This window comes from Oryza sativa, chromosome 3 (assembly GCF_034140825.1).
Source record: "Oryza sativa Japonica Group chromosome 3, ASM3414082v1".
NCBI lineage: Eukaryota > Viridiplantae > Streptophyta > Magnoliopsida > Poales > Poaceae > Oryza > Oryza sativa.
In genome coordinates this window covers 2,630,737-2,769,432 of record NC_089037.1, presented here as the reverse complement: position 1 = coordinate 2,769,432, position 138,696 = coordinate 2,630,737, and the positions used below count along the sequence as shown (strand labels likewise).

Sequence of the window (138,696 nt, the reverse complement as noted above, 5' to 3'; positions counted from 1 at the left end):
ATTGAATCATCTAGGTGGTGGACGTTGATGAGAGAAGAACTATTCTCGGTCTTGGAATTTAGTTGGCAATGAGTTGGCAGGGAAGCATGCATGAGGTAAACCTCGGGCTTTTATTTTTAGCTGATACCGAAGCCTTTGAGCTTCCCTGAGTTCCTCGAAAGCACCAGGGCCACAGCTTTCATAAGCATCTATAACTTGTTCTTGGTAATCCATTGCCTGCTTGTAGCTGCAATTCAGAGCAATATTAAATGAGTAAAGCCACAATGCCACTAAGAGTCATTTAACAAGGCTTCATTATAACATGGTCATGTTGCATTTAATTGTTCAATACCAGATCTCCTATCGAACTGGACATAAAGTTGAGATATCAACCAGTAGCCACTGCTCAGTAAATGCATATGCTTATGCATATTTATGAATACCGAAAATTGTTATATTAATTAATGCGCAGTCTGGCTTATTGGTATGCATGATAAACTAGGGGTCACTCAATTCCACAGCATGATGATAAAATCAGAGCAAAATGCCAAGAATTACTTGTAGATGGCTCAGCAAGCAACATAAGAAGACAATTTCCTGATAATTTCTTAGTCCTATAATGATATGAGTTGATTTTTTTTTTTGAAAAATAATTCCATGACATTATAACTTTACTAGTTCTTTTTATACATATAAATATGTTACAGAAGCATCTCTTGGAAGTCTGTGACAGCATCAGTGAAGAACTTGAAAGCTACGATATTGACAATAAGTTTTGGCAGTTTCCATATGCAAAATAAATGAAGTTGCCATGCTTACAAGAACGATTTGCTTTGATTCAAGTTCTTCAGGCTTACAGTGAATGTCATTAAGATGACTTACATAACTTTGCGAGATACAAGGATGTATCATTGAAACAAATATATCACCCATTTATGGTTGAGAAAAAAATAGAACAGATGGTCTGAAGGTTAAAGATGAACTCAGTCTTGGTGATCAAATCAATGCAAGTGTCCCTAAAAAACGATTTGTTCCTATATTCCATCTATGCTGCCAGTAGATTGCTCTGGGTATCCAAATGTGAGCTTACAAGGGAAAGATTGTTATGTAGCCAACAAGCATACCCCTTTCTAATATCCTTCTATGCAATATCGAGCCACTGACCATATTGACCTCTAACTATAATAAGTAATTAACAACTAGTGCATCAGTAATAGCAGTATACTAAATGTATCTAAGACCCCCAGTGGTACAATAAAATCTATGAGTAGGGTGGAAAAGATTACCTTCCCATCACCCCATATGCATTTGCAATGGACTGGATGGTGTCGATAGTATCCTCATGTTTTGGCCCATATGTAGCATTAATAATGTCCTTCGCAATAGTAAAGTACTTTATAGCTGACTCTGATTGGTTCATGGCAAGATAAGCATCTCCCAAATGCTTATAAGCAAACCCTAATCCAAAGTGCAATGGTCCAAAGCAGTTCTTCAATTTTTCAATTGCGCTCTGCAGATATGGAACAGCCTCATCTACTCTTTCGGTCTTCAGAAGAAGCCACCCCATTCTAGCTGATATGCTCCCCTGAATGTGCTGCATCTCAGATACGCCGTCGAGAAACACAAGTGTTTTCTTCATCAAACACAGCGCCACCTCAAATTCTATCATTGTCTCATACAACATCGACATCTCTGCATACACCTGCGCAACCTGTAAGGGACTCACAGAAATCTTCGTGTCAAGAATCTCACGAGCAATCTCTAAGCACCGCTTTGAGTCGGCCTTTCTGTCCTGGATGCACAAAATATTTGCCATTGCAACGAATGCTAGTGCACGCTCCTCACTCTCTTTGCCAGCCCGATTGATCACCCTTTTAAGAACATCCATTGCCTCCTCAGATCTCCCCAACAAAACCAGCACCATGGCCACATCAGTTTCAGCCAGAGAAAGCTCCACATCCAACCCCAGCCTCTCATACACCATCCGAACGATTTCATACTGCTCCAGTGCCTCCTCATTTCGACCTGATCCAGCATAGATGGTCGCGAGAAGCTGCCGGACCTTAGCCACCTCTTGGGAATCTCCTCCGAAATGATTACGGGCAATCTCCAACGCCTCAAGGCACAGTGGCAACGCTTTGTCACAGGCCAGTACGCCTCTGTAGGCCTCGGCGACATCCTTGTAAGCATTTCCCAACTCCAAACTCCCTTTCTCCAGGAACACGGCCTTCAGCTCCATGGCGCGCATGAGGTCAGACGCCGCGTCCCACCGGCGCCCCATGGCCGTCTTTGTGCGCGCGAGCTGCTCGTGGACAGCGGCGCCAACCGCGGCCACCTCCGCGTCCCCGGCCTCCAGGGAATCAATGATATCCGCCGCGGCGTTGAGGGAGTCGAGGCTATCGGTGAGGCGGCCGAGGCGGGACGCGGCGGCGCCGGCGAGGCGGAGGGTGCGCGCGACGGGGAGCGACCAGCCGCCGTGCGACGCCTGCAGCGGCTCGAGCGCCTTGATGGCGAGGGCGAGGGCCTCCTGGTGGTCGTCCGCGGCCTCCCGGAGCTGGGCGGCCTCCAGGAGCGCGAACCCATCGGATTGAGCAGCCGGCGCCGCCTCGGGAGGAGGAGCGGCCGGCGCGGCTAGGGTTCGTGCGGCGAAGGGGAGCACGCGCGGGAGGGGACGCGGCGGCGGCCGGAGGAGCGGGAGGGGTTCCCGGTTGCGGCGGAGGAAGGGCTTGGAGAGGGAGGCGAGCAGGAGCGATTTGGGCAGCCGCCTCATCGCCGGGATTAGGGTTTTAGCCTCGTGGTCGACGGAAGCTGGCGCGCCGCCGCCCGCCGAGAAACCCTGAGAAAAGCGGCGCTAAACCCTCGCCGGTGAGAGCGTCTCCTTCCTTCCCTTGCGGCCGCCGGCGCGGGGGGCCTCGGCCTCCTCTCTCCTTGTCTTGGGCTGGTTGGGCCTTTTTTGACATGCATCATGTGGGCCGTGGCTGGTTGGGCCTTGAAAGCCCAAGCAAGCGAATGGGCTCGGTTGTCCTGCAGGGTGCTTACTATTCCTTACATGGACGCACCGCACCGCTGATGACGTGGCTGTGCTCTGGCCAGCAGACTGGGTCTATTGGGGCTGTTTTGGTTCGTTCACTCACCTTGTCGCCTCTTGTCACAGTTTGTTATAATGTTATCAAGTTATTTCACAGTTTGTCAGAGATTATTACCTCCATCGCAGAATATAGGATTTTAAGGGGCTACACACAGTTATTAAAAAAGTTAATATAATTAAATAGGAAAATATTATGATTGGATGAGAAGTGTAGATGGTGGGAAAATTAAATAGCGAAGGGTTATCACTTATCAACCAATATAAAAAAAAGTACCTTAGCCTCCTTGTTGACTTTATTTTATAGTTGATTTTGAGTTTTTTTATATATTGTGGTTTATTTACAGCATTAATTTTTAAACCGCTAAGAACATAAATATAAATATTGCTTCCATAATTTAGTAGTTGTTGTTTAATTTATTTTTTAGTGATTTAGGGCATCCGTAATATATATAGAGAGAATGTCACTATGGATACGAATGGTCTGCTTCATTACTGTATCTGTCTTTATATTGCACTAGCTACCCACATGTATAAAGCCATGCCTTTAGAGAAAAACAATAACTCACCCCTCTCCCCTTTCTTCATCATATGACTGTTGATTGAGTGGGAACAATAAAACCAAACTAATAACTTCTGTTATCATATACTTTTTTTCGTTTCACAATGTAAGTCATTGTAGCATTTCTCACATTCATATTCATCTTAATGAATCTAGTCATATAACGAATCTATATAGATATATGTTTAGATCCATTAACATCAATATAAATGTGGAAAATACTAGAATAACTTATATTATGAAACGGAGGAAGTACCTTTCAGTGAAAGGTCTAAACGCTAAACTCTAAACTATAAAACTATAAAATACATTATAGCAACAAACTTATCCATGATTGGGTATTATACTTGAGGATCTCCTTGCCAATGCTATCTAACGCACGCGAAGAGTGCGCACGCATCCGGCGACCCATGCATGTCCGTTCCAAGAATCAAATGCCAGAGCAGCCAGACGCGTGCAAGATTTGCCACTGGCTGCCGCCGAAGAATTAAAATTGTGCCGGCGGTTTGGTTCTCCGACGAGACGATACGAAACGAATGGGATATATCATCGCGTTGCTGTCGCGATGCCCCGCATCCCCGGCCATTTCCCTCCGTTTTATCCGGGGCGGCTACAGCAAAAGTGGTCACCTGATACAGTAGTCGCGATACGCGTTGCAGACATGGTACAGATGCCCCCGTACATGCGGCACGTATCATCATCTTCAGTTATCCACTGTGCCCAAATGTCAAATCTCTACGAGTAAAATGGGCGCTTTTAGGGTCCCTTTAATCGCAGGGTAGACAAAACGGAGGAATAGAAAAACCACATGATTCTGACAGGAATTGAAGTGTGAAACAGAGGATTGCAAAACACAGGAAAAACACAGGAATGGTCGTTTAATTGGAGCGCAGGAAAAACGTAGGAATCGGACGAGAGAGATAGACTCAAAGGAAATTTTCCAAGAGATTGGAGCTCTTGCTAAATTTCCTCCAAAATCCACATGCAATGTGCCATTCCATAGGAATTTTATAGGATTTGGAAAGATTCAATCCTTTGAATCAAATTGCCAAATAGGAAAATTTCCTATAGGATTTGAATCCTATAAAATTCCTATATAAATTATTTGATTCAAAGGGGCTTATTCTGCATGTGAGGTGATGAACAGCTCCAACACCAATGCAAATGCACTGTCTAGCTAGAACAGCAAATGGTGAGCCAAATTCTCAGGACAGATTCAGCTATTTGACGCATGAGGATTTTATTCCATTTTCAAATGCTGAAATGCAGATGCAAAACGGCAGGTTGGTCGAACTGCAGCCGCACAGTGTGGATGAAAACGAAAAAGGATGGGTGCATCAATTTGTGCTGTGGATGTGGGCATATATAGGCCGACCTGGAGACCACATTCTCCACCACACCATGTTTGCCACTAGAGATTGGCTCCAGTCCAACAAAAAAAAATACATCAAGGTACCGGTACGGTACCAAATGGTTTCCGATCATTGAATCTAACATTGCCCGAAACGATTTGGTACTATGAGGTATTGGTACCTTGAGTTATTTTTTTCTGGACCGGAACAAATCTCTTGCCACTGAGCTGATCTCGCGTTCGCTTGCACGTCAGAGAATTCAGAATTGGTGGAGATCTTACCCTACCGATCCGATTAAAAGGAGTCTTAGTGTGGTCTGATTAGGTATGCAAATCGGTCTTCTGAAACTGATACTATCGTTCCTGCAATGGAAATTGCAATTAATGAACATAGACTTGTTAAAGAAAAAATATCAGTTCTTGGCACCATATTGGAGGTTGCAGAATGTACCAAGTGATCAGAGACCACATATAACAAGATACAATAATTAACTTAGGTCAAAGGAAGTGGGTAAAGTGGGTGTCCCATTTAAACTTTGTAGATTAGTTTAGGGGCAATTGTATTAGTTTTATCAATGGAAGCTATTAGCAAGCTTACGGTGGGCTCAAGCTTAAAGCATCAGTCTTTGCTTCAAGCACTGACAATCAATTAGCAACTAATCATTTGCTTTTGGCCGTGTTAGCTTTACCAAAATCATTGTTTATTTAATGATAACTCTAAGATCATTAGACACTCCCGTCCGGGATTCTCAAATCCACTTACATTATGCTCTCGGCCAGTGCAGCTTCAGACAGCAAGTAGAATAGTCTTACATAGAGACAAAAGGAGCATCAGGTAGCCAGAGCATCACTGAGGAGAATGTAATTCTCACGAGTGGTCCAATTGTTGACAGTTGACACCATTGAACAGCCAAGGTAATACTAATATTTCAGGTTAGCTCCATGTTCTCTTAAGCAATGTGCCACAAATAGAATCACACAACTGCTAGATTTCAACTCAACGTGCAGAATGTGTTCAGAAAAAGCAACTAATTGTGGAAGCATTGGTGGTGGAGCAATGGGTGCCTGATTTCATCCACTAAGATTCAAATTATGATGCCTACATACGAAAATGAGCTTTCAATAGAAATTTAATGAGATCAAATATGTCACGTTTTCTCATCTCCGAGTGTGTGTTAGTGCTATATTTGTAGGTGTGCAGTGGTGTATGTGTGCATGTGTATATGTTTTGAAGTCGATAAGAAGAAAAAATGAACTAATTGATGATAAAAGGTAAACCGAACACTACCCTTCATTTTTAAGTGTACGACGTTTTTAGCTTTTGGACATACATTTGATTATTCGTTCTATTAAAAATATATAGATATTTTTGACTTATTTTATCATTAAAGATACTATAAAACTGACTTATATTTTCATCTGTGCATATCTTTTTAATAAGACAGACGGTCAACCGATTATCTAAAAGTTAACGACATCATATATTTAAAAATGTAGGAGTAAGAAGATTTGGAGGGAGAGACGTCTCTCCAAACATTTTTTAAAAAGAAATTATGAGCGTGTTGGTGGTTGTACATTGGGTCTCAGGGTTAAAATCATACACCTATTGTCACTGCAATATCAAGTGCATCTTAATTTTGTGCTCAACTAACTGGCGCTTATGTCTTCGAAGTCCAGAAATGGAGATTGCTTACACTGTTACGCAGTTAACAAAACTAGCAAATTTTTCCTGACTGATCTCACCACCAGCTAGGTTTCCTTCCATCTAATATTCTTGAGGCCACCAATATATGCTTTTTCAGCTCGCACCATATGCACTGGCCAAAACCAAAAGCACCAGCACTGCTACTAGTGCAAATCTATCAGGGATCAACTTCCATAAGGACACTGACAAGCCAAATTCTCTTGTTCACTCTACCATCTTCCCCTCCTAGCTGCATTTTTACATTTTTCTCATTTGAGCATAGAATATCCTCCCCCTCCCCCCCCCCCCCCCCCCCTTTTCTCAAAAAGCAGAAAAGATGAGTGTGCCAATTCCATGTGCTATTGTTTTTTTCAGGTAGCTATCATTTCCACCTAGTATTTCAGTGAACACAGCTCGTAGTAGTGGTGATAGTACTTGTCCAGTTCACGGCACTAAGGCTATAAAAAGGACTAGCTGCTGTTTCCGTTCTTGATTCAGTTTGTTCTTCAGGTGGACAGTACAGTATTGTAGTGATGGCTCTTCATGTACTAGCATCGATGGGAGATCTATGGAGAAGGTACGCGCCGCACAATCTGATGATACTGTCGCAGCTGTGCTACACGCTCATGTACTTCATCACCGAGGCCGCGTTCAACAAGGGGCTCAACCCTTTCATCTACGTCACCTACCGGCATCTCGTTGTCGCCGTCTTCCTCGCGCCTTTCGCCTACTACCAAGAGAAGTAAGCACAGTTCTTCAGTTAGGATGATGAAGGCTGAACTGAAATGTACTCTGAACCTTGCTCACGTGTTTGATTAATTGTTGTGTTTTTGCAGGAAACTGAGGCCGAGAATGACGTTGATGCTGTTTCTGGAGATCTTCGTGCTCTCACTTCTAGGGTAAGATCAGAAAGAACGTCGATGATAGCTCATAAAAAAAACATATTCAAAGTTCGTCAGAACAAATTTACACATCATCTTGGTCGGCTTGCAGGGTGAGCCTAACTCTGAACATGTACTTCGCGAGCTTAATGTACACATCCCCAACCTTTGTCACGTCCGTGGTGAACACCGTCGCCTCGATCACGTTCGTCATCGCCATCGTCGTCAGGTGCCCAACATTTTCACGCATTTCACGACGAACGCACGCAGAGTCTGATCGTCTTTACTGCAGTTTGAGTGCCTGGTTGACATTAGCTCGCGATCAAATTAATCTTGATGCTGTCAGGATGGAGATCGTCGACGTGAGGAGCATACGAGGGCTCGCGAAGGTCGCCGGGACGGTGGTGTCGTTCGCCGGGGTGACCACCATGACCCTGTACAAAGGCACCGCGATATCGAGCCCCTGGAAGGCGCCGATCAGCATACACGGCGGCGGCGGCGGCGGCGGCGTGCATGAGAGCTGGCTCAAGGGATCGTTCCTCGCCGTCGCCAGCTGCATCTGCTGGTCCATCTGGTACATCCTGCAGGTGCAGATCATGCATAATCCTCCTCCAAATCTCTCTGTTTTTTTTGTTGCAAATTCTTGGAGTACATAAAAGCGTAGGTAAATTACTACTCTATCCATTTCATAATATAATTTTTATTTTATTTTTTAAATCAAACCCGACTAAATTTAAGCAAGTTTATAAAAAAATGTAGCAACATAATTTTTTAACAACAAAAAAATACATTATATCATATTGAGTATATGAAATTAGCTAGCAAAATGCCCGTGCTCCGCTACGGGTATAATAAAAGGTTAAATGCTATAAATACACAGTTAATATGTAACGATGTTCCAAGATAGATAAATTGTTTGTTCGGTTAATGATAATCAGGACTGATAAGAAACACCATTGCATATTGATATACTCATATTGTCATAACACATGCTCTTTCAACTCTTGCATGGCAAGCGCCTGATATATTAATTTCTAAAATCGAACACCGAGTCGCGTGGAGACGGATCGTTTAACGGCTCATGCGTGGATGATAGATGGTGCGGACTCTAATATGTCGTGTTTTGCAGATGACGTAAAAAATATGTTTAATTTTCAAATTAAAATTGGTTTATTATAAGATTTCTGAATCACAAAATATCTATTGAAGAAAGAATTTGAGATGTGGGAGGCAAAGTAGACTTATTCTAAGTAATAATTAGTGTTCAATTTTTTTATACGGTAGTGCAATCTAGCATATGAGAGGCCGGCCCATACACAGTGCAAATAAACGGATCGTTTAACGGCTCATGCGTGGATGATAGATGGTGCGGACTCTAATATGTCGTGTTTTGCAGATGACGTAAAAAAATGTTTAATTTTCAAATTAAAATTGGTTTATTATAAGATTTCTGAATCACAAAATATCTATTGAAGAAAGAATTTGAGATGTGGGAGGCAAAGTAGACTTATTCTAAGTAATAATTAGTGTTCAATTTTTTTATACGGTAGTGCAATCTAGCATATGAGAGGCCGGCCCATACACAGTGCAAATAAACTGATCGTTTAACGGCTCATGCGTGGATGATAGATGGTGCGGACTCTAATATGTCGTGTTTTGCAGATGACGTAAAAAATATGTTTAATTTTCAAATTAAAATTGGTTTATTATAAGATTTCTGAATCACAAAATATCTATTGAAGAAAGAATTTGAGATGTGGGAGGCAAAGTAGACTTATTCTAAGTAATAATTAGTGTTCAATTTTTTTATACGGTAGTGCAATCTAGCATATGAGAGGCCGGCCCATACACAGTGCAAATAAACGGATCGTTTAACGGCTCATGCGTGGATGATAGATGGTGCGGACTCTAATATGTCGTGTTTTGCAGATGACGTAAAAAAATGTTTAATTTTCAAATTAAAATTGGTTTATTATAAGATTTCTGAATCACAAAATATCTATTGAAGAAAGAATTTGAGATGTGGGAGGCAAAGTAGACTTATTCTAAGTAATAATTAGTGTTCAATTTTTTTATACGGTAGTGCAATCTAGCATATGAGAGGCCGGCCCATACACAGTGCAAATAAACGGATCGTTTAACGGCTCATGCGTGGATGATAGATGGTGCAAACTCTAATATGTCGTGTTTTGCAGATAACGTAAAAAATATGTTTAATTTTCAAATTAAAATTGGTTTATTATAAGATTTTTCAAATTAAAATTGGTTTATTATAAGATTTCTGAATCACAAAATATCTATTGAAGAAAGAATGTGAGATGTGGGAGGCAAAGTAGACTTATTCTGAGTAATAATTAGTGTTCAATTTTTCTATACGATAGTACAATCTAGCATATGAGAGGCCGGCCCATACACAGTGCAAATAAATACAGGTGTATAAAGGTGAGGGTGGTGGGAATCAAACCCAGGTGGCCACAGCTAAATTTTTCCCCACTAACCAAGTTGGCAAGCTCCTAGTTGTGTTCAACGGGTACATCAATTAATACATATTCTATATTAATCATAGTTTTGAAGTAGATTGAAAAGGATCCGACTCGACTATTGAGCCGATTAAAACCGATTTTAGCAACGTGAAAATGAGATGACGGACCAAAAAAATCCGGAAACCTTACGTATTTTTTTAGAGTAAATTACACCCACAGTACAACAACTTGGCGGGTGGGTGCGATATAGTGCAAGAACTCGAGAATTAAACGTTCGAGTACAACAACTTGACAAGTGAGTGCGTTTTAGTATAAGAATAGCTAAGCATATGCTAGGTGAGTTTTTCTCATGATGTCAATATGCCATTACATAGCAATCCTATGGATATTATCTTATAATATTTAATTTAATCTTTAAAAATTATACTGCACATCCAATTTCCTTCAAGAATTTTTGTTTTCTTTATATACAAATCCACGCTAGTATATTTTCAAAATAAGTACTTCAAAATTAAATACGTATAAAAAAGTACTCCAAATAATTAAGACTTCTTAACTTATTGTATCAAAATCGTATCTTACAAGTTGTTACATTTATGCGATCACTTATAAAATTCTTGTACTAAATTGTACGTACATGCCAAGTTGTTATACTAGAACGCTCATTTCTCAAGTTATTACACCAAATTGCACCCACCTGCCAAGTTGATACACCATAGGTGCAATTTACTCATTTTTTTATTAGGTATAGATATAGATATAGATGTGGAGTTATAGATGGTGCGTTTTCATGTAAATTTGATGAAACAAGTGTAGTTTGACTTAGGCCTTGTTTAGATCTATTTCTAAAATTTTACACCATGTCACATCGAACGTTTGAACACCTATATAAAGTATTAAATATAGGCTAAAAAAATAACTAATTGCACAGATTGCGACTAATTTACGAGACAAATCTTTTAAATCTAATTGCTCCATGATTAGACAATGTGGTGCTACAGTAAACATTTGCTAATGACAGATTAAATTGGCATAATAAATTCATCTCGCGGTTTACTGACTAATTCTGTAATTAGTTTTTTTTATTAGTGTCTGAACACTCTATGCGATACCCTATTTAATATCCGATGTGATACGCCAAAACTTTACATCTCTGGGTATAAACACCCCCTTAGCATAAAACTAAAACACATAGGTTCTGAAACGGAGGGAGTAGACGTGATTAGGAGATAATTTAATTTGGTTGTAAATTATTAGTACTTCTGTTAGTGTAATTAATGCCAATTTGATTTTGGTCGAAATTGTAGGCTTCGTCGTTGAAGAGGTACCCAGCCCAGCTGTCACTGACAGCATGGATGTGCACTGTGGGAGGAATACAGTCTGCTGTCTTCACAGCGTTCATGCAGCACAAGCCGGAAGATTGGCGCATAGGCTTCGGCCTCAAGTTCTGGTGCATCGTCTACTCTGTAAGCGAGACCACCAATTATCACCTGCAAGAAAAAAAAAACAATCAAATTCAATTTGCTCGTGAACTGTACATTTGGTTGTTCTTCAGGGATTCGCCTGCAATGGCTTCACGGTCTTCGCTCAGCTATGGTGCACCGAGAAGAAGGGCCCCGTCTTCGTCACCATGTTCAACCCTCTCTCCACGATCATGGTGGCCATCCTGGCCTACTTCATGTTTGGTGAAAATCTATACGTTGGAAGGTAAGAATTAAAGCTGCTCATAATTTGAAGCAAATGTCTCGGTCATCAACAAACCGAACTGAAAATGTTCAGAAAAATGAATTCTGCTCCACTGTTGTTGCTCTACAATCTACAGCATAATCGGAGGAGTGGTTGTCATACTCGGCCTTTACATGTTGCTGTGGGGGAAAGACAAGGATCAGGAATACAACGCGAACAAACAGCAGGAATCCGATCTGGACTGCGAGAAGCAGGCGAGGATCACCGAATTTTCTGCGGCGCAGAATGACCAGGAGGAGCCGAGGAGGACGAAGAAGTAAAAAAGGGATCAGATTCAGTTGGTGCTCAGGAAGAAGCAACGCCGTTAAAATTCTGTACATTATGGTTTTCTGATTTGGCCTCTGGTGAACACAGATTTTCCACTGCCTCTTACCACAAGTCCACGACTCTTCAACGGGTCGTGTGACTTGTGACAAACGTCTGTCACAAAGTTCAGAGCTGTGTTGCAAACTTGCAATGTGTTTCTTGTTCTTCTGAATTCTGATTGGTCCCTTCTGTTGTAATCAGCCAGTTTGGTTGATTTGTCTTATGAATTATGACGGGCCAATTCTACTAACTGGTGTAGCAGTAGCACTTAGCAGTGTGGGTTGGGCCAGCAACATTCCAACTTCAGATCATATACCTGAGCTACTTGTAAAATGGGCCAATTTATCAGCAGTGCTAGCTAGTATAGTACTGAATATATTAGACTTTATCTTTTGTTTCCTTGCGAATTGCTGTCACGGAATGGGCAGTGGAAAGTTCATCAAACTTTGCTGGAATGCCTTGGAAGTCTGCAAGTAACTTTGAAGCTTTCTGAAGGCTCGATGGCTACACAACATTTTTCTTTCTGGGACGTCAGCATTTTGCTGAACTTCTTGGACGCATCAAAATGCTGGAGATTTGGAATGCTTCACTCAAATTTTCTGAGCTCCCTTGTAAGTTCCGCCGAACTTCGTCATGACTCTCGTGAATGTATACTGTTTGGAGTGTTGTCTGGTCAAAGTCAATGGCTGTAATTTCCAAGGGATTGTAGGAGTGTTCTGTGGAAGTATTCACGTCTCTATCATTGATTAAGTAAGCTTATGTTAGTTGGACGTTGATTAATTAGCATGAGTTTGACAGTGCACGGCTATTTTACCGACAAGTTCATTGATTACAAGTGTCCACACTCATTCTACTCCTACTAGTACTCATTAGCACAGACATTCTCTCATCCAAGAGATGAAAACATCATATTGTATTCCTACCATAGAGAGAGGTGCCAAATTTAACTTATCAATATCTTCATTTGACTCTCTACGTAAGTTTCATCCTTATATTCTACTCCCTCCGTTTCATACTATAAGACTTTATAATATTATCCATATTCATATAGATATTAATGAATCTATACACATATATGTCTAACTTAAAAAATAATATAAAATGGAGGAATTAGTATCTAACTCCAACAGAATTTTCATATTAATGAAACCCCACTCAAACCTCTCCTCTTTTTTTCCTTCAACCGCGTACATAGATGCCGCAATAGTGCTCATCACGGTAGTTTGTGGATGATGAGGCTCGCCAAGGTAGCTGTCTCCTATGTGCTGTTTTTGCTTGTCTAAGCCACATTGCTCCGCTGCTCAGCGGCCAAACAGTTTCATGTTATCGACATCCTAAAAACTCTAGAGTAGCATGTCTATATTGTAACCGAGGCAACGAGACAGAGGAGGCATCAGGGCCTTTACAATGCAGTTACTTATCGAGTTGTCTTGAAACTCCAGCTCGGACTTTTGCGTACGTGGGGATTAAATCCGTGCCTTTGCATAGCGCCTCGCTCCCATACAAGGAGATAAGTTCTCCACCTGTTGCTAGTCCACACGTGAACCAGAAAACCCAACGTGCGTGCGCTGCGAATTCCGTGCCTCCGTCTCCTCGTGATAACATGCACTGAGGGGATGATTGCCTCGCGCTGATTTCGCATCTTCAGGAGGGGCTAGAGACACGGCGCATTGCTCCTGCCCTCACACGGGTTAAGAAATGCTGTGATAGGTTACAAATGCTGTTGGTTGTTGGAGATGCTCTTATTTTATTTATTTTTGAATATAAGAATTTAGTACTAGTCGTAAAAATTTAAAACAGCAAAGCACGAATTTAAAAAGAAGCTCGCATTGCCAGCTGTATTAAATAAACGGTGATACTGTAATGTACAACAATAAATGGTTGAATGTGCAGAAATTACTGCTCGTGCCTGTGTCGGTCCTGCCAGCTGGACACGAAAAGTGAAGGGCGACGGAAAGCGAAGGGCAAAGCAATTTACGCCATCCTGATTCCTGCCATCCATCCCCACCCTAGGTCCCCCCCTACCCTCCTGCGCAAGCTTATGGTGGTCCATCCATCTGTCTCCCCCACGACGGGGCCACCCACCACCACCCCGCGCGCACCTGCACGCCATTCCTCCTCCCCCAACTCCGCTCCCCACCTCCCCTCCACGCGCTTCCCGATTCAAATTTCGTCGGCCTCTCGCTTCGCAACGGCCCACCCACCTCACCGCGCGCCCTCTCTCTCGAACCGCTTCGACATGGGCATCCGGGCGAAGTTTGTCTGAGATCCGGGGTGAGGGTGACTCGGTGGTCGGCGCAATACGGCGATACGGCTTTTGCCCCGGCCCGCGGTTTGGGATTTTATCCGGGGATTTTGACAGATGGCCCCCTTGCGTTTCCCGAAATTGCAGGGATGGTATATGATCTGCACGGCTGAAACTTGTGAGCTTTTTTGAGAGAAAGATGGTCTAGGCCTATTAAATCCCACCCAAAATTTTTCATCCTGTCATATCGAACGTTTGAAAAAATATATGAAGTATTAAATATAAGCTAAAAACAAAACTAATTGGACAGATTGCGACTAATTTGCGAGACGAATCTTCTAAGCCTAATTGCTCCATGATTTGACAATGTGGTGCTACAGTAAACATTTGTTAATGACAGATTAATTAGGCTTAATAAATTCGTCTCATAATTTACAGGCGGATTCTGTAATTTGTTTTATTATTAGACTCTTTAAATGTGTGTCCATATATCCAATGTGACACACCAAAACTTTACACCCCTATATCTAAACACCCCTCCTCAGTAGTATATGATGAATTCCATTTGTTGTCACAAGTTCGTTAAAACCACGTTTCTCCCTAGTAGATCGATACAATCATTTTGACTTATTAGCAAGCCCTGAATGAGTTTTGCCTGAAGATTATCTCTCAATTCTTTAGTTGAGATTCTTTACATGGGCAACGAAGAAAATAAACAGTAGTAAAAAGGTTGCAAGAGTATTGTGTCTGTATCCCTTCTTGCAAGGAAGTGTTTAGGGATAGCGGCTCCACCTTGAGAAATTTAGTCTTTAGTCCCCCGCTCAGTAAATATTTGCAAACGGATTAATTAGGTTTAATAAATTTGTCTCACGGTTTACAGATGGATTTTGTAATTTGTTTTATTATTAGACTACGTTTAATACTTTAAATGTGTGTCTCTATATTCGATGTGACACACTAAAACTTTACCCCTGGATTTAAACACCCCCTAGTACATGATGAATTCCATTTGTTGCGACAAGTTCGTTAAAACCACGTTTCTTCCTAGTAGATCCGTACAATCATTTTGACTCATTAGCAAAGCCCTGAATGAGTTTTGCCTGAAGATTATCTGTCAATTTTTTTTGTTGAGATTCTTTACATGTGTGGCAACGAAGAAATAAACAGAAGTAAAAAGGTTGCAAGAGTATTGTGTCTCTATCCCTTCTTGCAAGGAAGTGTTTGGGAGATAGCGGCTCCACCTTGAGAAATTTAGTCCCCCGCTCTAAAGTGGTGAATGTGGATAAACTGAAACGTATAATATACTTATTTATGGTCAAATTAATTGTTTTTAGAAATAAACTTAGACAAATTATTTGAGTAATGCAGCACAAGTTTGTCTCTCGAGAAGATATATTTTACAAGCATGAAAGAAATACTAATATAATGCACAACAATAAAAATTTGAAAAGCAAACCTTGGCATGCAAATTTCGAAATTAAACAAACTAAATTAAGTTCCATGCACAAAGTAAATTTTAAGTCCCATTGCGATGCACAAATATGTAATTCCTTCCACTAAAAAGACCCAATAATCCTATTCTTGATTTAAACACACAAATATTGTTTTCTTTATTACACGAAAAGTGCACATGCATGCACAGGCTTACAAATTGTTGGAAACTTGGAATACTAGAGAAGTTATGCACCCATAATGTTATGATTTTGTCACGACATTACTGGTGCTTTGCTTCCCTACACAAACAACATTAAATCAATATTTTTAATATGGTTGTCAAATCTTACATACTTGATACTCCCTCTAACTTCTAATGCTTGTCATTAGCTACTATATTCATCTTTAATCTATAACTACTTGTATTTCTTTTAAAAAATGTATACACACTCCAAATAATTTCATACTTCTTCATTCCCAAATTAATCATCATATATATTTATACACCAAGAACAAATATAATTTAAATCGCATAAATCAAGACACCATACACACATTTTCCTACAATAGCATACATCGATTAAAACACTATACCAATTATACCTTAGCATGCACTCATTCTCTCATGCTGCATTAATTATGTTCTAACAAAACCAATTACACTTTAGCATGTACTCATTCTCCCATGCCGCATTAATTGTATTCTAATAAAATCCGTGCACAAGCGGTTATATGATGATCAATTTAAGAATTTTTAAATTTCATTATATAATGATTAATTTGGGAATGAGGGAGTATTAACGAAGTATGTTGTATTCCATATATAGATATAATTTTTTTCTTACATCATGATCTAACCATTTAAAATTTATTGGTGATCAAAAGTTAAAGTTACACAAACATATAATTACACGAAAACTAAGGCCGTGTTTAGTTTGTCCCATATTCTCAACTTTCCATCACATCATATCACGTCAAAAACTTTCCTACACGCATAAACTTTCAACTTTTTTTAAACTCCTAACTTTTTTCAAACTTATAACTTTTTTCAGGAATTAAACACACCCTAAATTTCAGGCATCCTGAAAAATCGATGTAGCGCACGGAGTCTGAAATTCAGACATGATCACACGAAGGTCCGAAGAAGCTTCACCCACGGAGCCGTGTAATGTAAATATTGAAGAACTGGAGGGTTAATTCCCGAAAAGCTCGGCCACAATGCTCAGAACCCCGCGTTTATTGTAGAGTAAATTTCACGAAACTATATATTTATTTTGTGGTCCAAGTTGTAGAAAACCACACGCATTTTGACACTTAGCACTTGATTACATATATTTTGGTCGTGTAGTTGTGGCTCTTTCACGTAGGACGAGGACATGACATCCTATTAACAGCCATCGCACGAAATTAATATGATGCTACGTCCTCATACTAGATGAAATAACCATGTCGTCATATCACAAGTGAATCCATTCATCGATAGTGTGGTTTTGTAAAACTAAACTATCAAAATATATGTATTTAAGTGCTAAGTGAACTATAAAATATGTAGTTTTGTGAAATTTACTCCTTATTATAAGTACAGTGTGGGGCTCGGACACGGGCCTCTCCCCGTCTCCATCCCCATAGCTGCACTGCACGGAGGTCGCCGCGGCTACCCCATCGCCACCACCACCACCACCGCATCTCTCTCCCCTCGCCGTCGCCGTCGCCGTCGCCGCAGCGCGAGATGGGGTTCGTCTCCTTCGCCGGGAGGGTCCTCTTCGCCTCCGTCTTCCTCCTCTCCGCCTACCAGGAGTACGTTTGTTTACTTGTTATTGCGTCGCCTTCCATCTCTCTCTCTCTTCTCAGCTCCACTCTCCCCTGCGGTTATGGCTCTCATTGTCGTCGTGTGTGGATCGCTGGGTTCGGTTTGGGGTCGGTTTCGGTAGATCTGGTGTGGTGGCCGCGGAATCTGAGGGGACTTGTGGGGGTTTGGAACGTCGAACTCTCTCTCTCTCTCAGGTGCTTAGATCTCGCGGTGGGCTTAGTGGCTGGTTGGTTTGTGTGATGCACTGATGCCTGGATCTGGTGGGGGCCGATTCGGTTTCTATAATGGAAACGGGGCCAGTTTTGGTTTCTGCATGTTTTGATCCAACTTTGGGCTGCTGAATTGTGGCATTGGGATGGCGATTTGCAGAGAAATAAGCTAGAGATTCCTGGAGTGACCGCTGTTTCGTCTCATTTTGTTTGATCTGGTGAGCATTAGGTTTGAGTTTTACATATTTGCTGCTGGGCTTGAGCATGTTTTGATGCCTCCTTGATTTGTGCCACTCCACTGGATTTTCTGGAAGCTTTCGGTTTGAAATGAAATGGCGCCCCATTGAGTGAGTTATATTATACAGTGAAATGCAGTTCCACTTTGATACGAAATGATGTGACTGCTGCTGGAATTAGCGTTGATAATCACTTAATTTTTGCACCTAATTTACTCTGCTACTAAGATCTAAGACACGAAATCTGGAATACCTTTTTTTTTAAAAAAAATCAGCCAGTTATATATATATATATATATATATATATATATATATATATATATATATATATATATATATATATATATATATATATATATATATATATATATATATATATATATATATATATATATATATATATATATATATATATATATATATATATATATATATATATATATATATATATATATATATATATATATATATATATATATATATATATATTGCGTAGTTAGTTCAGGGAAATCCTGGGGAAAAAAATACTCCAGATGTACCTGCTCTTCCGTACCTATCAAATTTGCTCCCAGAGTTGTGGAAAGATGAGGTGTTGGTTTTGGAATTTTATAGCTTTCCTCCAATCTTGTGGCGCACTCAACGGATATAACAGTACATGGACATCCGTATGTACATGGAATCTTCGGATGTGACACTGATATCTCGTCTTATGTAACAACAATATCCTTTTTTTTTAATGAATAACGGGAAACCACTGTTTTAACTCGTAACGTACCCGAAGCTTCAGTCCCATTAAGATGCTCCCACCAAAACAGTGTGAAATAATCTATCAAACCATACAGTAAATTAAAGCTTATTTGTAATATTTATCCTGAATTGGCAATTAGTGTGGTTCCACAATTTTTTGCCGTTTCACACAATGACGCGTGATGTGGTTTAATAAGTGTGCATGCATCTCTTGATTGACTTGGTTCTTTGATCTTGGGATGAAAGGGACAAATGACTGAAACGGTAGTGATGAGTTTGGCAGTCCAATATACATTTTAACAGCAAATCTGTTAATGTTAATGTTTCAATTTCTCATCAAATGTTCATAATTTACCTGACTAGATGGATGGTAAGTACTTGATAATATTCCATCCTTTTGATTGTGCGGTACTAAGTACTAAACATCTGATCGTTCTGAACGTGCGTTCATTTGTTAAGTTATAATTGGTTCTGGATGCAGGTTTAGTGAATTTGGAGCTGATGGTGGACCGGCTGCAAAGGCCCTTCGGCCTAAGTATAACGTCTTCACCAAAAATATTTCTGCACATTTGGGAGTAGCAGTGCCTCATGTTGAGGTGAAGATTTGCTGCTTTAGCCATTATATACTTTATGTAGCTGTGATGCTCTAATCACTAACTTGTTCTGTTTATCCAGTTGAAGCACATTGTTGCTGCTACCATTGGTCTGAAGGGTCTGGGAGGTCTCCTTTTTATCCTGAGCAGTTCGTTTGGTGCTTATCTCCTGGTATGTACTCAGTACTTGTTATGCTATATTACATTTTTCTTTATATTTAATCTTCACATTCTCCTCGGTGCCAATGTTCTTTTAACACTTCACAGAAGATTAGGGGCTTTACTTGAAAGTATTCTTGATGGGAATCTTGACAATTATCTGATGAATATGTGATTTGAAACTTTTAGTGCTTTGGCTGAAAACTTAGCTGTTCCACAATCCGCATGCTGGATTGTTTGATTATCAGTCATTTAAATGTGAGCAATTTATTTGGGACTGGAATTTTCACTTCAGGGTCATCATTTTTTTTTTGCTCACTTATCTGATGTAAGCTCTGTGCAAGTGAACATTTGGGGCTTGCATGTTGTTTCCTCCCAACTTCAAGCCTGATAAAAATTTTTAGTGCATAGTGTTTGCCTCTGTAATCTGCTGATGCTCTTGTTCGTAGTTCCTAAACCCTGTAACTATGGTGTTCATCGTAAAGGCGTAAACTCCACATAATTGACCAATAAAGTCTAGAATTCATTTACAGAATGTGCGCTACTGTATTTATATACTCACCTTCCATAGATGTGCCCATTTCCTTGTTTCATCAGTCTGAATGATGGATTGATGGAGCTCTTTCTGTGGTTCCTTGTTTTTTTCCACAAATCTGTTTGTGCTAGGTGCATATTGTCAAAGCTAGAAGATAGTTACTTCTTAATTTTCTGCTTTCACTCCTATGGATCCTATAGATCAGTAGAAGTTGGTTTATCTTTTTACCCTGCTTATCTAACTAACCACCATTTCCAGCCAACCACAGGGCTATGGTGATTTGTGCTCTACTCCAATTCTGTTCATTGTGAATTTGGACCAGCTTGAATTGTTTTTTCCTCTGCAACTTCGTTTGGGCATGGTCTAATGGACTACTTTTTTTTCCCCTCTGCAGCTGATTTACCTCGCTTTTATCACACCTGTTGTCTACGACTTCTACAACTACGACATGGAGAAGTCCGAATTTGTGCAGCTCTTCATGAAGTTCACACAGGTATATACACAATTTTCTCTGTTCGGAGATCTGCCAAATTTACCTTACCCTGCCAATGTGATGAAATAATATGACTCGTTGTAGAATTTGGCTCTCTTTGGGGCGCTTCTTTTCTTCCTGGGCATGAAGAACTCCATTCCCAAGAGGCAGGCCAAGAAGAAGGCTCCCAAGTCGAAGACGAACTAGGGCGTTTTAGATAGCCATGGCCTCCGGCGGTGATGGGGGACAGTTTATTTTGGAGTACAAGCTTACAGTACCAGTTGTGCTGCCCTTAGATGTATCGGATTCATTTTTGAAGGGCACGACCCTAATGAGGTGTGAGTGGAGGGTTAGGGGACTAGATTGTATCAGTATATGTACTCGCGATTTGTTTGTTGAACTAGGCTTCCAAGGATTAAATTACCCATTTGATTATTTTGCACTCAATGTCATTACTGATGCGAAGGGTTAGTGACTTGGTGTTTCTCTGCTTGGGCTTTTGCGGTGTCCTTTTAGCCTTTTGTGATCTCTATGTTTGAGAACGCAAACATCTTGACTTCTTGACGGTCCAAGGCTTATGACGTGATGTAATCTTCAGACATGAACAATGCTTGGGCTCTTATTTTGGCGGCGAAACAATGCTTTGGGCCTCTGTTGTCAAGGCCACGATTTGGGTGATCGAAGCTGGAAGCTGGTTTTTGGGTGATTTGCAGGTTTGGTGTAGATTGTTAGCCTAAACTCTGAAAAGCATATGGCTGGAATCTGGATCCTATCCTACGACAATGTTGCAGAATCTAAGGGACCTAATATTGGTCAAACTCTTGACTCGCCAAGGAACTGTTCCTAGCAGCGCATTCTGAGACCCATTGGGTGCCCCTAATCAGCAGCAGAATGTACCAACTAAGGGCATCCATAATGTGCTCAAAAACTAGGTAGTAAGCAATAAATACAGCCTTAATACCAGGTAGTAAACATTGTGGAGGTAGTAAGCAACAAATACCAAGCAATAGCGCTATGACCTGCTAGTAAGGAATAAAAAATCATTGATTCTCTCAGCTATGTATTGAATCTTTCTTCTCTATCCATACTACCGTATACTTTTAGATTTTTATATACATGTGGGACCTATCTTATTACCTCCTATACATTGTGAGATCTTGAATAACAATTACCTGCTTTTGGTTGGTCCCACCTTATTTACTACTTGGGAAGGATACATTGCTGATGCCCTAATACAAGGAAAACTTGAATTTCCACGGTGCCAGTCGGCTGTGATGCTCTCTTGTGCTACAGTACCATTGCGCCTGAAGTCCACACAAGCTGCTGCTAGCTGCGTCTTCACACTAACTGACAAGCCGAGGGAGAGTCAAGTTCAGGTTCAGACAGCAGGCCGGCAACGCTTCCTTAACTGAAAGTGAACACACGTAAATGTGTCAAACCCTATGTGAGTAGTGTTCCGGCTGTTGTTAGTTAGGCGAGTTTTCTTCCTCCACACTTCAGCAACCGGCCACGTACTCTAACGTTCTTGACTGTCTCTTCAGTGCAGGGTTCAACTTTTCGTTTACGGTGTTTGTATCGGGCAGATGTTTGTATCGGGCAGCGTCGATATGGCGAAATTTCTAAAATTTCGGTCCGAAATATCCGAATTTGGAACAAAATTTAGTCAATTTTGAACAAATATTACCAAAATTCATAAAAAAATAAAAAAATCGGCTGAAATAATATCGTTGTGGGATTCCTAAAATTTCATAAATTTCGGTATGAAATGTCGAACCCTGCTCTTCACCACACAACTTATTAAGCTTATGTGTCTCATGATGTGTGTTTTTTTAGTCACTTTCCCAACTTTATTTTCTCGTTTTTCGTGCATAAGCTTTCCAAAATGTTAAACGGTATTTTTTTTAATAAAAGTTTCTATAGAAAAATGTTTTTAAAAAATCATATTAATTACTTTAAGTTTTTTAGCTAATATTTAATTAACCACGTGCTAATGGATCTTTCTTTTTTCGTGTGTGAGAGATTTGTTCCCAACCACAGTCCACGGGGTAACGGACAAGAGTTTCTTCGAGATAATGATTAATGAATACATCAAGTAATGAAACGATGAACACACACTTCCTGTACTTCTACATATCTATAAAAAATTCTATATATGAATTTCTTATATTGTTCGTTTGTACTCTTAAATAGTTACTCCATGGCCGAGAAAAAAGAATAGGTTTTACCGTTTTATATAAAATCGGAGTTGAAGCATGACATATATCAGCTTATACACTTAATTTTGGGTGGACAATGGGGATGAGAATCTCATTTGCCACAACAACTACAACGCCAGTATTTCACGGCAAACAGCAACTTAATTTCAAACCAAACGGGCTCTCATATATTTCATGCATCACCAAAGTAGTTATAAGATGCACACATGCAACCCAAAAGTGGCCCGGTCAAGTCTTTGGTCCTCTAATACATCCAATCTCCACAGTGGCTAATCTAGCTATCTCACAAGCTTTCTTCAAGTATTTTTAAAGCCTTCTTTTTTTTTTCTTTTGCCACGTCCTAATGGCACCAAACTGTGGAGTCTCTGTCACGAACTCTTGCTTCCATTTGACGTGCTGCTCGGCATGAAGTGACTCCATGCCTTGTTCCATTGCACCTACTACTAATAAAACTGATCAATCAATTAACTACCATAAAATAGTAGTACTACACATGTATAAATATATTACTAGCTATATCGTCTTATTAGTTATTACTTACGTTTTAGTTTCAGATTGTTTTAGGGTGGGTTTGGAAGATCTGCCTCCACATCAAACTACACCATCTCCCTCACTCTCAATAAGATAATAGTACAAATCAAGTACTGATCTGATCACTCAGCTAGCTTTCATGAAAAACAAAACGGGAACCAGAAAATGCAACTGTTAGCTAGCTAATAGCTATAGTTCTCTCTTGATGATGGAATATATATTTTTTTTGTTTAGTTTAGGGCTAATCCGTGCAGAGAGCGACGTGATTGCGTCGTGTCCCGCGACCGCCGGGCAGGGCGCGCTCGTGTGGCCAGCTCTGTCTCCCTCCCTCAGCGAACTGAAACTGAAACTGAAACTGAAGATGAAGCTGAGATAAGCTCACAATTTGCTCTGCAGACGCTACGACGTCTGATGGATTAAATCTGTCGAGGAGTGATCCTCTCTAGCGGGAGATCGTAAGATCCCTTTTTTTGGTTCGGCCGGGGGCAGCGGGTGAGATCCGAGGTTTTCGAGGCAAAAGAGACACAAGGGATTTATATAGGTTCGGGCCACTAAGAAGCGTAATACCCTACTCCTGTGCTATGCTCCTTGAGTCAAGGATTACAAGATCCCCTTGTTGACGTAAAATGTGGTGTTGATCATCCGGGCCTAGAGACTGCTCTAGAGCGTCAAAATGGATCGTCCTGGATCCCTCCCTTTTTTACTAGGCTTGGACCTCCTTTTATACCTCAAGGGGTTACCACATGGGCCCAAAAACCTAGCTCCAGTGGAGAAGTGTTTTGCATTAAATGCCTGTCTTGTCTCTTGACTTAGGAAGCAAGCGCACGTCATCTTGATGATGGGGCCTGCTAAATCTTGCCGCCTGACACAAGGGGCGCCCATGTCAGTTGCTTTTAATGGGTGAAGACTTCTGGGCTCCTATTACACCGGGAAACGGGAGCCTAGCTTTGACCAGGGCGGGAGGACCGACTCCGGCTGGGATAAGAGGATGAGAACCTCTCACCACCATTATTTGATGGGACATGTCAGGTTGCACGCCGCCTGATACACGAGCAGCGGACAGGTGCACTACCCAGTCCCATCGGTGATTCGACCGGTCACAGACTGGTTGAGTACACTGCATGCCACATTAAATGCGGCGTGGCGCGACCGCTCGGGTCGCCATAATTGCAGGTAAGTGGGCACCTATAGGCGGACACCTAACTCACCGTATGTGATGACCTAGAGAGGGGGTCGGGGGAGCCCGACCCCTAGTCACGGGAGGGGGCGGTCGCCGCCCGACCTCGGGCCCGATCCCCCCTCAGGGGAGGGCCACGTGGCGCCTGGGGCAGCCTTACCCCTCTAGTCTCGGCCAGGGAGTGGCCGCCGCCCTACCTTGGGCCCGACCCCTCTCGGGGGAGGGCCACGTGGCATTGGGGGGCATCCTCCTCCGTCCAATCTCTAGGAGGGAGTGGCCGCCACCCCATCTCGGGCCTCACTCCCCTCGGGGGAGGGGGGGCACGTGACATTGGGGGGCAGCCTCCTCCGACTAGTCTTTGGGAAGGAGTGGCCGCCACCCCACCTCGGGCCTCACTCCCCTCGGGGGAGGGCTACTTGGCATTGGGGGGCAGCCTCCTCCGACTAGTCTTTGGGAAGGAGTGGCCGCCACCCCACCTCGGGCCTCACTCCCCTCGGGGGAGGGCCACGTGGTATTGGGGGGCAGCCTCCTCCGACTAGTCTTTGGGAAGGAGTGGCCGCCACCCCACCTCGGGCCTCACTCCCCTCGGGGGAGGGCCACGTGGCATTGGGGGACAGCCTCCTCCGTCCAATCTCTGGGCCTCTAAACATGATACCCCCGGACCCATATCACCGATAAAATCAATCAGGGTTTATGTACACCAGATGTGTCATCGAGCGGCAATAGGCTTGTGAATTAAACTGCGATGAGAGATAGCCCATGTTGAGAGATAAATTAAGACGAACATTGTGGTAGATTTTTGCCTTGGACAGTGACAAGGGAACTGAAATGGGTAGCGTAGGAGAGTGATGATCTCCAAAACTGATTGACCGGCTAGAGAGGCTTTTATTTTTTTTAGGTGAAAAATTGATCTGTCAGGTCAAATATTTAATCAGGTTTTACCATTTTGGATAACTGAACAAATGTTTCCTGCAGACGATTCAGGTGCAGAAGAAGAAGATTTGAATAACAGGTTGTGTGAAAGCGAAATAAAGCAAAAAGGAAAGTTAAGAAACTCACAGGTGGTAAAAGCTTGACTCGTCTGCTATGTATTGTTTGGAATTGTGCGTATTTTCTGTTAAGCTTCTTCTATGTTGGAGATTGACTGCTCTGGAAAAGCAGCCATAAATCTAATTCCATTAGAACTATTAACAAGCTGGATCCACGTCGACGCCAAGCTGTTTATCCGTTATACAATCACACCGACAAATCTATGTATCATTCTCAGCTAAGATCTCAATGACCATTTCTTGATCCAAGACTTCAAGCGTTCAAAACCATTCAAGCCAAAGAATATGCGTTCACTTCAGCGATCTGACGTATGAAATTTCAGGCAGGCACTGCGTTGTCCTGCACTTCTGAAGAAACGGAGACTGCAAACAAACTGGAGTTTTCAGAGACCGAACTAGTTCATGATTTGATACTCCTAAAACGACAACTTACGAGACAAACAGTATCAGTGACCGTATGTTTTCAAGTCCTCTTCTCAACATCTTTTGCGGCGAAAGTTAATTACATGCAAAAAAACAAATCTGCAGAATGCAACGACGTAATTTCTTCCAAGACCCAAATTTTGGCACCATTTGTGAGAACTACGTAGAGAAGGAGTAACTGGGATTAAACACAGCAATATAATTTGCCAATCGTCACCAGTTGCTTGTTCCGTCTTGGCGTCTTGCATAAACCTTAATCACCATATCATGTCACGCAAAAATATAATAAACACAACTGGGGTTTCATATATATATAAATAACTTTCGCTCCGTATTTGACTATACCAATGTGGACCTGGATTCATGTGGGTACATGACGATCGAACACACAATATTGTAATCAACGACGTATGATTAGACCGTGCGACGAGTTAATTACTCGTGCTAATAATGCAACGATGTTAAGCAAACCCAACTATGATATTTAAGCTAGAGAGAAACCCTAGATTAGGAAGTACCGATCGAATTAAGCCTGCAATCATGTGGCACGTGTTGTTCGGCCCCACACGTGCAGAGCTATTTGCAAGCTGTTCATGGCGTTAATTTGGATTTGAATTTGTTTGATTTAAAAAAAAAACAAATTTGCCCGGGACGGGTACGTTACGGTTATTTTGGACCACCGACCGTTCAACGGAAAGGGCCAAATTTGACCAGCCACCCAACCGTTTGGCGCCTTGTTAGCTTATGCACGCCATGTGAGCCGTGACGCTTAACCTGCTAATTCATTTAGTTAACCCCTCACCTTTGGATTAGCGGCTTCTAATTTTCGATTTCTTTGACCAGATAATTTCTAACTTGTAGTAGGACGTGGCGAACATGCTCCCCACTAATCTTCGTCATGTCCTAATTATCTCCTTTTCAGTTCTAACTGATCAAATCAGAGTCAATAAATCAGAGCGACAGAGATCGTCAGATCGAGATCATGCATAAATATATGGATAGCGTAAATTTGATCGAACAGCGTTGATCAAATTAATTATAGACTAACTTTGCCGAAAAGAAAGTTTAATTAACTGTCATTCAGTGGCAATGAGATGTAAACTATATACTTCCATTTAGTCATTTACATAAGCACGCGTTTGGTCAGAGCACCGAACCCTGTGTCTCCATCAGTCTCCAGGGCTTAAACTACTATGCAATTTGCGAAGAAACGCCGCGGAATTATCACCGCCACTATGCATCACACGTTGCCGAACAGCAGTTCGCATCAGCTACACGGTAAAGAGCTAGAGCTGATGGTGCATTTAGCTAGTGAACTGTTGGACCCTGACGAGTCGCCATCACCATTCTTCTGACCAACATTTGCATGATGATGATGATGATCATCATCATGTTCATCTGCAAGCAATCTGCTTGCTCGTGTGGAGAATATTGTAGGCCGGCCGCCGTGTTGAAGCGCGCGCGATTCCTGGCACAAGAGTTGAAGCAACGTCTCATGCATCTGGGGGACAAATCATATGCTTCTGGCAGTCTCATCATCTGAACAAGTAAAGAATTTCGCCGTCTTAATTGCTGGTGGTGTTAACCTGTATCCAGTCAAGGTTCTCTGATCAGAGCAGTGGTGGATGTTGTTAAGAAACTGTGAGGCTTAGTGAAGCCTCTCTGACTTCTCTGATGATTGGTGACACCCAATTAAATACTCTTATTAGCAATGTCTGAAACTGATTTTTTTATACTGAAAGTCTGAAACTGAGTGTTAATTACTACCAGTATTAGGTACTCTTGCTTGAAATCAGCTATCCTTAAAAAACGCATGCCAGTGAGCATCTGATGAAGCAAAGCTAGCTAGATCACACCAAACTTCACAAGAATGATCGAGCAGCAATACAAATTAATCTCAGACTCTCAGTGCAGTAGCTAAGCTATAGTTGTACTTACCATCTGATCTTCTGATCGATTACCTGACAGACACACACAAAAATACTACTACCAATTAAGCCATGTTGGTACTAGCAATCTTTTTGATATTATGCAAATGTCGGGGGTTGATCGATGGATGAGAGAGAGGGAGAGAGAGAGAGCTAGGGCACTAGCATTCGTTTCATGGAACTTGTGGGAGAGTAGGAGAGCAAAAATGAGACCCACCACTGAGCTGAACTCGCTGTCAGTGCTTTGGGGACACTGCTGCTAAGCTCCATCTGCTCATCCCCAGGAATACTTGGAACATGTCCTTTCCTTGCTCCATGTAACGCATATTTGCAATAGTGCATGCAATGCCAAACTGCCAACCTCTTCAAAGAGCTTTTTTTCTGCACTAGTTTTTATATATAGCCCCACTTCTCTTGGTTTCCCGGCCGCTAAATTGGCTGGCTACGACGGCAATGGATGGGTCCCAGCTCTGGCAGAACACATCAGCACAAGTTACAAAAAACATGTCCTAAATTCTGATGAAAATCGATAATACTATTATCAATGTGGGTTTCATCGGCTAGTAGTGGGTGGCTACCTTGATCTTGCTACTAGTACAGGCCCCATATATTGAGTCATCATTTGCTTCTTTAATCAGTCACTAGCTGTGGGCAATGTGTGCTCGATCTTGGCATCTTTTCTACCGACTTGTTTCATCATGCATATGGCTCACAATGAACAGGAAGATTCATGTTTTAGCTTTGTGTGACAGGTGCAAAGGAAGCATATGCAGAGCCTGGAGATTGGGTAGTAGTACAGTGTTAGGCAGAGATGGAAACTGAAAAAGCAAATTAGCCAAGGAGTAGAATCTACAAGTAGAATGTAGGAGACGGGGTTCCCCAAGAAGGCAAAAAAAGTGGTGGTGATTGCTGGCTCTCACATGACATTCACGATGCATGGATATGTGGATGGATGGATGGATGCAGGCTGTAATTGGTGATGCGAGGAGGACTGATTGGATTGGGAAAAATGCGGATGGATGGAGAGTGAAGAAATGACAGGTGAGAGCAAGGCGATCGAGCACGCGCGGCGTTGCAAAGAGGCAACAATTGCTTGCGGCCTTCAAAGGTTTCAGGGCCTGCTTGTCCCCTTCCTCCCCTCTGGACCCCGTCTGTCTGGGACTCACCTCTGTCTGTCTGGACCCCGCATGTTTGTTACAGCTCAGAATCCCTATAAAGCTGGAGTTGTACCAAACATTTTTAAGATCTAGATAATACGAAGCGGGCAGATCTCTCAGGAAAAATGCACTACGAGGAGGGAGTGGCATTCCGCCGCTCCTAAACTTTACTTTGTTCTTAGAGTAGAGGTTGTACCAAATGGCCCCCTAGTTATACAGTTATGCCAGCTCACTATTTTTTAGAGTTTCAGTAATCCAGCTTAATTCACCGTTGTTGCTAGAAGAACCTCGTGTTAAGCTTTTATTTCAGATAAATTTTAGTTGTCATCATAAGAGCATTGGAGTATGTAGAAAATGCAGCTACTCCCTCTAGTAAAAAATATTTGATGTTTAAGACAAGATTCGATCAAACTTTTAAAATCCAGACCATTGATAATTTTTCATATGCTTAATTTTAGAACAAAAGAGGTATACATCGATTTGCCATGAAAAGTACTAACTCAGTCCTAAAATGTAGCTATTTCTAGCACAGTAACTTGTCCAAAAAATGAAACTATTTCTCTACCTACCCTCTCCTCTCAACCAATCACAATCATTTTCTTCACCTACATTCTCTTCTCCACCAATCACAACCATCCTCCAATTATCTCTACCTACTTTCTTAATATTAGTGTCTACCTAAAACATGCCTACATTTTAGAACGGAGGAAGTACTATGATATACTATAAACTTATTAGATTTTATAAACTTATTATAGTAAAACTGATGGTAAGAATCATTTAACCGCATCTTATTCTAAGCATCAAATATTTATTTCCCTTTTCAACTAAATCTTCTTATAATTGTGTTAAACAACTTGTCCATGAAGAAATTAGTTCTTGAAAGTAGACAAGAGAAACAGCTATAAGGAGAAATAGTTCTGTGCTTCCTGTTTCCAAAAGTTGACATATTAACACTAGTCCCCAGGAGGGAACAAATTTACAAGGTAAACAATGGGAAAGGGTTGTATTAGTGGTCATTGTGGGACCAATTAAGCCTGCATCCAAAAAAATTAAGTCCCCAAGGGGTTCCAGTACCAGACCTACCATAGCCTTTCTTTCCATTTCAACTATTTATTTGCGGCCACCTCCTATAAGACTGATGTGACACCCAAGGAAACTAGCATGTAAAAATCCTGAAGGATATCGAACTACACTTGTTAGTAGGTGGCATGGTAAAACACACACAATCATATTGTGGCGTTTTCAGCATTTCTATTTTGATAAACCAAGCAGATTCAGATATATCTGCTTGCAGTGCAGTGCTTTGCATTTTATAAGAGCAAGTTTAATATTATAGCCAACTATTGGCTTCAAATCATCTATAGTTAATGTAATAGCCAATTTATACAATAGTTGCTTATTATACTATTAATACCTGGTCCTACCTGTCATATACACGGTACGTCTTGGAGTCAGTGCTGCAGTTGACTACAGATCTGTAGCCCGCTGCTCTTCTCTCTTCTTTTATCTCTTTAAAATATATTTATAGCTGGCTTATAGCCTGCTATTGTACCTGCTATAAGGAACAATTTAATCCACGACCAAATGTTGAGTTGGATTGCAAGTACTTCATCTCGATTTCATGACAAAATATTCATTAGGGGAAACGTCTACCTAACCTGACACTCTGACAGTAATCATATCATTAGCCTGCAGCTTACTCCCTCCATCCTAAAAAAAGACAAACCCTGGTTTCCGTGCCCAATGTTTGATCGTCCGTCTTATTTGAAATTTTTTTGAAAAAGATTAAAAAGACAAGTCACGCATAAAATATTAATCATGTTTTATCATCTAACAACAATGAAAATACAAATTATAAAAAAATTTCATATAAGGCGGACAGTCAAAGTTGGACACGGAAACCCAGGGTTTGCCTTTTTTGGGACGGAGGGAGTATTCAGAAGTGCTTGGCGGCTGAGCTGCAAGCCTGCAAGTATCCTATTACCTCCGTCTCATAATAAGTGTAGTTATGGAAATTCATGTATAACGTTTGACTGACCATCTTATTTGAAAAATTTATGAGAAAATTAAAAAAAATTAGTCGCACGTACTATTTATGTTTTATCATCTAATAACAATAAAAATATTAATCGTAAAAAAATTTCAAATAAGACGAACGGTCAAATGTTAGACATAAATAATACAAAACTGCACTTATTTTGAGACGGAGGGAGCACTTTTAGTTGGATTGATAGCCATTTGCGGCCCGTCAGGTAGAAGTGAAAACTATCAGATAGACACGTTATCTGCAGCTTTTAACGCCTAGGAAGTAGCAATTCTTGCATTTTGCTTGGTTACAGTAGGGGTGAAATTCGGGGAACATGCACACGAGAGAGGCCCGTGGGAATGTTTGCAGAGAATATTAGGGTTGTAAGTTTGCGCCGTCAAGAATATCTGAGTGTTTACTTGTTGCTGTTCCATCTCATGTTCCATTGGACAGCAGAAAATGGGGACTACTAGCACACACATTCTTGATTCTTCTGATTCTGACTTTGTGGTGCTTTGGTTTTTGTTTATCTGCTCCTTTCCATTTCTTTGTGAGATGAGGACCACCGCACCATGTTGGGCTAAACAGAAAAGAAAATGAACTCATGTAACTCAAGTGTGTTCTTTACTACTTAATACTAGTTAAAAGAGTTCTCCATAAACTACATGAGCCAATCAGCCAATGAATCTAGGAGGCAGTAGAGTGATTTTTACAACCTGAACATGATAGGATATGCTAGTTATGGACTCACAATAGTAATGAAATGGTAAGCATAGGGCAGGACCATGTAATGGAAAATTAGTATAGACCAGCCTAATTTGGGTGAGCTAGCTAACCTTCATATTAGTGGAAGGCAAAAGCCATGCTTAGGATAAAAGTGCAGGTGTCACACTTTTTGAGTTTTGAAACACTACCAGCTGCTGAGGCAGCAGAGTGACAGAAGTTCAGTTGCTCTGTTTCAATCTTTGGTGCCACAGTTTAAGAGTTGGTGCAGCTTAAGGCACAAATTGCATCCTTTTTTAATCAAATAAGAAAACAACATACTTAAACTACCAGTTGATACCTTATTGCTAGATTGTTTTGTCAGAGGACTGGACATATATGCCTACAGCAGAGGAAAAATAAGGACTAGTACAGCACACAAAAATATTTTCCTGATAACTTAGCAATGAGATGTCTCTCACAAAAAATAAAACCAGTTCTTTCCCATCATTGATTGTTCCCTTTTCCTTGTGTCCCTTGAGGAAAAAAAAACCCAAGAACAAAAAAAGAAAAGAAGAAAGAAAAGTATGAGACCTATAGCATACAGCGACAACTCCACGTCTTGAGCCATCCATGGCCAGGTGATGTATGAATGTGTGTACTACACCATACATCCAAAATTAAAAAACCCATTTATCCCCAAATTTATAAAGTGAACTGTGCTAGCTAGTCTCACAGCAGCCAAGCCCAACTAATCACAAAAGAAATCATTGCAGAAGCAGGCAAAGGAGATAAACTAACAAGACCAAAAAACCAAGCAAATGATCGATCGATCGAACAGTTTTCTTTTCCATTTTTATTAATTTAAAAAAACTGAAAAATTAATTAGTCCCAACCACACCTAGTTTAGCTATACCCCAATTGGTTGTCCTTTGTGAGTACTAGTACTATGGCTGTAGCTTAGCTTCTCCTCTGGATTAGCAGAGTGGTAGTAGAAGTAGAAGTAGTAGTAGAAATAGCAGCTTAGCTCCAGCTCTCTCCAATTCTGCAAATGGGGCATAAAATTTAGAAACAAAGAAGGAGAAGAGCTCAAAATAATGGAGCTGGTTGCCCATTGGGGAGACAAGATCGATTTTTTTTAATCCCCTGGCCCTAATCCTTCTCCATTTCTCTCCCCTTATAAGCAACCGGTGCAGCTGCTGCTGCTGCATCACCACCGCCTCAACGAAGAAGAAGAAGCAGCATAAGCAGAAGCACACGAAGGAGCTCGAGATCACCGGAGCAAGAAGAAGAAGAAGAAGAAGCGGCGGCCAAGATGACGGGATTTGGATCGCCGTGCGGCGCGTGCAAGTTTCTGCGGCGCAAGTGCGTGCGCGGGTGCGTGTTCGCGCCATACTTCTGCCACGAGCAAGGGGCGGCGCACTTCGCCGCCATCCACAAGGTGTTCGGCGCCAGCAACGTGTCCAAGCTGCTCGCCCACCTGCCGCTCGCCGACCGCCCCGAGGCCGCCGTCACTATCTCCTACGAGGCGCAGGCCCGCCTCCGCGACCCCATCTATGGCTGCGTCGCCCACATCTTCGCCCTCCAGCAGCAGGTTCGTATAGTTCATTCGATCGATGTGTCGCTCGTCGGCGTCGCTGGTTTGCTGATCTTGGTGTCGCGGCGCGTGTTCGAACAGGTGATGACGCTGCAGGCGCAGCTGGCGTCGCTCAAGGCGGCGGCGGCGCAAGGGATACACCACCAGGACGTCGGCGCCACCACCAAGGGCGGCTACATGAGCGCCGCCGCCACCGCCGCCGACGACCAATTAGGGTACGGCGGCTACAACCAGTGGTGCGGCAGCAATGGGGGCGGCGCGCCGGCGGCGTCGCAGCCGGGCGCGTATAGCAGCAATGGCGGCGCCGGCCACGGCCACGACTCCATCACCGCGCTGCTGGCGGCCGGGTCGGACTACATGCAGCACTCGCTGTACCACGCGTTCGAGCACTCGGAGGGCGCCGGCGCCGTGGACGACGGGCACGCGGCCGCCGCGGCCTTCGAGGCGGCGGCGGAGTCGTCGTCGTGCGGCATGGCGGCGTCGTTCGCCGCCGACGAGAGCGTGTGGAGGTCGTCGTCGTCGGGATACCAAGATTGCGAGGATCTCCAGAGCGTCGCCTACGCTTACCTTAACCGCTCGTAAGATCGAACTAAGAACTACTACTAGTGCAGTGCAGAATATATATCATCACAAGATATATATAGAGAGAGATATATATCTCAATCTCATTAATTCCTGATCATGTTTTGGACTTGATATGATCGAGTCTGCAGCTTGGGCCAAATATGTGAGAGAGTTTCAAAGCTTAGCTAGACTCAGATATGATCGATCTCTGCCAGCAATAATTCGGATGGATCGATGTGAGAGTTCATTGGTATCGATCGCTGTAGAAACCTAATTAATTAGAAAGCAAAAATTTCTCTTGTCATATGATCATATGCATGTCTGGTGCTGTTTCTGTCTGGACTACTGCATGTGTTTTCTTCTCGAGTTCTGTTTGTAGTTTGTGACAGATCACAAATCATGCAGAAAATATATGTTGCGATCGAAGAGGAGAAAACCTGCTATGCTACACAGTATTAGTGACAGACAACTGATTCATGGCCGGCGGCCACACATCAGAAAATCCAACTACACCACTGTTTTCATTGAATCCTTAAACAGAAAACTCTTTAATGGCGCAAATATTATACTTTAATTTACAGTGCCATTTTCCGGTTGTAACTGGAGTAGTTCATTGATCTTATATAGTGATCTCTTCATAACTAATATGTGTAGCGTGTTACATGCGATGATGTTGCAGTCAATATGTATACCATGATCAGTTTCATCCTACAAAGTACTATATATAGCTAGCTTATACAGGCTCTAAACTGTAATCCACCAAAAAAACTTCAAATAAATACCTTCCCCCAGTATATAATTATTCTTTGGAGGATTCCTGAGGATCTGTATATATTTAATTTGATCATATATAGAAGCTTATAATTAAATAGTCTTTTTATCAGGAATATATTTATAGAGCCGGTATATCTTAGATATACACTATAGTCCTTTCAATTCCTTCTTTTCATATTCTATTTTGATCATGATTACCTCTTATAACTGATATAAGTCCTAAATACACAGTTTTTTTTTTTACTTTGTCAGGAATAAGTATGCTATCATATTTTAAAGACAAAGTACCTTGATGTGAGAATAACCATAAAGTGTAATTTCCTTTGGTTCATTAAAAATGAGAAACAGGGTCAACTAAAGTGATATGATTCGCACAGGCACAAATAAAGGTCAACTTAAGTGATAAAAAGTTCTTTCCAGGCAAACTAAAGTTGTATGCTCCACGCAGTATTGTATTTATACATGCATGGACTGAGTAGCTAATTATACATTGGATCAATGCAATATAATGAAAAGCAACAAAACAACAAAGAAGAAATGATACTTTGCATCATTACAGACACAGACATCGATCAGAGGAAAGTTATCAATCGTAATTAGCTTATTACCTGGCAATGAAAGCTAACAATCATTGGTTTCTTTCCAGTGAAGAGCAATACATGCATAACTTTTCCAATATGCCATTTCCCTTGTCTCACTTATTTCCTATAATATAACCTAACATATTAAGTAATATATCCCTCTCAAAAAGAAAAGGTTAGCTTTATCCCTCTAAATTATAATATTACTGAAAACATTGCTAAAAAACCTTGTATGATAGGGTTTTGTCAAAAGTATTTCACCAGTGTACTTAACCTTCCAAACTTTTATCAGCTCACTTTAACCCTGAACCATCACAAGGTGGATTATTCCCCCCATTCGGCCATTCCTGCTGCATCTTTGTTTTTAATTCTTTTCGGATGATGTATACAAATATTCTACTGTACCTTATGTTCCAAAATAATTTTGGATTTTTTTTTGTTGAAGGACTATTATCCTATGTTAAAAGTCTGTAGGCGGAGCTTATTCACTTTCTTACCATTTTCGATCGACTATTCCAAAATTTAGTAAGGCAGTGAACTAAACATATCGCTACCAACACAACCCTACTGATTTTTAGTAATCCTAGAACTTTGTATGTAAATAGTCATGATTTTCGAAAACTGATTTAATTTGTAAAATAGAGTATAATGCTATCTATCTCTATATAGTTTTAACCACATATAATCTTCTATCTGGATGTCCCAAGTAATCTGAGCCACTAAAAATGCAGCCTGATTTTTAACTTAGGCCTGGTTTAGTTCCAAACTTTTTCTTCAAACTTCTAACTTTTCCGTCACATCAAAACTTTTCTACACACATAAACTTCCAACTTTTCCATCACATCGTTCTAATTTCAACAAAAACTTTCAATTTTAGCGTGAACTAAACACACCCTTATAGTACTACCTATCATCGTATTTTGAGCAAATAATGTGCATATAAGGGAAGTAAACACCAGTACGGTACATACAGCCGCTTTAGGGGGGGAAAAGAACAAGTAAAGATTGATGTACTAAACTACCTGCCGATATCCAAAACGACGAGTATTTGTTATGGGAGTGAGTAACAAGTAGTATGAATTTAAATGAACACAAAAAAGAAAATGTCTGTTTAATTTTCCACAAATGAGCAGAGCAGATCACCCTTCTTCTTAGGGGTAAAAACAGGAAGGTGGCCCACTAAAGCCCACCAGGCCGCAGGCCGAATGCAGCCCATGAAGGCCCATCATGTGCGTAGGGCCCAGGTTAGGCTGTTGGATAATCCAGCGTGCGCGCAATCAGAGGCTTGCTCCTTCAGGTGGGTACGAGCCAACCCAAAAGCAAAAGAAAAGAACACTACTACTCATGTCACCAGGTGTGTTTGCTACTAATCACTTGCCAGCTCTGTTCTTGCCGTTCATGTTTAATTGCTCCCATCTCTCATCAAAGTTTTAATTATATGATTCTGGATTATGAAATTGTAACCTTTTCTTGGTTACAGACCACGTAATCTTTGCACCCCTTTTTCAGCTGAAATCGCAAGTGACACAGTGCTTTTCCAGCGAAATTAAGCTCAAGAAGGGAAGTCATGGTACAATCTGAACTTGTGATATTTGTGAAGCAAACGAAAGCTGCAAATTAAGAAGAAACTTTTGTTTTTTTGGTTTCGTTTTCATCTTGAGTAGCTGCCTTCCTCCTGCTCGCCGAAGCAGTACATGTCCTGCAGCGACGTCGACCCGTCGGAGCGCGGCGCGCTGTAGCAGCCGGAGCTCTGCGTCGAGGTCATCGTCGACTCGTGCTCAATCTGCCACGCCTGCTGCTGCTGCTGCTGATGCTGGAGGAGAGGGTTCCCAGCCGTCAGCATGCCGGCCGCCGCCAGCGTCTGCGCCACCTGCGTCTTCGCCTGCGCCACCTGCACCTGCAGCGTCGCCAGCTGCGGCATCCGTGTGCTAAGTTAGCTCGCCGGCGAGTGATCGATCGATCGCGAGGGGTTTAAGAATTTGTAATTACCTGCTGCTGCAGCGCGAAGATGTGGGCGACGCAGCCGTAGACGGGGTCGCGCAGCCTGGCCTGCGCCTCGTAGGTGACGGTGGCGGCGACCTCGCTCCGGTCGCCCGGCGCCACCTGCTGCAGCAGCTTCGCCGCGTTGCTGGCGCCGAACACCTTGTGTATCGCCGCGAACTGCGCCGCCCCGTCCTCCGCGCAGAAGTAGGGCGCGAACACGCACTCCGCCGCGCACTTGCGCCGCAGGAACTTGCACGCCCCGCACGGCGACCCCGGCACGCCGCCCACTCCCGACGACGCCATTGGCAGCTAGTATAACCTAAGCTAATTCACGACGATATGTCCACGACGAAGAGGACTTGAGTTTTATAGGGGGGAAGACGGCCATGGCTGCGAGGGCGCGAGGGGACAGAGCCAGAGAAGAATGCGCATGATGTACAGGAGAGCGAGGGACATGCGAGTGTGTTGTTAATTCTAAGGACAACCAAATACTCCAATATAAGCTTATTTATTATTCATTTCTGAGAAAAAAAAACGAATTGAAAGGAGCAGCAATCTCTTGCGTATCAACCTCCCTAATATTGCTCATTTGCACAATTTATGGCCCACACATGTATCTCATGAGAGGAATGGGTTCTACTCGAATTTATAAGTACCTGCTACCAATGTTCAACTCGGCACATGGTCTCACTAAATTTTCACCCAAAACATGTTAGTTTGTCTACACTATTTATTTTTTCAAACAATGGTACGTCTACACTCCTAATTTATTCCGATGAGCTACAACTTATACTCCTTCTGTTCCTTATTCGAAAAAAAATATACTCCTTCTGTTCCAAAATATAAATATTTCTATATTGTTTAGTACTCCCTCCGTTGTATATTTTTAAGTTGTTTTGACTTTTTAAGTCAAACTTTTTAAAGTTACAGTTTGACTAGGTTATAGAAAAACTAGCTAAGAACCCGTGCGTTGCAAAAAAAATTTGAGTTTTTAGCTTATGAAATCAATTTTAATCTAAGTAGTACTTTTATAATTTTCCTTGTTCTACAAGTAGGTGATTTTGAAATTTAGTGAAACCAGCACTGAAATTTAGGAGGACTCGTTGGAGGGTGGTGTAATAGTATATATTATGGGCCCCAAATATCAGTGGTAAGGGTGTTATTGTAGAATGGACACCATTACTACTACTAATATTTTATAGTCAACATAAAACAAACATACTATCAATTTATATTCAATGCTAAATTAATGAAACTAATTTGGTGTTGTAGATGTTACTAAATTTTTCTATCAACTTAGCCAAACATAAAGAAATTTGACTAGGAAAAAAAATCAAAATGATTAAGCACATATTAAGGTTAAGAGAAAATATTATCTTTAGTTAAAATTTTGAATTGCTTAGATTTCTCTATGAACACTTGATTGGCTGGGGAAAAAAATTTGATTTCCATGTATTGGAATCAATGCCTTGGAGAAATGTTCATACTAATGACATAAAAATTGAAACGGATGAAGTGTACGGTTATTTCAGCTTGAACAAAATTTTCCAAATATGTCTGAGAGGATAAAAACACCACCAGAAACAGCACAATCCAAACCTGGATATCAATGTCGGTAATTAATCTGTAAAGGTTTAAAAACCGGTAGTGATACACTGATTAAGTGATTATGAACCGACCGTGATTAGTTTTTCTGGAATAATGAAACAAGGTTAACAGCTTAGAATTAAGAAGGTGGAGTAGTACGTGCGTATGATGAGTTCAACCAAAGTGGGTTCAGGTTCTTCAGGAGATGAGGCCCCGTGTGCTTGCAGGAATTAATTAGAGGGGGAACTAAAAGAACTAAACTTAATTAACAGCAGCCATGCACGGCGGCGCCTTTTGCCGCCGAATGCCTTTTGGTTTTCAGAGAGTAGTTTACCTCCGGGCAAACGTGGACTTTGCTCTGATCTTGTCCGGGTTCAGTTCGTTCGGTACAGCGTTGCTTCTTGTCCGTCGCACGAAATTTCAGGGCCATCTTACCCGCAAATCACATCGATTTTCGCACGGTCGATCAATCAAAACACACATCGCTTTCACCGATCAATTATATGCGCATGGACGCATGCATATATTATATGTGTCTCCGTTAAAATGACGATAAGTAGAGTATCTGAATATGGTAGGACAGTTTTGGTTACACTTTGATTGACATTGGGGGCCTTGAGAAGTTCAGAGTTTTATGAAGCTTTTAATTTGCAGTTTTGTTTGCACCTGACTCATCATGGCCAAGCTATGATCGTTCATGATTATGGACGACACTAGATTGTCCTTAATTCTATACAAATTTAGGGGTTGTTGCAAAGGTCACTTCAAGTGCGCCAGCTCTGTCGAGAAGAAAAGAACACACACTCACTCTCATCTGCTACCGGCTTTTGCAAATAATCAAACAAAGCTAATTAAAGCCCAATAGCCCATGCAGCTACTAGCCGAAATGAATTAGAAATCGTTTGCACGTAACCTGGGCTATAGTTTATGCAATGATTCCAGCCTCTCCGTACGTGCAAACACCCACTTTTCTCCATGCAATTCTGATTGCCCGGTTTGTCTGTTCCCTGAATTTCTTCACTTGTTTTTGCCTTCAGAGAGTACGTGTAAGTTTGTGCCGGGTAGTATTTTTGCATTATGGAAAGCAATGGTGTTGCATGCGTACGTGTACATGTCCTCCACGACAAGAACACGGAAGACGGCTTGCAATTGAGCTTGCAGGAGACTAAACAATCGAGGAGTAGGTACGAACAGCTAAGGCTAAGGGTCCGTGTGCAAAGAGAGGAGTAAACAATTCAGAGGTTGCCGGCGTCAGATACAAGTTCAGAGTTTCAGAAAAATCTTCTTGTGTTTTTGGACTTTTTCTAGGAGAGGATTAGAGAGGTCAGACTGCTAAACAGCTTGTGGTTGGGATGTCGCAGATGTAGAACTAACAAGGTTGATGTTGATATGATACCCGGGGGGAAGAGAAAGTCTTGTGGGTTTCTCTTTGTTTTGGGCTTTAGGCTACATGACTAAATTCGATCAGTTTCAAGTCATTCTGGCCTAATTATTGGAGGCCCAATTCAGGGCTCAATTCTTTGAAGCTAAGATGGACAAGATGGCCGGCATTGTCAATTGCTCAAGGCAATGCCTTGAATTGGTCTCAACTGGTCACTGAATGTCCATGCAAGCAGATGACAAATGGAGCTTTGACGAGCTCCATTTTTGTGTTTGGCCCTACTAGTAGTGCTGTCCATTGAACTTCTCCTAGAGCTAGAGTTCAGGGAATTGTCTGGATCAGCTAAGATCGCTCATCTCACAACTTCACAGGACCTTCAGAGCTACAAATTACTCTGAACTCTGAACTCCGAAAACTCATTTGCAACTCTGAAGTCTGAGTTCATAGCTACAAAGATGGAGTAGCATATTTGCAACCTGAATATAATTAGGAAACTAATCTTATTATATTTATCAATTCCATCTAGATCAACATTGACTGCGACCAAAGTTCCAAAAGCTCCAGCCAGGGTCACAGGTGCAAGCGTCTCGACAGAGACATCAAATTCAACTTTCCAGTCAACGGTTCATAAAAAATGTTGTAACTGCAAGCCATTTCGTCGGAGTCCAAATGCAAGGTGACAAACAATGTCAGTAAATTAATTCTTACAAAGGTGGAATGCTGATGCGAAGAAGAATCGTCACAGACTCACAATTAGTCTAATTTGCAAGCTGGACTTCAGACAAGTACTGTCTGAATTGTGCATCACATCTGCCCATACACGCATAGTAATCTAAGATTAGTTTATCTAAAGAAAGCAACGGTTTGTATGATTGTTTCAGAATTTAGTTTCATCCTAGGCAGGGCCGAGTCATTAATTGATGCGTCCGAGGATGACAGCAACAACAGAAGCAGCTAGCAGCTTCATCAGCTGACTGTAACAAAATGAAACAATTTCGATGTGTCCACCTCAAGAAGAACCGAAAGAATACACATAAGCAATGAAATTTCTCTGCTAGAAAAAAAAATGGCGTCGAGTAGTTTTACTAGAACTCCTGCTCCATTGATGCAAATTGGAAATCTGTAGTGGAGTTATTCACAGAAACGTTTACAGTGATGTCTGACAGTAATCCGTGAACCGGTGATTGCTGCATCATATACGCGTATTAATTTGCTCACCATTTCATCATTCAGTTCTATATGTACTCCTACATTATAGGGGAATTGTTGTAGTATGTCTGACCATTTAACTCTTAAACGTGAAGTTACAGCAGGTCTACTTCTTTTCCTTTTGAACTCACAAGAAGTTAGTTTAGTTGTTATTCAGAAAACGCCAGTGTCATCATCCAAACCCATATGTCCATGTAGTAAAATGCAAGGTTATTTATGCTACCTCCAGGAGCTTACTACACTACTAGAACCCCTTGCAAATTGTAAGTCTGTAACAAGGGCGTCACGGATATATACTGTTGCTCAGATTAATATATGACATATAGGAAAACCAACCTACAAGCAGTTCTGAAGTCTGAACGAGAAAGCCTGCACTATGAGTGATTTTATAGTATTTGAAAAGGTACTAGAAGGTATTATATTTTCTAGTGTAAAATTTATAACTTTTCGGTATCTCCGACACTAGGAGGTACATAAAATTACACTAAATTTTTTGGTACCTTTGATACCTCTTTAAGGACCACTCCAGTACTATTATATCCATTTTGCACAAGAGAGTTCTTCAGTGTGAAGCAGCTTCAGCCTCCAGTATATCCATTTTGCACTGCAAGGCGATCACACACACACGAGACAGCTAGGGCAAAGTCTTGGACAGCGATCGAGAGGCAGCTGCTACGCATCAAGGCCGGCCGGCCGAAACTACCCTGTCAAAACCGTGCAATATCCGTTATTTATTCAGAGAGACTGATGACAATAGCAATGCTCTTCGTTCACCGGCTAATCTAATTAATCCCCAAACCCTTCGAAGAATCGTCCTAGCTAGATTGGTAGCCACATGGAGTGTGGCGGCGAGCAGGAGTTCATGGCCGAGATGGCGCCGGTGATGAGCTCGCCGGGGCAGCAGGAGGCGGTGGCGTCGCCCACGGCGGCGCCGACCGCTGCCAGGCCGTACTACGGGTGCGTGTTCTGCAAGCGCGGCTTCACCACGGCCCAGGCGCTCGGCGGGCACATGAACATCCACCGCCGCCACCGCCACCGCGCCATGCCGTCGCGGCGGCCCACGGCCACCGGCACAACGTCGATGGTGTCCCGGGACGACGTGGACTGCTATAACCAGCACCGCTACCTGGAGTACTCTCCTCCTCCTCCTACCCCGGCGCCACCGCCGGTGACATCTCCGCCGATGAGCAGCAGCTTCGCCGCCACGTCCTACGCCGGCGGCACGGCAACGGTGGCCGGAGTGGACGGGGAAGCCATGCGCGCTGCAGGTAGCAGTGATAGCCATATCAGGGAGCTGAGCCTGCTTGGTGGCGCAGACTCTAGTACTGATCGTGATCATGACTTGCACCTGCGCCTCGGGCGCCATGGCCGCGGCGGCGACGGGTCGCCGCGCACGCCAGAAGGCTCGCCGGAGAGGAAGCCGGACCTGGACTTGGAGCTCAGGCTCGGGCGCCGTCCTCGGCATTGATCGATCCATCGATCGCATGGTAGTGCAATTCGTCCATACGCTACAAAATATACGTGTGCACCGCATTGATGTACATATAGTTCATGAAATTTATACATGGGTGCTTAATGAATTAGTAGTGTGATTTTGTTCTTTGATAGAATTGCCTGTCTCGTACTTCTTTTTTTTTTGTGCATGCGTGTGTATATGCATATGGATGTGAAAATGTCTATGTAGTATATATATGGTTTTTTTTTCAAACTTACATTATATTCATATATATAGAAAACAATTAACAAATGAGGCACACTCCAGATAAATGAGCCGGAAAGTTGTCGAGTTCATTTTGCACGATTAATCATGTTTTTGTCAAGCCCAAGTTGAAATAAGTTTGATATGCATCAAAGGGAAAGTTGAAGTACACATCTTAGTATGCTCTGTACAAAAGTTCTATGAGTAAAATTCACAAAATTACATATGCTTGCCCAAACTATCATGTACCTATAGATTTAAAATGTTCTATTATAAAACTGTAGATTTAACACCAAATTTACGACAAAACTACATATTTAGAGCTAAATATCGCAACACTATAAATCTAATATTAAAGTTATCGCAAAACCCTAGCATAGCTATAAGCATGGTAGTTTCATGATTCAATTGCTCATAAACCTTTGTGATAATTTTATCACTACATATGTAGTTTTGTGATCTTGGTCTGAAATATGCAGTTTTGGAATAAATTTGGTGCTAAATCTGTTGTAGGTTTATGATATATCACTTTAAATTTGTAGTTGTGTGATTGTGAGTTTTGCAAAATTCATTTAATTTATATTAAAAAAAATCTCTATTGTAAAATTCTACTCAATTTTTTTAAGTGTTTAGAAATGTCTACAAAATCGTAAAATACTTAAAATATATCCACACATAATTTCCGTAACTATATTTTACATTTTTCATCGTAATTAAATCACTCGATATACAGATGCTAAAAATCATTCCTTACATAATATCATACCCATAAAGCCATATGAAACGCCACAGGTAGAGCACATCTACGCGGTACACACATGTGCATCCTCTACTGGTGCAATTGCAGGATGTAGCAGTTTCAATCAATAGCGTCTTCAATCAATAGCGTCGTACAACCATTCAACCAATGACAATACTATATAAAGCAACAATTTGTTGTTATCTAGCTAGCTGCTACGTCGCAGCTCTAACCAGCTTAGCGGAGCAGGTTCACCATATTAATACCTACTATCCGTTATCAATTTTTTAATAAATAAAAACATTATCCATGCACAACCTAATTTCACTAAATTATACCATTTACATGACTATGCATTCAGAAAATTTAAAAAGAACTTCACCTTAAATTCCCAATTCGGAGAAAAGAAAAGTAAAGGAAAGCTCAGCACACAACACAAAGCAGAAGCCACTTGAGAGTGGAGACCAGAATATCGGATTTAGTAACTTTGAGCAATAGCTTTGTACGGCCATGCATTCAATCAACGACAAAACTATATAAAGCAACACAACGGTTTGTTATTGTCTTGTCGGCTTCTACAACACAATTGTATTTAGTTCAGCCGAGCAGCCCTACTATAGTAATTGGATTGGCTACCCATGGATCACGTAAGTAATATGAAATTAGACCATCCATATGATTATACATAAAAACAAGAAATTCAAATCAAACGTGGAAAAAAAAAAGAACAATGCCATGGAAGAAAAGGAAAGCTCAGCTTGCACAAGAGCAGAAGTCGCTGGAGAGTGGAGACCGCTAGACCGTGACTAACTACACACGCAGGGCAGGCACACAACACAGTCAGCTGGAAGAAAAGCCACGCGGGTCGCGGCAACCCTAGACCACCAAGAAGGCCGAGGCGGAGGCGAGAGGCGGAACACGAGGAGGCCACCAGAAAATTCCTCCCTCCCCCAGGAGAGGCGAGGCGAAGCGGAGCTCTCCTCCCAAATTCCCCAACCCTCCACCGCCTCCACCGCCACCGCCATGCGCATCCGCCGCTACGCCGCGCGCCTCCTCGCCTCCTCCACCGCCACCGCCCCCTCCTCCCTCCCGCCGCCCCCCGCCGCCTCCGCGGCCTGGTGCCACGCCGCCGCGGACGATTGCGCCATCTGCGACCTCACCCGCTCCGCCTCCCCGCAGGTATACCCCTCTTCCCCCCTCCCCCGCCGCATTATCCCGCCGCTGGAACGAGCGAGGAATTTCGCCTCGAGTGGGTTGGGGGTTCTAATGGTTTGTTTCTGTTCGCCGATGATACCGCAGGTGGTGGCGCCGGACGCAATCAAGCAGAAGGGGCACATTGCCGGCCGGGCGCTGGAACCCGAGCTCAGGAGCGATCCGCGCGTCGGACTAGCCGAACGAACTCCTGTTCCGGAAGGTGCGCGCTGTGTTGCTGCCCACTCTTGGGATCACTTGAATACTCCAATGTTAGTGCTATAGGGGAATGGCTCATTGATGTGTGCCATGTTTGTGTTTCTTGTGGTGTTCCGCTGCCTGATTGCAGATCAAGGGCGCGATATAGATGACGGTCCTCCCGCGAAAAGATCTCTCACGTTTACTGATGCTGCGGCGAGGCTAGAAGGTTCGGGAAATGTTGGTGCTGGAGTTGCTACTGAACCAGCAGCTAGACTAGGAGCCCCCGTTGCTAATGGAGCTGTTAGTGGGCAGGAGGATAGAGCAGCAACTTGTCTTGCGGATGAATCTGCTGCGGAGCTGATTGCTACCGGGGTAACTTCTCTCGTTACCGGAGCAACCGCTGAACCAGAGGTTTTAAAAGGGGCTTCATTTGCTAATACAAATGTTACCGAGCCAAGAGTTTCGGAGAGAGTTCCTCTTGTGCGTGAAGCTGCAACTGAGCCAGAAGCTGAAGTCTCTATGCGAGAAGTTACAGAAGGAGCTCTCCCTGATGGTGAAGGTGCTGCAAAGTTGGAAATTACAGGGGGGCTTTCTCGAGAATCTGCTGACAAAATGGAAGTTACAAAGGGAATTTCTCTTGTTACTGAAGCTTCTGCTGATTCAGAACTTGCACAGAGAGTTCCTACTGAACCAGGAGTTGAACTCTCTCTGCCGGAAGTTACAGAGAGAGTTCCTGTTGTGACTGAAGATTTCACTGAGCTAGGAGATACATTCAGTGGCCTACATATTACAGGGTTCGCTTCCCTGGATAATGAAGGTTCCGTGGAACAAGAAGTCACAGGAAGTGGTTCTCTTGTAAATGAAGCTACAGAGATGGAAGTTAAGGAAGGAACCTGTATCTTCACCAGAGTTGCCACAGAGCTGGGAGATACTGGTAGAGTTTCTGCTTGTAGTGGAGATGGTGACATTGCTTTAGATGAGCCACGACCTCCTGATTGTGTTTCGGAGGTTGCCAATGTGAATGTTGGAAATGCAGGAGAGGCTGTTGCGAGCAAAGTGCAGCCTTTTAGAGACAATGCAGAAAGTGTTGGTGGTTCTATTAATTCAACAGGCAATGGCCATGTTAGCTCCAAAAGTCCAACTGCAGATGAAGCAGCACCACCTGGTGGATGTACTGATACACCCAGTGTTTCATGTTTATCAGACATTGTGGCTAGAAGCATCGGTAAGTCAGGGAGAACAGATATCATATGTTATGTTAGGCGCAGGGGTAAAAGGAAGCTGGAAATGGTGGAGGTAAAGGAAGAAAATGTTGAAATGGATGACAGTGCTATCTGTGATCAATATGATGATAAAGTGGCATCAGAAAGAACTGGTCCTTGCGAGAGTGTGACGTCAACTGCTGTATCTGTAGAGATTAAAATTGCTGACATAAAGAGAGAGCTTGAAGATAATTCAACTGCTAGCAAGGGTAAAAAGAAGAGGGCCAAAAGGTTTCAATGTGAAATAGATTATTGCCGCATGACATTCAAGAACCGAGCTGAGCTTTCTGTTCATAAAAAGAACACATGCACGGTCAAGTCATGCGGCAGACATTTCAGATCCCACAAGTATCTGAGGCGCCACCAGAGCATTCACAATGATGATATGCCATACAAGTGTCCATGGGAGGGTTGCAGTATGGCTTTCAAGTGGTCATGGGATCGGGGTGAGCATTTCCAAGTCCATGCTGGCAAAAGACCTTATAAATGCACAACACCTGGGTGCAGCAAGATATACAAGTTTGTTTCGGACTTCACCCGGCATAAGAGGAGGTGCAAACCTCAGAGGTAAAAGCTTGTGTGATACTACAGATTTAGGATAGGAGTAAAAATCTTGTACTTGCTACTGTAGATGTTTTTTTTATTTATTTGCTGGATGATTGGTGTTGTTCTAGCGACCTATAGCAGGATTGCTTGTTACTTTGTTGAGAAAATTTTACAATCTGTAGTTCGGAAATTTTGAATGCGTGTTTCTCAAATATCGTTATACATTCTAAAAATGCTGCTTCATAATATCCGAGATGTTTTTCCGGTGCAGTGTATATATAAATTCTCTGACTTAGGCCTGTGTACAGAGCTGTTTTTTGTTCACTTCTTCCAAATTGGTTTCAGGATATTATTTCCTGTTTATCATTGGCCTGTTTAATGTGTTTGCATCAAAGTACAACATACAACTTGCTTATTTTGATACTGCCTGTTGCTTATGTGTAGCCATTTAAGCTTATTTCTGGCTGTGGAATAAGCCTTTGTGTTTTAACTAGTTAATACATATATTTTCACGGTGAGCTCAGAAATTTAGTTATTGCAATCGTCTGTCATGAAGGTGCTTCTTTTATGCATTCCGAGAAGAATTCTATATATATCATAGATCAGTTAATGGTTTCACCGAACCATTAATTACTGCAGCTTGTTTAGAATGTGTGCTCTTCCATTTGAGAGAGCGCAGGCTCATAGGAGATAATTTCTATGCTTATCTGGTTGTTCAAAACTAGAATGAAATAATATGATGTAAGTTTTTGAGATCTAGTGCTCTGTTCTACTGAGGGTGCGTTCTGAACCGCCGACTGGAGTCTCAGTTCTAGTATTCTACTCGATCAGGATTCCGATATGTGCACCCACCAGATTTGCCATCAATCGTTAAAGAGTTCTTTTGTTCCCATTAACGATGTACAAATTGAAATGAGTATCTTATGTGCTTTTCCTGCCTGGTAAATTTCAAGATACCCAATCCTTTTCTCAAAGGAAGTACGAAACACATCCCTGTTTTGCCACAAATTTGATCGTTCATAAAAGGCTTTGATCCACAAGACCATTATTTTGGTTAAGCCATTAGTATAGTACGTATATACTAGTATGTGCTGGAAAATGGTCGGAAAGATAGTTCCTGTTGGAGAACTCTGGGATATATCTGCAGTTGGTGCCTCTTTTGTGTGTGTTTTGACGCTTCAAGCTGTACTATTTGCTAGAGTATTCGCTTGTGATTCCCTTCTTTTGACCCTATGTTCTATGTTCTGTAATTGACTTATGTTTCTTTTAATTGACTCTAGGTTTGCCAGTAACTTTTAAGTACTGATCAGCCTTAATTAGTTTGTAAGTTCATCTCTGATGCATCCATTGTAAACAATGTCAACATACACGCCCATCACGTGACTTGCTTGGTTCTGGTAATAAACCCAATTTTCTAGTACTAAATGTAAAATTATTGAAGCATAGTGCCATTGGTAGGCTGGTCGGACGGTGGTGAGACAGTAATCACACTTATCCCGTTGGATGATCCCACTATTTAGCATTTCTTTTTAAATATTGGATTCAGTTCTTGCTCTGTTTCATTCTCTAACAACGGGGACTACAGTCAGCCACGTTCATCATGTGAACTCGTTTTCACGTCACCTCTGTCTGTGTTGTGTTCCTTTCTCATCAGATGAACTTGAAAGTTGAAACTTGAAAGAAACATGACTGTTAGCTTGTGACACTAGTACTAGGAGAGAGGTGGAATGTGATTCCGAATTCCGGATGATTCGTGCACTGCTGACGAGGAATGGTCCTCTGTACTGCATTATTCATGCCGCCGATGACCGGTTCGACCGGCATTGGCAAGTGAACCTCTCTCGTGACTGATCTGATGTGGTTCCTGTTTATTCGTTTCGGCACTTCCCTACTTCCCTTTCAAGGTAAGTTTTGATCGTCCGCGGCTATAGGGTCTGGTTTGTTACTATTAACAAAGCTGAACATTTTTTTTTCTTTTGCGATTACATGAAAGACTAGCACATACTACTCTCAGTCATGATCATGTTGTCCCTTAACACACGTAACGTTTAAAGGGAGTTGATTTTACTGAGATCATATTGAAGACATATTAAAGAGTTATGCTTCGGTTAGTAAAAACTACCATTTCTGTCCTGAATAATTTTATTTTTTGCCTCTTTCATTTGTCTCAAAATAAATTTATTTTTAGTAATCATTGCATCGGAGTTTGTAAAAGTAGAAGATAAATACATTGAGAGTAGATAAAGAGATAATTATATTAGAATTTGATTAAGGAAGGATATTCTAATCTTTTTATTTTGTATTGGTATGGGTCAAATGAGTGAAAAATAAACTTGTTTTGAGACAAAGGGAGTAATATGTCATACAAACATTTTTCTTAAATTAAAACTTATCACAAGTGTACTGACTCATCAGGAGCCACAAAATCTATGCTCATCACACTTGCGGGTTAAAAAAAAAGGGTTCAAACACGAAAGAAAACTAGGCTCCCTTAAATTTTAGGGAAAACATAGGAAATTTGGAATATTTTAATCCTATAGAAAAAAAATTCCTATAAAAACTTTTGAAACAAATGATTCAATCATATCCTTTGCCTTAAAATTTTATTTTAATGGAATGGACAATCTTATAAAGATTTTAGAGGTCGATTGCCATGGGTTGGATGGATTTGGACAGTGCTCTGCCTGGGCCTGAAATACGTTGCTTTCTTTTTAAGAACTGAGAAACGTTGCTTAAATTGTTACGATTTTGTATATAACTTTGTGTGTTCTTTTGGAAGTTTTAAATAATCACAACAAAATTGCATCCTCAACCAATATACCATTATATAGTATCTGTGTCTGTCTTGCTCACAGCAACAATTTATCATGTACAGAATATGCTATGCAATTGTTCCTAGTTGCTAGCTGGTGAACACACAATTCCTAGGAAGATCACCAGTCCCGTTCACAATCACAACTACTTAGACCACATCCTGAAGGAATAAATTCATCATCCAGCAATCGGGTGATTCATACCACCACGCTTTGAAGAGAGGCAAACTGGAGTGCAGCTTTTCTTGATTGCTCCAAGTGAACTGTCTCAGTTCAGTTCAGGGATGCGGTTGGTATATCCAACTCCCTGAAATCTTTGCGTATGCTCCATAGGATCTCAGCGCATCGCCTCATGCTTGGTCTGTTCCTCTTAGTTGTAGCTAAGCACTGCAGAGCCAGCTCGTACGTTTTCTCGACGGCCAGGTTGATCGCATCAGTTGCTTCTAGATTTGGATCCAGCGTTTGTATTGCATTTCCCTCAACAAATTTTTCCATTGCCTGTATAAAATTTGCTATATGTTTCATTGGGTAATGGGGAAGATTTGAGATGCAATGGTAAGGATTAGAATAGCACAAAAACTAACCCATTTTGCAGTAACACGCTCGACGATAGCTCTCCTTGGTTCTATCGGGCGCCTCCCTGTTATCAACTCCACCAGAAGAACTCCAAAGGAGTAGACATCACTCTTCTCATTGAGCTGGTATGTTCTGAGATATTCAGGATCAAGATAGCCTGCTGTTCCTTTTACTTGGGTTGAGACATGGCTAGCATCAGTTGGAGCTAGTTTGGCAAATCCAAAGTCAGCAACCTTTGCCCTACAGTTGTTTGTGAGAAGAATGTTTGACGATTTGATGTCCCTGTGGATGACTGGGTGATCTGCATTGTAGGTAAAATTGTAAGGGTTAGAATTTAGTTGCTACTTGATGAGTTGATAGTGAGCAAAGTGGTTGTTTGAACATGTAACCAAGGACAATTTTTACATAAAAAGACGCATTTTTCCAATGGAAGTATAGCTATGCCATACATTTACTCTGGAATCCGCAGATCAGCTCCGCATGGCATCTAGGCAGGCTACTAACTACTACTACTCACATAGAGAATTAATTGATGGAATAAACGAAAATGGATACGCAGATCAAGAATATTAGAAGCAGCTAAGGACACCATGTTACCTAAATGTTTGTTCCTTTTAGGGACATGAACATTTCAACTGTAACTATCGGTTATCTTCTCTAGATTCACCAATCAGTAGGTTTCAAATATACAATTTGCTGAAGAAAAAAATCACATAGAACTACAGAAGAACTAGATATACCTGAGTAGGTGTGAAGATATGTAACAGCGTGAGCCACATCGATTGAAATATCCAATCTTAGAGAAAATTCAAGAATTTTTCCATTGACACCTGCATATGGCTAACTTCATGTAAGATACAATTAGCATTAACCCTTGATTTATATTCTCACAAAGGGGGGATTTCCAGGATCATGGGATTCTTACAATCAAGGTGTTCACGAAGATTTCCATTGGGAACATACTCAACAATGATTAACTGCTCACCACCAAACTCCAGGTACCCATGAAACCTTACCAAATTAAGGTGCTCGATACATTGCAACGTCTCAATCTCGTTCCGGAACTCACGACCCATATGCTTGTCGTACACATTCTGCAAAGAAAGGCGACCAAGGTAATCAGTATTCAATAGCTAATGCAGTCTGCAAAATGAACATTAAGAAATAAGAGCAAACCTTCTTGGCCCGTTTGACGGCGATAAGAGTGCCGTCATTAAGCTGACCTTTGTATACTGTCCCGGAACCGCCCTGCCCAATCTTCAGGTTTGGCGAGAAATTTTTGGTTGCTTTCTGGATCTGTGGTAAGGAGAACTGTGTGCTTCCAGGGATCTCCTTTCCTGAAGAATTTCTATGCATTGGATTATACAGTCCTTTCATTGATCTCCGCATCTCAAAATTGCTTCCACTGCTAGAACCTTGTGAGCTTATCGACTGTGATACTGATGATTTAACAATTAACAGAAATAAGTATCTGAACCAGGTGGGGAAAAAACATAACGATGATAATTCTTGCAGTGAAAAGGGTGAAAACAAAAATTCGCATCCACATTTTTTAATGAATTCAACGACACCTATATTAATTAATTAATTAATTAATATGAGCATCATAACTCTGGCATGAGCTACTGAAATATTTATTGTTCAGAGCAATACTTTGCATGGAGATTGCATGATCATCCATGTTAATTTACAGAGCTTGAAATTCTGCTTTGATCAGAGAGGGATCAAGAAATGATAGCTTATAGATAGGTTCGCTTATAGTATGGAATATGGTAGGTGAATTTTGACCAAGATGGGTCCAGGATCAAGTGGAGACAAATCAAAAAACAATAAAGAAGCAGTTCGAGAGTGTTACACACGTATGATTAAACTAAGAGATCTTAGATGAGTAGGCACCATCCTGATGAACACACGCCACAAAACGCATACAACCAAACTACCCTCGGATTTAAAAAGGAAAAGAAATCAAACCTTTTTTGCTCAAACACCGTACGAGTTCAACCGAAGAAAAATACCTCGAAATGTTGTCATCACTGGACATATTTTTTCTACCATTAGTACGTGAGCAAATATTACTTCTGCATATATCATGAGATTATCCTCTCCAATTACAGCGCCGTACAAACACTATCGTACGCGTTGACCGCAAGCCGTTGACGAACAAGATAGTAGTACTATCTTCAACACACACAAAAAAAGGACTAGTTTGGCCGACAAAAGTATCGTATTTGAAACTTTTTCAAGGAAAAAAAACACCCTAAAAGCTGCGGAGAAATTATGGATAAGAAGAAGAGGAGGAGGAGGATGGATTCACGTGTTAATTTGTTCTTGGGACTTACGCTGTTGTGAGGGATGGAAGTCGTCGGACAACGACGAGGTCTCCGGGGAGCGCGCCTGCGCCTCCCCGGAGACGAAGCATGACCGGAAGGCGTCGAGGAAGGCGGTCCCGCGGCCGCCGCCGCTCCCCACGGACCTCTCGGAGTTGTACGACTCCGTGGTGGTGGCCACGGAGAGGTCGCGGCTGTCGCCCGGGTCGCTCCGCCGCCTCGGCCTCGGCGCCGCGCCACCGCCGCCGCCTCTGCTCCCAATCATCTCTGTCTCTCCGGATCAGAAGCCCTCGGAGGAAGGGAAGAAGGAAATAGAAGGGCACGTTGATGGTTTGGAAAAGTGAGAGAGGAAGAAGAAGAAGAAGAAGAAGAAGAAGAAGAAGAAAAGGGCGGGGGTTGGGCGCTTTCTTCGGCTGCCCCGCGCGGATCAAAGTGGACTGGTTCGCGACTTCGGGTACTTTCGCTGCATGCGGCCCCCACGTTGTTGTTATCGTGTACTAGTAGTCTATATTTTTTAAGACAAAAATATCTAAAAGGTGGAGTTTGTTTGTGTTGGGGTTGTTTTGGGATAGTGGGGGTTTGCTACAAAATTGCATTTTATTTAATAAATGCATGATTTTTAGAGAGTTTTCGTAGGAAATAGTTCAATTCGTACCAACAAAATTTTGTTGGAGATCATACATTTTAAAGGAGGTCTCAACTGAAATCTCGTCGTACAAATGGCAAATAAGATTTGTGCCTTCCTTTTGCATTTGTAATATATTAAACTGGTTTTTGGAGCTTAGGGCATTGAACAATTCTAGGCAACCCTGACTACAAACCTAGGGCAGGATGTACGATCGCCTGGTAGTATCTTTATATGCTTTGTGCTCATAAGTGTTGGTTTTTGCATCTATTTGTCCAAAAAAATGTTATTCCTAAACTTATGAATACTATACATGATGATAATCTATTGATTAGCAAGTTTTTTTTTGTTATTGTTCACTATTTTAGTTTTAAATTGTAGTATCAACATTATTTATCGAGAACTAAAATCATACTGTGAGGTAACTATTAAGAGTTATTACTTGGTGTATTATGTTAGTGGTTTATATTTGAGTCACTGCAGATGATGGTTTATAAAGTATATTTTAAAAGCAAAAAAGAAAAGTATTTAGCCTAAAAGACCTAGAGTACCGAGTTCCGCTTGAACAGTTGAAGGACCTTGGGTAGGGGTCAAGCAATAAGACCCTATTTAGTTCTCATATATGGAGTATTAAATATAGGAAAAATAATAATTACATAGATTGCGTGTAAATTACGATACGAATCTTTTAAGCCTAATTGCGCCATGATTTGACAATATAGTGCTACAATAAACATTTGCTAATGACGGATTAATTAGGCTTAATAAATTCATCTTGCAGTTTTCTGGCAGAATCTGTAATTTGTTTTGTTATAGACTACGTTTAATACTTCAAATATGTGTCCGTATATCCGATGTAACAACTAAACCTAAAAAAATTTTCCCATCTAAACAAGCCCTAACAATAATATTGCAGCCATAGGGTTGAATAATACTCCCTCCGTCCAAAAAAAAACCAACCTATAAGGAGTGTGAACACTCCTGCTCCTACTCCTAGTATAACGAACCTAAATAAAGAGCTGTTCAGATTTGTTGTACTAGTAACCCCTCTTAGGCTGATATTTTAGGACGGAGGGAGTAAGCCATACAGGTGATTGTTCCTATGACATGAGCATAATTAAGGAGCGTAAACATCGAAGAAAGACAATAAAACGCTCAGTGACAAGGAGTGGACACTCGCGTCAGGAGCACCGATAGTGATATGCAGGTGGTGACATACGCGAGGATGAGAGCAAGGGAGAGGAATGACGGGAACTAGGGTCGCCTTTGGTGTTTTTCTTTTTTAGTGGAAACACAAAATCGAGTAACGCATTTCCCATCAGACGGTTAAATAATTCGTCATTTTTTGTTATAAAAGAACATATATTATATTTATCATGTACTCCTTTCGTCCCAAAAAAAGCTAACCTACGAAAGAATGTGACTCAACTTAGCACAACGAATTTAGATAAAAGAGTTACCTAGATTCATTGCACTACGTTGTATCACATCTTCTTATAGATTGATATTTTTGAAATTGATGGAGTAGTATATAAATAATTATTTTTTATTTTTTAAATAATTATCGGTGATATGGGTCCAGGGGTACCAGGGCTGAGGGGAAGGAAGCCTTTCCCTCTGAGGCAGCGCACCCACACCCACCCTATGTCAGGCGGCGTGGGAGCAGGTATGCCCCGTCTCGTCAGCTGCAGGGGATCGATGTAACATCCCGCCTTCCCCCCAGGCCGGGCCCACTTACATCTGATAGCTTTCATAGGACATAGACTGCCCTCACAGACGGGGCACATGTCTTTTCTGCATACTTTGTCATCACTCGTGTGCACCCGGGAAGAATTTCCCGGTCGGTCACCCATCCCAAATTGCTCCAGGCCAAGCACGCTTAACCCTGGAGTTCTTTGGAGATTGGCTTCCGGAAAAGAAGTTGCAACTTGTTGATATGAGTATTCTATTAATCCTATTAAGCCCTAGGCCGGGATGTTACACACGCGTCCGTGAAACCGTCGCCTTCCCCTAGGCCGGGCCCACTTACATCTGATAGCTTTCATAGGTCATAGACTGCCCTCACAGACCAACACATGTCTTTTCTGCACACTTTGTCCTCACTCGTGTGCACCCGGGAATAATTTCCCGGTCAGTCACCCATCCCAAATTGCTCTAGGCCAAGCACGCTTAACCCTGGAGTTCTTTGGAGATTGGCTTCCGGAAAAAAGTTACAACTTGTTGATATGAGTATTCTATTAATCCTATTAAGCCCTAGGCCGGGATGTTACAATCGACGTGCGGGTCGGTGCACCCCGCGCGCGTGAACCCGCGAAGTCATCAAGAATTTACGAGGGAATGACGGGGGATGTTCCCCGTGTCAGATGAAGTGCCTCGGTGGGGGCCACCTGAGGACGACCACATGCTTTGCTTCCGGCCCAAGGCATGGACAGCTATTCAGTTCAGGTTGGTTTGGGCCCCTCTCCAAGGAGGAGAGCGTAGAGACAGTGCATGTGGTATCCCCTTGAACTATAAAAGGAAGACCTTGCTCTACGAGCAAGGGTAAGACTCTTAATAGATCGAATTTTAGGAGGAGGCTAGCCAAGCCCTAGTAGTTTCTCTTAGGATTTGAGTTCCCTGCAACAATTCGAAGATCAACCCACACACAGGAGTAGGGTATTACGATCCACAACGGCCCAAACCTAGATAATCTCTTGTCTCCAATTTCATCACCATCCATCTTGCGAGCCTAACCCCAGCGGATCGATCTCGCACAGGCGAGCTCACGTTCCTAATCACCGCACTTAATCCCTTGGCCAAACTCACAAAGAGAGGACTCACGTCCTCCTGCTAGAGAGGGTCACTCCTCGACAAAGATTTTCATGTGCGTATCTAATGCTATGCAAATCAAGTAAGTTTTCATCAAAAACTGCTCTCGATCCGTTTGGAAGTCCTCTCTCCGGCCTATAATTTGTGTCGTCCATAGTTCCATTTCCGGTTTTCAACCAACAGTAAACACTAGATTGACAAACCACAAGTCAGTCATCTCACATCTCACGGTCACGGTGGGGCACTCGACGGTGTTCGTCGTGAAGACTGATAGCGAAGGCAATGGCGACAAACATAGACATAAGACACTCACTGATTCATTTCGTGGCTCGCTGGCGGCTGCTAACTTGGAACAAAATGTCTCATGTCAAGCGAAGGAAGCTCGACGAAGAGTGGCACCGGAATGGTCGTACTTGTGCATTCCCATACTCGCATTTGACTGCACCTGGTCTATGCTGCTGCTGAACCGACGACGACCATCCCGGGAACAAACACATCGCCTAGCGCTGCCCTGAACCACTCAATCGCCGGTGGGACCAAACTTGGCAGCCGTGTGGAATTGGAAATGTCGAAGTGAAGTCAAAGTCAATCATTTTTAATGCATGTCTCTGCTTTGCCTTCACATCTCACCTGTACTCTCTCTATCCCTCTATCCTCCTAATACAAGGGATTTTCATATTTTATTTACTGTTTAACTATTCGTCTTATTTAATTATTTTTAAAATTATTATTTATTTTTTACTTATTTTATTATCCAAAATACTTTAAACATAACTTTTTGTTTTTTATATTTACACAAATTTTTATTAAGACGAGTGGTCAAACAGTGTAAACAAAATATCAAAATTTTTATATTAGGAGACTGAGGGAGTATTGAGCAATCCATCCAGGTGTATGACAGGTAGGCCTCCCTCTAGTACCATGGCCCACTCCTGGTAACCACAGAGTATGGTGGATCTAGGTATACACGTAGACGAGACGGAATCCTTCAGTTGATCCAACAACACTACTACTCCAAGTGACAACGAACGGTGAGTCACGAGTCAATAACAAGTCGGCACGGGCACGCGACATGTGGTTCGGCAGGATGCGCTGCCATCGCCGCCGACCTCCCTCGGTCGCGGCACGGCGAATCCACCGCGCCCGACGGCAGCGGCGTGCGCGCGGTTGGCCGACTGATCGGAACGACGGCGAGCTGGCGAGAAGCGGACGGGACGTTTGCCTTGTCAATGCGGTAACGCAGAAACTGTTGGATTTTACAGATGTGTCTAGCTGTTGTAGGGCGCGTTTCGTCGTTTTAATCTATGCGCGTGTCCGTTGCACCGTGCGTTGGTGGTGCCGAGGACAACAAAAGAGCGAGGTGACAGACGGGCGGCCGGGTGTAATGTAAAGAGCGACGGGTCTGTGTTCCACACGCTTCGCCGTGCACCTGACGTTTGGTGGTGTCAAAATCGTCCTGGCAACCGAAAAATTTTCCACTACTCGGATTTCCTACTTTTCAAGTAAGAGCAAGTTTAACAGACTACTGGCTCAAATTTATCTATAGCCAATGTAATAGCCAATTCATACAATAGTTACTTACTATACTATTAATATATAATATCACATGTCATACACATATTGCGTCTTGGAGTCCACGCTACAGCTGGCTATAGATCTGTAGCCCGCTACTCTTATCTCTCATCTTTTATATTATTAAAATATGTTTGTAACTAGCTAATAATATGCTACTATACATGCTCTAACGGCGACATCACTGCAGACTATATAGTATTTTAGAAACGAGGATGCACTAAAATCTGCTAAAAGCGACCGCTTCACCGAGTCCGATTGGCAATGGCTCAATGGCTCGGCTGGGCCAAACAAGTGCCAATCATCGCGATCTAGTATGGCTCCACCGTCTTCGAGAGCAGAGCATGCGCAATCCCGATCCGACCGGCCTGCAGTCTGCAGCTTCTTTCCGGCCTGCTGCCTCTATCTATCGGATTTACGAGGCTACTTTTAGGTCTCGTTTGGCACAGCTCCAGCTCTCACCTCGAACTTACCTGGAGCAGGAGCTGTGCCAAACAGTTCAGATCCTCTGTTTTTAGGAGCAGAGTTGGCAGAGCTACTCCACAAATTTGTAATACGGGGGTGGAGCTGGATTTTTGCTGCTCCACAGCTCCACTCCAAACCAAAAGACCCACTACCCTTTAAATTTTTTTACATATTTACATAAAAATGCCACTCAACTACCCCTATCTCATCTCTCACCCCTCTCTCTCTCCCCCTCCCGTCACCCTCACTCTCCACTCCGACGGGCTCGACGGCGGCCGGCAGCCGGCGCGCGGTTGGCGGCGGGCAGTGGGGTCAATGGCGCATGGCGAGCGGCACGTGGTGAGCGGCGTGCGGCAGGTTGGTGCGTGGCCGGCGCGCGGTTGGCGGCGAGGTCGACGGCGGGCGGCGGGCGGCGGCGGGGACGGCGCGCGGTTGGCGGGCGGACTGCGGCGGGCGGCGGCCGGCGGGCGGACTGCGGCACGAGGTGCGCGGCAGGAGGCGACCGGCCGCACACGGGGACAGCGACGGCAGCAGCTGCGATTGGGGATTTTTTTTTTAATTTCAGATATGGAGCTCAAAACCTACCTAACACTTTTCAGCATGTCCCCAACTCCTATAAGAGCCAGCTCCCATTAGAGTAGGAGTTTAGAGCTGGGAGTTGGAGTTTGGAGTCCTACCAAACAAGGCCTTAGTACCAGCAGTACTGTGCAACAGTGCAAAGAGCTGTAGTACTTCCTATTCAGCAGTTTGCTTCAGTCATCTCGAAGCAAAAACAGTTCGCTTCGGTTCATGCCAATTCAGCTGATCAGATCATTAATCAACAAGGGGACATCAGCACGGTGTACTGGGCAGCGTACATTGTTCGATCGGGGAGACGGCCTATTGGGCCGTGAGGGTGATTGAAAGCTTAGGTCCAACTGTAGCAATCAATTCTCCCGTATAGTGCAGTAGTAGTAGTATTGACTTTGGGTTTGTTCAGTTTGTTGTCCAAATCAATCATCACATTTGGTAATGCCAAATTTTAACACATATTGATATTATCAAATTTCTGTAGTGTTGGCTTTGATGCCTTCGCTAAATTTTAGTAGAGTTTTAAGAGAGAGAACTTCTAGAAGTGCTAAAATTTAGTAAGATAGTAATGGCCTAAGTGTGTTTAATTTGTTGCCTTATCAAAATTTTATAATATTAAAACTTAGTAAGATTAAAAGTGGTAACAAACTGAACATTACCTTTTTCTTTTTTACCCTACGTTAACGGAGCTATCTCTTCGGTTCGGGACAGCGGCCGTGCCTCCGAGATGCGTAGCCGCCGCACGCTCGTACTGCCGGAGCCGCGTCCCGTCCCAGTAGCCCGCGTGCGGCGCGAGCCACCGAACCGCAGTAACTCGGGCGCCGTGAGTCGTGTGAGCGAGCGACCGGACGAACGAGGCAGCCAGCCCCACGCGGCCACGCACCAGTGCAGTGGTACACCGCGCATTTACGCGCGCCGCGCCCACCTCGCAGCGGCCCAGGCGCCGAGCCGCGCTGTGTGCGTGCGTGCGTGGTTGCTGCGGCTTCGGGCGACGCGATCCGCGGGTCTCGTCTTGTGCCGTTAGCCCGTTGCGCGTGCGTGCGTGGGCGTGTGCGCCCAGACCCAGTCTGCGACTCGCGGATTCCTCGTCTCGATCGCATCCGCCTCTCGTAGTCTCGTTTCCTCTCTTCCGTCTCCATCTCCACCACCACCACCACCACGGCCACGCGACCCAAAACCAAAGCGAAGAGAAGCCCAAAGGCAGCGAGCCTTTCCGCCCGTTTCCCCACGCGGCTGCTGCTGCCGCTGCCGCCCCCGAACCCAAAAGTCGCTTTTCGGGCGGCTCGTTAGGGTTTTTTTCCTGCCAATGTCGCACCCGCTTGTCCCCTCCTGACTTCGATTCGCCGGCCGTGCTCTGCCCCTGTGCTACATAACCAGCTTCCACTCGCGACCCAATGGAGGTGGTGGTGGAGCAGCCGCAGCCGCAGCCGCAGCGGGAGGAGGAGGAGGAGGGGCAACCGGGCGTCGGCGGCGGCGGCGGCGGCGGCGGCGTGGAGAGGTGCGGGCGGCACCCGTCCCAGGTCTTCACCGGCGTCTGCTCCACCTGCCTCATGGAGCGCCTCTCCTCCGTCCGCAACCCTGCCGAGGAGGAGGAGGAGGAGATCGTCGAGGTCGGGACCGCCGACGCCGGCGAGGGATCCAGCGCCGACCACGGCAAGCTGCGGAAGACGCTCATGCTGCTGTTCCAGCTGGACGACTCCTGCAGCGGCAGCGCCGTTGGTGCCGCGCATCCGGCCGACGCCAAGGATCCCCAGGTCGCCGATTTCGAGGTGGACCCTGGAGGTGGGAATCGAGGGGCTAAGTGGAAGGGCGGGGCGTGGCTCAGGTCGATCTTGCCGAGGAAGGGGATGCGGTGGAGTAGGAGGAAGGAGCCCCCGCGGCCGCCGCGGCCGAGGCCGGTGGATCCGGACGGCGCTGGCGACAATGCGCAGGTGGAGAGGAAGCCCAGCTTCCGGCGATCCTGCGAGTGGATGGTCTGCCGGGAGCCCGTGAGAGGGTCGGGCTCCCTGGAGCCGCCGCGGCATTCGTGGGACGGGTCGATGGTGGGGAGGGCCTTGGCTTGCTCGTTCGCCTGCTTGGAGGAGCCTCAGCCGCCTCCGGATGGGGAGAGGAGGGCTCAGCGGAGCAATGCAGAGGAAGAGGCTGGGGAGAGTCGTGCCGGCGTTGCAGAGAGCAGGAATGGGGATCATTTGGCTGATGCCGGCGGCGAGGGGCGCCATCTCAGTGGAAGAAGGAATTGCAGTGACACCGGGCCGGAGATGACAATGTCAGGTGTCGGAAGGCGGAGGTCGAACAGGTGGAGCAGGGTGTGGGATCGTAGCATCACTAGCCCACTCAAGGAGTTTGTGAGGAAAGGGGAGCATGTTCTTGAGCGGTCGCTCTCGGAATCGAGGAAGGATACCAGAAGGGGTAGAAATGGGGAGACTGGAGACATGGATTGCGAAATTCAGCCTGGACGCAACGGCCATGGTTCAGTCAGAGCAAGCCAAGGTTCATTCAGAAGCTCACAAGCTGTAGCTAATGGGGATGTCCATAATTTCCGCACAGATTGGCTTAGGAATAAGGAATGCAAGATTGGCAGAAGCAGGAGTGTGCATTATACTTCTCCTGGGAACTTGGATAACGGGATGTTGCGGTTTTACCTGACACCAATGAGAAGTGCAAGAACAGCGAACAGGGGGAGGAGGAGGAATTCACGCTTGTTCTCAAGAGGACTTTTTGGCTTCATTTGAGTGGCTGAAGTAGAATTCTAGCCCATGCCATGTGTTTTAGAAGATGGCAGCAGTAGAAGCAACTTTTCTTCACAATCTACTTGGTTTCTAAGGACTGGCAACATAGTAAGTTTTCACACTATTCTTTCTTCTAGGACATTGTTAAGTCCCAATTTAGAATCAGGAAGCTTCAGTATTAGTTGCAGAATTGCTGCTCTATTCTTTTAAGATGTTGTTTATAGATGAAATCTGGACAGAGCTGTGCAGATTAGTATCATAATGTAATTATTTACTTTGATAATAATATATTTGTGTTATTTACTTCTTTTTTAAGATAACAAGGAAATTTACTTCTTCCTTACGAGAGGTCTGAATTTTCTGTTGTGCTGTTCTTTTGAGGATCCTTGTTACATACTAGTGCTTTTCATAGTGATTTCTTCAAATACAGTTAACTTCCTGCTTACTAGTTCTGCGTGCGGATACTTCACTTGAGTAAAGAGACTATAAATGGGAAAGGAGGATAAAATGTTGGAATATGAAGTCAAGGGGCATCTAGCAGCAAAGAGGCCAGAAAACCGAATCTCTTATCATTTATGTTGCATTAGCCTCCTAATCTTGATAAATTATATTCTCAATTGAGATAATTTTTCAGGTAGATATGTCAAGCTTTGCCCATTTGTTATGGATCCTAGATCATTATTTTTGTACCTCGAGCAGAAATCATGAACCTTTATATTCTTTACTCTTAAATAGGATGAGCATGTTCTACCCATTTATCTGTGCTAATCATATATGATTAATATGACCAATTTTGATTTTTCGATCAAGTTGTAAACATATAACTTTAGAAGTATATGAATTTAATAACTTTATGGCCCTTCATGAACTTCAGGTTTGTGGTGCAATTAGAGTGTATTTGTGAGCAGATTACATTCTGTACTGTTATCTATTTCTGCTTTGTCAGTTTATACATGAAGCGTTATTCCACAAATAATTTCAGTTGTTAATTTCCTTGAAAGCTCAGTTCTAAAGAAGGTTGCTACTACTGTACGTTAGAAGTAACTGATCCGACACATGAACAAATCTGGACCATTTCTATTTTTCTGAGTTAACTGTCAGTAAATGAGTCCAACCACTCTAGTACATGGAAGTTTTGCAGGTTGCATACGATTGAGAATTCTCATCCCACGCGTGTGTGATGTGATGATGCTGGACTCTGCACTTTTCAGTCCCCTTTTGATTGTTGGCCGGGTGTGTTTAGTTTCACGCCAAAATTGAAAGTTTGATTAAAATTGGAAGTTTGAAGAAAAAAGTTGGAAGTTTATGTGTGTAGAAAAGTTTTGATGTGATGGAAAAGTTGGAAGTTTGAAGAAAAAGTTGGGAACTAAACAAGAGCTTGTGTTTAGTTCACACCAAAATTGGAAGTTTGGTTGAAATTGGAATGATGTGACGGAAAAATTAGAAGTTTGTGTGTGTAGGAAAGTTTTGATGCGATGGAAAAGTCGGAAGTTTGAAGTATAACTTTGGAACTAATCACGGCAGAGAAATACCTGAAGTCGATTTCTCAGTCTTCCACTCAATGGATGTTAAGGATATTCTGGCAAATCTTAAGTCCCTCTAAACAATTGTATATTCTGCTAGTATGTTGTATATCCTGCGTTTTGCTTAAGGATCTGTCTCTTTTCCTTTTATTTTTGCCCATGGAGGTGATAACTGCAATACATAAATACTAGTTGTAGAATAAATCTCCTCTAATCTTTCCATTTTAGGGAATAAAGTTGTTAAATTTATATACTGAAAGCTGCAAACATTGAAGAATGACCAATATTTGTGGACAACTTATACATTTAAATATGAAAAAATACCCCCGGGATTGGAGAAATTGATAAGGAATAATTTCACATTATAATAGTTGTAAAATAAATCTCCTCCAATTTTTCCATCTCAGGGAATAAATTTGTTGAATTTCTGTACTGGAAGCTGCAAACATTGAAGAATGGCCAATATTTGTGGACAACATATACAATTAAACTATGAAAAAAATACTCCAAAAAAAAGTTCAGGCCCTTTGATTCAAAGGAAATTCATAGGAACTTTAGATGATTTTATTCCTGTAGAAATTTTTACTACAAAGCACTTTGAATCAAAGGAATAAACCCTATGGAATCCTATGAAATTCCTATGGAGTGCCTCTTCCCATACAAGTTTTGGAGGAATTTTAACAAGAGGTAGAACCTCATGGAAGAAATCTTTTGAGTCTTTATCTCTCATCAAATTCCTGTGTTTTTCCTGTGGTCCAATCAAACGGTCATTCGTATGTTTTTCCTATGTTTTGCAATCCTATGTTTTACACTTGCATTCCTGTCAGAATGCTATGTTTTTCCCATTCCTCCATTTTTTCATTCCTGTAATTTAAAGGGGCCCTCAAAAGTGCATCATAAAAAATGCGAATATTAGAAGAACATAATGCGTGAGGTTTCGAACCCAGAAAATATAATATCACCTAAGAATAAGCGATTTCGGCCTTGTGACCATGGTTGGTTAGCCACGCATTTTGTAGCTCATCGAACTGAATCCGCGAGTTCACTCCAGATGGCCAGAACGGCGTGGCGATGCGCATTGGTGATCCTCACTGGTGTCCTCCTGTGCGCGGCCGTCGAGACGGCGGTGGCGGCGAAGAGGGTGTCCATCCCCGACGACCTGCGAGACGTGGTGGACGACGAAGAGGACGACGACTGGCGCCATTGGGGCGCGGCGGCGCCACCGCGGGACGACGGCCAGCCGCCCGACCTGGCCGGCATGGATCCGGCCGCCCTCCAGGCCGAGCTCCTCCGCCGCCACGCCGGCCCCTCGTTCGGCTTCGTCAAGCTCCGCCTCGGCGTTCGCCGCTCCCAGGTGCGCCGTGCGTGGATCGATCCCTTCGATCGCCATCCGCCGTTGGTTCCTGCCATTTCTGCCCATTAAAAACCTCAAGTTCTTCTCGCAGGAGGAGGTGATGGGAATCGCGACGAGGTGGACCAATGTGCTGCGCACTGGATCGGTGGCGGCCAAATTCGTGGCTGTGGATTTTGGCACTCTCATGTTCACCATGGACACAGGGCAGGACATTCTTGAGGTAGGAGGAAGCTTGCTTGCAATTTTCAATTCTCTTGAACAGCTTAAGATGCAAGAATCTTGAGCTAATAGTGCCATTGAGATTAGTTATAGAAAAGATGGAAGAATTTCAGCACTATCTTAACTATATATGCATGTCTAATTATGTTCTTCAGAGCAGTGATAATTGGGTGACACTGTTTAAGGTTAATGATGTGCTTTTTGTGTGTGTTTTGTAGGTGAAAGAGTTTATTTTGAGCCAACCAGAGGCTTACGAGTTTAAGATTGGGAATCAAGCTTTCAGAAGGCCAGGAGACCCACCTCTTGATGAAGTTGTCGAGATGCTACAGAAACAGAAGAGTACTATGCTCAGCCAAGATCCTGGCTCGCAACAGTATAAATCTAAAGTTGAGCTATAGATTTGCCCATCATCAAAATTCAGTAGTTTCTGTAGGGCATGTTCTTTTGCTCTTTGGCATTAAACTTCAGTCCTTTTCCATCACATCAACCTGTCATACACACGCAACTTTTCAGTCACATCATCTTCAATTTCAACTAAAATCTAAACTTTGCGCTGAACTACATACAACATTTCTTTTGTAGAAGTAGATGCTATTTCCTATGTTTTTTTCCTCCAAAAAGAACGGCAATAAGTCTTTGGCAGCTTGGTGTTCACTGTTCAGCTCCTGTAAAGAATTACTGAACGGAATCGTGATAATAATTAATGAACGAGTACCACATAAGTACCCGATTGTTTATGTAGATCTTAATGATACATTACAATTAAGATGTAACTTGAGAAGTTGAGATTAAAATTCATGAGATTATTACGTCGAGGATAACAGTAACAACGTGACTCGTAATATGGGCCGGATTTTGAACTGGGCTGTGTAGGCACATACCACAGTTGGCGCGATATGGAGTCCCACTGGCCCATCTAGGCCCGCACGTTTCTAGCCCAGATTTGATCGCAAACGATGGCGAACTCCCAACAAATCGGACGCCGGATTTCATCCTAAAAAAAAGGGTTGTTCAAATGTTTCCGTTGATTACCGAGTGAAATACTCCCTCCATTCCAAATTGATCTACATATAGTTTTTTTAAGGTTATTTCTAAATGATCTATATATTTGTGTTCATTTATTAAGTCTATTTGTTATTTGTGCATTGGAGTAAATAGGCATTGATACATGCATCCATGCACACAAGTATTTATAACCCACATGTAATATCTTGATTTGTTATTGGCTAGAAAATATTGGGAATGGTGCATGTATAGAGTTTGTTGCTAGAGTAAATATAGTATGAGAGAGTTATTAGTTTTTCTTGGTCTTGGTGTACCTATGAAATATGTAGATCAATTTGGAATGGAGGGAGTATTAAATAGTACAGGGTGAAACATTCAAAATATTTATGAAACATGGTAAAAACACACATTGAAACATATCGGTATCACGTACGAATCAATGTGTTTTAACGTTTTTAATTATAACGATTTCAACGGTATGATTAGGTTGTATATTGAATAAGTAGTTTTGAAGAAAAAAAAAGTTTAGAGGACCATTGCATGCATACATGGAGTGGAGAGAGCTAAGTATATAGCAACAAAGAGAGTATGAGTAGATGCATTCAATATTTTGCCAACACCATTGAAACATTAAATTATACATGACAAAACAAAAAATAATAAATTTCTTTTGTGAAACACAGTGAAAACACACGTTGAAACATGTGGCTGTTGCGTATGAAACATTAAGTTTTAACGCTTTGGAATATATGTTTTTCTTTCATCATAATATAGTCATGTGATATCTTACTATAAAGATATTACGATGAGTATAATGGTGTGATTGGATAAAAATCAGATAAGTAGTTGAGAAGAAAAAATATTTTAAAGATAACCACATGTATGCATATATGGATAGAGCGGTGAGTACTAGTATGGCAGGTTGCTTAGTTAAGCTGTGTTCGATATTCTCTCTTCCGTCGGGCTACCGATAGTAGGCATTCTTGAAACAACAGTTGCCAATTTGCGAACCAAATATGGGCTTCCACGAGACCACGTGCCATTCAATCAATTCTCCGCGGACCAAATCGAGGGGGGAGAAAAAACGGAGGGTATTTTTTTGGGGCATTGGCTTATTTGACCCTGTTTTGGACTCTAACTACCAATTTGACCCTACTTTTTAGAGTTTGCTAATTTGACCCTCATTTTCAAAAATGAAGCTCCCGTTTGACCCTGTTTCCACACCTCCGTTAAGGTTAGATTTTAAAAAAATAAAGAAATATGATTATTATTCGTAATGCCTAAATTACCCTCATATACCCTATCCATCCAAACCCTATCCACAACTCCGTGTCTCTTGTGCTTGTGGGCTTGCGGCGGCGTCAGGCGGTGCGACGGCGATGGCGTCGGGCGGCGCGGCGGCAACGGCGGCACTCTGAGGAAGCAGCGGCGGCGTGAAGCCGACCCCCGCCGGCGCCCGCTCGGCAAACCCACGCGCGGCGCCCAGCCATGAAGAGAAAGAGCGGCGGCGGCGGGAAGCGGAGAAAGGGGGCGGCGGCAGCGGCAGCTCGCGGAGGAAGGGAGCGGCGGCGGGGGGATCCGCGCCGGCGCCCGGCCGTGAAGGGAAGGAGCGGCGGCGGCGGGAAGCGGAGAAAGTGGGCGGCGGCGGCAGCTCGCGGAGGAAGGGAGCGGCGGCGGGGGGATCCGCGCCGGCGCCCGGCCGTGAAGGGAAGGAGCGGCGGCGGCGCGAAGCAGAGGAAGGGGGCGGCGGCGGCTCGTGGAGGAAGGGAGCGGCGGCGGCGGGATCCGCGCCGGCGCCCGGCCGTGAAGGGAAGGGGCGGCGGCGGTGGGAAGCGGAGGAAGGGGGCTGCGGCGGCGGCTCGCGGAGGAAGGGAGCGACGGCGACGCCTTCCTCGACTTGCTGCGACGGAAAAGCACCCTCCCGACGAGCGAGCTCTTCTGCCGGCTGCGCGCTGCGGTGGCGGCGGAGTCGGCCAGCGGCCGGGGCGGCAGCGGGCATGCGCCGTTCTTGCAGGAGACCTTGGGCGATGACGGCTCGGGCGTCCGGTACCCGGACCGGTGCTCCCGGCGGCTGCCGCCACCGCCGCGCGCCTCCGGCGGGACGATGGAGACAATGGGGCGTTTGAAGACGATGGGGAAGATGGGGGGCAAAATGGACTATTTACCCCTAACTTAACACCGTGAACTCACCTAAACGGAATAGGGTCAGAGAGGAGCTTCGTTTTTAAAAAGGAGGGTCAAATAAGCAAACTCTAAAAAGTAGGGTCAAATTGGTAGTTAGAGTCCAAAACAGGGTCAAATAAGCAAATGCCCCTATTTTTTTATGCGAACATTATATGCGCACGTACACTCATCTCTATAAATACACACATTATCCTTATGAGTATGTTTTGAGATTCACAAAATCAGTAACACCCTATGCTATATTATTTTTTGTTTAAGGCCTTGTTTAGTTCCTTTAAAATGGCAAAAAGTTTGCTGTTTTGGAGCACTTTTGTCAAAATGAATCTAAACACTAGTAGCAAAAGTTGGCAATTTGGCATTTGTCATTTGAGAGTCTAGAGTAGCAAATTTTGCCAAAAATGTGTTGGGAGACGTGCTCTCTCTATCTTTACTAGTAAAATGGCAAACTTTACCATGCATCTAAACACCATCTAGCAAAACTTCAATGCTAAATCTTTTGCCATCAAAACTTTTGCCAAAAAAATTTGCCATATCAAATTGATTTAAACAGGATCGGTACTGTCGACGTTTGATAGTCACGACTAGGGTATTTGGATGGTATGAGGATCGTCGGTATCAGGGTATATGCGAGATTGAGGTAAAAGAGATGGAGATAGGGATTTTTATACAGATTCGGGCCCCTTATCTGACAGGTAATAGCTATACGTCCTGTTGACTGAAGCCAGTGTTGCTCTTATTCATCATAATTAGATTTGGATAACCTATCTAGCCATCGTCGTCTTGCCGACATGGATAACCAACTCATACTCGACGGCAGGGTAGTCTTCCTTCTCGAGCATGGACTCGTCGAGATCAGAGATAGCGCTAGATCCCTCTTGCTGGCCTCCACAAGTACCGAATTGGGTTTGTCTAGGCTTATCTCTGATATCGATATTTGGCGGCGTGTGTTGGCGTGTGTATATGTTGTGTCTTATTGATCTTGTGGCTTGTCCCCTCTCCTCCTAGGGGACTTGTATTTATAAACATATGTGTCCTCTTGTCTAAGTAAATTTAGGGAGACCACTATGGATACAGTCCGAGTAGTCCTTATCGTTTCTATATAGAACTCTATTTGTCTTTCCTTATCCGAAACTTCTGCTATATATGAGGTTTGATTTCGTATAAGACTTGTATATAGTGGGCCCCGTCGAGTTTAGTTGATTACTGTTGGGTATGTGTTATCTATAAGGGTACGCCTAATTGGTAGTGTCGACGTTTGATAGTCACGACTAGGGTATTTGGATGGTATGGGGGTCGTCGGTATCAGGGTATATGCGAGATTGAGGTAAAAGAGATGGAGACAGGGATTTTTATACAGATTCGGGCCCCTTATCTGACAGGTAATAGCTATACGTCCTGTTGACCGAAGCCGGTGTTGCTCTTATTCATCATAATTACACAAGTATAATGATTTGGATAACCTATCTAGCCGTCGTCGTCTTGCCGACATGGATAACCAACTCATACTCGACGGCAGGGTAGTCTTCCTTCTCGAGCATGGACTTGTCGAGATCAGAGATAGCGCTAGATCCCTCTTGCCGGCCTCCATAAGTACCGGATTGGGTTTGTCTAGGTTTATCTCTGATATCGATATTTGGTGGCGTGTGTTGGCTTGTGTATATGTTGTGTCTTATTGATCTTGTGGCTTGTCCCCTCTCCTCCTAGGGGACTTGTATTTATAAACATATGTGTCCTCTTGTCTAAGTAAATTTAGGGAGACCACTATGGATATAATCCGAGTAGTCCTTATCGTTTCTATATAGAACTCTATTTGTCTTTCCTTATCCGGAACTCCTGCTATATATGAGGTTTGATTTCGTATAAGACTTGTATATAGTGGGCCCCGTCGAGTTTAGTCGATTACTGTTGGGTATGTGTTATCCATAAGGGTACGCCTAATGGGCGGGTGATCGCTCACAGCGATCACCCGCCCCTCCCTACCTCCATCGCTCCCTCCTCTCCCCCCTTCCTCCCCTTTTCTCTTCCTACTACACCATAAATAATTAAATTTAAATTCAGAATTGAAACGGGTATGTAAACTTTTGACTTATAAACTTTGGATCTATAAACTAATATTTGAATTCAAATTCAAATTTGAATCGGGTATGTAAACTTTTGACTTATAAACTTTGGGTCTATAAACTTTAGGTGTATAAACTTTAGATGTATAAAAATACTATATATAAAAAATATTTTAATTCAAATTCAAATTTGAATCGGGTATGTAAACTTTTGACTTATAAACTTTTGGTCTATAAACTTTAGGTGTATAAACTTTAGATGTATCTAAATACTATATATAAAAAATATTTGAATTCAAATTCAAATTTGAATCGGGTATATAAACTTTTGATTTATAAACTTTGTGTCTATAAACTTTAGGTGTATAAACTTTAGATGTATAGAAATACTATATATAAAAATATTTGAATTCAAATTTAAATTTGAATCGGATATATAAACTTTTGATTTATAAACTTTTGTTCTCTAAATTTTAGATGTGTAAACTTAAGGTGTATAAATTTTAGGTGCATAAATTTACTAAAATAGGACAGTAATGTGGTGCCAAAAAAGGACACCAGGTGGAGGGAGGGAATCTGACCGCCCCTAGTGACCCCTAGCGATCGATCGCTAGGTAGTATTCTCGTATCCATAACCCTGACAGGTACCAATTGGGTCTATGTGACTGAACAATCTTTATGCGCTGTATCCCGGTCCAATGCCTTTGAAGATGGTAGCCGCCTCAAAACACACGGTGTATCTAGAGATACGGAGGATAATTAAGGCTGTGTTTAGATCTAAAGTTTAGATCCAAACTTCAGTCATTTTCCATCACATCAACCTGTCATACACACACAATTTTTCAGTAATATCATCTTCAATTTTAACTAAAATACAAACTTTGCGCTGAACTAAAAACACAGCCTAATGGTGTGTTAGTGGGGAGTTCAGTGGAGAATTGAGATCGATTGACCCACCTGGGTGTGATTCATGGCGTAATCACTGAGACCAACAGCGACGCCATTGCTCGACAGTGAATACCAGTAGCGTAGCAGATACCACCTGCCGACTGTAACACACACGCCATTCTCCTGTTCAACGCGTCGTTTCCTGTACAAGCCACTGCGTGCTCACCGCAAGTTGACTGGCCCTTAGCTTGCAAACCTTTTACTGCTACTAGTAAAATGTGTCTGGCTCTATGCGAGCTACCTAGCCTAGCGTTGTTGGTTCTTTTTTTTTTCCCTCTCTTTTTTTTTCAAAAAAAATGATTGGGAAATGAAATATGTGTAGAGATATTTTATTGTCCATTTCTTGACGCAAAATGCAGATCAAAGACGTACCCAACGAACACGCCGAACCTTAATTCGATCTGCAACGCTCATCCTTCCTCGATCTGCATCGTCCTATGTCCCAGACCGATCCAACCAAAAATATCTTCAGGTAACCCGCGTCATCGGCTCGATTCATCAAGTGGCAATGGCAATATGGCATGCATATCTGGGCCATTATACAAAAAAAAAAAAGCGTACATGCATCCGTGGATCGCGCGGCGCCGGTAGCTTTCGCCCCTGCGAGTTCTCTTGGCCAGACGCAACAATCCCCCGCGGATTTCCCGCATCCACGCGCCCCCGCGCCGTGCGCGCGCGACGCCACGACGGCGCGGCGGCCGCGAGGACACAAGCAAGCGAGCAAGCAACGACGGAGATAGAGATATAGCCGTGTTTGGAGGAGCTTGTCCCATCTGTACCTTTTGGACCAAAAGCTGCATCTGTTAGAAGCTGTCTAAAACAGTTCACAGCTTCTGAGAATCTGTAGTTACAGATTTTGGGCCTGTTCACTTTGATGCCATTTTTAATCTTACCAAATTTTGATAAAGTTGTCAAAAAAGTGGCTACATTTAGTTTGCTGCCAAATTTTGGTAACTATATAATAAATTCTATCAAAATTTTGGCGAGTTGCCAAATTTTTGCTATCAAAGTGAACAGGCCCTTTGAAAAATGAACTAAGAAGTTAGAAGCTGAAGAAGCTGGGTTTCAAAGCTTTTATAGATTGTCGGAAGCTGGCTACCAAACAGCTGCTTTTCAGAATCTAAAGCTCCCTCAAACAGGCCATATATCGATCCGCGCGGGCCCACCTACCTTCCACGTAATCACGGCATGATCCAACGGTGCTGGATGACTGACACGCCGGGCCCACAGCCAAGCTGCTGCTACAGATTAGTGGGCTCTAGCGCATCCGCGTCGTCGCGGGCGGCTAGCAAAGTTTAGCTCTCGTCGATGTGGTGTTTGTTGGGTTTTCCCTTTGAGTGATTGCCAACCATTTGGGCTTCCTTCCAAGCTTCGTCGATCGTCCAGATCAGAGGCCGAGAAGAGAAGGCTTGTCGTCGTGCCCAAGGATAATATCCGCGTGGAGGCTGCAGGGGCTTTATAAGCGTCTTGTTTCCATCCACCCCCACCTTCAATTCTTCCTCCTCTCATCACTTTGACCCGATAACGTTGCTGCCTCGCATGCTCGACCAAGAAGAGAAGGAAAAAATAATATTAGCTTAGCTGATCGTCTGGTTACATATAGTGGCAAGCAACGACATTGATCATCGAATTCTATAGAGGTCAGACGAAAATACTAGTAGCTTCTGATCAGCTTGGACGTCGATCGCATCGAGTGTTCTGTCTGAGTAATATGGGCGCCACGTTCAGGTGCTTTGGCGGGTGCGTCAAGCCAGATGATCAGCAAGGTACGTAGATTAATTGTTGCACATTCTGACAAACATGCATGCATGCATGTCAAGTTATGTACTCTAGCACAATGCACATCCTCTTCCATTAGTACACCATATGTCACATAAAAACCATTAAATTATAGAGCTATGTTTAGATTTAAAACAAAAACTTAGAGTAATCTCTATCTCTCATCTACTAGCAATATTAAAAAAACTGAAGATGATTTTACCATTACTCTGGTACGTTATCTGTCTTTAAATCTGTATTTAAGTTTGTTCGTTTTTGAAAATACAGATATATGTTTGAATCAGTTTTTAAGTTTACTCACTTTTAGAAATACAAAAGAAATAATATAATAAATCTCTTTAAAAGAACTCGTATGCTAATCTGAGACGAGAGTCCGAATTGCAGTTCATGATTTCCTAAATAAATTATCCAAGCACATTTCACCATAACTAAACAGTATAATAATAATAATAATAATAATAATAATAATAATAATAATAATAATAATAATAATAATAATAATAATAATAATAATAATAGTTTTAACCTATTGCAATGCACGAGTGTATATATATATATTGCTAGTGTTTAAATATTATAGGAGCCGGAGTAGCATTCTATTACTAGATTGTTTGCATCGCGTGGAAGGACGTAAACCCGGTCGATCAGTCACTGTCTGGTGGACCCTCGCCGGCGGAGGTAAAATAAAAAAATAACGCAGTCACAATGACACGGGGCTCTGTCGGAGCCATCCAACCTGTAGCGTATATGCATGCATTCGTACAGGAGCACGCCAAGACAAGCCGCAATCGAACCATGTCGCTTCGCTTTGACACATGTTAATTAGCTAGCTAGCTAGCTAACAATTCGTCGTCACAAACTAAACCAAACCAAATCACACGCATCTGTATAAAAAGCATTCGTGCGTGCATATCCATCAACCAACCGCAACATTGCATTGCTATCGATCGAGGAGATCGAGCATGGCTGGCAGCACGTTCAATTGTTTCGGTGCATGCATGCAGCATCACGCTCAACAAGGTAGCTGCACAGATCGAATTAGCGTATCGATCGATGCATGGTTTTCGATCTCAGTTTGGTCGTTAATTTTCTCATGGTGATTACTGATTCGGCGTGTGATGATTGATGCAGTTCATGAGCCCAAGAAGGTGGTGGCGCCGTCGTCGAGCTTCGATTTCCGGGAGGAGTACACGAGCGCGTTCCGGACCGAGTCGTACAACGACTTCTGGGCGCGCGTCCTGGACATCACCCTCGCGCACGGCGCAGCCCTGGTGCCGCGCCATGGCGGCGGCGGCGGCTGCGCGGCGTCGAAGCGGCTCCCCTCCTACCGCCTCTTCGCCGAGCACCTGCTCGAGCCGGACCAGCGCGCCGTCGCCGCAGCCCTCGCGTCGCCGCGCGGGAGCCGCCTCCGCCCCGACGTGCGCGGCCTCCTCGCCGCCTACTACGCCGAGACGGCCAACGCCTCGTTCCTCTGCAGCCACCTGCTCAAGGACATCGAGCATATACGCCTCCGCTACCGCCCGCTCAAGCACACGCTCCGCAAGCTCGCCTCCGACGTCGGGGTGTCCGGCCTCGCCGACGTCTCCGCCGCGCTGGGGCAGCCGTTCACCGCGCTGGCCGCGTCGCAGGGGAGGCTCCGGGAGGTGCAGGCCGGCTCGGGCGACCTGCTCAGGGGCCTCGACGCCGGGAGGAAGAAGGCGCGCCACCGGATCAGGAGCGTCGCGCGGCTCAGGCGGGCGCTGTCGGTGTCCTTCGTCACGGCCGTCGCCGTCGTGGCCGTCGTCGGCGCCTGCATCGGCGTGCACATCCTGGCGGCGTTCGCGGCGTTCCCGATGATGTCGCCGGCGTGGCTAGGGGAGCGGTTCTTCTCCGGGCGGGCGGCGCGGCGGGCGCTGGTGCAGCTGGAGGCCGCGGCGAAGGGCACGTACATACTCAACCGGGACATGGAGACGATCAGCCGGCTGGTGGCGCGGGTGCGCGACGAGGGGGAACACATGGTGGCGCTGCGGCGGCTGTGCGTGGAGCACCGGCCGGCGGCGGGCGCCGGCGGGAAGGGGAGGCTGGTGCAGGAGGTGCTGAGGCAGCTGAGCAAGAACGAGGAGAGCTTCAGGCAGCAGCTGGACGAGCTCGAGGAGCACCTCTTCCTCTGCTTCATGACCACCAACAAAGCCAGGATCATGGTGATGAACTTCATGGCTGCTGCTGCAAGGTAGAGCTCTGGATGCATCAACATGATGAAGGAAAAAGGAAATTCGTACCTCTGTAGGACACATTTTAGTCTTTGTACATAACAACAGTAGATTTATTTTTCTTAGTACAGAAAAAAGGGAAAAATATTTCATTTGGCATTAAAGGTTTTTGCTTTATTTTTTTTGTACATATATACACACAGCATGTAAACATGTTACAGCATTGAGGAAAGAACCTGAATGGTCTTTTGTGCATCACCTTGCATGTGTTGATCCCAACATATTATGAAGCTAAAAAAGAGAAGGCAAGCCGAAAGAAAATTACATAAGACGATAGGAGTAAATACTAATATGCATTTACAGAACAAATGACTGAATGCAAAGGCCCTGAATGAGGGTTTACCTCTTGGTCAATTTTAAATGAAGTAGCTTTTGCTTACAGAAGTACAGAACAATGTGAAAACAAAAACTCTGTTACAACTAGAACAGCTGCTAAGCAACCGGCAAGCACTAAAGTTATAGGCCGAACTGAAATGAAATACAATCCAATGTAGTGAGTCGAATCAAAGGGGTGAAATTCTATTTTCAGGCATTTTTGTATCAACTCGTCCAATCTTTGACGGTGGCCAGATGACGTGGGCCACCCTCCCTTTAATTAGACCTAAAGGGATCTGAAAAACACAAGAAATTAAATAAGTCGTACTGGACTACTGGTGCAAAACATACAGAGAAGAAATTAAACATACAGTCATAATGGGTAGTATTTAAGCTTGAAGAAAATACTATTTTGTGTTAACATTTTATATTATTTTGCTGCATAGTATGATAGTTCGATCGTTCTTTTTCAACATGGAAGATCACGATTCAAGATTGAAAAGTTAAAATATATTGCCCGACCAATTTAATATTTGTACGACAGTAATTGTCTGACTATCCGATCTAAAAGGCCGAGGATTTGAGGATGTGCCCCTTTGCAATTTAGTGACAGTTATGTGTCTATGACATGTGGGAACAGGTCCTACATGCTAGTGAACTACCTGACGGGTGGCAAATCCTAAATTTTCTCAATCCAAAGAAACCACAAAGTCCAACTCTTTGCTAGAAGCCTAGAAGCTTAGGACTTGAGAATTCAGAAATCACTAATTCATTATGAAAGCCATAGTTTAGACAACGGGCATGACTATTCAGTACAAGCCAAGGTTTAGATCATGGACATGATTGACCAAACAAAGTTGGTTTGCAAATTCATCCTCAACCTAGATTGCAGCACACTACTGAAACTCTTTCACCAATCAGACAATTGTGCTTGACCTCTGGAACCATTGGATATGCTGGCATGTTCAATATGGTTTCCCAATTATCACAATTTTGATTAGTACTCCTTTCTATTAAGTCCCTCTTTTGGTTCTGTTTGGTAACTAGTTGTTTAGTGCAGTGCAGTCCATATTGTTTCTGTTGGTAGGGACCAAAAATGTTCAAACATCAAAGACTACAAATTACGGCGTGATAATTTTTTCATATCCCACATGCAACACTTTCCAACAGGTAAAAAAGATACTATAGCATGTTGTATTAATCAGGAGGCTTGTATAGGTAATATGCTTTGCTAACTAATCATGATTATTATAGTACTCTCTCTGTTCCAAAATATAGCTACATTTAGGTTTAAATTTTGTCCCAAAAATAGCTATCTTAGGACAAGTACCACACCCTAGGGGGCCCTATCATCCCACTAGCACTCGAAACCCGTACCCCACCCATACTATCCTTAATACCATCAACCTCCTATGCATTAATGAAGGACATTTTAGACCTTTCACCCAATCCTTAATTTTCCCAAAACACTCCTAGGTAGCTATATTTTGGGAAGGAGGGAGTAAAACATAGCAAATGGGCAAAGGGAGCACAGCAAAGATGAAAATTGACGGCTATATTAATTTAGCATGTCTTAGAAAGCTAAAAAAAATGCGGTGTTATTATAACTTAGTGTCAAATCTTGGCCCTGTAGATTGAAAAGTATAGTCATAGATTGAGATAGTATAATTTTAAAGCAGACACAAAGCAATTAATATGCTCATCTCCGCCAGCCCATACACACGACACTCATAGAGAAAGCAAATGTTCTCGACTTTTGCAACAATGGGCAGCATCAAAGAACATCGAAACTTAGAAAATTCAAACTTGTTTGCACTAGTACGAGTGGTAAAGTGTTGGTTAGTGGTCTGTTTAGTTGCCTGATTCCACGTATCCCAAGTACCGGTAATATGGCAAAAGTCTATCAGGAGGCAAACAGTAATGTTGGTATTGAGGATCAAAATATGGCAAAAAGTCTATCAGGGGATAAAAATGCTGGTAACATCTCTTACAGTGAAGGGGAGCTAAAGCATAAATAAGTTTCACTCAAACAACTAGACTTCAATGCTAACTCAGATCAACCAAACTTATGTGAAATTAGTGTTGCATGTTGGACTGGAATTAAACAGGAAAAGGAACAGAAGTAACTTACTGGGCCAAATGACCTAGAATCCCAGCTGCAGGCAGCATTATCACCTTCAACCCAGCAGTGCCCTTCTGGGATCTTAATTATATCAGGGGTGCCAGGGAGCTGCATCCACTCCCCAGGCAGGGCAATTAATCTCTTGACAAACAACTCCCTATGATCACTGGGGCACCTGCAGATCATGTAAGGAATAATCAGATATGCGACATCGAGCAAGCGAGGGACAAAGGCGTCGATCTTTTCCTCAAATTCCAAACACTCACTTGAACAAAACAACATCACCATGGGAGAACTGGTACTTTTGGAGGCAGCTCCTTTCGGCTAGCACTACAGCACCTAGTTCCAACAACCTGATCAGCACAAATAAGAAGACAGAAGAAATATTTGAATATGAACTGTAGAGTCATCCAACTGTCCATGCCTAGTTGAACCTGCACAAATTACCATTCTCCATACCTCTCAAGGAGCTACTGGCCGCTGTAAACGTGGGATGCATCGAATCGCCCGTCACTGATACTACGGTTGCATATCGATCGGAAATGGTGAAACCGACTAAATACCATGTCAAAGTCCTCTTGGCGGCTAACCAAAGATGGTTTCGGGTTCCCATATAAAATTACCCACCCACTCAGACAACGGTACAGGTAGCAACAAGCGCGCGAAGCATCAGAAGGGTGAAATCACTGGAGAAATGCGATGATTTAGCATTAGAGAGATGCCTCAGCTAACCTGATGATTTTCAAGCATAACTAAATGGATGGGACATGACTGATTTCTCACAGCCGAGGGAAAGCTTACCCCGAATCCCCCCAAAATTTTTTGGTCCGGATGGATGTGGATCTCCCGTAGAGGGATCCACCAGGCTAAGCGTCCGAGAAACAGCCGTAGGGTGAAGAACGGCGGAGCAACGGCAGGCGTGTGCTTCCGTCGTGGTGGTGACCGGAGAGAAGCGGCGGCGGCGGCCGCGGCGGCGGAGGCGGCGTTTGGGTTGGGAGGAGGAGGAGAGCTCGTTTGGTTTTTAGTCGGAAAAGAGAAGGCGTTGATCGTTTTCGGTGGGCCAGATGGGCCGAATGTATATGTGGGCCAGATGGGCCGAATGGCCAACCCCGACCCAAAATTCTCGACGCGGTCCCGCACCAAAACCCCTGCGTCGCGTCGCGTCGGAGTCAGCCAACCACCGGCGGCGGCGGCGACTACCTCGCGCACGGCGGACGGCGGCGAGCGGCGATCTGCCTCCGCCGCGCTCGTGCCTCGTCCCGCCGTGTAACCAAGGCTCGTCTACTTGAAGCGAACCCTCACCTCCCATCCTGGTAAGCCCTAGTACTCCTTTCTCCCCGCCTTCAGTTCCCACGCTCGAAGTCTCGATTGAACAAAGGCTTCGCGCGGAGAGTCTGTCCTAGGCTTTTGCTGTTGGATCGGAGTGTTTAGTTCCTTTCGATTCTGCTGCGGTTGAGTTCAAGCGCGATGCTATCATGGATTTTTGCTAATGATTTTAGGGGTTTAGGGTTGGTGAGCGGTGAAATCGCGCTCCGTGTTGAGGAATTTTGGTTTCCTCACTCCGTGTTGAGGCTAGAATTTCGTATTTTGATCACCGGAGATGGCTAGGGATCCGTATTTCTAGCGTTTAGGTGCAACCTAACGATCATATGGCCGCGGTGGGTAATAGATAATATAATGCCGTTGCTCTAGGTTTCCCATGCCCTCATTATGTCGTGTTTTGTGTGTATTTGCTCTAGGAGTTTTGTTCGATTTGAGGCAGTGGAAAAATTATAGGCTTTTGGGAAGCTTCTGCTTAACTTGACCTTTGCAATTACTAGTAGCGCATGATCTGGGGGTAGATATTGTCTTCTTAACTTATCTTTTGATTATATTCTGTACAATCAGTTAATTACTTGTTAATCACTTATACAATGTGTTGTGTTAGCCAATCTATTATACAATGTGCAGCCTTTTCCAATTTATTTTAGGTCTTGCTCCAGTTTTGCACCTTATTTGACCTATGCAGTGTTGTATATAACCCAACCCGTTGTACTATGAGGAGCATAGTAGATGTGTTTATCACAGTATGACTATATTTTGGTGTTTGAAATGCCTTCTTTTCCTGAAAAATAATGTTTGGATATCCTTCCTTTGCATGAAAAGCATTGTTCATTTAATTCTTCTCTATCACAAGCTCACTTGTCTGGTTCAAATATACTGTAATGCTATTTATATGCTGTAAATATGATACGTTTTACCATTTTTTTTATGTAGTGAAACCTGAAGTTTCTAGCCAAGGTTTTTGAGCTCAGTAGTATTATTGGGAGGAAGGGTACACTATTTTGCATTCTTGAAGTTCACTGACCATCATTTGAGAATGGACTCACGATCACCGAAAATTCCACGGAGAAGTCCTGATGATTCCAAGGATAAGGACTCCGACAGGAACAGGGGAAGAGATGAAAAGAATGATTGGGACTCATCAAGAACATATGGTTCTGAGACTGATTGCAAGGAGGAAAGGTGTGATACCAATAAGAGGAAGGGTTCTGCCATGGGGGAGGATGTTGGTGATGATAGCAGATCAGTGGATAGAAGTCATGAAACTGAAGTGCATGTGTTTAATGATAAGCAGGATAAAGCTGTAGAGATAAAAAACATTTTGCATGATGGAGTTGGACAGAGTGACTATGGTCAACGCCAACTAGGCTTGGACAATGAAAGAAGAAATGGTACAGTAGATAAATCAAGAGTGGATGCCCACATAGATGACAAATTGGGCAGCGGGAGGGACAGAAACTGGACTGGCAAAACACAGGAGCCTGAAGGATCTGTGGACTATTTGAGGAGTTGTAAATCGCAAGATTCTAAAGAGGCAAGTGACTCGGAATGGAAGAATGCACAGGAAAGACAGGATGGTGGGGGTTTCCATGGGCGAGTTGGTTACCGGCGAGATTTTAGGGGTAGATCTGAAAGTACTAGAGGTTCTTCAACCTATGGAAGTCGGTATGACACTTCTGATTCGATAGAGATTCGACCAAATAATAGTCTTGATTTTGGACGAGAGGGCTCTGTTTCTGGAAGATATGACGTGGGAGTGGGAGCTCATCGAGATGTAACATATGGAACAAACGGTGATAAAGTCACCAATTCTGAACCAGATCAAAGTGGCAGTGCCAGCATGATTTCTCAATTTCCTCAACATGGTCATAAAGGTGATAGACCCTCCAGAGGAGGAAGGGGTAGACCAAATGGCAGGGATTCTCAAAGAGTTGGAGTCACATTACCAATTATGCCCCCTCCTTTTGGTCCTCTTGGTCTGCCACCGGGACCAATGCAACATATTGGGCCAAATATTCCCCACTCTCCAGGCCATCCTCTTCTACCTGGTGTTTTTGTGCCGCCATTTCCTGGGGGCCCTCTTTTGTGGCCTGGGGCTCGAGGTGTTGATGTGAATATGCTTTCTGTTCCACCCAACCTTCCCATCCCTCCTCCAGTTGCTGGTGAACATAGTTTCACTCCAGGTATGGGAGCTGGACCTAATATTCACTTAAACCAATTTGGCTCCGGAATAGGTGCTCCAACAAATATGTCTGGATTGAGTTTCCATCAATTGGGCACTCAAAGCCGTGAAATGGTACATGGCAAACCTCCCGTTGGTGGTGGTTGGACACCAAATAGAAACAGTGGACCAACCAGAAAAGCTCCTTCAAGAGGTGAACAGAATGATTACTCACAGAACTTTGTGGACACTGGCATGCGGCCTCAAAATTTCATTAGAGAATTGGATCTTACAAGCGTAGCAGAGGACTATCCAAAACTGAGAGAACTCATACAGAGGAAAGATGAAATTGTTGCCAAGTCTGCTTCACCACCAATGTATTATAAGTGTGATCTGCGGCAACATGTTCTTTCTCCAGAATTTTTTGGTACGAAGTTTGATGTTATTCTTGTGGATCCCCCATGGGAGGAATATGTTCACCGGGCACCAGGAATCACAGATCACATAGAGTACTGGAACGGTGAGGAGATTATGAATTTAAAGATTGAGGTTGCTCTCTTTGTTTATTTGTTTCATTCTTTCACTTATGAATCTGACGTCTTCTTTTGGAGTTCAATTTATGCACACAATTAATGTGCTTCACTGCATTTTTTGAACATACAGGCTATAGCAGACACTCCATCGTTTGTCTTCCTCTGGGTCGGTGATGGTGTAGGTCTTGAACAGGGCCGTCAGTGTTTAAAGAAGGTGAGGTGGATTTTAATAGTTGCGCATTATTCCTTGTAGTATTGACCACTTTTCGGCTGTATCATGCTATCAGTTCACAGAAGGCCATCTAGGCTTCTGTTGTCCTCTACAAAACATAATAAACATGTTATGCTTCATTCATGTGTTTATGATTGCTTCTGAATAGTTGCACCTAAGCTCACTTCTCTTTGAATATACATTTATTCAAGAGCCGTGAATGATTTCACATAGTTTTTTTTAAGAAAAAATTCAACTCGTGAATGAAATGTTTAAATAAAGTTGAACCTGACTGAAGCTTCTCTTTGTCTAGTGGGGATTTCGAAGATGTGAGGATGTTTGCTGGGTGAAAACCAACAAGAAAAGTGCAACACCCAGTCTGCGGCATGACTCTCATACAATACTGCAACACTCAAAGGTAGTGTTAACTTGACTTTAATACTTTATGCTCCAGAAAATATCTTCTGTTTCTTTGTCTTTCTTCTGAAGTTTCACTCTTTTCTTTATCCAGGAGCATTGCTTGATGGGTATAAAAGGAACAGTGCGACGTAGCACTGATGGACATGTCATCCATGCGAATATTGACACAGATATAATAATAGCCGATGAACCAACCGATGGTATTGTTTCATATGTTCTATTCAAAGATGCTTCTTGTTCTTCATATATGCTTGTGTACTAGATTGCTTTGTGGAAGAAGGACTTTTAGTCTATGCCGTTGTTTGTTGAGAATGTCAGTATGTCACATTTGGTGCCTTTATGAATAATTATGTTCTTGTCGCTTCATTTATCTATGTGTTATGCACGATTTTGTTGCCTTTCGCAATACCCCTTAACAGATGAACCTTTCTCTTGGTTAGACTAGTCATTAATTTGTTTATGTTCAGGTACGGTTTATGATTTCTCTTCCAATTTTATTGTATAGGTATATTGTCATCTATTTATTCTCTAGAATTCAGCTTGGGGGAAAAAATCTAATTGTCTACTTTCCTGTGTTTTGTGGAGTTCAAGGCTCCCTTTTGAACTGTTCATATTCCTAAGAATATTCTTTTTGTATTGTTAGCAACAAATAAAATGTTTGTGTACTGATGCCTCAAATTATTTGCCTTATTGCACAGGCTCAACTAAAAAGCCTGAAGACATGTACAGGATAATTGAGCATTTTGCTCTTGGAAAGAGGCGCCTTGAACTCTTTGGAGAGGATCATAATATTCGTCCGGGTTGGCTTACTCTTGGGAAAGGTTTATCGTATTCCAACTTCAACAAGGAGGTAAAAAGGCTGAAAACCCAACTTTATGCACACATACATGAGCAAGCAGTTTCAAGAGTTTCTCATATAGTGATCGTTTTTTTTCCGCATTCTCTCTGCTAAGAAAACTCATTCTTACAGGCATATGTTAAGAACTTTGCAGACAAGGATGGTAAAGTATGGCAGGGTGGAAGAAATCCTCCTCCTGAGGCTCCTCACCTAGTTGTGACAACACCTGAGATTGAAGGCCTCAGGCCGAAGTCACCCCCACATAAGTAAGGGCAGAGCCAATGGGCTAAGACAAGTGACCTGATAGAGAATCCCCAAAGAGATCAGTTACCGTGATTGGTTCGAAGGGTGCAATGCTGGCTAATTTTTTTGCAACTTTAGATTTAATGCCTCACGTTGCCTCTTGTTTAACCGAGGTCGTGTAGATTTTCAGTCTCGCAGAATGAATGCTTTGCCGTGGTACGGCTCGAACAAGATGGTTCAGCTTACAGCAATTTGACAGCTCTATTTCAAAGAAAATCATTCAGTATTTGCCTTGTTGGTACATCGGTCACATATAAAGTCACTTTTATCATTGACGTCCTGTTTTTGTTTGCCGATGGTAGTACTATCATGGTCGTTTTCCTTGCTGCTGGAGCCTGGAAGTATGCTACCTGCATTTGTTTTTTCCGTCAGAAAAGCACGGAAGAAACTGAAAGTTCTCTGTACCAGCTTTTTTAGTCTAGATGCAAACTGTGGTTGGAACACGATCTGTCTTCCCAGCTTACACTGGTGATAAGATCAGGAATGAAGCCCAGGTCCCATGAACCTATAACACATTTTTATATGCATTTCGAGGAATTTTCGAGGCCATGCAAACGTATGAATTCAGACAAGAAACTTTGGTTTGACAAACCGGAGAACTGACAGGTATTGTTAAATTGTTAATGGCTTAAACAAACCTAGCATTCCAGCAATGCTCCAACGAATGCCACTGTAGGATGTGTGCAACGACAGCACTGCCTTGTCCTTTTGATCGTCTTCAAGTGTGTTCTCGAACCTTTGCAGGTAGGCAAGCGGCGAAGCAAATTCGAACCGTGACGGAAGAGAGAGACGGGGCTTTCAATCACCAACAGAAGCAAAATCGGATCAGCTTGTTGCTGGATGATGCCAATTGCCAAGCGTTAATCGTTGATTGATTGATTCCGTTTTAGTTTGATATATGTATATATCCAACGACAAGATATTTGTTTGATTAATTGATTTATTATCTACTAGTAAACTGAAACTTTCGGCGATGGAATCTTACAGAGTAGGAAGATTTTGCCGTGCGATTCGGCAGCCACGACGCGCGCTCTCATTGTTCGTCGCACACACCGTATCAACATTTTTGGCTTGTTCTAAGCACAAGATTATGCCAAATCTTGGTATTCAATTATTATAATGGGATGATTTACATTCGCTAATATTCGATTCGAATAAATGGAGGTTATGTCAATGTTACTTATGTTGTCATATTGGCTAGAGCAGAGTAGACTGTCCAGCCTTTCTTTTTGAAAAAAAAAACAGTATTATTCATGACGCTCTTAAATATGCACGTGTCCATCCATATAAATATACTAACGCACATTCTATCTCTATTAAACTAGAACAACATATTTTGATATTAATAAAGTCATTATAGACATTATATTGTCAATGGATACATCACTTACAATTAAAATAATAATTAGCTTTAAATGCGAGCATTCGTGCTAAGTCTAAAATTTAAACCTGGTTCACATATGAACAATAGTGGAATGCGAAAATTTTACATAAATTTTGTAAGAATTAGTTTATTTTTATGAAATTCCTGTAAATTTTCTCCTTTTCAAAAAGGGTTGTATGCTCCTTGTAAAGTTATTCTTTTTGTAGCGAATGAAAAATGTAGATTCTTACTAAGAATATGCCGATTCATGTGAAACCCTATAAAATTTCTACTAGTAATGTTCTTTTCACTACCTTTTGCTTCGGATCCTAGCAACACTACCCACTTGACTTCAGTATCCCCGTGATAAACCCTCCAAATTAATAGCAACAGTGATGGAGAACGTGTGGAAATCTGGCCATTGATTCATCCTCACCACATGATCCGTATCCACTTATAAGTCTCATCATGTCTTGCTTTGCAATCCTCACCGCGCATAATGCTTTGCAATCAAGTAAACATTTCGTTTCGTGGCTTTGATTAATCGCTTTCCTACACACATAGTAGTATGTTGTTGTACAACACATTGATTAACCAGGTCAATTCTTGCTTGCTTTCTACCGTGTCCATCAATCTGCACTGCACCATCAGCCACCAAAAAGCTTAACTGTGAAAAAAGAAGTGAAAACTAACTGCCATAAGAAACGGAGAAATTCTATCAGATCAATTAATTCAGCGTGGCTTTATACGGAGTATTGACTTCAATCTGCAAGAAAGTGATGTTCTTTAGCAGTATCTGAACCTGTTCAAGCTACCAATACATGATCTATCTTCACTGAAGAAAAAAAGACGAGGACAAAGCAACAAAAATGTGCGAGTAGTCGAGTAGATCATCACGGATTCAGGCATGGGGCCTCTCATTCGGGATGGTGGCCACAAGGCTTATTATTATCCTGAATTCCTTGATGCTATGCATTCAATTATTAGCCTGAGGTGATGTTGCAACCTCCTGCAGTTAACATCTCTAATTTCGTACAAATTGTGCGGAATACTAATGGTGATTAGAGATGTTAATTAACATCTCAATTCGGTGCGATGCACGCAAGTCTGGCCATCTTAATGGCTTAAATTTAATCCAGGATTTTTCTTTCATCTTTGAAGCATTCAAGCTACAAAATGGTATAGTGTTTCTCCTGTTCGATCAGAGAATCGATCGACCAATTTGTTTCATGTTAACATCAGAAAAGGACACCCTTTTTTTTTCCAATTAAGAGTGAGAAAAAAAAAGAGTGTGCGTGCGTGCAAGAGTCAGGTCAGGTCAGGTAGTTACACATAACGATCTGAGACAAAGCGAAAAAAACGTTAGCCACTTATCTTGAAACGGAGGTAGCACAAATGTCGGCTTTTTCCAATCACGATAATCACGAAAAAATGCGGTCCATACCGTCGAATTCATCACTAAGCTCGATCGGTCTCAAGGTGCCAAAAGGAATATATCAACATGATTGACAGCATGAGTTGAAAATTTGAAACAAAAACAGGGCAAACTGAACTGCCTTTTTGTTTGTCAAATGCATGCTGTTACAGCCAAACCTTAGTCAAAAGTGGTTAATGACAGCAGGTGAGAACCGAGAAGACTCACCATACATCGCGAATCATTTTGCTGTCAAAGACGACGAACCACTGTTGTTAATTACCGTCGACCTACTCGGTCAAAAATAAATGCGTGACGTCTCATGCAATTAGTACTCCATCGCAGACGACCAAACTCCATTTTTACCGTCGACTAATTACGCCCCATGTAATTAATCTTAAGTTCTTAACACGCTTTCGTAGAGTGTGATGTATACTCTACTGTGGTACCAACCAATTTGCATGTCGAGAAAACGAGGGAAGATTTTGTCGATCTAATCCGTAATCAAGTCCAACAAAAATCTAAGCACGAATTGAACCAGTCACGCGGCCGTAGCCGTCACGTAGCTAGGTAAGCTAGCTATTGTAGTAGTAGCAGCGTAGATTGGCAACTTGTCCGTGAAGCGAAAGCCGAGCATTGAAGAGGCCGATTTGGTTGGGTTGGGAGAGGAGAGCGAGACCCATCGATCCAACGATCGCAGCCATCCACAACACAGTACAGTACCCCATCCATTTTAAAATGATAAAATTTTAAATTTTATACTGTAATAGAAACATTTTTTCCCTATGATTATTTTTCGTAAACACGCAAAAACAATACACGTCAATAGGTTAGAAAAAGGAGAGTTTAAATACACACTGCAACCAGCTAGAATACCATTATTGGGGGACATGACAAAAAGAAGAAAATTGGTTCCCATGATTCTCATCACTCCAATCATCATTCTCGATCTAATCGGATATTTTGAAAGGAAATCTAAGTAATTTAAAATTTAAGAACGACTTAAGATAAATCATTTGATCTAATATTAATTTAGCGTTCGACGAAAAATTAACCTTAATTAATATTATCTTTGTAAAAAAACCAACTTCGTATCTAATATACAGTCAGAAGTTTTCTTCTTCTTCTTCTTCTTCTTCTTCTTTTTTTTGGGAGGGAGTACTTAAACTATTTTGAAACGAGTACAACGCACGCGCGTTTGCTGCTGCGTTTTGCAGGTGTGAATGGGCGGAAATAAGTCGTTCGCTCGATCGATCGATCGCTCGCCGGCGTCCAAATCACGGCGACGAGGGCGATCGCAATTATTCGCGGGAGCGAAGCGAGATGGCTTGTGAACGCATTGAATTCGTGGGCGCCATCTGATCGTAAAGGCTAAAGGGAGCTAAAGCGATCCATCCATCGACCAGGTAGCATGCAAGCATGGCTGCAATTGTCTAGGCTACTGCTCGATCGATCCATCCATCCATGTGCCTGTAACCGACGTGTTTGTAGTTTTGTTCATGTGTATGCAGTGCCAGGATCGGTTGATCTGTAACCAACCGACGGCTAGGACCTCAGTTTAGTTTTGTTATTATCTAGCTCTAGCATGTGGACGAAATGGTGATGCATAGAGCCACAAATAATGTTCCCAAATTCAAAGCATTCTTTTCAGCCATTATAGGATTATTACGGATAATAGAATATCGAGTGAATTGTTTGTGCTATACTTTTAAAAACATGTTTTTTTTTCCTTAAAACTTTATTCATTAGCATTGCTTATATGTAGTCTCATCATTTCGTCTAGAGTTGATTATAAACTAGTATAACGCTAGCCAGCGACACACCAAAGAAAAAAACATGATGTGGATAAATTTTTTTATCTTTTTTTAGCAATTTAAAAAACCAATACTGGAAAAATAAACTACAATAAAAAAATCAAAATCAATTCTAAAATTTCATTTTAGAATTCAAAGTTTAACTACAACTGAGGGTCTGTTTAGATCCATTTGGAATGGCAAATGACAAATGACAAAAGTTTTGGTGGCAAAAGTTTTGGCATTGTAAAAATACTAGTTGGTGTTTAGATGCATATTAAAGTTTTGCCATTCTAGCACTAAAGTGAGAGAGAAAGAGAGAGGGAGTGGTCCCAAAGCACTTTTTGGCACAATTTGCTACTATGGACTAGCAAATGCCAAATGCCAAATTGCCAATTTTTGCTACTAGTGTTTAGATCCAAAATGGCAAAAAGTGCTACAAAATGGCAAAAATTTTGGAGGATTTAAACAGGGCCTGATAAGCTGAAGAGCAAATGATAGAGTTGATTACCATTTCCAATATATTGGTTAGCTTTATTAGTTGTTAATCCGTAAGTTGCACAGAATTGTTATTGTTGAGATTTTCAATATTAACTCCTCAATAATATGATAAAGACATATTATATATCATTACGTGCACGCACTTTCCCCTATAAACACACATACGTCGATGGGTACGTCGTTTATCACTAAAATAATAGTTGGCCATAAATGAGAGAACTCGTTTCAAGTCTAGGACTTGAAACCGAGTGTGCTGTTTACACCATAAGAAATCTAACTAGTTGAACTACGCCCACTTTACTACAACTTGCTAAATATTAATTTAGAATTTCAAAATTAATTAAATTAAATATTCAACTAATAGTCAAAGATGGGTGTTGTTGGAACAAATAGGACAAAGGACCCTCCTCTTTGTGAAGAGTCCCTTGCTAATGTCAGGTAGAGGGAGGAGAGTGAGGAGAGGTTATTGTCTCTTGACGCTCTTTCTATTCATGTGTAGCCGAAAATTACATCATTATTCCTTTTTTTATGAGAGTGGTATTATCATGAGGACGTTTTAGTTTGTATTACATTAGTTAACCCAAGTTTTATTTTTTTTAAGATAATGAAATGAAACATACCGGCCTTTGCTCAAGAGAGCTACAACCAATTATTATAATATAGCACTTTAGAAGAGTGTAGTCTAAATTAAGGGTGTGTTTAGTTGACGCCAAAATTGAAAGTTTAGTTGAAATTGAAACGATGTGATGGAAAAATTGGAAGTTTATGTGTTTAAGAAAGTTTCGATGTGATGGAAAAGTTAAAAGTTTGAAGAAACCAACTTAAAAAAAAGAAAACCAAACAGGATAAGGAAAACAGGATAAGAAGAACATTATTCCAGTCTATTAACCCAAGTTCTAATAATGGGATTTATCCCTAACATGTGTGTTTTTATATTCAATTTCAAAAGAATAATTCTAAAGAGTCCGATGTATCTCTCTCTTTTTTTTCTAACCATCCAATTAATTAGAACCAGAATAAAAATCAAAAGTTACCTTGTACCAGTAGTCCGCAGCACATGAGTCATGATCACAGATCAATCGACAGGCCGGCGATTGACAGGGGAAAACTGAAGTCAACTAGAGGGGAGAAAAACTCGGTACGCGACGACGGGGTAGACGCCGACTGTACGTCAAAATTTGTGCTTCTGGACGTGAACGGGGTGAAGAAAAAAAAAATCAATACGGAGAGGCTGTTCCAATTTCAGCCAAAATAAACCTTACTAAATTTTTGGTAAGTTTATAATATTGTCAAAGTTTAATAATAAATTAAATATAGACATATTTTTAATAACTTTATCGAAAAATGATATGGTTAAAAATAACATTAATCTTTTTTTAAAGCGCAAATAACATTAATCTGAACAGCGAACCACGTACCCGTACAGCTACTGCTCGATCGTGGACAAATTGAATCGCTTCAGAAATTAAAACTCGTGGGGATGCGCTTAAATGGCTTCCCACCTGGTCAAGCACGGTCACGTCTTAGTGCCTGTTGTTCTAGTTTTGGTTTTTTCTCTTTGTTGCTTATATACGTCAGTTACGCATAATTCCAAATTTTGCCGTACGTGAAAAAGAAAATTGTAATGATGGATCACTAAGAAAAAAACCTAAGGCCCGGGAGCAGAACACGTGTCACAGTGTGAGAGTGCATTTATTATTTTACACTACTCCATAGAGGAAAAAAAATGTTCAGGTTCCGTTGTTGATAAGCTCTGAGAGGTGTGGTGTGAGATAAACTCACTTTGATCAAAGGTTGAGCGTTTAAAAAGAGGATGACGTCGTGGTGGACGTCAGCTCGCCGTGCCCCAGGATTGAACATTGAACATTGGTTCACGAAGGCCATTACGATCTCAATTATGAACTAATCACTGAAATAACCAATGCCATCATGGGAGATTCATGTTTCAAGTACGGAGTATGCAATATTATTGGCCGCCATTTAGGACCCTGCTAATACAAAGTACGGTGCGTGCCACTAAAGACCCTGATGGGTCAGTTCAGCCTGAAAAAATTCCAGAGCAAGCTAAGGACAAATTAAGGTAGTCAACAGTGTAATTTCGCGAGGAGATCGTACTAAAAACCGAAGTATATATGCATCAATAATAGTATTATACTCGTACATTAAACAGCAGTACATAGTACACGTTATATTTCTTGCTGTACGTGCTTAGTTGGACAATTTGCCTTGTGAGTTTGGAAACCGTTTGGGACCGAATGGCTAGGATTTCCTTAGGAGAGGTGACGAGGGAGTCACCCGCGGCGCTCCGACGATCGCCGGCGGTGATTCGCGGCGGAGGGGATGGCCTTCGGGAGTTGGGAGAGTGCTCCTCAGCGCGCGAAAGAGTTTTTGATGGGGGGGGGAGGAAGCCCATGGTTTTCAGCCCGATCCAATAGTGGGGGAGAGAGAGGTGGAGGGGCAACACGTGTCGAGATCCAACAATGGCAATTTTGGGGATCGGTCGAACACCTTTGAGTCGACTCTCCTGACTCCGTTTCTACACCACCTGTGGGGAGCTAGTCTTGAGGAGCTAGGGTTCCAGGGCGGGTGGAGGAGATTGGAGAGGGTGGAGACGCAAGGGGAGGTGAGAGAAGTGGAGGAGTGACCAAGGGTAGGCGTTGGTGGACGGCGGCGGGAGTGGACGGCGAGCGTTCGAGGGGACGGCTGAAGTTTCGCGAAGGTGGTAAGAAGCGGCTCTCCAATGGCAAATCAAGGCGGAGGATGGAGGCCGCGTCCACCTTTCAGGCCGCCTAATCGATTCTGGAGGGGAGATGCAGGGGGAAGGGGACGTTTCCGCCCTTTGCAGGTTGGGAGACAGGAGCCGCAAGGTCCACATCCGCCACCTCTAGATCTGAATTGAGGAGTAGAGGATGGGAAGGCGAAGCATGAGAAAATGCTGCAAGCTGCTGAGGAGAAGGGGAAGCAGGGGAAGGACACACTAAAAACTGAAGGAAGGAAGGAAGCAGGTCCAAATCTACAGGAATCAAGTGCTAAGATGGATTCTGTCAGTTCAGGATTGGAAGCAAAGCCAAATCAGCAACAAAATCGAGATGAGTCCAAGCATCAGGTTGGTGAATCCCATTCCCAGCAGAGGATTTTTTGTTCTAAATGCAGGAGTTACAGTCATTTGTCTAGAGGTTGCAAATTGTCAGTGTTCTGTATGATCTGTGCAAAAGAGACTCATAGGACAGAGGATTGCTTTAGGAAGAATCAGAAGAAACCTGTAGCTAAAGTAGTGGGATGTGCTGCTCCAGGTCTGGGCTGTGTGCTGATTCAGAGTGCTAAGGGTATAGTGCAAAAAGAACATGTTAACCCTTTGGCTATTGTGACAATTATGTGGGGAGGTGATCTTACTGAGCAGGCTCTGGAGGAAGGATTCACTCAACATTTCAAGTGGAACTAGACTTGGAAGGCCAGAATGCAGGAGAAAGGAGTGTTCCATATGAGATTCCCAAATAAGATGAAATTGGATGAGTTAGCTGAATTTGACTCAATTAGAGTAAAAGGAACCTCTGTACATGTGAAAGTGAAGAAATGGACTCAAGAAGCTGAGGCAGTGGGGAGGTTGCATGAAGTGTGGGTGACTGTGGAGGGGTTACCTGATGAAATGAAGGATTATGACCCTCTACATGAAGTGGGTTCCAATCTAGGACCTGTGATAGAAGTGGATATGGTATCTCTAAAGACAAAGGATGTGGTCAGAATTAGAGTAGGAATGATGACACTAAAAAGCTTGCCTCTGACTATGACTCTGGTGACACCTAAGTTGCTGGTTTACAAAGCTCATTTGAAGTTGGAGCAAATTGTGGAGTTGGGATGGTTTAGAGATTGTGCACAGGAAAAGAGAGCTGTAGAGGTGGTAGAGCAAAATGAACCTAGCAACATAGATCACATGCAGAGGAATAAGAAACCAAGGAAAGAAGAAGCTGCATCAAGCATGGGGGTTTTGGAAAAGGCAGGGGACAAGAAGAAAGCCATAGTTGTGGAAGAGGATTCAGACAATGAAAGTGCTCAAGCAGAATTGGTGAAGCTCAAACAGATGGAGATAGATAGGGAGCTGGCTCTGAGAGTACAACTAGAAGAACAGTTTAAAGTCAAGCAGATTCAACTTGATAAAGATGTAGCAGGAGGGATGATAGAGGGTGGAATCAGAGAAGCACAGGCTGGGGAGGGGGAAAATGAGAAAACAAAGAAGACACAAGAGGGGATGGCAGATAAAAGTGGTACTAGTCAAAGAGTGGAAAATGACAGTGAGGAGGTGATTTATGATGAAGATGAACCAAGAGTGCAACTGGTGGGAAGTGAGGAGAACATGGAATCACAAGAATCAAGTGACTTTGCTGTAGCTGTGGGAGTTGTTTTGTCTCAGACTGATGAAGACATGACAGAGGAGAAGAAGAAGAAAAGTCTAAGACTTATGGAGAAGGAAGACAAGAAGGTGGCTGATGCTGCAGCTGAAAGGAAAGAGGCTCTTAATGCTTTCATCAACAAAGGTAACAAACAGATCCCATCTATAGTTGATGAAAGTAATTTTTCTCTAGCTCAAATGGCTAGTCTGTTAGGTGTTAATTTAGATTGTGCTCTAGAAGCTGTGGATACAAATCTGAACTTAATCAAAAATCTGGAATTGGCTAGGATAAATCTGTTTTTAAAAGAGAAACTAAATACTTCTCAGAAAGGGGAGTGTGAAAATGTTGGGGAGAACTTGAGTAACATAGACATAAACATAGATGAAGTCTTACATTCAGATGATTGTATGTCTGATTTTGATTATGCTGAAAACATGTTGAGACTTTCTCAAAGCAATTTATCAGGAAAAAAGAGGAGGAAAAATAACAGAGGAAACCTTGAGATTTTCAAGGTCACTCCTAAGTGTAGTGGCAAAAATGAGAAGAAAAAAACAAAAAAGAAATCATGAAAGGTTTGTTTTGGAATATAAGAGGTATGGGTGATCATGATAAAATAAAGCATCTCAATGATTTAATAAAAGAGCATAAAGTTAATTTCATTGGCATCCAAGAAACTGTGAAGCAGGATTTCACTGCTAAAGACTTGGATTTAATAGGAGGAGGGGGTAAGTTTAGTTGGAATTGGACCATTCCTAGGGGTAGATCTGGGGGTATGTTGGTTGGAATAAATGAAGACAAAATGGAAATTATGGAAGTTTCCAAGAAGAATTTTTTGTTGCATGTTAAAGTAAAAAATAGAAATGACAATTTTGTGTGGAGATTAATAACTGTGTATGGGGCAGCTCAACCTGAACACAAGGAAGAGTTCTTGAGGGAGTTAGCTCAGGATTGTTATGGGTGTGATGAACCCCTGTTAATTGGTGGGGATTTTAACATCCTGAGACAAGAGAATGAAAAAAACAAGAAGGGAGGGGTGAATAAATGGAGTCTTATGTTCAATTCTATAATTGAGAATGCAAACTTGAGAGAGATGGCCTTGGAAGGGAAAAAATTCACTTGGGCTAATAACAAACAAAGTGTAACTCTTGAAAAATTGGACATAATTCTTTTTAATGATAAATGGGAGATTAAGTTCCCTTTGGCATGTGGAAGGGTCTTAGAGAGAATTTACTCTGACCACACTCCTCTTTTGATCAATGTTGAGGGAGAAAAGTGGCAGTCTCCTCTATTTAAATTTGAGAATAGTTGGCTCATGAGAGAAGGTATTAATACTGTGGTTGAGCAAGTTTGGAAATCTTGTAATATAAATGGATCCAGTATTGATAAATGGCAATAGAGGCTACAAAAAATGAGAGAGAAACTAAAAGGTTGGAACATGAACTGGGAAGGGATGTACAAAAGGAAAAAACAGGAAATTATGGGGAAAATAGAAGACATTGATAAAAAATGTGAAGCATATGGAATGACTATTCTGGAAAGAAAAGAGAGAGGGGATTTGGAGGAAGAGTTGAAGAAAGTAGTAAGAGAGGATAGATTGAAATGGATGCAGAGATGTAAAGAAAAAAACCTTTTAGAAGGGGATGATAACACAAAATATTACCATGCTAAAGCTAATGGAAGGAAAAGAAAAAACATGATTTATTCTCTGGATCAGGAAGATGGGGAGATTAAAGGACAGAGTGATCTAATGAAATATATAACAAATTTTTATAAACAGCTTTTTGGTCCCCCTCCAGAGAATGATTTTACTTTGAATCTGGAAGGCATAGCTATGTTGAGTGAAGCTGAAAAAGAGAGATTAATCAGACCAATAGAAATGGAGGAACTGAAAAAAGTAGTTTTTGGAATGGAAAACAATAAGGCCCCTGGGCCTGATGGATTTCCTGTGGAATTTTACAAACATTTTTGGTATCTTATTAAGGATGACTTGATGGAACTAATCATAGATTTCATGAAAAGAAAAATTGGAGTTGAGAGATTAAATTATGGTGTTATAACTTTGATCCCTAAATGCAAAGAAGTAAGAATGATACAGAAATTCAGACCAATATGTCTTTTAAATGTGAGTTTCAAAATCATAACAAAAATTTTGATGGAAAGGCTAGCTGAGGTGATTGAAGTCTTGATTGCTTTGAATCAAACAGCTTTCATAAAAAACAGATATATAATGGAAAGGGTTGTAACTATGCATGAAATTCTGAATTCAATTCATCAAAAAAAGCAGGCAGGAATTCTTTTCAAAATTGATTTCGAAAAGGTATATGATAATATTAAGTGGTCTTTTGTGTATAAAATGATGAAGGCCAAGGGATTCCCTGACATATGGTGTGATTGGATCTTGAAAGTGGTTAAAGGGGGGAAAGTGGCCATAAGAGTGAATTATCAGATAGGGCACTATTTTACAACACACAAAGGGCTGAGACAGGGGGATCCACTCTCACCCTTGCTTTTTAACATTGCTGCTGATGCTTTAACCCTTCTTATCAAAAGAGCAGAGCAACAGGGACTAATCAAGGGGTTGGGAATGGATGTCATGAGAGAAGGGGTGGATATTTTACAATATGCCGATGATACCATATGCCTGATCCAGGATTCTCTGGAATATGCAAAAAACCTCAAATTCATTATGTGTATTTTTGAGCAATTGACTGGCCTAAAAGTGAACTTTCATAAAAGTGAAGTGTTTTGCCTGGGAGAGGCAGCTGAGAGACAGGACTCATATAGCCAAATGTTCACTTGCCAAATTGGAAGACTGCCAATGAAATACTTGGGTGTTCCCATAGATCAAGTAAGAATCCATAACAAAGATTGGAAACCTGTAGAGGAAAAAATTGAGAAGAAGTTGGGGTGTTGGCAGGGGAAACTCCTGGCAATAGGAGGGAGGGTTGCTTTGATTAACTCTAGCATTAGCAGTGTCCCACTTTATATGATGTCTCTATACTCTCTTCCTTGTGGAGTTAGAGAAAAAATTGATTTTTGTAGAAGGAGATTTCTGTGGCAAGAAGATCAAAGTATTAGGAAATATCATCTAGTGCAATGGCCGGTGATCTGCCTCCCTAAAGATCAGGGAGGGCTGGGGATTTTAGATTTAGATGTAATGAATAAAGCTCTGTTGGGGAAATGACCATGGAATATGGAGAATACAGAAGATTTGTGGCAAGACATGTTAAGAAACAAGTATTTGAAAAAGAAAACTCTGATTCAAATCAAACATAAGAATGGGGATTCTCACTTTTGGTCTGGTTTAATGGATATCAAAGAGCTGTTCTTGAGATTTTGTGACAAGAAGGTGGAAAATGGGGAGAGTACCCTCTTCTGGGAAGATAGTTGGTGGGGGGGAGGGGTAAACCAATTAAAGAGTCTGCTCCAGATCTTTATAACATAACCTTGACAAAAATGTGACTGTGGCAGAGATCAAAAAGAGAGGGTTAGGCTCAATCAAATTCAGGAGAGACCTACATGCAGTTAAACAGAGAAAATAGGCTAATATTGGTAGAGCCCTGGACAATGTTAGTCTAACTAATGAAAAAGACAGACTGATTTGGAGACTGTCTAACAAAGGTTTCTCTGTTAAATCTTTCTACAGAGCTTTGATATTACAGGGGATCAATTATCCCTACAAAAAAATGTGGAAAATCAAAGCACCACCCAGGGTGAAAGTTTTTTCCTGGCTGGTTCTAAGAAATAGTATTCTTACAAAAGATAATTTGTTCAAAAGGAGTTGGAGGAAGGGCTCGATTAAATATCAATTCTGTGACAAGAGTGAATCCATCCAACATCTGTTTTTAGATTGCCCCATGGCTCACTTCATTTGGAGTGTTGTTGAATGCGCTCTCAATGTGAAGCCTGGCAGGAATGTGGGGGAAATGTTTAGCTCCTGGGTTTTGAAATTTGGAAAAGGGAATGGGAAGTTGATCATGGTGGGGGTTACAACAGTCTTGTGGACCATTTGGAAAGCAAGAAACAGAGCCTGCTTTGATGGAATTCTGCCTGTTGATCCTATAGAAATAATTTACACCATTTGCTCAAATTTAAACTCTTGGAGTATTTTGCAGAGAAAGGAGGGAGACAGAGGAAAAATGCAGTGGGGGGCGCAGCTACTAAGGCAGGTAGCAAATGAGATCTTTCACTCAAAATTTGGATGGAGGGGCGGCAGACAAAGAATAGGATGGGAAACAGAGGCAGGCTAAACTGATGGCGAGGAGTTTGAAGACGGCGATGGAAACCTGTGTTTTGATGCTTGAAATGCCAATGTTTTAGTCCTGTAATAACTGTTTTGTTTTCCTTTTTTTCTCGTCCTATCTGTAAGAACTTGTTCTGGAACTCTTGTAATCATCTGCGTTTTCTTTAATGAAAACGGGGGAGATACCCTCCCTTTTTCAAAAAAAAAAAGTGCATATGAACTGACGACGACAATATCAAATTTAGTCTGGAGTTACTAGTTCACGGATGTAAGACTGGTCCCGTATATAGGTCAGTCACTGTTAATACATGGACATGACTGTAGATGATTCTCGTTGGAATTACTAGATCAGGATTCAGGAGCAAAGCACTTCAGCACCCTACATTTAGCGATTGAAATCCATCGTTTTTATGTGGTGCAATGGTCAATCAGGATGATAGAGTTTCATCGATCAATTCAGAGGAGTATTTGGGTCACCCGACAAGGATCCTTTCATCAGGTCCGTTTTCTGACGAGACCGATGCAAAGTGAGAAAATCCTATGTATATAATCCTCGTGTACACCGAAGGCAAGGTTGCAATCGAAGCTTTTCATAGGATTGGTTTTTCTTTTTTCCCTCCGTTGCAAAGTCCTCAACTTTCAACTTTATCAGCTAGCAACTCGCGTTTCATGTTGTGTTCCAAGTTTCAACTGATTAATTAATTCTGATCAGATAGGACCGGCGCAATATCTGTCGTTTGTTCATCATCAATCTACATAGACACATGAGTACATCAAAGTCAGCATATACTAGCGGAAGGCACTTAATTCGACAGTTCGTGTGATGAAATATATATGACCAAACATCTATAAAGACATCTCACTATCCAGTGGATCGAATATCCAATCCGACTGGACTGACAGATAGACATGTGAAATACTCCATATGCAGAAGAACAGTAAGCAGGTGCTCTCTCGATTTCCAAATATAAATATTTCTAGCATTTAAAATTTATGCATAATAATATAAATAATTTTAGAACACCAATTCTAATGTAGGATTCATTATCAGCTAATTAGGTGCTTAGGAGCAGAATTCAGACAATTTAAAATTCAAAAGTTGATCGTAATGGAAAGATTGGAAGGAAAATTTTCCTCTTATCTAATATACAGAAAAAAACATATAATTAAATGTTTATAAATTTTAGTGTACCTCGAGATACCCAATATCCAGATGTATCAAGTTTTACACTGAAAATATAGTACCTCCCGAAAATTTTTCGAAGATACTAAAATCATCTTTGTATATAGAAACAGGGGATTAGGTAACTGACTTTGTTAAAACATAAATGATCTGTGCCGACTATGGCCCTGTTTAGGTCGCGAAAAGAAATCTTTTGGGCGTCACATCGGAAGTGGGTTTGACCGGATGTCGGAAGGATTTTCGGACACGAATGAAAAAACTAATTTTATAACTCGACTGGAAACTGCGAGACGGATTTATTAAGCCTAATTAATTCGTCATTAGCATATGTGGGTTATTATAGCATTTATGGCTAATCATAGACTAATTAGACTTAAAAGATTCGTCTCGCGGTTTCCATACAAACCGTGCTATTAGTTTTTCATTTTATTTATATTTAATGCTTCATACATGTGTCCAAAGATTCAATGTGATGTTTTTGAAAAAAAATTGGGAACTAAGCTAGGCCTATTTTTACCAGCTAGAGATCGGAGGAACGCAGTGAGTGACGGATGAGGATCGGACTATCTATCGGAGTGGAGGGGAGCAGCAGGAGGAGGAGCCGAGGAGAGCGACGAGGCAACAGCAATAATCTTCCGGGGGGAGAAAAGGGATCGGATTCATACGAGAGCCATGACGCCTCCCCAAGTTCAGGTTGTGTCTGCCTGCCTGCCTGTGAATTTTTTTTTTGTTTTCAATTTGTGTGTGTGTGTGTGTTTCAAGCTGCTGCGTCGCTGTCGTGGCCATAAGAGTCCGTGTCCGTACCTTGGGCCATTGGGGGGGGGGGGGGGGGGTTTCGCCCACCCAATAATCTCGCGAGGAAGGAGAAAAAACCCGCGAGGCAACACGTCGCGTCGCGCGCTTATATTTACAAGCTCCCCCGTCTCGGCCGCCTTCTCCCGCAGCTACTCTGCTTCGGTGTTGGTTATATCCACGAGAGTACGAGAGACGCGCGCGGGCGCGAGCTGAGGTTGCTGCTGCAGCGCAGGCAAAGAGGGGCAAGCTAGCGCAAGCGACGCTAAGCCCGCGCGCGCCTGCGTGCGTGCGTCGTCGGAGAGCGCGGGCGCCAAACGGCGCCGCGGCGGAGTACGTCGAGCGTCGCGTGGACGTTGGCAGCGGCAAGGTTTCCTCTGGTAAGTACTATGTACTACGAATGTTTGTGTTGGATTTTATCGCGCGGTTCGGTGCTGGTTTGTTTGGTTGTTCATGGGCTTCACGCACGTACGTACGGGTGCCCCGTGCGCGCATGGCAGTATTGGCAATGCAAGTACGGTGGTGGTGGACGAGTCGTGCCTAAGGTGGTGTTTGGTTGGAGGGACTAAAGTGGGGCTAAACTTTAGTCTCTCTCACAAAAATATAAGTCCCTGAAGGAACTAAATTTAGTTCCTAGTTCCCAAACAACCTCTAAGATAATTGGGCGTTGATCTTGCGGTGTGTTTCGAGCTATATCCTCGTAATCATCGACCGTGTTTATGTCTTGGTAGCTCTGTTGATCGACCTTTTTGATTGGCATGGCGTTGCATATATAAGTACAGTACGGAGTAGCAGTAAATTCGGAGTAGAGGCAGGTGTCAGCACTACTGGTGATACGTACGGAGTACTAAGTTAAGCTGGCTTTGTGAGCCCAATATGGTGGGAGGACGGTATGCATCATGCATGTGCACGTATAGTGGCTACTGGCTATCATAGCAATACTTCAATAATTTACAAAGCCACAATGCTAATAGTGCATCATACTCTTTTCGTCCCATAATATAGTAGCATAGTATCTAAATTTGTTGTACTATGAAATATTTCATCCAGTATTATGAGACGTAGGAAGTATGTTCATATCGCTCTATATGGTGGCTAGGGGCAAAGCCATGAAAAACTTACGCCTATGACTGAGCTAGTACTAGGGTCTTAGGCTAGCTAAGTTTAAAACTGTTAAACAGAGTTTGGATGTTGCTATTTCCTTGTTTATCATAAGAATGTTTTTAAACTGTTAAACGATACCTTTTTAGTTTTCTAAATCAAATAAATCCATATTTCAAGTTTATAATAATTAAAATTCTATTAATTATATAGTAATGACTTGTTTTGCTTTTTTTTTAAAAAAAATCTAAATCAAACTTCACTTTTAAGCTCAATGTTAGTAATAACTATTTTTAGAAGAGTAGTGTTTTTATATAATTTACGTGAAATTATGGGGTTCAAGCCATAACCATCCTACGCCTAACTTCGCCTATGTTGCTATTCACAACATAACACAAGAGTTTCTTTTCATTTCTTTAAAAGAGATGGAAAGAAAAAAGAGAAGCATTATATAACCTTGTCAATGGCGGGTCACGAAAGAGCACGTGTGGTTCATAATAACAAAATAGATTGAGTGTCAATGTTTGAGTACTTTTGTAGGTTTTAAGTTAGAGGCGGTTTGTTCACTCTTATGTGAAAATATGTTATGACTCTGTGCAAAGATATTTTTTGTAGTTGTTTTTTTTTAAAAAAAGATGATTTCTGTAGCCGTAATTATTGCATTTTAAAAATTGACCTACTGTCCCTTCAACCAATTAAGGCTTCATTTGTCGTTGTGGTGAACTACGATGATTTCGTTTATGCTACTTTTAGACAATTCTGCGTTGGACCAACTGTTTTGCCAGCGTCCACTATAAATAGAAACCGTTTGTATGATAAATTTAATTACAGTAATAATACTATTGTACAACGGTATAGCAGTACTTGCGGTTCACTGTACAGTACTTGCCGATCGTATTCACGTGTTGACAAGTAGATCTTTGTATTATTGAAGAGAATACACGCATGTCCATATATATATAGCACCATCACAAGGCTGCATATGCATGCTGACATCAATGGTCGATGGACCTTTTTTGAAACAAAGGATTTGTGAAGAAGTTTTATAGGATTTTAATCCTATATGGATTTTTTTTTCTATTTAGCCGTTTGAAACAAAGTATCGAAACTTCTCAAATCTTGTAAAATTTCTTAGGAAGGGTTCAATGCACGGAGATTTTGGAGGGGAAAAAAAGGTGTTAACAAGAGCTCCAATCTATTAGAAAATTTCCTTTGAATCTCTCTCTCCCTCATTCAATTCTATATTTTTTTTCTACGGTCTATCCAAACAATATACTTATGTTTTTTCTATGTTTTGTATCCACTTTTTCATGCTTTTATATCAAAATTCTGTGTTTATTATTCATGTGTTTCAAAGGGGCTGGAAAGTGCTTATTGTTCATGCATGAACAACCCAACACATGGGGTACAAAATATGTGAATGTAGGGTTACAGGGCTTATTCAATAAGACTTGAGTAGTAGTATGTCATAAAACTCAACATAATTAATTTAGGTAATAGGATATTTGTGCACGTGCATCTTCCGTGCAATCGAAAAAAGTTATTAAAAAACCACATAGTAACACAGGCCAAACTAAATTTTGTAAACCCATATGACACGGTTAATGAGAAAGAGACATATAGTTAGGTGCCGATCTTTTGGGACCAAAACCAATTAAAACCAGTGATTTGGCCATCAAAAAGGGTTTTAGCAAACGTGTCAGGTCAATTTGCGGGCCAAGAAAGAAAGAAAAAACTAACACCTACCAAATAAACCCCAGATTTCGTTGCCCACCACCAAGATTGACATGGGGCTTCCAAGTTCCATCAGGCACCAACCAAACAAAACCCAAAATTTTTCGAGGTTTTCAGTACACGACTTTGTCATTTTTGTCAATTGCCACATGCTTGGCTGACAGCGTCACACGCAGATGCTTGGCACTGGAAGAAGTTGACAAAACGAGCCTTTTCTTTTTTTTTTCTTTGCTGTGTTTTTCTGAAACTGCATCGATCAACTTTTTATCTGGCCTGATTAGTTCTTAGCACAGCGACGGTGAAAGAAAATCAAAGTACTAGTAAAGACGATCTTATCTCCCCCCACACACGGGTGATTATTTGTCAATGCTGGCCAATAAAGCTGGTCGCTTCATGTGGGCACAAAAGTGCTTCTCACTCTTTTCATCTCTCCCTATAATTGCACGGATTGTTGTGGGTTTGGCATTCGAGGTTTGGTTGGAAAGGTTCGATGTGTTTGCTATCGCATGGGGAATTAGACTTAGTTCTTTTGAGTAACTCAAAACGATAATTTTCTCATTTTCTGTTAATATTTTTATTAAACGGTTAAACAGTGTGTTTATATAATTTTTTTAGTTAATACGTAATTAATTATGGGCTAATGTTTCACCCCTCCGAGCCACAAACTGCATATTTGAGCTGGGCCTTAGCTAGAGATTGGAGGAGGGGGAAAAATGGATGTTGTCAAATAGTAGGTGAATTGTCACATTCTCACGTAATTAAGCCCATGAAACATCAATCACATGACTTGTCTTCCTCTTGCTGGGAGTTCATCATGCAGCCAATTTAATCCTGGCAATTGACAAGCTGACGGCCTCAGATCCATGGCTGGTTGGTCAGGCCCTGTTGCTTTACAGAGCAGAGTTCCCTTCGTGGAGAGCACTTAAGTATACGTACTGGGCGAAGCACTTTCACCTTGCAAACCAGATTCATCATTCCACTGGCTATGCATGCTTGTGCTCTTATCTGCTCTGTATAATAGTACATAGACTACTCAATTATTGATCCGTCGGTAGATGATATCCTACTCTAATTGGCCGTGATAATGGAGACCGAGTAATCTTTTTGGTTTTGGTCTGATCTGTTGCTGTCCACAAGTTGATGGGTTTGTGGTTCAGAGCTGTAGCCATTATGTAGTATTAGGAGTGAGACAGAGGGGTGAGCACTGGAGCAGGCACATCTGAGATGGTTCTGTGGTGGCCGGGGTTGTTCTTGTGCCCTAAGGATCCTAGAAATATCTACTAATTGAAACCACCATAAAACCATGTTTAGAGATATGTAGGGGAGGTGTTGTTATACAAACATGGAGACATTTTCAAAACCTAGCTTGTTTGGAAGATATAAAATTCATTAACAGGAACATTTCAAATCGAAACTTAATTTCATGGATTTACCTTGTTTCATTCCAAACTATTCTTAATGAAATTTGATCTGCCTTTCTTTGGCCGACCCAGGAAAAAAAACCCGGGTCATTCTGTTCTCTGTTCTCTGTGTGTGTGAATTTCTTATCTTCCAAACTAAGGCCCTGTTTGTTTCAGCTTAAAATTATTTTAATTTAGATTATTGAGTCAAATTACTATAAGCTGAATTATAATAAGCCGATACAGAATAAGTTGTGAGCTGTTTGTTTCCCTAGATTATATAAGTTGTTTGTTAGGTGTTAGCCATCCAATAATCTAAAAAAGCACCTTTAAAGTGGATTAGATTATAGTAATCTGGCTTATAGATTGTAATAATCTATCATAATAAGCTATATGTTTGTTTGAACTTATTCCTAATAATTCAGATTATAATAATCCTAAGCTGAATCATACATGGCCTAAATCGAGACTGATCTTAGTTTTACTACATGGCTAAATTTAATTCCCTTAATACAAATATTCAAACTATTTTATCAGAAAATAATTAATGCAAATTATGAAAATAATCTATTTTATCAGAAAATAATTAAAACAATCGGTAACTAAACAAAATTTCCCATAAGACCAGGCTCGTCTTAATTTTCTCTCTAGCTGGGCTTTGGGCTAGCATGAAGTCCATCTATAATAATAATGGATCTAACGCGCTTACACCCAAAGTAGAGGTGGTTCGTCTTTGTTAGCCTTCAGCTCATAATTATCTACTAAAATTTGAATTTTCAAATTTAAATTAGAGTTGGTTTTTAGGTTTTTCACCTTAGTTTATTTTTTACATTGAATTTTGAACCGCGAATACAAATTTATCTATAAATTATTCCTTTTTTTATACGTCGTTTTATGGCTTATCAGTTTTAGGCCAAACGATCACCTGTGTTTGTGGTACTACTTCGTACCATTGCCACTCCACTCCAAACTCCAGTGTCCCAAAGTCCAGAGTAGTCGCGCTCACGCGGCTGTGATAAGTTGTGATGCAAATTGACCACCAAAACGTCGTTGCATACGTACAATCATTGGTAGCGTGGATGGAAGCAGGAGAACCCACAGGATGCCCATTATTCGCTAGAAATACGGCAAAATCATGCGACAATGACATGCTAATCTTGTCGATCGCTTCGTCATCCGGACGCGTTTTTGGCTTCAAAGATCGTCGAGATTTCTTGTATCGGAAGAAACGGCGCGATCTCTCCGCTGGCCGCCACACACGTCCCACGCGCAATCCAAATCAACAGCAAACCAAGCATGCAAATCCAAATCGTTGGCAACTTCGCGAATCATAGGAGGAGAGTTCGTATGGGAAAACTGCTAGCCCCACACCCCATGTGTACCAACCAATATAGTCCTTACTTTATAAATTCTCCATTTTCTTTCATAAATATATAAAGCAAGGAGATAATAAATGTATAGAAAAAACTATATATACAGAGTAATCATATATACATTCCCATATAAAACGGTATTCCACAATCATAACATATAATTTTGCGATCGGCATATATCCGTCATATGATATCATAGTACCTATGTCTCAGAATAAATGAAATATTAGGATTTAAATTTGTCTCTAAATAAGTACTTCTACATTACTAATAGAGTACTAGTTGTCACTTCGATGAATCCTATCTCATTCAAATTTTCCTCATTTTACCCCTAACTACTCTCTCACTTACATTCACATGCCATATAATAATTCTCATATAGGTCATTTTATTTGTCTTAATTTGCTCCATAATAACCTCTATAACTGAAAATGTTATTTTGGACAAAGATAATACTATCTTTGATTAGTTTTGGATCTGGACAAAGCGTCACATCTTCATATAGATTAAACTTTTTTTAGACGGAAGGATCCTAATAAGGATTGGATGCTTTTCTAGGTGGTGTCACATCTTCCTATAAATTTGTTTTTTTATAGAGATCTTAAGAAGGATTAAATGTGACGTAGTCTAGTACAACGAATTTAAATATTTATTTTTTTACAAAGAGAATATCCAAATTATAGTCAAGAACTAGTTTATTTTGTGATGAAGTATTCAAGTAGCACTATACCACCGTCCCAAATATGCGGATCACAAAATTATGAAAACGGACTCACACAATGGGAGCTCCACCCTTTGGGTTCACATGATAAATCGGCCCTTCCTAGGACCCTCAACGGTGGGACCCACCAGTCACCTCAAATCATCCATGAAAGCAGTGGACGCTCTCTTTATTTAGCTGCCCCCCCTCCATTCCTTCCTTCCTCCACCTCCGCTTTATTCTCGCCACCACCACCACTCCGCCGCTGCCGCCTGCTTTTGCTTCTTTCCACTTCTGACTTCTCCAAGTCCAAACTCCAAAGTTCTCATCGTTGCGCGTGGCACTGTGGACTCTCCACTCTCCACGCCCCTACTCCGAGGTGAGCAACCCAAAACCGAAGTTCATTTCTTCTCTTTTCGTCCAGAGACCAATCATAGTCGTAGCTCACGAAACAATCGAAAAAAATATCTTGTTCCTGGGGTTCTTTGGCACCACTGCATGCACGGGTTTGTGCTGGATCTTTCGTTTCTTTTTAGTCGGTAAGCCAAGCTCCAATCCATTCGATCTGATCAACTGCAAGAAGCGTAGAATAGGGGGAACAAAAAATCTGGATTTTTAGCCATAACTACAGTAATTTATCTGAGGAAATCTCGGTAGCTCTATTCATTTAGTTTGGTGAAGTGTGCGAAGGATTTTTGTATTGATAAGGGCTTCTGTTTTCTCGCTTGAATTTGTTTGCAGGATACACCGTGAGTAGGCGTGGTGGTGCTTGATCTCAAATATCAAATATGTGTCCTCCCGTTTTCGTGCAGTCGATCTAACACCGTTGTTTCTTGCTAATTCGTTTTCGTTCCCCCGGATCAAAGAAACTTTATTTTACAACAACAACAACAACAACAAAAGGATCTTTACATTTCCTTTTTTAAATGATCTTATTACCTTCTCTCTCTTATTTTTACAGATTTTAGAATTAACCTGTAGCCTCTGTTTGTTTGTCTGCTCCAATTTCTGCAGGTTCTTGAGTTTGAGTTGGGCAAGGAGGTTGTGAACGTAGCCTGAACCTGACCTGAGATTGTGAACGTAATTTTGGGGGGAAAGGTTGTTCTGTACTGTCTCTTCAATCTGTGAGTTCGTGACAGGTTCTTGCAAAAACCAAAACATCATCAGTGAAAAATTGTTCGTAGCATTTTAGCTCTAGTATAGATCGATCAATCGATCGTTCGTTCGTTCGATCGTTCGAGGACGAGAGATTTGCTAACATGGCGTTGGCAGGGACCTCCAAAGTAGTGCTGGGATGTGTCGCGTTTGGGATATTCTGGGTGCTGGCCGTCTTCCCCACCGTCCCGTTCATGCCCGTCGGCCGTACGGCCGGCTCCCTCCTTGGCGCCATGCTCATGGTCCTCTTCCGTGTCATCTCGCCGGAGGACGCCTATGCCGCCATCGACCTCCCAATCATCGGCCTCCTCTTTGGCACCATGGTCGTCAGCATCTTCCTCGAGAGGGCTGACATGTTCAAGTACCTCGGCAACCTGCTCTCCTGGAAGAGCAGGGGCAGCAAGGACCTGCTCTTCCGCGTCTGCATCGTGTCCGCCATTGCCAGCGCGCTCTTCACCAATGACACCTGCTGCGTCGTGCTCACCGAGTTCATCCTCAAGGTTGCCAGGCAGAACAACCTGCCGCCGCAGCCGTTCCTCCTCGCCCTCGCCACCAGCTCCAACATCGGCTCCGCGGCGACGCCCATCGGCAACCCGCAGAACCTTGTCATTGCCGTGGAGAGCGGCATCTCCTTTGGACAGTTCTTGCTTGGAGTTTTCCCGGCGATGATCGTCGGCGTCCTGACAAATGCTGCCATCCTCCTCTGTTACTTCTGGAAGTACCTTTCAGTGGAGAAGGATCAGGAAGGCGGGCAGCCGGCTGGGCCGGAGGTGGTCGCCGACGACGAGGTCACCTCACACAGGTTCACACCTGCAAGAATGTCACACGTCTCATCTCTGAACCCGGATGATATGGACTGCATAAGTGAGCCAATCATCAGGAGCAACAGCGTGAGGAGCACCAGTGCTAATGAGAATCTGAGGAGCAGGAGTGTGAATTCGGAGGCGGACATACAGCTCGCGATCAAGTCGCTCCGGGCATCGAGCATGTCGCATGAGATGGTCGAGGTCTCAACTGTCACTGACAGGAGGGATGAAGGTGCATCCTCCAGGAAGTTCACAAGAACTGCTAGCCAGCAGAGGAGTGTGATCATAGAGGACTCGCCGCCGTCTCCCGCCAGCAATGGCGACAAGGAGAAGGAAGATGAGGTTGCGGAGAAGAGATGGAGGGTGTTTGTGTGGAAGACTGCTGTTTATCTCATCACTCTTGGCATGCTCATTGCACTTCTCATGGGGCTTAACATGTCATGGACAGCCATCACTGCGGCTCTTGTTCTTCTGGCGCTTGATTTTACTGATGCACAGGCTTGTCTGGAGAAGGTATGATTTTACTTACTGATGCCTGAATCAACAATTTATCTGAATCATGTTCATTGGGACAATTAAATTTCATGTGTTTGCCATGTCTGATGATAGGTGTCATACTCATTGCTGATCTTCTTCTGCGGGATGTTTATTACGGTCGATGGCTTCAACAAAACTGGCATACCGAACACACTTTGGGAGCTCGTTGAACCGTATTCACGAATTGACAGTGCTAAGGGTGTTGCTCTTCTTGCTGTGGTAATTCTTATCCTCTCAAATGTGGCCTCAAATGTTCCCACAGGTAAATCTTCAGAACAATATTCTTTTGGATACTGACTGTCAAAGTTATCCCAAAGTTCTGAACAATTCTTTTGTGGCACTTTTATAACATTTCTGAACTTTGTCTTTCAGTACTACTGCTCGGCACAAGAGTGGCTGCATCAGCTGCTGCAATCTCTCACGATTCAGAGAGGAAGGCCTGGCTTATCCTAGCGTGGGTCAGCACCGTTGCCGGGAACCTCACACTACTGGGCTCGGCTGCGAACCTCATCGTCTGCGAGCAGGCTAGAAGAGCTCAGTTCTTCGGCTACAACCTCTCCTTCTGGAGCCACCTCCGGTTCGGGGTGCCGTCGACCATCGTCGTCACGGCGATCGGGCTGCTCATCGTCACCAGTTACTGAAGAAGAAGAAGAAGAAGAAGAAGCTGACAGCAGCATAAGGTAGCGTACAAGAAGGAGATAGATGAACGAACCCTTTGGATCAATAAGAGAGAGTACATGTAAAATTTCTAAAATAGGCTTGTCCTGTAAAACTCGTGTGTGTTTTGTGTGTATCTATGCCAGCTGCTGCGTCTGTGCCCTTGCTCTTTTGTTGTCGCTAAGCAGACGGTGATTGAGAAGGATGCAGATGTAGCAGGCTAAGCAACCTGCATTTTCAGTGTTTTTCTTCAGAGTCGGAAGTTGCAAATAGGGCGAGTAAATGAAGAATGCTATGACAATCTGATTTTAGTTTTTATATTTGTTTCCTACTCAATTAATTTGTAGCCGCGGTAGAATTTTGGAAATGGTGTTTGTACAACTGCACATGCGCATGGTTACTACTAGATCAAATTGTTTTTTCCGCGGGAAAAAGGCCAAATTGCTTCTTTGAGAGCATATGTTTCACGTGCTGTTTGGATAGTTTGCAGTCAGATGATAACAACTCAGTATGGCAGCTTAAACAACATGCTTATATAATTTAGTTGAAGCACCAATTGACAATTCCTTCCCGATAAAACGCCCAGTATGAAAGACCAAAGTTCAGTAACCAACTAGAAAATAATTGAGAAAGTTGACTAAATTTAAAACAAGAAAAAATAACGTCACTAATTTCTCTGAAAAACAAACAAGCAGTGCTAAGGCTGAGAACTGAGATAACCATATATGCATGAATAGACATAATGTAGAACCTGCCATCTATTATATACTAAAAGTCCATAAAACTTTCAACAAATGCTAGAGTCCTAGGAGAAAGCTTTGGAATGATTTATAGGCTCACATTGTATGCCACTTCTCAGATTAGGAGAAAGCTAGAGTCCTGGTCCAAATTCCTTTCCAGGAAGCGTTCGACAAGAGGGATTTTGACCGTGCAGTGAAAGCTACACAGAGAATGAGATACTGTCACGACCGGAAATAACCCAACGGGCGTTCTTTACGTGCGTGCATTATTCCTTGTCTCAGGAGGCAAGGTACACCAAAAGTTGACACAGTTCAGAGTTTAACAAGCGGAAGCGTAAATAGTTAATTTATTACATGGGCGGCGAAGGCCCAGCACACACAAAGACAAACGGGAAACAGCGGAAGACTAGAGCGACGACCACAGGCGCTTGACGGCAGGCACAAGCTAGACACCAAAGCCTTCATCATCCAGGGGCTCCTCTTCTGGGTTTGGGAAAAATTGAGCAAGACTGAGTACAACCACCGTACTCAACAAGACACACCCACAAGTGCAGGATAAATGCAAGGGAGTACAAGGGGGTTATAATATAAAGGGTTAGGGTTTGCAGCAAACAGCATTAAAAGACATTTAGTTGCTCAAAGCTATTTTGTAAATACGATCCTAAAGCTATACAATATTATTAAATAAGGCCGTGAACCCACACGAACCTGCCTTAACCCAAGGCCTACGATGATTCAGACCGAACTGGCAACCCGACCCTGGGTCCCAGCTCGTCCCAAGCCAACCCAGGCCAACCATTCCACATTTTAGTTGTTAAGCAGGTTTTAAGAATTAAAACACTAACTTGGGTACATTGCTCGGCTTGCCCATAACCGAGGGCGCGGCTATTCGAATAGATTATACTCTGATCAGAGGTGTACATCTTTACCCACAAGACACATCTTCCTCACGTGTAACCACGTGCCACATACCACCACGGTATACGGACGGAAGACGTGACATAGTTTCCAACCCATCCTAGCCATAGACAAGAGTACCGACCCAACCCCACCTACGGCCGGAACCTCCGGGACAGGTAGGCAGGACTGAGCCCCTAGCAGCAGGACACCGGCCCTGTGCCATGACATCTCGACTACCGGGCCGCAGCTCGTGTAGCCTTCATTTGCCCTAGAGATGTCCATCGACCCCCGACTTCGTCCATCTCCATCCATGTACTTTTGTTTTTAACCAGACTGAGCCACAAACTAAGCCTTACCCACTAGACATGTGGAAGTACGGTAGTGCTTTGCAACAGAGGCCCGAAGACCGGTCCTTATATGGCCAAGGTGCTACTATCAAAACCATGCACCCCGAGCCCAGCCTAAAACTATTTTGAGGATTTTGAATAGAGGGGGAGGTGTGAATCCAATTCCACAATAATCCAACCATTCCATAGTGTCCAGGTGATATGAATATCCCAAAGTCTAGAGTTGTAAAACCACCTAATGTTGCCTAATTAACCAGCGAAGCATCTACCTAAAATCATACTAGTGGTACCATGAGTAGAGTGTCCACTAGTTGGGGTTTTGTTTATTCTAGGGTGAACAAGGTAATAATAACAATAACAATAATAAGGTCATAACAAAGGTACATAGGCATGGCTAGATAAAACAGTGATAACGCGGGAATTTAAATAAAGCGATAATGCAATAATTTAAATCAAAATAACTTTATAAAATGGGATTCAATATGTTCAAGGATGATGTGACTTGCCTTGCTCGCTTTCCCAAACGTCGGCTTCAACTTCCACGAAGAGCGGATCTTCCGAAGCTGCAGCGTCTACACGACCAACAGAAAAGAAAAGGCTTTTACTCTAATAAACTCCATATAACAAGCAGGAACAAAGCACAAAAATGGCTTCTTGACTTCTTAAGGAAAAATTAGAGACTTGAACGGTCCAATTCCGAGTTCAAATGGCCAAGTTATGGTCATTTGAAGTTTATATGCTCTTTAAATGAATATTTGCGAATTTCTTCATTTAAATTTTAATTTTAAAAGGGTTTATTGCGTCAGCCGAGGGGAGGGGGCGCGCGGACCGGGTCCACGGGAGTGGGGCCCACGCAGCAGCCTCACGGTCCACGGTGGACCGGGTGCACCCGGGCTCACACCGGCCGGCGCCGTGGGTCCCACGCGTCAGCCGCACCTAAGGGCGCGAGCGGCTGACGGCCGGGCCCCACGCGGCAGCCACTCGGCGCGCCCGAGGACGGCCAAGCCGGCGCAGCCGGCGGGAGGCGGCGCCCGCGCCCCTATGGTCGCCGGCGGCGGCCATAGGCACGGTGGCTGAGAGAGGGAAAGGGAAGGGGGAAAAGAGGCGGCGGTCCACGGCTCACCCTAGGTCGACGGCGACGACGAAAAAGGCGGCCGGAGCGAAGGAAGGCGGCGGCGCGGCTCGGGTCGACGGGGTCGACGGCGTTCCGGCGGTCGGCGACCGAAACGGAGGGGTGGACGAGGTCGGCGAGGATGCGGCGAAGCCGAAGGAGGCGGCGCCGAGGTGGGAGGTGGTCCGGGGCGACGACGGCGGCGGACCGGAGCTCGACGGCGACGGCGAAGAGAGAGAGCGACGGCGCGAGCTCGATTCCGGCGAGGAGGAAAGGCGGCGAGAGGCGGAAACGGACGGAGGAGGTGCAGGGAGGGTTTAAATAGAGCCGGGTCGAGAGAGGGTGGCCGGGGAAGGGAGGAAACCGGCGCGGGAGGTCCGGCCGCCATCAATGGCGCCGGCGAGATTTGCGGGGGCAAATCCGCCCGTTTGAACGCGAGAGAGAGAGGGAAAATGGGGGGAAAAGGGAGAGGGGATCACGGGGAGTGATTTCCCTCTCTTTATTGCACGCGGAGACGGCGGGAGGCGGCGGGATTCGCGGCGGAAGCGGCGCTAGGGCGCGGACGAGGCGGCGGGAGCGGCGGGAGGAAGGGGATGACAGGTGGGCCCCACCCGTCAGCGAGGGTGGCGGGCGGGCCCGCCCGTCAGCGGCGCGCGCGCGGGGAGAGGCCGGATGGGCCGCGGGGAGAGGGGGAGGGAGATGGGACAAGCCGGCCCAAGAGGGAGAGGGAGGGAAAGGGGACTTTTTAGAGTTTTTCTTTTTATAAAATCATTTTAACTTTGTTTATTTCTTAATAATTATTATTTGTGCTCTGAAAATTCCACTAAAATTTATTTACGCATTTTAGGCTTTTAGGAAATATACAAAAATCCCCCAAGCCTTATTTGGCTTTTAACTTTGCACCTTTTAATTGTTGGAGGCTTTCACACGGGTTTTAATTATTCTAGGCATAATTTAGATGATGTATTTTAGAGTCGTTTTGGGACGTGACAGATACTATGAACGTGCAGTGGAAGAAGCCATGAATAAGCTCCAATTGTAAGGTGTACAGTGTCAACAGATGTGGAGGCTTGTCCATGTTCTTGTGTTCCTGGATGACATGTTTGCTACATCAGCTTAGGAGGAAATAATCCCAGATGCTTCTTCACCAGCCATTACTAAATTGCTCAATCCAAAATAATAACCATATGCTGCAATGGTTTGGAACATTTTTAATCGAGTGATAGAACATTTTGAACAACAGTTACCAACTGATGTTTTGCGTCAGATCGGACGCGTCCATATAAATTTCAGCACTGAAAGATAAAACATAAACAAAGGTGGCCATAACTTACGATCTACCATATTTCAGAGAAAAATATCTATTATATTATTAAAACAGTTTTGAAAAAAGACACCATGTTCGCTGTGGAGGCTAGAAATTCCCACATGAATTGAAGAAAAAGATAAATATTTACACCATTAGATCGTAGGTTGTACTAGATTTTTAGTGGTATAGATTATCTAGGACAATATTGAGTATAAATAGAAAGCAACTTTGATATAATAGGAAATATGGCAGTTGGACATGTTGAATGAATAGGAGTCGAACATGTTGATTGATTAGGAGTCGGACAGGTTGTCTGAATATTGATGTTATGGTTTTATGGACAGTCATTAGAGTACAAAACAAATTACATTAATCCATATCTAGATGGTAATTAGAGTGCAAATTGAAATAGTGATCCACGTTTGATATATGGCTGGAAAATATACATGCCATACATACATGGCCATTGATAGTAAAGAGGGAGAACACTGCATGCATGTCATGCCGTATGCACATGCTAAGATAGAAGAGACATTAGGCGGAGATAGCCCACAATCGATCTAGAAGAAAAATCCAAGTAGAAATACAATTAAAAAATAGCTGAAATTTGAAATTAAAAATAATGAATATTGAAAGAAGAGTTCGTATAAGAACCCAATACGAGATTAATTAAAATTCGAAATAAAAATAAAATAAAATCTGAAATTGGAAAAAAGAAGAGTACAAGTAGGAATACAATAAATAAATAACTGAAATTCGGAAATAAAATAAAGAATATTAAAAAAAGAGTCCATATAAGAATCCAATACGAGATTAATTAAAATTCAGAATAAAAATAAAATAAAATCAGAAATTAGATAAATAAAAAAGATAGCTCGAGTAGGAATACAATTTTGAAACAACTATAAAATTGAAAATAAAAAAAATATTAAAATAATAAATCATATAGGACACAAATACGATATTAACTAAAATTCTAAATAAAAAATAAAATAAATTCCGAAATTAGAAAAAAATAAAAAATAATAGTTCAACTAGGAATACATTTTTTTAAAAAATAAATACTATTGAAATGAGAGACCATCTATAACATATGACGAGAATAATTAAAATTTGAAATAAAAAAAATATAAATTCTGAAAATATAATAAAAATAATTATAAGAGTTCAGGTAGTAATATAATTTATAAATAAAAATATCGGAATGAAAAATATGGGCTTCTAAAAAAAACTCTATCTAGAACACAAATGATGACAAATAACAATAAAGAGGGGGAGAAGCAACAGGTTTATAAAGAAGTAGAATGGTGGCGGTTGATAGGACATCTAAAAACTATTAACAAAACCTCAAATAGAATCCCAATGATGATTAAAAGGAGAGACGACGGATGGGCCGTTAAGCAGCCCGGTCTTGGCGGTTGGCGGGACTTCTAAAATGTGAAAAATAAAACTCAATGATAATTGTGTTCAATTTTTAAAATCTCAAAGACAATAAAGAGGAAGGGAGCGGGCGAGCTGTAGAGCAGTATAGTGGCAAAACCACTAACGGTTTAGCGGGACTTATAGAAAGTAAAATATGAACTAAAATAATAATTATGTTCAATTTTTAAAATCCCAATGATAATAAAGAGAAGAGGCGGTGGACAGGCCGAAGAGAAGTATGGTGATAGGGTTTGACATGACTTCTACAAATTATAAAATGATGACAAATGACAATAAATATAGGAGAAGCAACATGCATGTAAAAGATTAGAGTGGTGGCAGTTAATGGAATATCTAGAAACTATTAACAAAACCCCAAATAGAATTCCAATGATGATTAAAAAGAGGGACGATGGACGGGCCATTAAGCAGCATGGTCACAATGGTTGGCGGGACTTTTTTTTCGGGGAAAGGAAATATATTACTCAGATAAAGCCAATGGTTGGCGGGACTTTAAAAATTAAAATATAAACCCCAATGATAATCATGTTCAAATTTTAAAAACTCAAAGACAATAAAGAGGGAGCAGCGGGCGAACTGTACATGAGTACAGTAGTAAAGCCGCTGACAGTTTGATGGAACTTCTAGAAAGTAAAAAAAGAACCCAAACGGTAATTGCGTTTGATTTTTAAAATCCCAATGAGAATAAAGAGAAGAGGCAGTGGACGGACCGTAGAGTAGTATGGAGGCAACGTTTGACAAGACTTCTAAAAATTATAAAAAAAAATTCCATTTAGAACACAACGATGACAAATGACAATAAAGAGGAGAGAAGCAATAGGCCTGTGAAGGAGTGTGTTCGCGGTTGATGGGATATCTAGAAACTATAAACAAAACCTCAAATAAAATCTCAGTGACAATGGGCATGCCGTTATGCGACATGGTCACGTCGATTGATAGGACTTATGGAGAGTAAAATAAACCCCAATGATAATCATGTTCAATTTTAAAATCTCAATAACATTAAGGAGGGGAGGCTACGGGTGGGCTGTAGAGCAGTATAGTGGCGAAGCTAATAACAATTTGACGAGACTTATAAAAAGTAAAAAAAACACAAACAATAATTATGTTTGATTTTTAAAATCCCAATGACAATAAAGAGAGGTGGCAGCGGATGAGCCGTAGAGTAGTAAATTGGCGATGTTTGACGATACTTCTAAAAATTATGAAAACAAAACCCAACAAGACAATGAACTCTAAAAACTATAAGGCCTAATTTTTTTTAAAGTTTTAAAGATGATGAATAGCAGTGGTAGATCGAGTAAGCAAATAAAAATGTGACAAAGAAGTAAGGGGTAGCGACTGACGTGGCTTTTAAAAACTACAAAATTATTAGAATCAATTGAATGATAATTTTAAATAAAATTATTTGTAAAAAGTAGATAATTTTAAATTGATGCTAGCCGCGCAATTGCGTGGGCTACTCAGCTAGTTAACATAATACCACCCGGAGACTTTCATGTCTTAAATTGCAATAAGGTACGGATTTTTTTTTAGATAATGGAATTTAACATCCCAGCCTTTGCTCAAAAAGAGCTACAACCAATTATTACATTGTATCAATCCAGAAAAGAACGTAGTTCAGCTAAATAGGACACCAAACAAAAACAGAGGAAACTAAGCCAAAATAAGGAGAACACATTTATTGAAGTCTATTTGTGAACCTCCATCCATAATTGGCAAATAATTGCATAACCATCGACTCCAACTTGCGGCATGCAACCTTTAGAAACTCCCCACCATCCTCACACCTTTGTAGCTGTGCCCAAAACCGGAGCCAGTGCGTTGCCCTGAAAATTACCTGCATATATGAAATAGATGGTGATTTATTAAAAACCAAATTATTTCTACTCAACCATAGAGCCCAACAAATGGCAGAAGCTCCAACCAGTATCAGTTTAATCTTTTTCTTGTCAATCCCCAAAAGCCACCCATCAAATATATAAGATATACTAGTTGGAAGATTAAAACCAAAAGAAAACTGAATTGCTCTCCATATGAATTTTGCATAATGACAATCCATGAAGAGATGTTGAATAGTTTCATTTTTCATACAAAAGCAACACCTTAAGCTACCATTCCAATTCCGTCTCGCCAAATTATCCTTGGTCAACACAACCCCCTTAAGCAAATACCACATAAAGATTTTAATCTTAAGCGGCATATTAAGTTTCCATATATATTTGTTCCTCTCAACATAACCATTGTTAATTAAAGCTAGATACATTGACCTTACTGAGAACCTACCATTCTGATGATAATTCCATCTAAAACAGTCAGAAGAAGGATTTAATTGAATATGTACAATAGAAGCACACAACTCATGCCAATATACAAGATTCTGACCAACTAAAGCTCTTCTAAAAGAAATATTAAGCGGAACAGATCCCATAACAGTGGCAATAGTGGATGATTTCCTTCGGACTATAGCATATAAAGATGGAAATTTATCCTTGAAAGCCAAGTTACCTAGCCATTTATCTTCCCAAAATCTTATTTGTTCCCCATCATTCACAATCCAAGAGCCCATATCTAAAAAAGTACTTTTGACTTTCATAAGCCCTGACCAAAAATGGGAATCACCTTATTTCTTGTCCACTTGGGTTATAGACTTGTTATAAAGATATTTCCTTTTCAATAAGTTCTGCCAAACCCCTTCCTTATTTATTAGCTTGTACAACCACTTACTCAAAAGACATTTATTTTGTAATTCCAAATTATGAATCCCAAGGCCTCCCTGATCCTTAGGTTGGCAAATAATATCCCATCTAGTAAGTCTGTACTTTTTCTTATGATCATCACCTTGCCAAAAGAACCGTGATCTATAATAATCAATCTTTTGAAGAACCCCTTTGAGTATCTCGAAGAAAGATATCATAAACATAGCTAAACTTGAAAGTACAGAATTAATCAAGACCAACCTTTCCCCGACAAATAAATGTTTACCTTTCCAACTACTAAGCTTTTTCTCAATTCTTTCTTCAATCACTTTCCAATCTTTATTAGATAGCTCATACATTACCTAAACTACTCAGACGCAGACGATACATATAGCGGATAAAACAAGGAATATCTGCTTGAAAGCAAAGCCTCAATATCATTCATAATACATCATCTATACCAAATCTCTCAGTCATGTGACACAGCGACTTGTGAGTGTGCATTTCAAGTTTTACTTCGCCATTCCTGCTGCCACTGCCACTGCCACTGTAACTGCCATCGTGCACATACGGCTTTACCTCCACACCGGTCAAGGCCGTAACATCCTGCCAAAGATATACATCGTCTTCGTCATAACAGCCCTCTCGCTTAGTTTGGAAGAACCTTGCGATGCAAAACCTGCCAGAGCCCAGATTGACAAGTTGAGAATCATACGTTTCCCGCCATTCCATGGGTGGTTCAAGCTCCTTCCAAGGACCAACTAGCTGTGGCTGGGACTGACAATCCATGGAGGAGAGGTCAGAAGCAGCAAAGTGCTGGGCACCAGCAGAGAAACCAAACCAGAGCTTGAGCTCAGGTACATACTCGAGCTTGGCGTCGAAGGGCAATGTCCAGTCGCCGACTTGGCTCCAAGTGTGGCTCGCCGTGTCAAGGCAATAGGTGCCAACGTCCTCCACAGATATGCATATCTGTGAGCCGCCATCGACCACAGCATAAGCATTGATCTTGTGGCGCCTCTCACAGTGCTTGTAATCACGGAGGTATGGCGGTGGCGGGAGGAGTTGGCAGTCGACAAAATTCTTGCGATAGATGAAGGCCTCGAATTGATCGCTGGTTTGCGCGCGGCTGCCTATCTCTGGTTTTGGAACCCTGTCCATGACAAAGATGCTGCCGCCATCGTCACCATCACCGTTTGGGACGAAGAGGGAGATGGGATCCCGTTTGGGCTTGTTAAGGAATGGCATGGTCACCAAGTGGCGTGTGTTGGCATCAAAGAGCAAGGAGCACCCGGACTTGTCCACGCTGAGTATCTTGTGCTCTGAGAGCGGAAAGAAGTATCTATTCCACAGGCGCAAGATCGGATTCGGAAGCTGAAGCCGCTCCATCGTTGAAGCTGCCACCGGTGTCTGAGCAGTCGAGTCTTGCGCTACCGCTGATTCTGGTGGTGACGGCTGAAAGAATTGTTGTCGTGTAAGGTCGATGCAGCAAATTGATCTGGTTTGAGGCATATTGTCGCCCACAATCAGATTCAGAAATCGCCACGAGAGGCTCATCGTCGAGTCGATCGGCACAGGACTTACTAATCAACCGTCAAAAGAAGCAAAAAGAGACAATTAATTACATAGAGAAGGGAAAGAACCAGGATATTGTATGTCGATAAGAAGGAAGGAAGAGTACCTCTTGCAGGCGATAGCAAACGGATGAGACTCCAAATTCGATTAATTGTGCGTCCTATGCTAGCTGCAGATGTGATGTGCCCTCAAAGGCGAGATGGCTTCAGAAAAGACGACGAACAAATACCACGCAGAAGGAAGAGAAGGAATTGCCTTTCGATCAAACAAGATGAAGATGCAAGCGGCGGACCTGAGGAGCGAGGCCGGACAAGGGGAAGAAGGGCCAGGATGATGCTCCACCGCGCCGCAGCAGAATGGCGGCGGGGAGGAGATCGGCTCGGCTTCTGTCCGTGGGCCGCTTTGAATGGACCTTGCCCAAGCTGGTGAAGCGAATCAGCTTAGGGCCAGGAACCAGAGGAGGGAAGGAAACAAAAGAAGGGATGGGCCGGCTGGAGGTATTTCGGCCCAAAATAAATAGAATAGTTTTCTAAATTTTTCGAGGGAATAATTTGAAGGGAAAGTTGCAAAAATCCTCATCCCATAAGTCACATCAACTTTGATATTCCACCTCATAAGTTAGGGGCCTCCTAGTTCACGCGTGTGCGCCGGATGCGTAGGCCGCGCCCCACCGCAGATCTCTCTTTATTGGGGGTGGCTAATGCGTGCGTACGCGCCAGCTGGCCCTCCTCCCCGCGCGCGCTTTTTTTTCTATTCGTATTTTTTTCCGATTTTGCCATCGGGTAATTAGAGTAATAACCTGCAAAGGAGAAAACATTAACTTGTTATAAAAAATAACCTCATTTCTTATATAGACCTAATCTTATATAGGCAAGGAGACATGCTCATATAATCTACGTTACTGGTATGCATAGTTGTAACATCAAATGTAGAGGTGTTTCCAGAATGTTCGCACTTTCTTATCTCCTTTTTACTTCAAGTAAGGCAACCGTGTTGAATACTGTTCTGATGATAATTTTCTGGATACTATTTTGATGAACATATTTTTTTTTCAAGTGAAAGAGAGATGAACTTCTAGTGGTTGCACCGCGGGTGATATAAATTTAGTGATGATCATGTAAATGCTATTTTAATTATAGATGAAGATGGGTATATTTGAAGTGGCTGTAGGTGAAGAGAAGCTATTATGTATACAGTGGAGCTGGAGATGTGGAGAACTTTTCGATTAAATACTATAGCCAACGGACTTCATTTCAATGCCGTAAAGACACATTTCTATGAGCTTTTCAAATATTTATCAAGCTATATATGACATTATATATTTGGCAAAGTTAGCTGCTTTACATTAACGTTTTGTAGTATGTGAAACTACGTTATAGTATATAAAGTTAATTTTTAGTATGTATGTATTGTGTGATATTTATTGTTGTAAAATGCAATAAATTTTTAGGGTCTTTATATGATTACTATGGCATAATTTACAGGAAACGTGTATTGCATGTGCACGGTTGCACAAGGTAACATGTCCTCACCTGGAAGTACTAAATAGTACGAGCAGGTTATATAATCCACGGGCACGTTAACTGGCGCATCTATTTTCTAGTATGGTAATATAACCTGCCATTATGGGAGATGAGGAAACAAATACCACTAGCATACAATGAACACAAGGAGATACTCGATCCAAGTCCAAAGGTAAAAATGCCATTATCTCTTGCATTCAACTCCAAAAGTTATTCAGACAAAACATAATGGATAAAACAGAAGTCTTGAAAGCAAAGCCCGAAATTACTAGAACACAGTATGGACGATAGTGCCATTAGAAGTGTGACATCTCGATTTGTGAGGGATCATCCGGAGTTCCGATATGCCGTTGCTGCTAACGCTGCCGCTGCTATTTGAATTGACGTTGGCATTCGGGACACGTGGCACCACCTCCACACCAGTCAAGACAGTGATACAATTCTGGCTAGATAATTCCTCATCGCCCAGCTCGCCTTTGTGAATCCTATCATTAGGGTGTAAGAACCTTGCGACGCAGAACTTGCCAAAGCCCAGACTGACAAGCTGAGAATCCTCGCATTCCTTCCATTCCTCCGGCAGGTGAAGCTCCTTCCAAGGTCCTACTAGTAGCTGTGGCTGGGAGTCCAATTCCAACGAGGAGAGGTCAGCAGCAGCCAAGTGGTGGGACTCGGCAGAGAGGCCAAACCAGAGATTAAGCTCAGGCACATACTCAACCTTGCCGTGGAAGGGAAGGGTCCACTTGCCAACTTCCTCCCATGTCTGGGTTGCGATGTTCAGGCGGTAGGTGCTGATGCCATTGACGGATATGCAAATGCTTGAGGAGCCAAGTGCTGCATAGGAGCATATCTCCAGGCGGCGATTGTACTTGTTGGGTTCATGGAGATACGGCGGAGGAGGAAGGAGCTCGCAGTGCCAGGTCCTGGAGTAGCGTGCTGGACTGGGATGGCGGTAGACGAAGGCCTCGACTTGATAGCTAACCTCAGACTTTGGGAACCTCTCAATGACGAAGAGGCTGCTGCCCCAGTCCTAGCGATTAAGGTCCTTGTCATTGTCGACATCAGGATTGGGTACGAAGAGAGACAAGGGCATCGACTTGGGCTTGTGGAGACAGGGAATGCTCCTGACATGGCCCCTCTCCGCGTCGCAGTGGAAGGTGCGCCCCAACTGGTCCGCGCAGATCACCTGGCGACCGGTCAGGGGGAAGCACTCAATCTTCCGTTGGTCGTAGTTGGGTGCTGAAGGTGAAGCTTGGAAGCTGAAACTCGAGGCAGGAACCACAAGCTGCTCCATCATCAAAGCCGCTGGTGTCTGGGGGACGGATTGCGATCCGTTGCCGTTTGGTGGCTGTGTAGTAGGTGTTGTTGGATTGAACAACGGCTGGTGCATCAGGTCGATGCAGCAGAGCGATTTGACACCAGACATGCCGACGATCAGATTCAGAAATCGCCGCGAGTGGCCCAAAGTCGACTCCATCATCGGATACATACAGACGGACTGTGACTGTGAGAGGAGAAAATAAGAAAAAGGCAAAATTGGTTACAACGGAGAGGACAAAATATATTTATCAAGTCAAAATTAGTTACTAGTACAGAGAGGAGAGAATAGAAAGATGAGGATTTGTTGAGAGGCAACTCATCGAGATTTAGATACTTGTTACTTAGATCTAGCAATTCAGAGCAAACAAGTAAATAGCGCTAGCAACTCGGAGCAAGGAAGAGTACCTCTTGCAGGCGACAGCAGACGGATGAGACTCCAAATTCTATTGTGCGTCCTATATATGATGCGTTAGATCTAGCTGCAGATGTGATGTGCCCTCAAAGGCGAGATGGCATCAGAAAAGACAAACAAATACCACGCAGTCCAAGGGGTAAAAAGAAAAGGTGAAATTAGTTGGGAGAGTGATTTCATCAGCATATCATCTCGTTTCGTGCGTCTCAACTAAATAATCATAAAAAAAATTAAAAAAATTGGTAACATAGATTAATATGAAATATATCACTCCACAAATGTGCAAGTTTAAATTCAACTTCTACAAGTTATAACAAATATAACTGTGAATGCACGATAACTATTTTTAGTTTAATTTGTTCTTTTTGTTGCAACTTGCAGAAGTTGAGTTTGCCAGTTTGGTTTTGCATGCTTGTGGAGTGATATATTTCATATTTTTTTGAACTGAATATATATTTCATATTAATCTATGCTGTCAATTTTTTTTAAAAAAAATCATAATTATTTAGATATCATGCAATCAACGAATGGATATCCTCTCGAGGGATGAAAATACACATCCAGATTAGTTACAAGAAAAAGGCAAGGACAAAACAAGGTGAATTGTTGAGAGGCAAACCCTCGATTTAAACAATAGTAGCTACCTAGATCTAGCAGCTATGTGCAAGGAAGAAGAGTACCTCCAGCAAGGCTTCTGTTTGAGGAGGGCGACAACAAACAGATGAGACTCCCAACTCCCAAGCCGATTGATCGATCGTCCTGTCCTGCGTGCGATTGATCTAGCTGCAGATGTGCCTTCAAAAGCCAGATGGCATCACAACAGCCTAACAAATACTACCACATAGGACAAAGAAAAACCAATTTGCTTTCGATCAAACGAGATGGAGAAGAGGCACATGTACCTGATGCCGGAGCAGATTGGCGGCGGGGAGGAGAATGGCGATAATGGGACGGATTCTATGTGGGCCGTGGGCCTCTCAAATGGGCCATGGCCACACTGGTGAAGGGAAGCGACTTTAAATGGGCCTGGGCCGTCGACTAGCTGCTTCGGGATCTTCGAATTTTTTTTATTTATAATTTTTCTTATTAAAAGTTTTACAAAAATAATTTTCCATTTTGAAAATTGACGGAAATAGTCGCCTACCGCCCTCTGGGAGGGCGATTTTTAAAAATCGCCCTCCCAGAGGGCGGCGAAAATGACGTGGCAGACGGCCGTTCGCTCTCGGGCGACGGCCGTCAACGAAATTTGCAGGCGGCCCCCTTGCCGCCCTCCGCGAGGGCGATTTTGTACTGTGCGGGGGGCCGCCTGCAAATGGGCGGCGAGGGGGGGCATGGAAATTTGCAGGCGGCCCCCTTGCCGCCCTCCGCGAGGGCGATTTTGCACTGTGCGGGGGGCCGCCTGCAAATGGGCGGCGAGGGGGCATGGAATTTTGCAGGCGGCCCCCTTGCCGCCCTGGGGGAGGGCGATTTTTGCCTCCCCCCTATAAAGCCCAGCCCCTCCCCTATGAAATTTCATTATATTCACTAAAAATCCAAAAAAAACGAAAGAGAGAGAGAGGGGAGGGCAGCAGAAGGGGAGCGGCGAAGCCCTGCTGGTTCGCTCACTTCATCACAGGTATGCTCCCATACATCTTTTGCATTTGTACTAATATATTACGTTTGAGTACATATGTTGCGTTTTAGTTTTAGTTCCATATATTTTAGCAGATCTGTAGCACACAGCACATATGTGTAGATCCAGAGCATAGAATATAATAGTATGAATTGAGACATAGACAGTAGTGTTAATTGTAAGATGTAGTTTAGTTTGATCTGGAGAATGTAACCTACTTTTAGAAATTTAGAGAACAATATTGTAGAGAATGTAACTTAGGGCGTAGTACAGAAATGCGAGGTTAACGCAGTTATTGTTTTCATCAGGCACAATATCAAGTAAGGTCACATTTCAGATAGTTCACGGTGAAGGAAATATTAGATTTGGTCCAGATGGTGTTGATCTGTCAGATTTTGTAATGACATCTAAGGGCATCGATAGGCCTGCGGAGAGAACATTTCAGTCAATTTATAGTTGGTTGTTGAGAGGATTTAGAATAGACCAAGAAGTCTACACAATGTCAGTATCTGTTGTAGTGAGTCGTGCAATAGAAGGTTATTTTTGGGAACTAATGCCGATGGACAGCACTGCTGCTTGGAGACGGTATGTGGAAATGGCTTTTGAACGGTCATGGCCCCTCGTTATATTTGTGTCGGTACAAGAGAAAGATACAAATGTTTCAATGCAAACCGAAGATGTGGAGGGTCCTAGCAATGCAGGGGATGTTGTTGGACCATCGATGCAAAATGAGGAAAATCAACCAAGGGAGGAGCAGGCCATGGGCATGGCGGATGAGGGGGAGAGAGTCGGTATAATTGTTGATGAAATGGAGAGGGAAGATTCGGATAATGAGCAAGCGGAGGACGACGCATCATCCGATGAGGAAGGTGATGTAATGGCCACTGATTGGGCAAATGAGGACTTCTCTGGTCTTGTTATATCAGAGGGTGATCATGTACCCTGGGAGTATAAGGAGTACGAGGTAATTGAGGGTGCAAGGTATGCTCATAAGGATGAGATGAAGGAGGCGGTGAAGCATTGGGCAGTTTCATTGCAGAGAGAGTTTAGGGTGGTCAAGTCAACAAATTATGTGTATGAAGTGAGGTGCATGAAGGAAGATTGTCCGTGGCGTGTCCATGCATATAAGGGTAAATGGAATGATTATTGGAAAGTTAGCATTGTGACCGAGCACAAGTGCTACTTACAAGGGGTGGAGAAGTATCACCGAAACATCACTTCAGCTTTTGTGGCAAGTGAGATGTACAGCAGTGTTGTTGGTAACATTGGCTTTGAACCAAAATCAATTATTAGGCACATCGAGAACAAATTCAAGTACACCATAAGCTATGCAAAGGCCTGGAGAGCCAAACAAAAGATCATTGAGATGAGGTATGGCACATTTGAAGCTTCTTATGATAATTTGCCTCGTTTGTTAGCCACCATTGCCCAGAGGAATAATAATACTTACTATGACCTACATACATTTACATCGGTTGAAGATAGAACAAAGAGTGTGCTGCAAAGAGCCTTTTTCTCATTGGGTGCTTGCATCAATGCTTTTGTGCATTGTCGACCTGTTCTATGCATAGATGGAACTTTTATGACAGGTAAATACCGAGGTCAGATATTGACAGCAATTGGGTGTGATGGGAACAACCAGGTTCTACCTATGGCTTTTGCATTTGTAGAGAGTGAGAACACTGAAAGCTGGTACTGGTTCCTAGAGAGAGTGCACATTGCAGTGGTGCGTATGAGGCCCAACGTTTGCCTTATACATGATCGTCATGCGGGTATGTTGCGGGCTATTGACTACTTGCAGAACGGTTGGGATGAGAAGGGACTTCCAGCTAAGTGGCCTGATGTTCGGAGTCGGTGGTGCATGCGTCACATGGGTGCAAATTTCTACAAGCAATTCAAGAACAAGCATCTTATGGAGCTCTTTAAGAGGCTCTGTGCACAGAACCAAGAGAAGAAATTTAATGAGTTGTGGGACAAGTTGGATGAGTTGACAACGAAGCAAACAGATGAGCAATCTCGCAGACCACAAGTTGAAGGTGACGAGCCTCCCATACCTCTTGGTGCATTACATGATGACCCACCAACAATGAGAAGGAGGTCAGGGTCGGCCATCAGAAATTTCTCTCAGTGGATTGAGAATGAGCCTAAGGAGAAGTGGGCTCTATTGTTCGACACCGATGGATCTCGGTATGGCATAATGACAACCAATTTGGCAGAGGTGTACAACTGGGTAATGCGAGGAGTTCGGGTACTTCCATTGGTTGCTATTGTTGAATTCATCCTTCACGGCACGCAAGCCTACTTTAGGGATCGATACAAGAAAATTGGTCCGTCCATGGCCGATAACAACATAGTGTTTGGCAACGTAGTGACAAAGTACATGGAAGATAAAATCAAAAAGGCACGGAGACATAGAGTTGTTGCTCAAGGCACACAAGTGCATCGGTATGAAATAATGTGTGTTGATAGGAGCAGGCGTGGTATCTATCGCAAGCAAGCCGTGCAGGAATGTGTCTTGAAGGCGGATGGTGGATGTACCTGCAGTTGTATGAAGCCGAAGCTTCATCACCTTCCTTGCTCACACGTTCTTGCTGCTGCCGGTGATTGTGGCATATCTCCCAATGTGTACGTCTCAAATTATTTCAGGAAAGAAGCAATCTTTCATACATGGAGTGAGGAGATATATGGGTTCGGGATCTCAGGATCTTACACAACGCTGAGTGCCCAAGTTTTTTATATTCCAGATCCATCTAAGTTTAGGGTGAAAAAGGGTCGACGCCAAACTAGACGCATCAGAAATGATATGGATGAGTCAGAAGCAGGTGGGAGGACTTTACGCTGCAGCAAGTGTGATCTGCGCGGCCATACTTACAAGACATGCCCGAAGAATGCAGAAGTTCCAAGCGGCGCAGATGCTAGTCTATCTGGACAGGCAAGTGATGGTAGGCGACCACCTGGTGAAGGAACAACAAGCAGGCGCGCAAGGCCAAGGCGTCGTCGCGCAGCAGGCGATTCCATGGTGTAACAATGCTTTCGATTTAGGAAATAAAATGATGTAATGAGTGTTCGGACTAAATACTTCTATCGTGTAATTTCAATTCAATCTTGTTGTAATGAGTACCTCCGACTATTGTTGTACTAGTAGTATTGCGAACTATTCGGTGTTGTATCATAATGTTATCGTGATGAGTGTTCGGACTAAACACTTTTGTTTGTTTGTACTCTTGTTTAATATGTGTTAGTAATTCGCTTATGAACATTTATTACTTATGTTGAACTAATTATTTATATGTTTCTGATCAACCTATTTGATGCAGGTATGGCGTACGACACACCGGCGCTGTTGAACCGTGGGATTGACAGGAACCACCGCTCGTTCCTGTCAGCAGTCGAGGGTGCACAGCTCGGCACCTTCCGTCCACGCACGTCGCGCGAGTGGTTGCGTGTCGACCCCCGTCACGTTCCTTGGTACGCGTATGTTCACATTTCAACTCAACTTTGCTTTGTTTTATACTTATGTTTGAAGTTTGCTCTATACAGGTTGCGTGCGGCAGGCCTTCTACCACTTTGTAGGCTTGTTGAGGCGGCGGCGGACGACCGTGACCCAGCGAAGCGGTGGGATGCAGACCGGTCACTCCTTGCCGCTCTTGTAGACCGCTGGAGACCTGAGACGCACACGTTCCACCTTCCCTGTGGGGAGATGGCTCCGACACTGCAGGACGTGTCGTACCTGCTCGGGCTACCGCTGGCGGGAGCACCAGTTGGTCCCATCGACGGTGTTTTTGGGTGGAAGGAGGATATCACTGCGCGCTTCGAGCAGGTGATGCGCCTTCCACACCTAGGACCGACCACCACCCTTCCTCCGTACTCTACAGTCGGGCCTAGCAAGGCTTGGTTGCTCCAGTTCACTGTAAGTAAATAAGTTGTTATTATCATACGTGCTTATTTGCGACCGGATCAGTGTTTTGTACTAACATTTCATTCTTAACTGTAGGCGGACCTTCTGCACCCTGACGCTGATGATTACTCGGTCCGACGCTCCCTTGAGGCGTACCTGTTGTGGTTGTTCGGGTGGGTGATGTTCACTAGCACCCACGGGCACGCTGTGGACTTCCGGCTGGTCCACTACGCACGGTCCATCGCGGATGCTCAGCCACAGGACGTGCCGCAGTGGAGCTGGGGTTCTGCCGTGCTAGCAGCCACGTACCGTGCCCTCTGTGAGGCGTGCACGAAGACTGACGCGGGAGCGATCATCGCTGGCTGTCCTATGTTGCTTCAGCTTTGGGCAGCCGAGAGGTTTGCCATAGGGCGACCAGTGGTGGACAGCGCACCCTACGGGGTTGGTCGCAGCGCGCAGTGGCCAGAGGACGGTCCCACGATGGGGACTTACTGGTGTCGACGTGGGGTTAGTGCAACTTCGCTGCGTTATAAGTTTATCAGTCCTCTTCTTTTTTTTTCCTTCACATAACATGTCTAATTCCGATCATGTTTATTGCAGCGTCGTTACGCTCACGTCCAGGTGAGACGTGGTTACCCGGACTTCGTGTTCGAGTTTGACCGTCTCCAGCCGAGCGACGTCATCTGGGAGCCGTACACAGAAGAGGCCGTCGCTGCGAGAGCACCGCTAGGACTTTCGTCCTTGTGCACACGCGACCAGGCTTACTGGCTCACCATCCTGCCGATGGTGTTCGACATTTTCGTTGAGCCTCACTGGCCGCAGCGTGTGATGAGACAGTTCGGACTTAGGCAGGTGTTTCCCGGCAACGTGCAGCCGACCGTCCCCCCTGCCGACCACTCGTGAGTTCGGATTGTTCATTTCTAAATTTTTATGATAATTACATCATCGAGCCATACAATTTACCTCTCTTCACAGGTTGACTCGACGGGGACAGCTAGCAGGCGCACTTTGGGCTCCACGTGTACAGCAGTACGTTGACGACTGGGTGTTAGCTACAGAGGAGGTGATCAACGAGCTCTTCCCACACACGGAGGAGAACTACCGTGACTACCTTCGCTGGTACCTTCCTCGCACTCGTGCGCGTGTGACCTTCACTCCAGACGCCCCAGAGCCGCACGTTGCCGCTGTCACGGACGCGTATCCCACGCACCGTGACCGAGACTACTTCGTGGCGGTACGTCCAATTTGTATTACTTCCAACAATTATGTCATTTATCTTGCATAATATAGGACAACTACTGAATTTTTTATTTCCATCTTGCATAGGCTGATGCGGCACGGGATATCAGTGCCGATATCACCGCAGTCCAGGTGAGGTTGAACAGAGGTTTGCACTTGACTGACGTTGAGCAGAGGTCGACCTTCGACCGGATGCAGGAGAAGATGCGTGCGGTCATGCGCGTCTTCTCCTGTCGCAGCGCCGTGGACGTCGTACCTCCAGCTGGTCCGGTACACCCACGGCCTCGCGGTCCTACCGTCGGAGCAGGACCTCGTTTGTCTTCGAGCGCCCCTAGCTTCGGAGCAGTGCGACCTACAGCACCGGTTTCGCACGGTACAGTTCAGCCCAGATATTAGTTCATTTTTGTTTCAGCTTTTGCACGAATGTGTCACCATGTTTTAACTGCACGTTTCCTCATCGCAGGACCTCGTATGCCTTCGAGCGCGTTCGCAGGCACGACCGGCGCTTCCGCGAGCTCCGCAGGGGCGTTCGCCACCTCTTCAGGCGCGTTCGCCAGCTCTTCCTCTCACGGAGCGTCGATCCCTCGCCCACACGGTACTTTACTTTTTATTAATACTGTTAAATACCTATACGAAACTGATGGTCCTTGTCCAGCAGGATTTGCAGCCGGGATCTTCGGTACTGGGGCCTCTTCGTCTCACGCCGGTAGGACTGGTCCTACTAGCCAGTTCTACGACGACGACTTGCACGGTGCAGACCACCAGGACGTACTAGGCTCCTCTCAGCTTGGAGGAGCTCCAGAGGCGCACACTCAGGAGCAGCCAGAGGTCACACCTGTACAGGCAGGACGGGTTGGCCGTGCCGTACCCCCGGACCGACTCACGTACTCCCAGGGGCACATTAGGGCGCAGGGTAGGAGGGACAGGGGTAAGAGGCCTCGTCAGTAGTGTTCTACCTCTTCAGTCCTTATGTGACCGTTTCTTTTGGCTTACAAACTTGTAAAGCAGTACTACTTTTGCTATTACTACTGCAGTACTACTTGTGTTTGTCTCGTCTACGTAGTTCTTTTCATTCGTATGGTGCTTGAACAACTTATGCTCACAACAACACACTTTCGGCGCTTCACGGTAGTGCCATATCCAGTAGCGCGCACAGTCCACAACAGCACACATGAAAAGCGGCAGCTCGAGTTATCACTATCAACTTTCGGCGCTGCCTGTTGACATAAAGTGAATCACGCCCACGCGTGATCGTCTTGTCACATCTAATGAATAATGTATCTCATTGAGTTCACATATATTGCAGTGAAAACGACGCTATATAATTGACAATCTGAAGGCAACCTCTTCATATCTTCTTTCCCACTACCACACCACACACGAAAATGGAAGCCTATTAATTGGTAATACGTAATCTAGAATTGAGATTATGTACAACATTCTTCACTACAATTTTACATTTTGGCAGCAAACCAAATATGATCAAATGCAATTTTACCTTACCAAATATTTGGTAGTGCCAAAACTTGCTTATATTTTGGCATTAACAAAATATTTGTACGGTAACATTCCAAATATGCCCTAAAAAATAATAAAATTGTATTTTACCAATCTTGGAGATTTTAATCTTGTATAGTTTTCAATATAAAAAGATTTGATAACTATTGATATTTATATAAAAAAAATATAGAGCACAGTACAAAATCGCCCTCCCCCAGGGCGGCAAGGGGGCCGCCTGCAAAATTCCATGCCCCCTCGCCGCCCATTTGCAGGCGGGCCCCCGCACAGTGCAAAATCGCCCTCGCGGAGGGCGGCAAGGGGGCCGCCTGCAAATTTCCATGCCCCCCCTCGCCGCCCATTTGCAGGCGGCCCCCCGCACAGTACAAAATCGCCCTCGCGGAGGGCGGCAAGGGGGCCGCCTGCAAATTTCGTTGACGGCCGTCGCCCGAGAGCGAACGGCCGTCTGCCACGTCATTTTCGCCGCCCTCTGGGAGGGCGATTTTTAAAAATCGCCCTCCCAGAGGGCGGTAGGCGACTATTTCCGTCAATTTTCAAAATGGAAAATTATTTTTGTAAAACTTTTAATAAAAAAAATTATAAATAAAAAAAATTCGGGATCTTCGGCCAGTGAGTAGCCGCTTTTGGTACTCTCCAACCTCTGTATAGTCGATGCTTATGTGCTGCTTGATGGCTGTGCTGTGATCGTGATAATAATCCGTAGCTTTCTACTAGATAGGAATGTGCATGCATATCATTCGTTTATGACTCTTATGCAAAATATCAAGTTTTCTTCATGCTTGTTGGCTGTTTGATTTGATTAGCAGTGTGAAGCTGACAGTCTTCCGATGGGGATATCATTAGGATCGATTCATTTATCTCCATTATTAAGGAAACTAGATGATTCCCCGCGTTTTACTGTAGAAATTACTAAATAATTTTTATTTTTTTAATAATTAAGCTAAAAGTAAAAATTATTTTAGGTGTTAACAACAAATAAAACTGGTTTGTCACACTATGGCTGCGTTCTTTCAAAGGACATTGGGGAGAGATTGGGGAGATTGTGACTCGTTTTCCGCGCGCACGTTTCCCAAACTACTAAACGTTGTATTTTTTGCAAAAAAAAAATTATAGAAAAATTGTTTTAAAAAATCATATTAGTCCATTTTTGAAATTTAAAATAGTTAATACTCAATTAATCATGCGCTAATGGCTCACCTCGTTTTGCGTATCTCTCCAATCTTCTTTATCCCCCTCTCTCAAACTCAGCCTATGTTAAGAGAGAATAAATTTAGTAGAGTCTGTATGAGACTCTAGATGAAATATGATATCCCGCACTGTGATTATATGATTATATGGATAAATATATGGTAAGTATTAAAAATGGTGGATATATATGTTAAAAATATTGTGAAAAATAATGTGAAGGAAGATGATTGATTGTTGATTTGTAGAATTCAATGAATTATATATGATGTTGCATGCTTACATAAGTTTTGTATATAATTATTGCCAGTGGATGGTGAGCTGACATGTTTACATGTTGAATTTTAGAATTAGTGGGTTATAACTTTACAGTAAGATAGGATGTGTACTGTTCTTTCACGCACTCCATCCATAAAAAATATTTTACATCAGGAATTTTATCTGCTCAATATTTGCTGGAAGAAACATTTGAAGATATATGGCTATTCGAGATTTAGTCTTACTGATTTTTGGTAAAAAAAAAGTGTCGGATGTGATTTGGAAAAGAAACCAAAGGTCCGCTTAGATTGTAGCCAAAATAAACCTTACCAAATTTTAGCAATGGTAATATTGGCAAAATTTTGGCAGTATTTTTTATATATTTACTAAATTTGACAACAAATCAAATGTAGATATTTTTTTTGGTAATTTTACAAAAAATTATATGGTTGAAAATGATTCAAAGTGAACAGCCCCAAACCTTACTGATTTTTGGTAAAAATGCAATCCGACGCGGACTGTGTTACACACAAGGCAAAATCCTTATTCAGATACTTGCATAAACGTGCCCGTGGACCGCCCGCGAACTCGCAGCTCCACGAACAAGCGAAAATCCCCTCCCCCTGGAGGTCTTTTTCCGTGTACCATTAAAAAAGATGGTGGCTGCCTCTGTGCCACTAAAAAGTTCGATCATCCTCTGTGCCTCCGTCTATGCTATCGTCGAACTTTATCGTGCCCTCCACACCATTCCGTCGCTATTCTATATAGCTTTAACCGTTTGGCAGCTCTGACATGTGGGTCTGGATAGGAAAAATGTCGCTCTTGCCCTTTGCAGTCTCTGCTTTGTTTCAGAGAGAGGCCAGGCGGCACCGGTGGACAAGCGGCCAGGCGTGGCGTGGCGGCAAGGCGGCGAGGCGGCGCCGGCAAGGCCGCCGACCTCGCCTACTGGGAGAGCGCGGCGAGGATGATCGCCGACTCGTCACGCTCCAGCAAGGTCGTCGTCGAGAAGTCCACCGTCCCCGTCAAGACGGCCGAGGCCATAGAGAAGATCCTCGCGCACAACGCCCATGTCGTCGAGTTCCAGGTGCTCTCCAACCTGGAGTTCCTGGCGGAGGGCACGGCCGTCGCTGACCTGCGTTCTCATCGGTGGCCGCGACATCGCCGCCGTGCAGGCGCTGAAGGACGTGTACGCGCAATGGGTCCCCGTCGACCGGATCATCACCACCAACCTCTGGTCGGCGGAGCTGTCCAAGCTCGCCGTGAACGCGTTCTTGGTGCAGAGGGTGTCATCGGTGAACGCCATCTCCGCGCTCTGCGAGGCCACCGGCACCGACGTCATGGAGGTGGCGACCGGCGCTGCGCAGCGGCTGGGCGCAGGTTCAACTGCGGCGGCCGACGCTACCTCCTGCGCGGCGACAGCTTCGGTTGGAACGGCTCGACGGCGATGCGGAGCTCCGGGAGAATGGCGACAGCTCAAACGTCTCCAAGATCTAGCATGCATGTGTGTCCACGAGGTTAGTGAGGCCACAGGGATGGTGTGTGCGCGAGGAATTGTACAGTGGCTCACCGGAGGAGGCGGAATCGACGTTTGACGCCGGCGGCCGGAGTTGGAGAAGATGATGCCGTTCTCCGTCCATGGTGCATCAATCTTGGGGGTTCTTGAGGGGTTTTGGTCGTGGTGATGAGACGACGATGGTGGCGCGGCAGCTCAACTTGGCGTGGTGCAGATCGACGGGGAGGAAGATGATGTCGTGGCGGCGTCGCTCCGGTGCGCGTTCCAGAGCGCCGTGGGCACGACGGCGTTCCAGAGATTACCTGTTGCCCCTGAATTTGAACCAGGTCTCGGCGCATTGCTTATGGGCGCAGGAGAGGTCGTCCTTGCAGGAGCAGTCGAGGAACATGCCGGAGCCGGACTCGGCGGCGGCGCTGTCGAGGCCGAGGTAGCAGATGCGGCAATTCCTCTCGGACGTGTCCGGGCTGGCCTTGGCGATCGTCACCACTCACCACCTGCTCGTTGTCGTTCACCATTGCTCACGCCAAACAAACCTACCAAAAAAACAATTCGAGAAAAAGGAAAATAATCACTCGAAATTGCTTCTATACCAAATCCGGACAAGAGCAAAGAAGGGAGCAAACTTGTTCAAAGGGTAACAAAGTCATTTTGCTGCACCGTTACCCACCGTTAGGAAAAAAACGGACGGAGTGGTGTGGAGGACGCGATAAAGTTCGACGATGGTATAGAGGGAGGCTCGAACTTTTTAGTGACACAGAGACAGCCACCATCTTTTTTAATGGCACACGGGGAAAGACCTCCCCCTGCAAATCCCTCGCCGCCCCTCCCATTCCTCTCCGTGCCTCCGCCCCTTCCAATCCGTCGCTGCCTCTCGCGCTCCGCCCGGTCCGCCAGCCAGCGACGATCAAGATCCATCCGATGGTACTGAGGAGCCAACCCCTCGACGCTACCGCCGACTTAAGAGGGCTACCGATGTCTCCACAGTCGTCCCCATCGCCGTTGCCCCCTCGACCTTCAAGTAGGTATCCCTTCTCCCCCGTCCTACTGTTACAGTATCCTTTTTTCTTTTTTTAATCTTAGACAGAAGGCAGCATGCTAACCCGGCTTTTGATTGAAAGCTCATACAGTTATATTGTTGAAGAAAAAAATGCATTTTTTTACTGGTCTGTACTTTGTAGGATTAGAGTGTTTAATAATGGTCGACTAGTTTAGCACCCCTTTATTTTGGATTGCACCATCAGATGGCGGCCTCAAGATGATTGATGAAACAATACTTTGTTGTTTCTTGTAGAAATGCAGCTCACTGTGTTCATTTTACTGTAGAAAGTCTTAATTTAGTCTAAAAATTCGGTCGCTTAAACCTTTCTGTCAAGATCTTGCCTGATGGAGAACAGGAGAACAATGCAGTAGAACTGGAGATAGCAGCAGAGCAGGAGATAGAAGAGACTTCAAGCGCTACAGCAAAGAAGCCCATTCGAGCTCGTGTTCCTAACCCTCGCTATAGTGGGCCAATGTGGGCCAAGTAACATCTTTCTTGTAATAGGGGAAAGAATTCGCCAGCTGTAATACTGTTTGGCTGTAAGAGAGAGAGAGAGAGAGAGAGAAGGGATACGGTATAAAACACTCAATGTATCCGTGACTCGAATCATCGATGAATTGAATTGGTGGCGGCTTGGCGGCGGCGGCGCTCGATCCGGTTGGGTCGAGTCGACGATAACCTATCTGTTCTTGTGATCTGTGAGAGGAATTGACAAAACTTGGTATCAGAGCCTACTATCCCACCCAATTCTTGATCCGGCAGCAAAAGGGTTCCGATTGGGGATTGGAGATCGGCTCTTGCAGCTGAAATCCGCGAAAAGGTAACTTGCCCCTCTCGGTTTGCTGGATTAGGAACAGGGGAAGTGGATCCCGTTGCGTCAAACTAGAAAAGCCAAGGTATCAAACCAAGCAAGCGTTCAAAATCATGGAGAACGAGGCCAAGCTGGATCTGATCCTGAAGAAGCTGACCGAGACGGACTCCAAGTTGGTGGATCTGGAGAAGAACTCCCGCGCGGATATGCTGAACCTCAAGACATCAGTGGATTCGTGGAAGCCACAGCTCGAGAAGAAGGTGACTGATCTGGCGACCACCGTTGGAAATCTGCAGCTTCAGTTCGATCAGCTTCAACTCCTGAACAAGGCGGAGCCGAAGCCTGACCTTACCGCCCAATTGGGCGCCCGCAATGCTGCTGAAATACGGGCGGAGGTGCTTGGGTCTCATCCCCAATCACCACCCCCGGCCAATGGTACGAACTCAATCTTGTTCTCCACACCTGCTCCTTATTTCCATGATCCAGCCATGCGAACTGCTTTTACTGGTAGTGCTGTGGGCACAAGCACTGGTTTACCTCCTATGCCATGTCCACAATTTGATGGAGATAACCCCCAAATGTGGAGAGAAAACTGTGAAGCCTACTTTGATACTTATGGAGTCAGCCCTGCTCATTGGGTTAGGATAGCCACCCTCAATTTTTCTGGGAATGCCTCATTTTGGTTGCAGTCAGTTAGGTCCCAATTAATAGGAGTCACTTGGGTAGAACTTTGTGAGAAAGTTTGTGCTAAGTTTTCTAGGGATAGGCATCAACAGCTGATAAGGCAATACATACACATTAGACAGACTGGTAGTGTAACTGAATATGTGGATAAGTTTGATAGCTTGATGCACCAATTGATTGCTTACGATAGTGAACTGAAGCCTGTGTACTTCGTCACTAAGTTCGTAGAGGGTTTAAAGGATGCTATTCACACTGTAATTATGGTGCAACGCCCCCAAGATCTGGATACTGCTTGCTCTTTGGCTTTATTACAGGAGGAGGCAATGCTGGGAACTCGAAGGTTGGAGTTCTCTACTCCAGTGAAGTCCAATTTCAGGAACACTGCTCAAGTTTCTTTGACACCTCTACCAGTGAGACCTGTTGTGAATGAGGATAAGAAAACCCCTGAAGCAGCTAAGATTACTCCCAGAGATGATAGATTGTCCTCACTTAAGGCTTACAGAAAATCTAAGGGGCTGTGTTTCACTTGTGGTGAAAGGTGGGGAAGGGACCACAAATGTGCCTCAACAGTACAGTTACATGTCATGGAAGAGCTTTTAGAAGCTTTGCAAGAAGATGATGACCCAGTTGGTGATGATATTGTGGCTGAAGCTGAGGGCACTCTTATGGCAGTTTCAAGTCAGGCAATAGCTGGAGTGGAATCTTCAAAGTCTATTAGGGTGAGAGGTTGGGTTCAGGGCTTGGAACTCTTAATGCTTGTTGATAGTGGAAGTACTCACTCCTTCATTGATGAGCAAGTGGCTAGAAAGCTGGCAGGAATTCAGACCTTATCACATCCAGTGCAGATTAAGATTGCTGACGGTGGAACCATGCAGTGTGATAGAAGCATACCTAACTGCAACTGGTGGATACAAGGTTGCTCTTTCAGAACTGAATTCAGAGTTCTACTGTCAAGGGCGTTGATCCCTAGGGTAGCTGGCCCCTGGCTACGGAGTTCGTAGCCACGGTCCGTCTTCTCCGGCGAGGTTTGCCCCTCCGCCGCAGGCTTGAGAGTTACGAGAGAAGGGAAGAATTGGGACAATAACCAAATTGCTTAATTTCTGGAATGTGCCGATTACAGAGATATATGGCCTAAGGCCCAACTAACCAAAGAGCTAATTGCTCCTAAATGCAAGGGCTAATAACAGGAAACTAATTATCCTTTCCATCCTAGCCACTGACCGTGGCCTGATCTGCCGCAGCCGCGCGTTCTGCCTCTGCGCGCGCCGCGCGTTCCGCAGCTCGGCGAACGTCTCGCGCTCTGCGGCGTCGCACATATGTGCGCCCCCACATGACATCTCCCCCTCCGTCGAGAGGCAGCTCGTCCTCGAGCTGTAGAGCAGGGTAGCGGGCGAAGAATGGCTCCCTGTCCTCCCAGGTAGCAGACGCCGCTGAAGTGCCCTTCCACTGGACCAGAACTTGGCGCACCCCACGGGCCAAGCGGGCTTTGATGACTCGCTCGGGCTCACAGGCCACCGCGCCGTGGTGCACGTTCGGCAGCGGCGGGGGAGCGTCTGGAGGCGCGCCGTGCCACTTCTTGAGCAGCCCGATGTGGAACACGTCGTGAAGGCGGGCGCCGGCCGGCAATGCCAAGCGAGCAGCCACCTCGTTGATCATCTCCGCGATGCGGTAGGGCCCGAAATACCGCGGCTTCAGCTTGCCGGAGACTGCCAGCGACAGGGACGCTGGGGCGCGCTGGCGGAGACGCAGAAGGACCCAGTCCCCAACCTGAAACGACACTGCACGATGGGACTTGTCGTAGTACTTCTTCTGGATGGCCTGAGCTTGTTCCAGGCGGTAGCGAATGTCCTCCAGGAACTCTGAGCGCTCCTCCATGCTTTTGGCCACAGCTGCCACGCGGGTGTCCCCCGGTTCATACGACCGGATGGAGGGAGGGTCGCGGCCATAGACCACCCGGAACGGGGTATCCCGCAGCGAGGTCTGGTAGGCGGTGTTGAAGACAAATTCCGCCCACGGGAGCCAGCGCAGCCACTGCCGGGGGCGATCACCAGTAAGGCACCGCAGGTACATGATGATGACACGGTTGGCTGCCTCCGACTGGCCGTCGGACTGAGGGTGGAAGGCCGTCGTCATGTGGAGCTTCGTACCCACCAGACGCATCAGCTCGCTCCAGAACGCGGACGTGAAGACCGGGTCGCGATCCGACACCATGGATTGTGGAACGCCATGGAGACGGACGATCTCGGCGAAGAAGACTTGAGCGACGGATTCCGCCGAGTATGGGTGCGCCAAAGGGATGAAGTGGCAGTACTTGCTGAATCTGTCCACCACAGTCAGTATGACGGACTTGCCGCGAACACGGGGCAGCGCTTCGACAAAGTCCAGTGCGACGTCAGTCCACACTCCTTGTGGCACCGGCAGTGGAAGGAGAAGACCGGCAGGCTGGAGGTGCTCGGCCTTGTAGCGCTGACAGACCTCGCAGGTCCGCACAAAATCCTGCACAACGCTCTTCATGTTAGGAAAGTGGAAATCCCGGCGGAGTCGGTGGAGAGTGCGCTGGACGCCTTCATGTCCCTCCTCATGGACAGCGCGCAGGACCTCCTGGAGCAGGGGCGACGCTGGGGGCAGGTACAGGCGGCCAGCGAACAGGACCATGCCGTCGGCCATGGACCACGGCCCTGCGCGTGTGCCGGAGCGGATCTCCGCCTGTAGCGCCACCAGCGCCGGGTCGACGTCCTGTGCTTGGCGAAGCCGCTCGATGAAGTCGAACCGTGGCGCAGACAGCACCAAGACAGAAGCGTCCTCGGTGGTGTCGCGACGAGACAGCGCGTCCGCCACAGTATTTGCTGCGCCCGGCTTGTACTCCACCGTGAAGTCGAAGCCCAGCAGTTTGCCCACCCAATGGTGCTGGGGAATGGTGGACAGCCGCTGATCCAGAAGATATTTCAGGCTGTAGTGGTCGGTCTTGACGGTGAAGTGCCGGCCCCAAAGATACGGCCTCCAATGCCGGACGGCCAGCACCAAGCCGATGAGCTCGCGCTCGTACGCAGCGAGGGCGCGGTGACGTGGCGCCACAGGACGGCTGAAGAAGGCGAGCGGATGGCCGTCTTGAATGAGGACCGCGCCAAAGCCGTGGGAGGAGGCGTCGCACTCCACGGTGAAGGCCTTGGTGAAGTCCGGCATGGCGAGGATCGGCGCCGAGGAGACCGCGGCTTTGAGGGCGTCGAACGCCGCCGTGGCTGCCTCGGTCCAGGCGAATCCTTCCTTCTTGAGCAGGGCGGTGAGGGGCGCAGCGATGGTGCCGTAGTTGTGGACGAATTTGCGGTAGTACCCCGCCAAGCCGAGGAAGCC

At 43.4% G+C, this 138,696-nt stretch overlaps 18 protein-coding genes, 1 long non-coding RNA gene and 1 pseudogene across 50 annotated transcripts in view; 14 read left to right on the top strand and 6 right to left on the bottom strand.

The window, feature by feature from the left end:
- The window catches only part of LOC4331630 (protein KINESIN LIGHT CHAIN-RELATED 1), a 6,448-nt gene extending 3,544 nt beyond the window's left edge, over positions 1-2,904 (bottom strand). For all 7 annotated transcript variants that reach the window (XR_010740284.1, XR_001544843.3, XR_010740283.1 and 4 more), the window contains exons 1-2: positions 1,266-2,904; positions 1-226 (exon numbers count right to left, since the gene is read on the bottom strand). The exon at positions 1-226 is cut by the window's left edge and continues 1 nt beyond it. Coding sequence is in view for 3 of the 7 variants with exons in the window: in XM_066308947.1 (XP_066165044.1) it covers positions 40-226; positions 1,266-2,749 (1,671 nt within the window). In the remaining 4 variants the exon portion in view is untranslated. The remainder of the gene's footprint in view (positions 227-1,265) is intronic.
- A 4,118-nt stretch (positions 2,905-7,022) lies between these two features.
- Positions 7,023-12,476, top strand: LOC4331629 (WAT1-related protein At2g39510). Its single transcript, XM_015772325.2, has 7 exons — positions 7,023-7,403; positions 7,498-7,560; positions 7,655-7,771; positions 7,889-8,129; positions 11,333-11,491; positions 11,581-11,732; positions 11,848-12,476. The coding sequence occupies exons 1-7, from the start codon at positions 7,195-7,197 to the stop codon at positions 12,029-12,031; spliced, it is 1,125 nt and encodes a 374-aa protein (XP_015627811.1). The 5' UTR covers positions 7,023-7,194; the 3' UTR covers positions 12,032-12,476.
- A 4,893-nt stretch (positions 12,477-17,369) lies between these two features.
- LOC4331628 (uncharacterized) lies at positions 17,370-20,988 on the top strand. The gene is made up of 5 exons (XM_015773143.3): positions 17,370-17,553; positions 19,240-19,354; positions 19,434-19,523; positions 20,440-20,538; positions 20,623-20,988. Exons 1-5 carry the CDS (start codon positions 17,486-17,488, stop codon positions 20,722-20,724), a joined length of 474 nt encoding a protein of 157 aa, XP_015628629.1. The 5' UTR covers positions 17,370-17,485; the 3' UTR covers positions 20,725-20,988.
- Positions 20,989-32,921: 11,933 nt separating this feature from the next.
- LOC9271993 (LOB domain-containing protein CRL1-like) lies at positions 32,922-34,143 on the top strand. The gene is made up of 2 exons (XM_015776633.3): positions 32,922-33,323; positions 33,408-34,143. The coding sequence occupies exons 1-2, from the start codon at positions 33,045-33,047 to the stop codon at positions 33,906-33,908; spliced, it is 780 nt and encodes a 259-aa protein (XP_015632119.1). The 5' UTR covers positions 32,922-33,044; the 3' UTR covers positions 33,909-34,143.
- A 2,521-nt stretch (positions 34,144-36,664) lies between these two features.
- On the bottom strand, positions 36,665-37,666 carry LOC4331627 (LOB domain-containing protein 16). The gene is made up of 2 exons (XM_015776632.3): positions 37,235-37,666; positions 36,665-37,157 (listed from the first exon to the last, which is right to left on the bottom strand). Exons 1-2 carry the CDS (start codon positions 37,529-37,531, stop codon positions 36,897-36,899), a joined length of 558 nt encoding a protein of 185 aa, XP_015632118.1. The 5' UTR covers positions 37,532-37,666; the 3' UTR covers positions 36,665-36,896.
- Positions 37,667-42,240: 4,574 nt separating this feature from the next.
- LOC107275484 (transcriptional regulator SUPERMAN) lies at positions 42,241-42,873 on the top strand. Its single transcript, XM_015773964.1, has one exon. It carries the CDS (start codon positions 42,241-42,243, stop codon positions 42,871-42,873), a length of 633 nt encoding a protein of 210 aa, XP_015629450.1.
- A 1,808-nt stretch (positions 42,874-44,681) lies between these two features.
- LOC4331626 (uncharacterized) lies at positions 44,682-47,291 on the top strand. Its single transcript, XM_015776630.3, has 3 exons — positions 44,682-45,022; positions 45,143-45,257; positions 45,384-47,291. The coding sequence occupies exons 1-3, from the start codon at positions 44,867-44,869 to the stop codon at positions 47,066-47,068; spliced, it is 1,956 nt and encodes a 651-aa protein (XP_015632116.1). The 5' UTR covers positions 44,682-44,866; the 3' UTR covers positions 47,069-47,291.
- Positions 47,292-49,843: 2,552 nt separating this feature from the next.
- Positions 49,844-53,101, bottom strand: LOC4331625 (calmodulin-binding receptor-like cytoplasmic kinase 2). The gene is made up of 6 exons (XM_015776631.3): positions 52,772-53,101; positions 51,609-51,871; positions 51,358-51,526; positions 51,173-51,262; positions 50,441-50,733; positions 49,844-50,354 (listed from the first exon to the last, which is right to left on the bottom strand). Exons 1-6 carry the CDS (start codon positions 53,022-53,024, stop codon positions 50,130-50,132), a joined length of 1,293 nt encoding a protein of 430 aa, XP_015632117.1. The 5' UTR covers positions 53,025-53,101; the 3' UTR covers positions 49,844-50,129.
- A 6,815-nt stretch (positions 53,102-59,916) lies between these two features.
- On the top strand, positions 59,917-61,871 carry LOC4331622 (uncharacterized). Its single transcript, XM_015773589.3, has one exon. The coding sequence runs from the start codon at positions 60,194-60,196 to the stop codon at positions 61,529-61,531; it is 1,338 nt and encodes a 445-aa protein (XP_015629075.1). The 5' UTR covers positions 59,917-60,193; the 3' UTR covers positions 61,532-61,871.
- Positions 61,872-64,037: 2,166 nt separating this feature from the next.
- Positions 64,038-65,182, top strand: LOC107276368 (uncharacterized). Its single transcript, XM_015774723.3, has 3 exons — positions 64,038-64,405; positions 64,497-64,625; positions 64,843-65,182. The coding sequence occupies exons 1-3, from the start codon at positions 64,103-64,105 to the stop codon at positions 65,020-65,022; spliced, it is 612 nt and encodes a 203-aa protein (XP_015630209.3). The 5' UTR covers positions 64,038-64,102; the 3' UTR covers positions 65,023-65,182.
- A 7,130-nt stretch (positions 65,183-72,312) lies between these two features.
- On the top strand, positions 72,313-75,047 carry LOC4331620 (UPF0496 protein 3-like). 2 transcript variants are annotated; one of them, NM_001417195.1, is made up of 2 exons: positions 72,313-72,587; positions 73,732-75,047. In NM_001417195.1, the coding sequence occupies exons 1-2, from the start codon at positions 72,533-72,535 to the stop codon at positions 74,811-74,813; spliced, it is 1,137 nt and encodes a 378-aa protein (NP_001404124.1). In that variant the 5' UTR covers positions 72,313-72,532; the 3' UTR covers positions 74,814-75,047. The 2 variants fall into 2 exon arrangements, with proteins under 2 accessions (NP_001404124.1, XP_015632298.1); XM_015776812.3 differs by lacking the exon at positions 72,313-72,587 and adding an exon at positions 73,391-73,620.
- A 114-nt stretch (positions 75,048-75,161) lies between these two features.
- LOC9271486 (mitochondrial inner membrane protease subunit 2) lies at positions 75,162-78,287 on the bottom strand. Of its 3 annotated transcripts, none has more exons than NR_184428.1 (5): positions 78,088-78,287; positions 77,746-77,972; positions 77,553-77,639; positions 77,296-77,461; positions 75,162-75,460 (listed from the first exon to the last, which is right to left on the bottom strand). NR_184428.1 is itself a non-coding variant. In NM_001417196.1 (5 exons), the coding sequence occupies exons 2-5, from the start codon at positions 77,897-77,899 to the stop codon at positions 75,353-75,355; spliced, it is 501 nt and encodes a 166-aa protein (NP_001404125.1). In that variant the 5' UTR covers positions 77,900-77,972; positions 78,088-78,287; the 3' UTR covers positions 75,162-75,352. The 3 variants fall into 3 exon arrangements, 1 of the variants encoding a protein (NP_001404125.1); NM_001417196.1 differs by having other exon boundaries at positions 77,553-77,625; NR_184429.1 differs by lacking the exon at positions 77,746-77,972 and having other exon boundaries at positions 77,553-77,625.
- A 110-nt stretch (positions 78,288-78,397) lies between these two features.
- LOC4331618 (N6-adenosine-methyltransferase non-catalytic subunit MTB) lies at positions 78,398-83,316 on the top strand. The gene is made up of 7 exons (XM_015776811.3): positions 78,398-78,599; positions 79,543-81,319; positions 81,434-81,517; positions 81,828-81,932; positions 82,026-82,134; positions 82,633-82,784; positions 82,905-83,316. Exons 2-7 carry the CDS (start codon positions 79,646-79,648, stop codon positions 83,040-83,042), a joined length of 2,262 nt encoding a protein of 753 aa, XP_015632297.1. The 5' UTR covers positions 78,398-78,599; positions 79,543-79,645; the 3' UTR covers positions 83,043-83,316.
- A 15,584-nt stretch (positions 83,317-98,900) lies between these two features.
- Positions 98,901-108,533, top strand: LOC4331617 (silicon efflux transporter LSI2-like). Of its 23 annotated transcripts, none has more exons than XM_015775192.3 (5): positions 98,901-99,132; positions 106,075-106,158; positions 106,333-107,534; positions 107,631-107,820; positions 107,931-108,533. In XM_015775192.3, the coding sequence occupies exons 3-5, from the start codon at positions 106,410-106,412 to the stop codon at positions 108,197-108,199; spliced, it is 1,584 nt and encodes a 527-aa protein (XP_015630678.1). In that variant the 5' UTR covers positions 98,901-99,132; positions 106,075-106,158; positions 106,333-106,409; the 3' UTR covers positions 108,200-108,533. The 23 variants fall into 23 exon arrangements, with proteins under 23 accessions (XP_015630678.1, XP_066164398.1, XP_015630676.1 ...); XM_066308301.1 differs by lacking the exon at positions 98,901-99,132 and adding an exon at positions 105,288-105,439 and having other exon boundaries at positions 106,348-107,534; XM_015775190.3 differs by lacking the exon at positions 98,901-99,132 and adding an exon at positions 105,288-105,439.
- Positions 108,534-117,205: 8,672 nt separating this feature from the next.
- On the bottom strand, positions 117,206-118,150 carry LOC136355874 (uncharacterized). Its single transcript, XM_066309054.1, has one exon. It carries the CDS (start codon positions 118,148-118,150, stop codon positions 117,206-117,208), a length of 945 nt encoding a protein of 314 aa, XP_066165151.1.
- A 1,861-nt stretch (positions 118,151-120,011) lies between these two features.
- LOC136355573 (uncharacterized) lies at positions 120,012-121,735 on the bottom strand. The gene is made up of 2 exons (XR_010739853.1): positions 121,582-121,735; positions 120,012-121,360 (listed from the first exon to the last, which is right to left on the bottom strand). It is a non-coding gene; the product is annotated as an uncharacterized lncRNA (long non-coding RNA).
- A 1,791-nt stretch (positions 121,736-123,526) lies between these two features.
- Positions 123,527-126,973, top strand: LOC136355571 (uncharacterized). Its single transcript, XM_066308288.1, has 2 exons — positions 123,527-126,668; positions 126,741-126,973. The coding sequence occupies exon 1, from the start codon at positions 123,601-123,603 to the stop codon at positions 126,223-126,225; it is 2,625 nt and encodes an 874-aa protein (XP_066164385.1). The 5' UTR covers positions 123,527-123,600; the 3' UTR covers positions 126,226-126,668; positions 126,741-126,973.
- A 7-nt stretch (positions 126,974-126,980) lies between these two features.
- On the top strand, positions 126,981-129,877 carry LOC136355572 (uncharacterized). Its single transcript, XM_066308289.1, has 7 exons — positions 126,981-127,110; positions 127,195-127,605; positions 127,699-127,997; positions 128,074-128,332; positions 128,425-128,710; positions 128,801-128,932; positions 128,996-129,877. Exons 1-7 carry the CDS (start codon positions 127,024-127,026, stop codon positions 129,283-129,285), a joined length of 1,764 nt encoding a protein of 587 aa, XP_066164386.1. The 5' UTR covers positions 126,981-127,023; the 3' UTR covers positions 129,286-129,877.
- A 2,265-nt stretch (positions 129,878-132,142) lies between these two features.
- Positions 132,143-133,032, top strand: LOC136355569 (UDP-glucose 6-dehydrogenase 3-like; annotated as a pseudogene).
- A 584-nt stretch (positions 133,033-133,616) lies between these two features.
- LOC107280439 (uncharacterized) lies at positions 133,617-136,346 on the top strand. Its single transcript, XM_015775425.3, has one exon. It carries the CDS (start codon positions 134,775-134,777, stop codon positions 136,344-136,346), a length of 1,572 nt encoding a protein of 523 aa, XP_015630911.1. The 5' UTR covers positions 133,617-134,774.
- Positions 136,347-138,696: the final 2,350 nt, after the last annotated feature.

Coding starts and splice junctions, on each gene's coding strand:
- LOC4331629 (XM_015772325.2), top strand. CDS start 7,195: ATGGCTCTTCATGTACTAGCATCGATGGGAGATCTATGGAGAAGGTAC. Junction 7,561..7,654: donor TTCGTGCTCTCACTTCTAGG/GTAAGATCAGAA, acceptor GTCGGCTTGCAG/GGTGAGCCTAACTCTGAACA. Junction 11,492..11,580: donor TCTGGTGCATCGTCTACTCT/GTAAGCGAGACC, acceptor GTTGTTCTTCAG/GGATTCGCCTGCAATGGCTT.
- LOC4331628 (XM_015773143.3), top strand. CDS start 17,486: ATGGGGTTCGTCTCCTTCGCCGGGAGGGTCCTCTTCGCCTCCGTCTTC. Junction 19,355..19,433: donor TAGCAGTGCCTCATGTTGAG/GTGAAGATTTGC, acceptor CTGTTTATCCAG/TTGAAGCACATTGTTGCTGC. Junction 19,524..20,439: donor CGTTTGGTGCTTATCTCCTG/GTATGTACTCAG, acceptor TCCCCTCTGCAG/CTGATTTACCTCGCTTTTAT.
- LOC9271993 (XM_015776633.3), top strand. CDS start 33,045: ATGACGGGATTTGGATCGCCGTGCGGCGCGTGCAAGTTTCTGCGGCGC. Junction 33,324..33,407: donor TCTTCGCCCTCCAGCAGCAG/GTTCGTATAGTT, acceptor GTGTTCGAACAG/GTGATGACGCTGCAGGCGCA.
- LOC4331627 (XM_015776632.3), bottom strand. CDS start 37,531: ATGGCGTCGTCGGGAGTGGGCGGCGTGCCGGGGTCGCCGTGCGGGGCG. Junction 37,158..37,234: donor TCTTCGCGCTGCAGCAGCAG/GTAATTACAAAT, acceptor CGGATGCCGCAG/CTGGCGACGCTGCAGGTGCA.
- LOC107275484 (XM_015773964.1), top strand. CDS start 42,241: ATGGAGTGTGGCGGCGAGCAGGAGTTCATGGCCGAGATGGCGCCGGTG.
- LOC4331626 (XM_015776630.3), top strand. CDS start 44,867: ATGCGCATCCGCCGCTACGCCGCGCGCCTCCTCGCCTCCTCCACCGCC. Junction 45,023..45,142: donor CCCGCTCCGCCTCCCCGCAG/GTATACCCCTCT, acceptor ATGATACCGCAG/GTGGTGGCGCCGGACGCAAT. Junction 45,258..45,383: donor ACGAACTCCTGTTCCGGAAG/GTGCGCGCTGTG, acceptor GCCTGATTGCAG/ATCAAGGGCGCGATATAGAT.
- LOC4331625 (XM_015776631.3), bottom strand. CDS start 53,024: ATGATTGGGAGCAGAGGCGGCGGCGGTGGCGCGGCGCCGAGGCCGAGG. Junction 51,527..51,608: donor CCGTCAAACGGGCCAAGAAG/GTTTGCTCTTAT, acceptor CTTTCTTTGCAG/AATGTGTACGACAAGCATAT. Junction 50,734..51,172: donor ATATCTTCACACCTACTCAG/GTATATCTAGTT, acceptor CCTACAATGCAG/ATCACCCAGTCATCCACAGG.
- LOC4331622 (XM_015773589.3), top strand. CDS start 60,194: ATGGAGGTGGTGGTGGAGCAGCCGCAGCCGCAGCCGCAGCGGGAGGAG.
- LOC107276368 (XM_015774723.3), top strand. CDS start 64,103: ATGGCCAGAACGGCGTGGCGATGCGCATTGGTGATCCTCACTGGTGTC. Junction 64,406..64,496: donor TCGGCGTTCGCCGCTCCCAG/GTGCGCCGTGCG, acceptor TTCTTCTCGCAG/GAGGAGGTGATGGGAATCGC. Junction 64,626..64,842: donor CAGGGCAGGACATTCTTGAG/GTAGGAGGAAGC, acceptor TGTGTTTTGTAG/GTGAAAGAGTTTATTTTGAG.
- LOC4331620 (XM_015776812.3), top strand. CDS start 73,563: ATGGCTGGCAGCACGTTCAATTGTTTCGGTGCATGCATGCAGCATCAC. Junction 73,621..73,731: donor GCAGCATCACGCTCAACAAG/GTAGCTGCACAG, acceptor TGATTGATGCAG/TTCATGAGCCCAAGAAGGTG.
- LOC9271486 (NM_001417196.1), bottom strand. CDS start 77,899: ATGGGAACCCGAAACCATCTTTGGTTAGCCGCCAAGAGGACTTTGACA. Junction 77,462..77,552: donor GGTGATGTTGTTTTGTTCAA/GTGAGTGTTTGG, acceptor CATGATCTGCAG/GTGCCCCAGTGATCATAGGG. Junction 75,461..77,295: donor ATTCTAGGTCATTTGGCCCA/GTAAGTTACTTC, acceptor TGTGTTTTTCAG/ATCCCTTTAGGTCTAATTAA.
- LOC4331618 (XM_015776811.3), top strand. CDS start 79,646: ATGGACTCACGATCACCGAAAATTCCACGGAGAAGTCCTGATGATTCC. Junction 81,518..81,827: donor GCCGTCAGTGTTTAAAGAAG/GTGAGGTGGATT, acceptor CTCTTTGTCTAG/TGGGGATTTCGAAGATGTGA. Junction 82,135..82,632: donor AGCCGATGAACCAACCGATG/GTATTGTTTCAT, acceptor CTTATTGCACAG/GCTCAACTAAAAAGCCTGAA.
- LOC4331617 (XM_015775174.2), top strand. CDS start 106,320: ATGGCGTTGGCAGGGACCTCCAAAGTAGTGCTGGGATGTGTCGCGTTT. Junction 107,535..107,630: donor CACAGGCTTGTCTGGAGAAG/GTATGATTTTAC, acceptor GTCTGATGATAG/GTGTCATACTCATTGCTGAT. Junction 107,821..107,930: donor GGCCTCAAATGTTCCCACAG/GTAAATCTTCAG, acceptor TTTGTCTTTCAG/TACTACTGCTCGGCACAAGA.
- LOC136355874 (XM_066309054.1), bottom strand. CDS start 118,150: ATGGAGCGGCTTCAGCTTCCGAATCCGATCTTGCGCCTGTGGAATAGA.
- LOC136355571 (XM_066308288.1), top strand. CDS start 123,601: ATGACATCTAAGGGCATCGATAGGCCTGCGGAGAGAACATTTCAGTCA.
- LOC136355572 (XM_066308289.1), top strand. CDS start 127,024: ATGCGCCTTCCACACCTAGGACCGACCACCACCCTTCCTCCGTACTCT. Junction 127,606..127,698: donor CTTACTGGTGTCGACGTGGG/GTTAGTGCAACT, acceptor TGTTTATTGCAG/CGTCGTTACGCTCACGTCCA. Junction 127,998..128,073: donor GTCCCCCCTGCCGACCACTC/GTGAGTTCGGAT, acceptor CTCTCTTCACAG/GTTGACTCGACGGGGACAGC.
- LOC107280439 (XM_015775425.3), top strand. CDS start 134,775: ATGGAGAACGAGGCCAAGCTGGATCTGATCCTGAAGAAGCTGACCGAG.